Source organism: Sapajus apella, unplaced genomic scaffold (genome assembly GCF_009761245.1).
Source record: "Sapajus apella isolate SASKATOON/1434 unplaced genomic scaffold, GSC_monkey_1.0 scaffold61, whole genome shotgun sequence".
NCBI classification, from domain to species: Eukaryota; Metazoa; Chordata; class Mammalia; order Primates; family Cebidae; genus Sapajus; species Sapajus apella.
In genome coordinates, this window is record NW_022437001.1 from 8,247,840 (window position 1) to 8,392,018 (window position 144,179).

General features: G+C 36.7%; 2 protein-coding genes across 6 annotated transcripts; one reads left to right on the top strand and one right to left on the bottom strand.

Moving 5' to 3' along the window:
• Window positions 1–6,601: 6,601 nt before the first annotated feature.
• HHIP (hedgehog interacting protein) lies at window positions 6,602–96,423 on the bottom strand. 5 transcript variants are annotated; one of them, XM_032246483.1, is made up of 14 exons: window positions 95,477–96,423; window positions 89,653–89,845; window positions 83,499–83,655; window positions 82,605–82,806; window positions 39,656–39,807; window positions 39,085–39,258; window positions 38,024–38,167; window positions 34,256–34,377; window positions 31,413–31,536; window positions 30,338–30,468; window positions 28,100–28,181; window positions 12,571–12,719; window positions 9,606–9,730; window positions 6,602–8,783 (listed from the first exon to the last, which is right to left on the bottom strand). In XM_032246483.1, exons 1-14 carry the CDS (start codon window positions 95,753–95,755, stop codon window positions 8,769–8,771), a joined length of 2,049 nt encoding a protein of 682 aa, XP_032102374.1. In that variant the 5' UTR covers window positions 95,756–96,423; the 3' UTR covers window positions 6,602–8,768. The 5 variants fall into 5 exon arrangements, with proteins under 5 accessions (XP_032102374.1, XP_032102373.1, XP_032102372.1 ...); XM_032246482.1 differs by having other exon boundaries at window positions 9,602–9,730; XM_032246481.1 differs by having other exon boundaries at window positions 6,602–9,730.
• On the top strand, window positions 96,207–99,523 carry LOC116529037. Its single transcript, XM_032246529.1, has 3 exons — window positions 96,207–96,710; window positions 96,951–97,211; window positions 98,701–99,523. The coding sequence occupies exons 1-2, from the start codon at window positions 96,207–96,209 to the stop codon at window positions 97,131–97,133; spliced, it is 687 nt and encodes a 228-aa protein (XP_032102420.1). The 3' UTR covers window positions 97,134–97,211; window positions 98,701–99,523.
• Window positions 99,524–144,179: the final 44,656 nt, after the last annotated feature.

The following is a 144,179-nucleotide window of genomic DNA, read 5'->3' on the forward strand; positions in this document are numbered from 1 at the left end:
TTTGTTAGAGCTGAAAGAGTGTGAGTTCTTTTATGTATAAGGAAGCTGAGCCTCAGTGTGGTGGGAGATGTATCCGGTAGCTTCCAGCTAATTAGTTGGAGACTCAGGCCCAGGATCCACATCTCCCAGCCCTCGGCCAGAGCTCTTGCCAGTACACCTGGCATGTGTGGCTTTTGGTAGCTATAGATCATAGAACAGAATGTCTACAATAAGTGAAATTGCTTTACATGAAGCACATGGATTTTGCATCAAGGAGTTTTAATTATAAGCCTATAAATATGTCAAAAGGATCTGACAACATCTTATTAAATTACAAGACTGAGCTCAAGTAGTTTCTGATGCTGGCATAGTCCCAAGAAGAATAAGTTTTCTAGTTGGGAGGTACCCAGCCTTATACCTACTCCTCCCCGCCCCCTCCTTTTCCCTTTTAAAGTGTTTGTTTGTTTTAACCATAGAAAATACTGTACAGAAATTATAAAAATGCAGAAGAAATATTTTATCCAAATTATTTTCCTTCCCTTTTTCCTCTCGTTTCTTTGAATGATAATAGACTTTAATCTTCAGAGAGTCCTCTGTAGAACACCAAATAGAAAAAACTATTTTTTACTGATGAGATGTTAAGTGTGGCTGTTATTTTAAATTGCATTTCCATTGGAAATAGGACATTAGTCTCAAATTTTCTATTAAAAAAGTGAGTGCAAAGGAGTGATTTTATAGACATATCTGTCACATTAACTGTCAGAATCCTGGGAAAATTGGCACCTGAGAATTTGTGATAGTACAAGTGTGAGCTATGAAGACTTTTAGTGAAAACTGAATGTTCTACTCCTCCACTGGTAGCTGCCTTAAAAATGTAAGAGTTACTTTCCAAGTTTGGAAGTAGGATCCCACTAACCTCATTTTATTGTGATCACATGGGATCCAAGACAATGGTTTCTTAATGTGTCCTCTTAAAGATCTCATGATGTCCCTTTTTAGCTCCGCCACAGCATCTCTCTTCTCACCGGTCTGTCACTCTTATTAATATTTGTATTGGCCAGGTATGGTGGCTCATTCTCGTAATTCCAGCACTTTGGGAGGCCGAGGCCAGTGGATCACCTGAGGTCAGGAGTTTGAGAACAGCCTCGCCAACATGGCGAAACCCCGATTCTACTAAAACTATTAAAATTAGCTGGGCTTGGCAGTGGGTGCCTATAATCCCACCTACTTAGGAGGCTGAGGCAGAACACAGGAGGCTGGGGTTGCAGTGAGATGAGACTGTGCCATTGCACTGGGCAACAAGAGTGAAACTCTGTCTCAAATAATAATAATAATAATAATAATAATAATAATAATAATACTGGCAGCAGTCAATATCTAAAACTGGGAAATGAAGGCCACTTTAAGTGTTTACAACAGTGGGAATTTAAAGCAGGAAATTGCTTACGCTGGTGATGGCAGAGCTGAGAAGCCAAAAAAGAGACAGTGGAGGAAGCCAGAGACAAGTGCGAGAAATCACTTCCATCACTAGAGTGGGTATAGGTACTACTATTATTATTATTTTTTATGTATGTAGGAAATAGGTAGGTCTGTCAGGGATTCAGAAGTAGCAGACACACAAGAAACAAAAGGGTGATCATGAGCTGAGCCACAAGGACGCATTCTAGGAGCCGGAAGGTACAGCATAAAGAACTCTGGTGCTTCCTGGGTCACTGTGAACATTAACTAGAGGGCTCTTTTCATGGTGACATTTTGTCTGACTTAAAACTTCTCTAAGGAACAACCTGAGCTGAGGAACACTTTCTGAATAAATACGTTGTAACACGTTTTATTCTCTTAGAAATAATAATGTCTTGCAGAGAGATAGCTTTTCCTTTCAACCAGTCAAAGAGATGCATTTATCCAGGAAGAAAGGGGACTTAACACATTTTGCTTTTCTAAAAAAAAAAAAAATAAAATTCGTGCTCAAAGTAACTGATGAAAATACTCCTGGTAGGGTTAACTGGAAGTACAATGGCAAGGTCAGCAAAATTGTGGGGTACCTGCAATCACCTTCGTTCATGTCCCTCCCGACTCCACATACTGCTTCTCTTCAATTTGGGCACCCAGTGTTCCTAACTTCTCTTCTACATTCTTTATTTATTCTTCCTCGAAAGAATGAGGTTTAAGGCACTTACACTTAGACCAAATTTATCAATGTAAGATGTTCATGGCCGCCTAATGAAACTGACCCTTAATGTTGGCATATATTTTGGAAGATATTTTAAAATTAGAACATGAAAAATGACAAAAGATGAGAATATTTTGAAGTAGTTTGGTTATAGAGTATTTGAAAATTGGTGTTTATGTAATCAGTCTATTTAGAAAAACATTTTAAATTCTAAAATAAAAAAGAATTTTACAATAGCACATGTACATCAAGTCATAAGATAAAGTTTAATACATTTGATCACGTTAAAAGACACAAAACACAGCCAATCTAACCAAATTTCAGGCATGCATTTACATAAATATATTAAATTAAGAAAAGAAATTATACACTTAAGCATCCTTTTCACCTAAAAATCATTAAATCCACAGATCAACAATAAAACCAATTCTCTGCATTTACCACTTCAAGATACAATTGTTCTATTTTAAAGAGAACACAAATACACTTGTTAGAATTTATATGCATTATACATATATTATATTTTACATAGATAGTGTGTATACATATGTAGTGTTTGTACAGATAGATAAATATATATACATGGGTGTGTGCACACGTACAGATACACACAGATGTACTTTAGGCCATCTGTACTATTACTGCTGAATTCTAAAGTTGAGCTGAACTGGTGCTGTTGGACGTGATTATTGTCTTTTGCTTCAAACATGCTCATGATGCCCATGGGGCCCACAATCCCCCCTAGTGAATGTCCTTGTCTTTTCTACAGCACATAATCATGGTAGGCACTTTAATAAATATTTTTTGAATTAATAAATGGATAGATGATTGAATAATAGAAGATTGATTAAAGAGAACTGCATATTATAACTTGGTTAAATAAATCAAATAAGTTCAAATTCAGAGAAATTTCCTGAGCCAATGACTATGCGTGTAACTTTCCAGACAGTTATAGAAATCTCTCCTAGAACATATGTTAACCCTGCTCCCTTCAGTGTGTACCTGCCTTTACTGTCTGTTCATATACCTTCTCCTTCTTATTAACAGGATTCTAAGTATGGGTTGATTCTGGTATTTGCTGTGAGTAAGGTTCTGGACAAACTGTCCTAATTTCAACAACCTAAAGGAAAATGAGCTTCTAGAGACACCAAAACATGTTAGAAGAATGATAAAGATAATCATTCCTTAAAACTAGACAAAATTAATCACAGATGAAACCGAAAAAGACAGAGTTTTCATTTTAGTATTTTATAGTTGTTCATTATGATTCAACAATTTTTTTTACTTTAATTAGTTGGATTACTTTTGAATAAATAGTTTAGTTTACTGTAGCATGTCCTGGAGAATCAAGTTCTAAAAATTTCATAGTACCTCAGTTACCATTTATCTTATTACTACATGGTTCTTGGTGAAATGCATGTCTAAACATATGTAGTGAATATAATGAGATAAGGAAAATATCTGATTTCTCATAAGGTAGTCAACTGAGTTTTTCCAATAATAGTATTAGGAAAGGGATTCTATTGTACATGAAATCTTAATTTATTCTAGACAAGTCATGTCTCAGATTTTAAGAACATGAGGTAAAGAAACATATCTTTCGGGCATACCATCCCAAACCTGATCATACCTTGTTCATGTAAATGAAAACTATCAATCAGTTATTTTTTTAATAAAAAGAAAAGTGTACAAGAATTAGTTTGTAACTGCAAAGACAAAGCTTATTTCATATTTAGCCACTATGAATTTCCTATTACTGTTATTGTTCAGTTCTTTCTATGTTATGTGCTGAAATGTTTTCTTTTTGACTTAGGAGATTATAGTCAATTGAGATAATGCATCATACATTTATATTAAGTTGCATATGTATGTATGTATATATATATATACACACACACGTATTTTGAATTTAAGTAATACATAATCTATATATGTAAAAAGAAAACCCCAAGAAACCCTACAAAGGAGATGGCTGACTTTATGATGTATGTTAAGAGGTATCCTTAGATTTATGTTGAGCTGATACCATTTTTTATGTTACTATTTAGTCTGGCTCAAAAAAGAATAACAGATTTTAAGTACAAGGCTTTCTGTTGATACAAGGAATCTAACTATTTATTTTTTATTTTATTAATTGACTTATATATGACCTATACAAATCACATGAGAATCAAGGTAAATGATGGGTATACCTAAGGTTCATATTTAATGATGAATTTGAGAGAAGTCCTAATCTCATAAGTGAACAAACCTTTCCATAGCAGCTAGGAAGACCACCAGTATGACTGAGAAGAAAACGGTTCTACAATACTCCCTCCCAATCCCATGAATATAGTTACTCTTCTAAAATCTTATTTCAAGATGATGTCTAAAACTTATTTAGAGAAGATAGTTAAGAGAAGGAAGGATTGAAGTTGGCTAGGATTAGTGTTTGACAGGTTCCAAGGTCATTATATATATACATATATATATATATATATATATACACATATATATATGTGTGTGTGTGTGTGTGTGTGTGTGTGTGTGTGTCACACACACAGTAGAGACATATGTATATGCTTCTATTCTTAGGTTTCCCACTTTTCTTGACATCTTATTAATTATTGGAGGTATGACCAATTTGTGTTGGTGTGACACAAGAGAAAGAGAGTAAGATAACAAACATATTTCTTTTATGTATTGTAAAGATGAACTTTCTGATGGTATTGCCAGCATTCAAGTAATAGTTTACTTCCTGAGAGTAAAAACATGTCCATTTTCTGCCATGGGACTTTGTTCTGAGTTCCCTGAAACTTCAAATCTCATCCCAGGGGTGGGGAAATGAAGATTTTTAAAGTCTCCATTGATGAACTGCTTATTTTTTTCCTCTCGGATTTGGAATAATTTTCTTTAAAATTATTCCATAGAGAAGGTTGATCCTCAGCTAAGAAATAGCTACTAACTTTCCCTGCTGTTAGCTAACCCCAGTATTATTCCCTATGTCTTTCTTATATCTATGCTTGGGCAGCTGAATTGGACTGTTAGTGATTTATACTCTTCCTTATATCTTTCAAGGATTGTAATAGATCAGTATAGTATGTCATTTGTTTACTATCCACTATTCTTTGTTATATAGAATTTGAGAAAATGTGGGACAAGGAGAGGCTATTTTCATAAAAACAAAGAAAAGATCATAACCAGCAAAATCAATAGCAAACTATCCCAGGCTACCTTGAATATAGATATATTGAGAACATGTCTATCTAGGCAAAACCAACAGAAAATACAGGAGAGGGAAGTGGTTAAAAGAAAAAAGAATATGTGTGTTTGTGTGTGTGTGTGTGTGTCTGTGTGTGTATGTGTGTGTATATATATATATTCTTTGAGAGAGAGAGAGAGAAAGAAGGAGGGAGGGAGGGAGGGAGAGGAAGAGAACACAGATATTATAGGTAACATTTTATAGAAATACTTAAACTAATTTGTTAATCAGTCAACTACAATTAAAATTATAACTCCCAATGGTATACCATAGTTTTCCTCTAAAAATTTGGGGTTGATTTCTTTTTTATGTTTCAAAGCTAAGAGGCTTAGCAGAAAGTTAGACTAATAAAAGTTTAATGTATACCTTGAACGCTCCTAGATGTAGCATCTAATCTCACATCTTACATCTGGTAGGCTTGTATAGTTTATAATACAGAGATAAAAACAATATCAAATGCAAATGGAGGCAGGGCATGGTGGCTCATGCCTGTAATCCTAGCACTATGGGAGGCCAAGGCAAGTGGATCGCTTGAAGTCTGGCGTTTGAAATCAGCCTGGCCAATATGATAAAACCCTGTCTCTACTAAAAACACAAAAAATTAGCCAGGCATGGTGGTGCGCACCTGTAATCCCAGCTACTTGGGAGGCTGGGACAGGAGAATTGCTTGAACCTGGGAGGTTGAGGTTGCAGCAAGCTGAGATTGCACCATTGCACTCCAGTCTGGGCAACAGAGCAAGTCTCCGTCTCAAAAAAAAAAAGAGCAAATCGATTAAAATTATTAGTATATTATTTTGTAATTATTTCCAAAGAAATAAATAGAAAAGAAATAACTATTTGGGACTTGCAAACGACAAACAGAACCGTTTTCTATTTAGGTTGTATGTATATATATGTGTGTTGGTTTCTCTGCTTTTTATGAGATACTCAATAATCTGAGAAAAATTCTGAGTATTCTTTGTGATAAAATAAAATATATATTTTACAATAATTACATTGAAAAAAATCCAAGAAGAAAAGTTATTGATGGAAGCAATTTTTGCCATCACTCAAGTTTCTTAAATATTTTCTCCTTTTCACTTAAACATCTGCCAATTGGTGTTTCTTTTATTACCTTAAATAACTGTCAAGAAAACAAGGTTCTATGAACCAGGACAACAGTATGGCAGAAACAGTAGTAGAAAGGTTATTTCCAACCATTTAAAACAACTATAACATCGTTTCACATTCAACTGACAATAAACTTGAGAATGGAAAAGGAAATAATAATATACAATTTTCTTTTTCATTATTTCATCTTTATCTTACCCATCAGTATTCTTACGAAGGACCTTTTCTTTCCATTTGAGATTGTGTGCTTTATGAACTGAGCAGATGTTGCCTTTCATGTGATTAAACAATAATTTTTTCCTAGCTCATACTTTTTAATCAATTCCTACCTGCCTCTCATCATGAATCATGGAAGATAATTCGCCAGTCATGCATTTAAAAAATCTACTTGAAAGAAAAGGTCAAAGAGATTTTTTGAATTGACCACTTAATTTAAAATATGTTGCCATCAATTAGCCAGTGCTATCTACTTTTCTCCTAAGAACAGAAAGAAATGACTCCAATGACTTTACTTTCTTTGCTTGGTTTAATATCCGTGGATCTTGCTATCTTCTCTTGAGAAGAACTTGGTCTTTTATTCTAACGACTCACAAAAGAAAAGGCAATGACACCTGGGGCACATATGTTTTTCTAAGTCACTTAAAAATCTTTCACTTGGGAAAAAGCTGTATAAAAAACCTGGGTCTGGTCAACTTAATATGGATATTTTAAAACAGTAGAACTAATGGCAATAGGACACCTTTTATTTTGGGGAGGAGATGGAAAGTTTAAAGATGTAAGAAGAAATGCTTGATTTTTTTACATTTTGCTGAATATATAGCAGTATCCTTATTGTTTTCAGGGAAACTAGGAATGGGAGAATGTGTAATAAAACTGCACAATTTGACAGATTTAGACAGCTGGCTCCCTCACAAGAAGTTCACATTTTGTTAATGTCACCCACGTTGAATAAGAGACGATTAGATGGTAAGGTCCATTTACAAAAATGGTTGTCAGGACATTTTTTTTTTTTTTAATTGTAAAACTTTCTGTGATGGAATTCAGTAAAAGGGCTATGAAGAGAAAGCAATGGAGACAAAAGATTGCTATTAACCTACAGATGCAGGCTACTGCATGGTTCATTGCAAGATTTGTCACACTGTTGGGCCAATGAAGTGTTGGTGTGACTAGAAGGGACCACCCCTTTTCTGGGGTAAGAGGGCAATTTGGTCTCCATGCTCATTTAATCCTGAGACTTCTTTGAATAGACTGTCAATTGAATCTAAATTGTGCAAAATTATGCATGCACTTTTTAATGCAGGCTATTGTTCACTAAGCACTGAACCAAGATTTCTCAACCCATTTCCATTTGGCATGAGGTCACTTGAAACTTAAGTAATCATATATGGAAGACAAGAGCAGTGTACTTAACCAATCTTTCTACATTGTGGCTCCTATATAAATGCTTACTGGGCTTTAATTGCAAATCTCTCACCTTAAAACAATAGAGAAATACCAGCTACAATATATTTTTTAAATTAATGGTTGTATTCCTAAAGGTAAGGAGCAGGTTTAGAAAGTCAGCTGGTGCTGCATAATCTATACTGCTCCACAATTTAGATTCTACAGGAATGGATGTTTACAGAAGGAGGACAGCCATAGTGAGTGTGCACTTGTCATGAGTAGATGTGTTTTTTTAGTAGTGCAAAGAGGCCTTATATTTTGTTAAAATCCAAACTTGGAGAGCTGGCCTTGAAAGCCATAAAGAAAAATATCTACTAGACTTTTTGCAGATTTAAGTCAGAATGTGTCATCTCTTTAAAACCCTAAACAGAATATTTACAGAAAATTTATTGATACATTAACCAAAGAGTATTTTCATTGAGTTCTGAAGGAACACGTACATTTAAAGTCATATTTGGCAAGAATTATTATGTTAAAAATTTGTACAGGTGACAGCTTACATAGCCAAGATTTTTTAAAAACAAGTGAGCTCTTCTCCAGTGAGGTTCGATTCAATGGAAATCTGCAACATTCTAATAACATATACTCTGACAGTCTTACTATGGCGAAAAGCACTTTACAAATGTTTAATGCTGGAATTTTATAAAGATTGGCTGTTTTCTTGCTTTTTCATCCGTCGTTAATGATTATATGTTGGCACAAGGATACCTTGCTAGATTAGATCCACAGCACATTAAAGACTGTTTGCTTTCTCACTCCCCTTCTTTCCAATTAAGTTGGTGAAAAATGTAACTTTAGTATTTTACAGGACAGGGTAAAGGTGTTTCATCTAGGTGATGTCTATATTATAAAAATAAAATAAAAAATATAAATACGTAACACAAACCCAGTGCCTATTGTTAAATAAAATATACAGTAAAAGCAGACCTTTTAGGAAGACTGATTTTAAAATATGCCATTATGATTTAATTATAAAACCCTTGAAAACAGTCTTGAGATTAAGATGAAGTAACCAGATTTCTCTGCCAATAAAAAGGTAAGTGCGTAACATTCTGTAATTGGATACACTGACAAAAATGAAGATTACAATTTTATATCAAGTTGCTCACTTAGAAATTCATCAGGGAGTTCTGAAACATTCTCTCTCAGTATAGTACTTTAATATAAAAATATTGCCTTTTTTATTAGATCCATCAGATTGCACAGTAATGTTTCAAAACTCTATTAAAGTTGACTTTAGTGATTACAGACAGAAAATTCCTGGGAAGTCAAATAATCTATTCTGGCGACATAAAAAATCCATTATCAATTTACAATGGAATTTCTGCATAAATTACTCTGCACAGGGAAGTAAATACTTTAAAAATTCATCTGTTATGCAGCCATGCATATAGGGGTTATGAGTGTGTGTATGTGCATATGTGAACAAACGTGCTGACATACACACAAAAGATCTGCACATTTTTGGAAATTATTTTTAAATTAGTGAAAGAGAATGAAATCACAGGAGTGTGTAGCAGGATAACAGTCTTTTTAATGACAGGATAAAAAATAAATGCCCATTGGAAAGGAATAGTCAAACAGTCCCATAAACTATACAATGTAACTTGTTAGATCCAGCAAGTAAGATGTCATGTCAATGATCTGATCAAGAATACCTGCCCTGGTCACTCTGCGGATGTTTCTGTCCACTTGTTCACATTGAGGACCAAGATATCCTTTTTTACAGAGGCACTTGTTTGGTCTAACACAGACACCTCCATGACGACAAGCTGGCTCACATTTTGCTGGGAGAGAAAAAGAGCAAGAACATCATACTCTCATTCTGTATGTCAGAAACAGGACTGAGCATGAGACCAGCAAATATTTGCTGACTAAGGGAAGCGAGGGAAAGAAGAAGGGAGATAATTACAAAATGATCTGAAAGATAAATATATGTAAGTAGGAAACAGGCTTTTACACTTATAGTTATTTGGGGGCCTGAACTCAGCAGAGAACGAGAGACATTTCTACAGAAGCAGAGATCACGAGAAACAAATGCAACCCTCTGCAAAATTAACTCTTTTTAAAATGAAGATTTTTGTCCTTTGAAATCTCTGCTCCACAGGAGCCTTCCCTACAGACGGCCCCGCACGCTCTACTATTTTCCCATTCCTTCAAGGTAGGACCTCAACATGGAAGCAGTCCAGCCTGAGGGGGAGACACAGAGGCTCCAGCATCTCCAATGCAACATAAAGGAACAGTTTTGGATTTTGGTTAGGTGGAATAGCCACCATATAAACTCCCTTGAATTCCTCCTTTCCCTTGCTTCCAGGGGGCACACAGCATATATGCTTTGCTCTCTGATTACACTTTGAAGTCCCTTTCCGGAGTCAGTGCAATTGGCCAGCAAAGGATGTTTTGAGCAAACCTTTTTAGGGTCATCCTACAGCCCAGAATTTATTTATTAAAGAATTTTTACCACTGCATTATAAATGGGGAATATAAAGATTTAATGCTAAAATGAAACATAAAATTGGGTGTATAAATTGCCATTTTCTGGTAAGATAAATCTGGGGAGTACAATCCCTGTGGATGGAGTCAAATTCCTTCAATACATTTCCTTATGTTTTGACGAGACATGGTCATTTTGACCTTTCAAATGCATTAATCAAATTCCAGGGGCCTGTGGTTGACACATGGAAAAGAAAAAATAAGAAGAAAATAAACAATTTTATCTTTTAAATCTGTGGGAGATGAGAAAACAATGTGAGTACATTAATAAAATTCTCGTTTGCGTACAAAATAAACATTACTTTTATAAAATGATTTTGGTAAATGTTATATATTCAAATGATTTAAATTTACTCAGTGTAAAGATGAAAGTACCTCATGGAGTAAAACTTTACAATAACTCAATGTATGTCTATTTTAATTTATATCACAGTTTACTATTAATATCAATTAAGGTATGTATAATGCCACCCGTATTCAAGATAATTCATTCATCCTCAGTTTAAACATACTGCCACCAGAAGGCTTCAGGTAACATAAGAGATTAGGCAAAATGCAAAGCAGGGAATATAGCAGAATGGACACTATTATGTTATATTCTGTTACTAAAAGATGTAGAGAGGCTGAGTGTGGTGGCTCACATCTGTAATCCAAGCACTCTGTGAAGGTGAGGCGGGCGGATCACATGAGGTTGAAGTTCAAGACCAGCCTGGCCAACATGGAAAACCCATCTCCACTAAAAATACAAAAATTAACAGGGCATGGTTGTGGGCACCTATAATCCCAGCTACTCAGGAAGCTGAAGCAGGAGAATCATTTGAACCCAGGAGGTGGAGGTTTCAGTGAGCTGAGATCACCTCACTGCACTCCAGCCTGGGCAACAGAGAGAGACTCCATCTTAAAAAAAAATGCAGAGAAAGTAGATATTGTCAGGTAGCAAAGGAAACGGAGAGACAATATATTATCAGGAATTTGAATATCACTGCATTTGAATACTGATTGTCATATTTTTGGTCAACTAACAAAAAGAGAGAGGATGGGTCAAAAAATTGTGAGCATTTGTTTTAAATAATGTAATTACTTAATTTCTGTTGAGTTTTAATTTTGATATCTCCTTCCTAGATACATAACCATAGTACTAATTAAACACATCATGTTATTAATGCCGAAGCAATGCAAGTTTAAAATATATTCTCTATATGTGATTTTCAATGTTGGTTATTTTTGTTAGACAATATAAAAACAGACAAGTTATAGTTATAATTTTTTGAAACAAATACATCTTGAGGACCAACAAAGAGCATTTATGAGTTAATAATATTAAATGTTAATTTGAGATTTTAATTTTTATTGGCAATAAGTATTTTAATATTTGAAATAGCTGAGATCAAAATCTTTTCGAAGTGTTGATATATGCTGGTTGTTAATTATGCATATTCAATTTTAAACTCTAGGTTTCTAAATTTATCTAATTTTCTTACTTCACACAAAGTAGAACTTAAACGTCATTGCACATAATTGAGGAAATATCAAGTTACAGGCTAGAACAACCCTGGAATAAATCTCCTTTGCTGTCTCTGAGCAGATGCACACCTAGTTGATGGTTCACAGGGGGGTGGCGAAAAGCATGAAAAAAATCTCATAATATATCTCTAAATAACTGCATTTCTCCTTTTATTTAATAACACCCACTGAAAAGCCCTGTTTTTAGTCTGCTGTAGCAGGAAAGCAAGCAGTAAAGCCAGGGAGGTCATTTACGGGGTGTCTGGAAAATGCTAGCACTTGGAGGGGAGCTTTGCATGTTCTAAGTCATCGCTAGTGTGAAATCTCAGAGCCCAGGACTGAGAGGTCCACAAGATGATCCAGTTGTGCTGTTTTTTACTTTTTGAAAGGATTCAGTCATTTAAAGATTTTGTATCTTTATAATTAACTTACATAAGTGAATTGTTTACATTAAGAAAATAAGCAGGATTTTACTTACAAGCTCGGAGACAGATGAGCATTAATAGTATTGTAAGTGGCTAACCACTTTTGAACACTATACAATTGTAGAAGAAACAACGGATGTCGAGTTCTTGAGTACCTAAGGACTGGCTCGTCCCTAGTCCTTTCAGGTGAAAACAGAAATACTAACCGATTCTGCAGAAGTCCCCCTCCCAGCCTGCACTGCAGCAGCACTTTCCTGTGGGGGTGCAGTAGCCGTTTCGACAGAGCCTGGAGCACTCCGAGGCCAGCGTCTGTGCGGGTTGTACCGTGGCTCTGCATTCCTCAGGCATTAAAGGTCTACATTAAAAGACAATAGTTGAAAGTGTATTCTCGTTGAAAATCAACATTGGAACGAAATCTAGTGATTCAGTGGCTTACAAAACATGCCTCTTACTTTATAGAGAGGATTTTTTAAAAAGTGACTCAGTCAGATATATTACTGTCTAAGAACAGGAAATACATACAGTTAGGAAACAAATTAAGCTGTTTGGAACCCAACTGAACACATTAAACATTCTCAGAAATTTTATCCTGATCAAAACCCACTGATGAAAACTATGTTTAATTAAATTAATATTTCACATTTGGTAACTAAGAATTTCTAACCATTGCAATACTTAAAATAAATATGTATAAATATCTTAAAACTTTCTCTTTTATATCTACAAAAATGTTTAGGAATAGTGTCTGAGAGAGTTTCCCTTGTTATTGACGCAGTTGGTGGTATTACAGGGCTGAAGGCATTCATCAAAATGACTTGTGGCCTATGGAGCTTTGGAATCAATTTTTGTTTTAATTTTACATTTCTTTTGAGGTAATAGTTTCAGACTGATTTTTCTTGAAAGGTGACCATAATATATGTGTGTACACTATTGAGTCAAAGTTTAAACTCCATGCACAGAAAGATCAATATATATATATATTGATTATACATAAGTAATCTGATTTTGATCCATATATAATGATTATATATATAAATAATTTGATTTTGTCCTGCTATTAGGAAAAAGAATGCCAAAAGTAGCAAACAGAGGCTAGGCGCGGTGGCTCACGCCTGTAATCCCAGCACTTTGGGAGGCTGAGGCAGGCAGATCACAAGGTCAAGAGATCGAGACCATCCTGGCCAACATGGTGAAACCCTGTCTCTACCAAAAATATAAAAATTAGCCGTGCATGGTGACAAGCGCTTGTGGTCCCAGCTACTCAGGAGGCTGAGGCAGAAGAATTGCTTGAACTCCGGAGGCAGATGTTGCAGTGAGCTGAGATTGCACCACTGCACTCCAGCCTGGTGACAGAGCAAGACCCCATCTCAAAAAAAAAAAAGTAGCAAACAGAAACATCTTATTTGTAATGTAAAAAGTCATAGATTTTAATTGTTCTACAACTGACATCATTTATAGAGGAAACCGAGATGCCTTCAGAAGATTTTTATGGATCTTACTGTTTTTAAAGTAAGACTGTCATTTGAGCTGGGTCAGGCTGGAGTCATGGTCACAACTGCTCATTATCTAATCTTCAGGGAAAAAATGCAGTGGCACATTCCTAACAGTCACTGTTACCTGTGCCGCAGTGTGGTGAGAAGTTTCTTTTCAGTTAAGGAATGTAAATGAATGTTTTCATTGCCAGTCAAATCAACAACATTAGGATGGCCAAACAAACGGACACCTTAAGTATCATAAAAAGAAGGTGATCATTACAGGTCAAAACCTCAAGGGTAAATTACAGAACGTTCTGAGATAAGCAAATAATTAAGCCCTGCAGACTCAGCTTTTTTGAGATAGGTTACCTTGTTATGTCCCTATGGCAATATAAACAATGATAATAATCTGAGGCCTGACTTCAGGCTGTTTCCACAAGGACTCAAAACCATATATGTTAAAAACCAAAATATTTAAAATGTACAGTGACTTCTCTAGCTCTTCTCCCCAAGGAAAGTTCCACTCTATGTTGAAAGTGCTGTGTTCTGCAGCTAACATGATAATTCAGAAAACTCCCTTAAATCTATTCAGTCTCTTATTTGAATCTAGGAATGGTCAATTTATGTGAAAGGTCCTTCAGGCATTCTATGCCCTAAGCATATTTTTATTCAAAAAAACATTAACAATTTCCATGTGTTCCTCAAGAATGTCTTTCTGAGAGTAAGGGTGGGGTGGTATAAGGTAGAGAAAATGTTAAATGGCTATGCCAGGGAAAGTAAGGACACAATCTTCGTCGTCTTCTTGTCCTTGAGTATCCCATGTATATTCTATTTCTTTCTCATTTAAAATTTTTATTTTGTTTGTGAGACAATGGTGGCATTTCTGACCACCAGAAGAGCAATTTTTCAGTAGCCATGATCATTTACTAAGTGGCATTCAGTAAAAAAAATATGCTAATTAAAATTGTAGAATTCTGTGCATCTAACTTCTATTCCTTACTCACTTGCTCACCCACTTTCTGACTCATTCAAGAAAAGAGACTCAGAAATAGGGTATGTCAAAAATATATTACATGCTATAGGCAATGCAAAATATGCAGGTACTTACCCTCACTTACTACTCTATGAGATGGTTTATGCCTGAATAGGTGAATCTAAAGAGATGGCATCATTTAGGTCATGAATATAGGTCAACTTAGTTAAACAACTAGAAAATGTTGCCTGTTTGAGGCAAAGTATAGGAACACCGATTCCTGGACACTGGGAAGAGGAATGAGGACAAGATGAATAGAAATCCGATACTGATGGGCAATTCTTTAGGGGAGAGTGTCTGACCTGTTTCCCTGCTGATACTCCAATTGGATGCTTTGACTATTTTTCACCAAACATTCAAACATATGAAAACTCAGATTAGGAAGAAGATTCTAAATTGTTTTTTTTTTTCCGACTAAGATTTGGTAAATGCTTGCCTACCCACGGATATAGTAATTATTTCACACCTGGGCTTGTTTACTTTAATTTATATAAGATTGTGTGGCTGTCATATACAAACATTGTAATTCTCTCAACTTTTATTTAAATACCAGGAGAAATTATCTTTTTTTGGTCTATACAGTGATAAAAAACATTCTGTATTTATTGTACTAAACCAATCCTCTCTCTTTTAAACTGTTACTCTATCTGGGCTCCCTTAATATGAACATTGACATAAAAGATTGAGTGTCTCTTATAGGGCTTTGTTTCTCTTCAGGAATAGGCTATTTATCTCTCTCTCTTCTTTTTTTTTCTTCACTGAAGGTTTTCTGAGAGCAGAAGCTACATATTCAATCTTCTTCAAGTCGAATCATTTACTCGGGTAAGTACTGTGCTCTTCAGGGGCATAAGACATAAATACTACAGGGTCCTGAGCCTCGCAGAGGCTACTGCGGGAAAGACAAACATGCATACACAAAAGTGTAATGCATTCCGATTTTGCTATGGCACAGGTGTACATGAAGTATCATAGAAATACACAAGGAGGCAACTAGTTTAAGAGATGTTATAGAGAGATGACATTTACGCCACCATGTATTTTATCTTTTCAGCTACTCATATTCATAGGAACTAGGAAAATACTGTATAGGCAGTCAATAGAAGTTTATTAAATTAAATTAGGTCAGGTATGATGGCTCATGCCTGTAATCTCAGCATTTTGGGAGGCCAAGACAGGTGGACCACCTGAGTTCAGGAGTTCGAGACCAGCCTGGCCAACATGGTGAAACCCCATCTCTACTAAAAATTCAAAAATTAGCTGGGTGTCGTGGTGGGTGCCTGTAGTTAGAGCTGCTCAGGGGGCTGAGGCAGGAGAATCGCTTGAACCAGGGAGGCAGAGATTGCAGTGAGCTGAGATCACGTCACTGCACTCCAGCCTGGGTGACAAGAGTGAAACTCTATCTCAAAATAAATAAATTGAATTTAATAGTAGTAACTTTCTCAAATACACTCTCTGAAATATGAACTCCATGAGGACAAATATTTCCTCTCATCTCTTGTGGTTCCCCAGGACCTAGATGAATGTGTTGCACATGGAAAATGATTAATAAAAATCTGTTGAATGGATGAAATTAATAAGAATATGGAATTTTAAAAGGGTGTTTGTGTTGGGTGAAGATATGAGGAAAATATGGGCCATTCAGGGAAGGGATATCCTTAAAATCTAATTGCTATACCTTCATATCATAAACACAAACATTTACTGTATTTCTCTCTATTGACTAAATAAATTTGTCTTAAAGTTTTTTCCAAGGTACAGTTGAATTCATTCTGAAAGATGTATTTTTATACTAACTACAACCATAGTAAATGAACAGAAGGCTAAGCAAGTCAAGGTCAGCATGAGATAAAGAGATAGGATTGTCTTCTTTTCCAGATGGGAATTAAGTCAACACATTAAAATTCAATTTTCTAATATTTGGTAGTGTCTGACAAAGATTTTTCATGATTCCAACTATTCCCCTGCAATAACTCTTTGTAATGGTGACATTCTCCCTTTTACGGAAAAGAACAGGCCTCCTTTACATGGAATAAAGAGAAACAAAAACGGAATAAATAGTACCTTTAAACTTACTTATTATTGTCATGTTGAAATAGACCATCTTACGTATACTTAAGTACTACATATACACACCTAGATAGGATATAAACAAAACTTTAGGGTATATTTCTGTGTTGCATTAACCCATTTTCATACTTATTTTTATCGGACTGGAAAATTGGGTGCTTTAATGTATGATCTAATAAGAATCACTTAAACTGTCTCATTCTTCTTTGAAACATTAACTCTTCAAACTTTTGGCACTCTATTAAATGAAGTTTGAAGTAACTTTCAAAACAGAAAATGTACCCCAGAGGGTGTTTAGGCTTGTATAAAAGAATACTTCTAGCCTATTTGTTGACAGCTATCTCCATAGCCCTTGAACTTAATTTAAATCAGAAAAACATATTTCCTAGTCCCTTCATACATGACAAACAATGAAACACGAAAACCCTAGTGCAAAAAACTGTCCAACATTCTTTAATGTATAAAACACTATTTTCAGAAATTTAAAATATTTTCTTAGAAACCGACTTTGGCTTGCTTTGTGTAGTAGTATAAAGATTTAGATACTTTTTTGAAAACAAAGAAGTTGAGAAGCATAAGTGATTTATAACACGCGTTATAGGTGATGACTCTGTGAATAGCTAAGATCAACAGTGAAAGTCTTTGGGTAATGGTATTATGAATGGTTTTCGTTTCATGATATTTAATTTAATGGATGAACAAACAAACCAATACACAGGAAATCCTTTGATTCTGTTTGGAGGTACAAGGATAAATCCTGTCTGAGCAAGAGTAACTACTTCCACATGAGCACTGCAGAAATCTATTTTGTCTCACAAAAAGGAAAGGAGCTCATTCTGAAATTTTTGTGAGCTGTCTAGATTTTGAATTCATTTCATTGTAAAACAAGATATACAGATCATGAGTAATACTATGTATGAAATTCTGATGGAGGTTTTAGAAGTTGTAATAATTCTGTAGCCTCTCTCTTAGACAGCTATGTGTTTAAGGGTGGAAGGTGATATAAGAGCTGTCTTAATCCCTCATCCACAGGTACGCTGGGATACATGGAAAAGAACACCCTTGCAACTCTAACGTTTAAAAAACTACTTATCTTCCATGTTTTTTTCATTCTCATGAGTTAGGAAAAATTGACAAGTCAAAATCCCCATTCCACAGAATGAGGAATCTTAGGTCCTAACCCCAGATCTACTGATTTTGAATCTTTAACAAGATGGCCAGGTGACTCGCATGCATGTCCAAGTTTGTGAGGCCTGTTTCTAAATTAGGACCATTTCCCAGCCAGGAGGAATTAATGTGGCCATTAATTAGTGTGTTCAGGCGCTTCCAAGTACAGAATCCTCTGAAATCTTCCAACTGGGTGGAGTCTTTGCCGTGAACAAGGAGGCAGTCTTCGAATGCCACAGCAGATTCTATGGTTTAATGAATTTCCTCACGCCGTAAGCAACTCGATTACAGAGTGATTATCCTTGACCACTCATCATTTTAAAGCCAATACTCATCACTTTTACCTAAAAAAGGGTAAGGAAGTGAAAAATATCTCATGATGGGATAAAGTTTTACTGTCTCCCATCTGCAGAGCTCTAGGCATAGGAATAAGTGCTAGTATGTGTACCAGCTGTGTACTTGCTGCGTCATCTGTGTATTAATCATTTTAGTGCCTTTCTCAAAGGCAGTACACAAACTGTTATTTCTCCTCTTCATAATTGTCTTTAATCTGACTGTTCACTGAATTTTTCCTGGTGATATCAATGTTTCTTACTTCAGTGTCAGTTTACTGATAAGGAGTAGAATGATTGTATTCTGAATGATTTACTGTGTGTTTTGAGACCACATGTAGCCATTTTGTAGCAGCTTTAAAAACAACAATGCGGCCAGGCTACGTGTCTCATGCCTGTAATCCCAGCACTTTGGGAGGCCGAGGTGGGTGGATCACGAGGTTAGGAGTTTGAGACCATCCTGACCACCACGGTGAAACCCTGTATCTACTAAAAATACAAAAATTAGCCGGGCGTGGTGGCTTGTGCCTGTAATCCCAGCTATTCAGGAGACTGAGGCAGGAGAATTGCTTGAATCCTGGGAAGGGGAGGTTGCAGTGAGCCGAGATCATGCCACTGCCCTCTAGCCTGGGTGAAAGAGTGAGACTCCATCTCAAACAAAACAAAACAAGCTAACAAACAAAATGCATTATATAAACTTAATTTAGCTAAGGAATCATATATTTATAATAAAATCATATTCCATAGTGGAGCCAATGGACTCTATTCCTGTGTAACCATGTAATATTGATCTCATTGGGACTTCATGGCAGTAGAAACAGCAACACACATTTCCTAATGGTATCTTTCAAGTACTATTTGAAGTACAGCAAGGAATTAAATGTTTTAAGAGTTACTGCTTTCATTTTATTTTTAAGGAATATCTTCCTTGACATCATAGCATATGTAGGCTGCAGAAATATCTATTTTACGTATTCTTAAATAATTCTGGGCTGGGCGTGGTGGCTCACACCTGTAATCCCAGCACTTTCGGAGGCCAAGGTGAGCGTATCACAAGGTCAGCAGTTCAAGACCAACCTGACCAACATGGTGAAACCCCGTCTCTACTAAAAATACAAAAAAAATTTAGCTGGGTGTGGTGGCTCACGCCTGTAATCCCAGCTATTCAGGAGGCTAAGGGAGGAGACTCACTTGAACCCAGGGAGCGGAGGCTGCAGTGAGCCAAGATGGCATCATTGCACTCCAGCCTGGGCAACAGAGAAGACTAGTCTCAAAACAAAACAAACAAACAACAACAAAAATAAACAGAGGGTGGGGGGGTTGGGGAGGGATAACATGAGGAGAAATGCCAGATATAGGTGACAGGGAGATGGAGGCAGTAAACCACCTTGCCATGTATGTACCTATGCAACAATCCTGTAAGAACTTCGCATGTAGATCTTGTGCAATAGATCTAGAACCTACAGTACAATTAAAAAAAAAACCCCGATATTAGAACAAAGAGAAAACAAACCTTTAAATTCAAGGATAACTCTGAACTTATGTACTTTATGAATTATATTCAAATTTTTAATTTGTACTACATATTTCTAAAAGTCAAGTTTAGGTTTGATAAAGCTAATGTTCTAACTTATTTTTACACAGTGTCTAGAAATTTCTCTGTTCCGAAATGTGCTGAAAACAAGTAGAGCTTGGCATTGACTGTCTTCTTTGTGACTAATAGTCTCTTCAGAAATAGTCTCTTTCTCTCTCTATCATGTTAGGAAATGGTGAGAGGGTGGCAACGTGCAAACCAGAAACAGAGCCTTTACCAAGAATCCAACCATGCTGGCGCCCTGCTCTTGGATTTCCTTCAGTACCATCACAAGTAGATGTCTGTTGTTTAAGCCACCTGTTGTTATAGCAACCTAAGCTGACTAAGACAAGGGCTTATGGGAAGAATTGGTTTGGGGCAGACCCCTCAAGATCTGTGCAGCTTTGTAACTAAAGCAGTGGTGAAAACAAAAGTTGGTATCTTGGAAGAAAGTTTGAGCAACGAAGTGAGCAGCTCAGAAGTAGCTGGAGGTTGCTTCAGGAAATTAGAAACACACAAACAAAATGATGATGGAAGTGGAACTCTGAAAAGACGATGTGCACCCTGAAGAGAGCCATGCAAGGCTTTGGGGTGACTCTTGGAGGAGGGAAACCCAGTGTAGGCATTTATTTTTCATTGACAGCTCAGCTGAGAAGGCTCTTTCTGCTTGTGCAACAGCTAGGCTGAGGGTATGTTCCTTTCCTTATAATTCTGGTTATGTCTTGCTTGAGAAGCTACATAACTTTCATGTTATCCTGATATTCTTTTTTGTATTTGAGCTTATTAGTGTTAAAGAAATTCATAATGTAGCAGAACAGATTTGAATGGGAAGCTGAATCATGGTGAGTTTTACCTACATCAATAATTTCTGGATCATTCATTTGGCAATTTATGATGTACAGTGTTACGGTACAGTATTTTTGTTGAAAAGTGTTTTATTTCAAATGATATTTTTAATATTTTAATAATGTATGCAATCTCCTGATTTAAAGTAAAAATCAACTTCTTAGGGGATGGGACCAATTTCTCATTTATTTTCTCCCTCCATAGCACAAAATGCAAATACAATATCTTGAACATAGGAGACATACAAAAAATGCTTCTAATGACATCAGGACTAATAAAATCAGGACTCTTGGATTGTATCTTTACTTACTCTGATATGACACAAATATAAAAACTAATTAATTAGGGTATGATTTTAAAAAAGCCAATGCCATTGCTTCCTAATATGAAGAAGGAAATACATTCTGTTCAGAATTTCATGTCCAAAATCAAGTTTTTAACTTAAATACTTAATTCATAAACCATAATTGATAAAAATGTTAGAAACCAAGTATTGCTTATGCAACTTAATATAACCAGAGAATTTTTTTCTGATTTTATCTATTTTTATTGTGATGAAAATAGCTCAGGGGAATGACAACTAATTAACAAATAGAATAAATAGGCTTGGCGTGGTGGCTCATGCCTGCAATCTCAGCACTTTGGGAGGCCAATGCAGGTGGATCACCTGAGGTCAGGAGTTTGAGACCAGCCTGGCCAATTGGTGAAAAACCATCTCTACAAAAAATACAAAAAATTAACCAGGTGTGGTGGCGTGCACTTGTAATCCCAGCTACTCGGGAAGCTGAGGCAGGAGAACCGCTTGAACCTGAGAGGCAGAGTTTGCAGTGAGCCAAGATCATGCCATTGCACTCTGGCCTGGGCAACAAAAACAAAACTCTGTCTCAAACACAGACACACACAGACACACACACACACACACACACACACACACACACACACACTAAATAACACTTGTATTACAACATAATCCAAAAGACTTAAAGAATGTAGTATTTTTCTTTTAGAAATCATCAAAAAATAAATTATTAACTCCATTTCCCCACTCATAAAGCAATACATCTACCAGTGTTTTAATTTCATATCATATGAAGGTAGAAATTTAAATATCACTAAACACTTTAAAGGAAAAAAGAAACTTAAGTTTCTTTCCTATAAAAGAGCACAGAAATGTCAGTTCAAATTCTCTTTGAAGATGACTAGCCTGATGAATTTCCAAATTTCAATGTTCATATGTCATTTATTTGTCATAGCTGACAAAAATGTCATTTAAATGACAAATTTTTTAACTCAACAAAAATGGATTAGTAACAAAATGATGTTAAGATGCAGTTTTTTCTTTGTAAGCTACGTCTTCCTCTAGAAAACGTCTTTTCAAAAAATTTGCATGACTGTTTTAGAGATATCTAATGCAACATTAAATCTGCCTTTATCTAAGGTACTGCAATATCTGAAGATATACTACCTTACAATAAAAGTATCAGACATTCAAAAGTACTAATATCAGACATCTAGCGTTGCCCTAGAAGAGACAGTGGCAGGCATGGTAATGATGGCGGCCATGTTAATAAAAAAATATGCTTTTAAGAGTTTTTGACTCAATATATAAGTCTCACTTTGAAGAATATATTCTTCATCATTCACATTCTCCATTTTATATCTTTTTAAATGAATGCCAATTTGAAGTGGCAATTCAGTCAAGTTTTCATAGCAGTCTGTCCAATTGCTAAAGGTGATATTCTAAGATTCAAAATTGATAGCTTAAGAGTGACTACTTAGTATAAAACAGAAAATTCTTTTGAATGTTGGGCTTATATGTCACATTTCCAGGAAATAGGATATATACATATACATACAGGAAGACTAATATATATTCTCACCATAAATAACGATAAGTATAGTTAACTTGACTGAGTCATTTCACAACATTTATCAAAACATCATGTTGTACTCTGTAAACATATGCAATTCTTATTTGTCAATTATACCTTAAAGTTGGGGAAAATTAAGGTTTTAGAGTCATCTTTAACAATTGTGAGAGGCCAGTGAAGGATTTCAACAAGGGGAGAAATAGAAGTAGTTTTGCATTTTATAAATACACATTTGTCAGCATTGGGAATAAAAGCATATGATGGTTTTTAAAAATAGGACATAAGCACTTCAAAATAACACAGTCACACAAAGGTTTTTTCGTAAATTATTATATAATAGTTTCTATTTATTTTGAAATAGGTGATGGTTCTACATAACATTGCATGTATTACCCGTATGTTTAAGTATGTTTGTACTCATGTACATGTATGCAAATCTTGCTAAAGTATAAATAAAATTTTAGTTATGCTCAGGCTGCTACCATCTATTATGTATGCATGCTCATCCATTCATTAGAAGTTTTGACTTTGATCTTATCCAATTCTGTTGTAGTATATCTCTAAAATTTCAGATGCTATATGGCAGCTTGGGAGGGATTTGTTAGTTGAAAAGGTATTGTGCACCACAACAGGAAATCTAGTATACTGAGAATAAAATATTATCAGTCAGATAAGTGTATATCCATCTTTGGTTACTGGATACACAGAATAATGATGATAGCAGAAATGTGGAAAATGTTTCCTTGTCTCTTAGACTTCAAATCCACCATGCTGAATGGACTTTTATAGGGCATATACTTGTTCATGACCTCTAGTGTTAAGAAATTCTGTCATGTTTGAAAACTAGTCCCTAGTGGAGCCTGTATCCCTGTTAATAGCTGAAAGGTCAATGGAGCTGCTAAACAGTTTGTATTACTGTCAGGGTGGCCATGAAAACACCACCTGCTGCAAGAGGACTTGGCAGCTGGGTCAACAGGCACTGTGGGAATTTATCAACTTAGGGGGGCCACTTGCATAAAACTTTGACTGATGAATTGGGACTAGACTGGCTTATTGGGCTAAAGCTGCTCTATTATGTATGACTTTCTTTAGGATGGCAGAACTGCCTGCTGGCTCCCAGAGACATATGTGAAGGATAAACAGAACGGTATCCTCTTATAAAGTGATTATTTTTTTGAAAAAAGCACTCTGTAGCATCCAGTGTAATAAGAAGTAGGATGAAGATATTAAGAAAACAATAAACAAGGGACAGTAAGTGGGCCATGGGGGGAAGAGGTATGAGGGGAAGTTTTGGATATTGGTCACAGAGGAGTTTGGGGATACAATGTTTCTGTAAAATGACCTCTCGAGCCTGGAATTTGCATTGTTAATTTATAGGCGTCTTAAGGGAATGGTCTGTGTGACTTGGTTGGGTAACAGATAAATGGTATGTTAAAATATAGCAAGAGTGAGTATATAGTAATTAAATCAACATGATGGAGAATAATTTTCCTTTACAAATTCCTGGAGAAATAAAGCCTGGAAACATTTCAAAACAAAAAAGTCATTTGGTTTAAGTTCATCTAAAAGAAAAATTAAAGAATATTTGTCAATACTATGAAAAAATTTGTGTTCTATAAAAATAAATCTTGGAAGTTACATAACTGTCAGAATTCTTTTATTTCCACCCCCAGGAACATTTATGTAATTTTAAAAGGATTTAGCAAAGAGCAAGCATCCAAGGTATAATTTGGACATTTGAAAACTACGTGTTGAAAGTTTTTTTTTTTTTTTGAGACAGGGTCTCACTCTGTTGTCCAGGCTGGAGTGCAGTGGCGTGATCTTGGCACACTGCAATTTCTGCCTCCTGGGTTCAAGTGATTCTCCTGCCCAGCCTCCAGAGTAGCTGGGATTACAGGCATGCACACCACACCCAGCTAATTTTTGTATTTTTAGTGGATACAGGCTTTCACTTTTTTTGGCCAGGCTGGTCTCAAATGCCTGACCCTCAAGTGATTCACCCGCCTTGGCCTCCCAAAGTGCTGGGATTACAGGCCTGAGCCACTGCGCCTGGCCATACTGGGAGTTCTTAGAAGCTCCATGAAGGTCTGTATTCCAATTTTGGAACTAAAGGAACCTTAAAAGTTGAGAGATCACCTGAAAATAATCCTAGAATGCCTAGAATAAACACACAAAAATTACTAAAGAATGTAATATGTTTAAAATATATTATTTAATCACCTTCACAGCCCTCTGTAGCATGCAGCAGGGACAGAAATGTCACCTATATATTATTTGATGGACAAAGGGGCACAGTATGGTGAAATAATCTGTGCTGGGTGCTACACTAAGGAAGATTTAGAGACCAGATCAATCCACTCCCTGTCTTAACCAGTTAGATTTTCTCCCAGTCTTGACTGGTTGCAGATGGCACTACTAAGTGAAAGTAAAATTATTGCCAAGATTTTGTGGCAGCTTATCTAAATCTGTTTTCCAGAGGTGCTAGATGTAGGAACCCCCAGCCTATGGCATGCTGGATTCAGTACTAGAGACTTTATGGATCTTGTGAGTTGACTGAGCCAACTGGATGATTGGTATTGATTTGACCCTAACTCTGCTCTGCCATACAATGTGACCGTTCAATCCCTGAAGATATTCCAGAAGTGTATACAATGTTCTAACATGGAGGCAAACTTAATTCCTTTTTGTTTCCTTGGAATGTTCCTTTTGTTTCCTTTTATTTTTTCCTTAAATTAACTTCTGAGTTCCAGGCATTTTCTATTTTTTTCCATGCTAAATGATGGCATTTAATTTTTACAACAGGGTACCTCACCATCCTTTTCTGAGATGGCTGCACACTGTAATTGATTTGAAACTTATGTGAATGATTATGTAACTTATAGCCTTAGATCAAATTTTCCTTACAGACTGAGATGGTAATAGTAGAACCTTATCTATTTTTGCCAAAATGATTTAAGAGATACTGCATATATAGTTTCTATGGTTTCTGAACTCCCTCACTGTGTGTGTGCGTGTGTGTGTGTGTGTGTGTGTGCGCATGCACGCACATGTAGGGAAAAATAGAAAAAACATAAATCTTATGGTAAGAGTGTAACTTCTATGGCATATAATACAGAAAATAATAATTTCCTAATTTGCTGCTTTTCTCTTCTTGGGCCACAAATCAACTGATGTTTGAAAGTTATTCTGAAAACATTATTCTAACAAGTCTGGGGGCTTCAGTGCAAGAATATAATTAACCTAAGAGTTTAATTTGTGGTATGACAAGACATGTCTATATATTGCTTTTTAGTTGATAAGATTCTTTTATAAAATTCTGCCTCAAAAATTTTAGAAAAACAATCCTGCTCTAACACAGACATCCTGAACACTACTATGCTTATAATTAGTTTGTTTCCAAAATAATCCTGTTCACATACTTAAGTGTCTGCTTATACAGAACTTCAACTCATCTAGGAAGAAATACTATAATAATAAACGTTGATGGCCAAATCAAAACAGCATGAGGATCCCAACAAGTGTTTATAAAAACATTTGTTTTCTTATAGTCAGTTTAATTTTGGAATTTATGCTCATGTCTGTGTACAAGGACGATGTCTTTGGGACTCTGCCACTTCCCCCACCTCCTGAAAAGCAAACACAAATCTTAACCCAAGCCCGCCACATGACATGACTCGCCAGAAGCAGGCACCATAATAAGTCAGGGCTTCAGGTATGTCACTCTGAGACCACCCTACTAGAGGAGAGCTAAGATCACAAAGCCAAGGTCCCTTATGGGAACCTTGGTAATTAGACACTAATAATAGGTTGAAGGTGTAAAATTCACCTCAACTCAGCCACAGACTAAACAATCCAGATGAAGAGAGAAAGATTTTTGTGAGGAGAGAGAATCCATTACGATACTACCAGGTACTTTGCAAAAACGTATCAGCTTAGTGTAATGGAATAGCAATGACTGTTTTGAAACTAATTGTATTAGATCTGAGTGAAATCCCTACACCTCATTATGAATCTTTAGAATGCTGCTATTTTGTGAATTAACATTGGTTTGATTTTTATTCTTAAGATTGCCAACTTCAACAATCCCCTAAGTGTCTGATTTTTTTTTCTTTAATGTCTTTACTTTTCTTACGGAGGTCATTAATTTCACACGAGGAAAAAAATCGCTATAGCATATAGATGGGTATTTTTCTTACTGTGAAAGAATGTGTATACTGTTAAATAGAAAAGAAATGTTATCAACTTGTGATATGTGATACTGCCCGGAGATCGCTTAGAACTGATTCTTCTTTTTGTTCCGCAAGAGTCGATGTAAATCTACGTTTCCCTCAGAAAAGCATTTTGTGGTATCACAAAATGGACAAAAATCTCAGAAAAACATACGAAATTTACAATTTGCAAAGAATATTTTTAAATGTCCTTAGTAAACTTTTCAGATTATTAGAATTAATTCTTTTGAAAGAAACTTGAAATTCAGAAATTGAAATTTGAAAATGGGCTCATGAAAATAATGCAGGAGGAATCTGAAATTTGCAGCACAGTGTGGCTGAAGAGTGATAACTCCTAGTGTTCAACAACAGTGGTGTCTGTGATGATCCTTAGGTTTTTTTATGGTTAGCTGTTTCTAAATTTATGACTAATGTCTTTTTGACAACATATAATTTTAGCAGCTTCTGATAGCTCAGGTTTGATCCATGAAATTAACAATGGACTAGTAATGATTCAAGATGATTGAAGTACCTATGTATACATGTTGTGAAGGGTGGGTGGGAAGGACCAGGGGTAAGATAAACATACTCTTTAAAGGATTAAAGCATTCAAATCTTTCTTTTGCTGAAGCGAATAACAAAACCCTCCCTAAGTTTTTATTTGTCTGGTCACTACAGTCTTCGTGAGCACTGTGAGCTTTTCAGATAGTTTCCAAATGAGGCTCAGATGTTGAACTGCCAAAGTAACTTACCTGTTTACTTAGCAAAAATCATACTAAGCAGCTGTCATGTCTGCCAGTACGTTTCTCATTTTCTTAGCAATAAGGAGGGTTTATGGCTTCTGACACCAGAGCCTAAGCCACTGCCTCACATGTCAGTCCCCTCTCTGGCTTTTAACTGAGGACTCTGATTCCATGAATATAACGCTGCTCTGTGATGACAGCAAGAACAACACGAATGAGCTTTTAAAGCTCTGCATAATAGCATTAGTCATCTTAGACAGGGGAAGAGGATCCTCTCAGGACAGTGCTGAGCATAAGGAAATGGCGGAAGTGGACATCTTGGCTGATTGCTAATTGTAATGTTTCTGTCATTAATTGAATGAACTAAAATAACTGAAAGAAGAAAATTACTTGGCTTAATAGGACAGAAAGAAATCTCACCTTTTGGGATCTACAATTTTGTAGAGTTTTCCATTGTGAGTCTGGGTCATGCTTTTACTGCTTGATAAAATGTAAACTTCACCTGTTAAAGAAAGAAATAACAATAAGCAAATTCACAGCAGTACAGAACCTTACTTCCTATTGCCTGGCAGATATTCTATATGTAAATCTATCTCCATCTATCCACAAGAAAATCCCTTGCCTAAAGATTATGCAAAAGTCTTACAAGTTTGCCTTCACAATGCATCCAGAATTCCAGATTCCAGTCACTCCTTTAGTAGTAGCAATATCCTGCCACTACTCGTGCAAGCAGATATTATTTCTCACCTAGATTATGACTACAGCCTTCTAACTGAGCTCCCTGTTGCCACTCTTGTTCTTCTGTGTGTATTCTCAACGTACCAGCCACAGCAATTCTTTCAAAGAAGTTAGACCATGTAAGTTAAATCACAGTCATTTGTTTCAATGCCCTGCAATAGCTTCTTATCTCATTCAGAGCAAAAGCAAGTCCTGACAGAAGCACTTATTGCTATAACCTCATCTGCAACATTTTGCCCTCTTGTTCACTCCTCTCTAGCCCCCACCTGCTTGTGGTTTCACACATGGGAGGCAGGTTCCCAGCTCAGGCTCCTGTTTCAGGTTCTTGCTGTTCCAGGCTCCTGTCACAGGCTCCATCTTTCTGTGAGTCTCCGCTAGATCAATCTTTTTCCCCACCTTCAAGGCTGTACTTAAATATCACCTTTCCTGACTGCACTTTAAAATTGCGCCTTCCTCAACTCCCAACAATTCCTCTTCACTGCTAGATTTTTCTTCAAAGTATTTATTACCCATTTATAGGCAGTATTTTTTAAAAATGATTTTCATTATCCTTTACAACATAAATTTCATGACACTAGTTTAGACTTTTTGTCTCTTTATCCACTGCTGCATCCCCAGCATCTAGAACAGAGCTTGGCACACAGTAGGTGCTCAATAAATATTTGTAGAATGAATATTGAAGGCCAAGTTTTATCTTGATTTATTTATGTGCAAGACTGATAGGTGTTGGTTATCAAGTTGTTAGTATTAATTGACAATTTGAGGCCCCATGAAATTGGGCTGCACCTTCTTAATCTTTAGCTTTTTAGGAGATATGAAAGTACAACACAATATGTTAAAATAAACATTGGAGGGGGGAGAGAGAGAGAAAGAGACCTTGATGCTCAGTCTCAACTCTCTAAACTCTAACTCTTGATGTTAGTTGTGTTCAAATTGGTGAAATACAACAGACGGGGTACTCTTTTAGGAGAAAACCACCCCATTTATCACCACTACTTTCATATAATTCTATGTATTGAATTGATCATGTGAATAGAAAATTAGAAGATATATTTATAATTACAGCTTTAAATAAGTTTTAAAATTTATATTTGTTCCTCTCTCATGAAATAATCCTCGATTTAGTCTATATTTTTCTTTTTCACTTCATTATTGTGAACTAAACACACCCTGCTACTTTTCTACTTCTGAAAAGGATGTTACACAGTTTGTACTAAAAACGTAGGCACAATAGAAAAAATAAAAATGAAAGTAAAAAGCGAAGGAATGTAAGCGAGAGAATTAATACTTATTTTGTCAAATATTTTATAGTTTACCTCATTTAATCCTCACAACAAATCTGTCCAGACTTTATAGTTAAAAAAATGCAAAATACCAGACTCTCAATACTTTTATTTATTTTATTTATATAAAGGGAGTCACTATGAAACTATATTTACCTCTGTAATTTAAATTAGTAGATAGCAAAATTTTTACTCATTGATCATGTTTCAATTTCAACTTCTTTTTGCTTGTTAAGCTGCATGCATTTTGATAAACATGCATATTATATGTCATGCCATAGATTGTCCCATGCTAACATAATTTCTATTTTATTAGAGATGTATGTAATAAAAAATATCACTAAACAGTTACAAAATTATCTCTTCAGGACTAAAAAATTCTTTTTCCTACTTCCCATTTTTCCACCTTGTATTTTAGTATTTCTAGTGTGGAAATAAAATATAAAGGCCCTCAGGGAAAAGTTACTGGTAGATAATATGTAACTGGACCATCTTAATTTCTGGAGTAGATCATCTTTGCTGTAGATTACATTCCCAACAAGTAGAGGATAAGATTGCTATATTTATTCTTCAGGGCAGAACAAAGCCTCTTGAAAGAAGTGAGGATGAATCTTAACAAATCTAGTTTATACAGTACCTAATTCATCTTCTCCAAATCCCAAGATGTGGCCGGAAAAGTAGCCTCTACAGGACCCACTAGTGCCGAGACAGAGTGGTTTTTCCTGCCACTGCTTTGTCACAGGACTTTGCTGGAGAGTTAAGAAATTCCTACAACAAAAACATACCATAAACCTACAATGAAAACATGCTTTTGTTTAAAGACGACAATAAAATGTTTAAAATAAAATTCATAACAGTCGCTTTGCCATAGGCCTGGCTTCTAAAGAAAAAAATAAAATAGCCCATAATGTGTGTGAGTACTGTGACATTCCCATATGCGGAGAAAGTACTTAAAGATAGTATTTTGTTTGGAGGGGGCACTAAAAGTACCTGAGTATGAGAAAAGCCCTCCCCTTCATCCAGAGAATGATACTTCCTCGCCAGGACTAGACTCCATGCTGTGCTATTAATCAGAGAGAGGAACAGGGGAAGAGCATGGGGTCAGTACATTTTTCTAGTTCCCAGTAGCGATCAAGAGTATCAGCTCTGCCATATGCCTGAATGCCAGTGACTTGGGAAACAAGATTCTTAATTTGGATTTCATCACGGAGTTTATTACAATTATCTACAATGTGACCTTGCAAATTGAGATTAAAATTTATTTTGTATTGTTTTTACTTATAGAGACAAATTATGTTCTCTTGCTTAAAATCCTGAAAATTTGGCAAAACCAAAAATCTTTATCCTTCCAATATAATTTAAAACAATATTTATAGAGCAGGTAAAACAATAGTTTTCAAATTATTTATTGTCATGGTAAATTTATGTTGAGGATGAAGGGAAGAGGTGAAATAATATGAAAAGTCCATCTGAAGATTTCTATGGCCTTAAAATTTATTTTGTGAAATTTATCAAACCTGTTGAGAAGCATTTTTTTTGTAAGTTCTTCAACTAAACCATTATATCTATGGAACTAAAAGTAAATAATATTTATGTGTGTTCTCCATCTGATCCACAAAAAGAGACACTCATTTGAATATTCTGTGGCAGTTTGCCAAGCGATTAATGGATATGTCATTTGGTATATCTTATTGTAGTATCAGGTAACCTACCCATTACGATCTCCAAACACATAGCTTCCATACAATCTTTCTGACTGGCAGCCCCGGTATACAAATCCACCAACCAAAGGACCATTACTGAATGGCTTGAATTCTAAAAGTGAGGGCTCACTTTCTGGAAAGAAACATAGCATTAGATCAAATGAAACATATATTCATAAAGTAAAAGGAATTTTTAAAAATTGTACTTTAAGTTGTGGGGTACATGTGCAGAACGTGCATGTTTGTTATATAGGTATGCATGAGCCATGGTAGTTTGCTGCACCTACCAACCTGTCATCTACATTGGGTGTTTCTCCTAATGCTATCCCTTCCTTACCCTCCCTGCCACCCAACAGGCCCTGGTGTGTGATGTTCTTCTCCCTGTGTCCACGTGTTCTCATTGTTCAGCTCCCACTTATGAGTGAGAACATGAGGTGTTTGGTTTTCCGTTCTTGTGTTAGTTTGCTGAGAATGATGGTTTCCAGTTTCATTCATGTCCTTGCAAAAGACATGAACTCATTCTTTTTTACGGCTGCATGGTATTCTATGGTGTATATGTGCCACATTTTCTTTATCCAGTCTATCATTTGTGGGCATTTGGGTTGGTTCCAAGTCTTTGCTATTGTGAACAGTGCTGCAATAAATATACGTGTGCATGTGTCTTTATAGCAGAATGATTTATAATCCTTTGGGTATATACCCAGTAATGGGATTGCTGGGTCAAAGGAAATGTACATCAAGCAACAATTACTGCAGTAATTTAACTCTGAAATGTGTTCTATGATATACCAAAGGGATTCTTGCTAGAGATATTTAGTGAAAATAGTCTCCATATTTAATGAAAATAGACCTCCTTGTACAGTTTAGAGAAATGAGGATACTCTGCAAACTCTTGCTGTTGTAATTTTCAAGACATACCAAGTTTTCAATAAAATCAGAATCTGGATATTTTGGGACTCATGATTATTTACTTTAGAACCAAAATACTTTAAAAAAACACTTAAGGTTTTACATACTAAGTTTTGTGTAGAAATGCTTCTGCATATATTAAGTAAATTGAGACAGACCTCTGCCAAAATATATAAAATGTTTAAAAGCCTACACTTCAATGAAAATAAAACATAGTACATAAAAGGTCTTTAAACACGCATTTATTCTATATGTGAAAACGTTGTAACTCAGTCAAGTAATATCTTCGTTCAAAATATTTTAATATTCTGTTCAGAGAGTTGTGTGGATAACAAAGTCTATTTCAATAACTCTTGAGCTACATGTGTATAGCCTGTGTATCTTTCTGTGCATGCCATTACATACTTGAATATATGAATGCTAATTGTACTGGAAAAGCTCTAAAACCACTTGCAAATTAATATGAAAATTACCTTTTATGTGTTTAATGCCAAATAAGTATTATCAACAGCTTTTATCAAAAGCTTTTGTGGAAAGATAGTAATTTTAATGACCTCTTTCCCTCCCATGTGATTATGATATATATGAGGCTACAAAAAGATAGAAAAGATAAGAGAAATTTTAAATAATGAGCACACTGAGAGGTAGCAGAATTGAATAATTATGTCACAAACTGGAGTTAGGCTGCTCAGATTCAAATCCTGACACTGCCACTTTGCATTGTGTGAAAATTAATCTTTCTGTGCCTGTTTCCTCATTTGTACAATGTGGCCAATGACAGTGCCTATCACATAGCGTTGCTCTGTAAAGGAAATGAGTATAAAGTGCTTACTACTGGGTCTGGCATGTGGTAAGCACTGTAGATGTGTTTTAAAAATACATAAATGTAGGGCTGTTGATATTGTAACCAGTTTTAGCTTAACCTCAATTAATGTGACTGTAGAATTTAGTTTAATCTGCAAATATAGCCAAAATTTCATCGAGCTAGTGAGGCATTAGGTTTTTTTTTTTTTTCAAAGCACATTACTCTTTGGTTTGGCTTTTAAAAGATGCATGTGCATGTACGTGCGCGCGCGCACACACACACACACACACACACACACACACACACATATACAAACACAAATACCTGAAAAAAAGTAAAATAACTGAATACCACATGAACTAACACAGCTGCTTCATTCCTGGTGTTAAATAAATATCTGTATTGAATGAGTAAATAGAAGAAGCAATCAATTTAATAATCTTAATCTACTGTGTTTCCTGAATCATAATAATGGTTGATATATTGCTTCCTTCAAAAGGAATAAATTCTAAAATATTAAAAAATACTAAGTGTTTTGAACTTTATTATTATCCAACTTTGTATTTTTACATGTTCTCTCTAAATATTCAAGCATTCATGTTATTAAAAATACTGCTTAAATGTCCCATTCCCATGACTTGTTTTTACACATTGATTACTTTGTTTTCTCTAAAATAAACATTTCTTTAAAAAAATTACATTTTTATCTGGATCACTTACAATTTCCCTAACTACTGAGACAGGCATGTTGGATATTGAGAAATATCTTAACTTTTAACACTTGTTCTTTCTCTGTATGTATGACATTAAGACAAGCTCTTCCTTATTGAATAGAAGTTATTCATCTTGATTCTCTGATGAGCAAAATATAAGCTGCTAACTTTTGAAGGCCTGTTAAATTTTTTGGACCTACTGAGAACCATTCAACCCATGATAATTAACCAGATGGAACCCTCAGGGCTTGTAAGAGTCACTGGAGCTTTAAAAAGTGGGCAATTTACTCCCTCATCATTGTCAGGCCAGTGTTTTTATGCTTTCCCAAATGCTCATTTTTCAGAAATCCTTTTCTCTTCAATTACTAAATATACTAAAACAAAACTGGAACTAAAGCAAAATCAGCAAATCATGCTCTACATACCATAATCTTTCCCCTTTATTATCTGTAGGATTCTGGCTGATGATCTGTTTTTTCCATTGGAGTCTGAACAAAGTATAGTTAAATTGATGTTTATATCAGTGGGATGTCGATCCACCGCACATCTGCATAACAAAAGAGGGGATACATATTAATTCCTACCGTGATCTTTTCCAAGCTCAGACTGGAGACTCCTGACATAGGAAGGAGACTTTTGCGGATTGGTGAGGATCCTATGGGCAATTTAGTTTGGATCTTCTAGAAACCACTGAAGGAAATAGTCTGATGTGTTTGCTTTCTTGGTTGAAGCTTAATAATCTCTGGAATATATTTCTTAATCTCTGTTGTTATGACTTATAATTTCTTCTGTTATAAATGTCCATACTGTCTTAAAACAACTGTGAGCCTGTTCTTAAGGAACATCACATGTATAATACACTGGTGAAGTATTGCAAATAAGAATCAGTGTCACTATCCAGGAACAGAAAACCAAACACCTCATGTTCTCACTCATAAGTGGGAGTTGAACAATATGAACACATGGACATAGGGAGGGGAACATCACACACCGGGGCCTGTTGAGGAGGGTGGGGGCCAAGGGGAGGGAGAGCATTAGGACAAATACCTAATGCATGTGGGGCTTAAAACCTAGATGACGTGTTGATAGGTGCAGCAAACCACCATGGCACGTGTTAACTTATGTAACAAACCTGCACGTTCAGCACATGTATCCCAGAACTTAAAGTAAAAAAAAAAAATCAGAGTCACCATCAACTCATCTCTGTGTTGCACAATACGACATTAGTTATAATATTCGTTTTGGGTTTCTTACGTGAAGTTGCTGCATTCTAAAACTTAGGCTGCTCTATCAAAGGAAAACATGTGCACCTTTTCAGGGAATACAGTAGAGCTGGTCCCTGCAAACATGGAGGTATTTTATGCTGACTCTGATTTTATGTTCTCCATCCCTTTATGGGGGCCAGAGTATCTCTGTGACTTAAGCCACCGATAGGAAGCTCCGTAAGGGGAGGTGACACTTGCAGCTTCATCACTATCTTCCTATCATCTGGTTCAAAGCCAGGAATATAAGAGGGGCTCAAGGTTTGTGGCATATTTAAATCGCTGAGGGACTGGGCGTGAGGGGGAAGAATAAAGTTAACTAATACAACTTTTGAAGTTCCCAAAAGTGTGGAAAACAGACTTGCCTTGTTTTTAGGTTTCTCAGTCTTGGCACTATTGACATTTTGAGCCAGATAATTTTTTGTCTGGGGAGGCTGTGCTGCCAGCTGCAGGGTGCTCTGCAGCGTCTCCTGCCTCTGCACACTGAAGGTCAGCAGCATCTCTCCCTCACCCCCCACCACACCCTAACTGTGAAAACCAAAAATGTTTCCAGACATTGCCAAATGTCCCCTGGGGGTTAAATTATCCCATTGAGAACCACTGTTCTAGGCCAACAAAATACATCAATTACTCAAAAACAAACTCAAACCATTGGAGCTATTAAAGAAATGTAAGAAATAAAATAAAAGAACTGAGAGTTGGTGCTGGTTCTCAAGAGACAGAAGAGTCATGTAGCAATTATAAAAAAACAAACAAAAAACAAAACACAAACTCTTGGCTCCAGATGATCCCATTCATGATAGGAAAACCATAAGCCTGACCTGCCAAAGATGGGTTAGTTGTTCTGTGGCAACAGTCCCTTTATTGTCCTCTCTAGTTCAATGATTCACAGAACACAATGCCTGGCAGGGATCATGACAGAGACATGCTGTGTCTTAAGGTGGAACTACGTCCACAGAGGAGAGAACATTTTCCCCCATTACCTTTCCTTGAAGATGGAGAAACTATGAGAAAAAGAGGTTTGACTTGTTTCCAACAAGAAACAGCAAATCTGGAAAACAGGCCAGGCCTCACAGAGGTGGAGTCGCTGGGGGCTTTGAACTATGGCTCCGGCTGAATACGAGGTCCATTAAGAGCTGCTTGACCCATGTAACCTTCAGTTTCTTATGTGAAAAAGGGTCCTGCCAGTGAAACTCTCTGAGTGACACTATAATGGTGGATGCATGTCATTATCCATTTGTCTAAACCTACAGAAAGTATGACACCAAGAGTTAACCCTAATGTAAACCATGGACTTTGGGTGATTATGATATGTCAATGGCAGTTCATTGATGGTGACAAATGTCCCACTCTATGGGGGATGATAATGGGAGGGGCTATGCATGTGTGGAGCTAAGGGTAATATAAAAATGTCTGTATCTTTTTCTCAATTTTGCTGTGCATGTACCACTGTCCTGAAAACTAGTCTATTAATAAAAGGGAAGTGGGAGAAGCGGGGCTGATGGTGAGCTTTGCTGAGAAGCAGAGAGGAGATAAAGTACACGGGATACTTAGTTCAGCACCCTGCAGTAGAGTGCTTCATAAAAGTTTGCCTTATTTTTAGTCAATAATTAATTTAGTTTTCTTTCTGCTTCATTAAATCGTCTTCTGCTTAGAATACTCTTGGAGAGAGGTGGAATATAAACTCCAACTTTTCCTTCAGCCCTCTGCCCCCAGAGGTGGGGAGGCTCCGCGGCCCAGGCATCTTGCCACACGTCTGGTCTCTAAGCATCTCATCCCGTGTTTTTGGACTGAGGTTCAGGACCCCCAGGAAAGTTGCGAGAAAGCTCCAGTGGGATTGTGGTGACTCAGGCTGGCTGACTTCAAAGTGTTGCTTTGTGGTGGTATCTGTGAGTTCTGAGCTCTAGGAATGGAATGTGACAGTTTCCTCCACATCCTGAACCCACCTTAAGTATTCCCTGTCGCACAGATTTTAAGATCTGCTGAGATGCCAAAAAGGAAATGAACTGTAGACTTGGGCTTTGATGGAGGGGAGATGAAGGGCATGAGGGATTATAAAAATAAAAGGTTTGAGAAATATTCACCTTGCACATAGTGAACACTCAATAAACATTAAATGGTAATAATAACTTACCTAGTAAATGAATGAATGTGGCCACATATCCCTGAGTATGAATAATAGGCCATAGACTGGATGAAGCTTTCGTCACTGAATTGCTGTATTATACTTCATAGCATTTAAAAAGAATGTACCCCAAATTTCTCACTTTACATACTTTTTAGTTTTTCTTTATTTTGGTTCACTATACTACAAATACCTAATATGGAGTCCTTAATATTTGCAATTTTTTCACAGTGAAATAAAAGTTAATATTTAGCTCAACTTCTTGCAAATGAACACTGCAGCATCGCATTTGAAGTGAAGCTATGAGAATAAGAATTGCAATTTATTAAAAACCTACCAGGGGTCAGACACACTATTGGTACTTTACTTACAGATTTTTATTTAATCATTGCAAGGCAGTTATTATTCACCCCCATATAATACATAAAGAACTTAAGATTTAGTGGGATTTAAGGAGACAAATCAAAAAGTTTATCTCTTTAAACTGTTCAGATTAAAGTCTTGGTCATTATACTAGTCCAATAGTGTTTATCTGATAGTAACCCCTCCACATTTTGAAGTGAATTTTTCTCGATGAATATGTCCTTTTCCTTGTCTAATCTGCCTTCTCAATCTGCTTCTCATGGTAATAGAAGACAGAGTACTAAATGCTCACTTGAGTAACGACCTGCTGTGACTTTAGAGGCACGGCCTTAGATACCACCTTTGGCTGTTCTATGATGGTATATGCTCTATGCTGTGTTTTCCCAGCTCCCAGATCCCTCCCTGGCTTTAATGTCAGTGAGAAGACAGACTTGTGTTCTCACCTGCCTGGATCGTGGAGCCCGTGAGCAAACACTTCAGGGGGCTGATTGGTGCTGTTGAAATGTGGGTTGCTCCTTGGTATGGAATAAGGCACGCTGCACATGTCCGTGTCCACTTCCAGCCGTAGCACTGAGCCTGTGAAATCACTGAGAAGTTGGGGGACAGAACATGTATTTTACATTTTCATTACATATTTCATCTATGTTAAATATGGTGAGGTTGCTCTATTGATAAAAGAATCATCTCGTTACTTGAAATAAAATTATTAAAGTGGCTGGACACAGGGACTCATGTCTGTAATGGCAGCACTTTGGGAAGTCAGGGTGAGAGGATCATTTGATGCCAGGAGTTCAAGGCCAGCCTGGCAACATAGCGAGACCCCATCTCTACAGAAAATTTAAAAATGAGTCAGATGTGGTGGCATGCAGCCAGGAGGATCTCGTGAGCCCAGGGGTGTGAGGCCACAGTGAGCCATGATGGTGCCGCTACATTCTGGCCTGAGCAACAGAGTGAGCCCTTGTTTGAATAAATAAGTGAATAATTAAATAAAATAAATTCGTTATTGTGGAAAATGAAACCGGGGCATTCCAGACAAGCGACTGAACCAAGACACGGCGTGATGGTGGCTGAGGATGTGGCATCAGTAGTACACTGCTTTTTTTTTTTTTTTTTTGACTCTGTTCTCTTAATTTTTGTCAGCCTAAACCTATGTATTCTACCTCTCTCAAGGAGCTTCACTGGGCGATCGATGTTAGCCCATTACACAGCGTTGAGAGGCAGTGTGGATGCACAGGGCCCCCGCTTTTCTGTGCTGTGTGTAGCAGAGGCAGCCCTGCAGCAGAGAACTACACAGCACTAATTCTTTTTATGACAAACAAAAGATCACATAGCATGTTAGTGAATTCCTTTTCATTTCATAAATGCAGATGCTGACAACACAAGTTAAGTATTTAACCAAGGTGACCATTCAAAGATGGTACTTAATTCACTGGTGCTGAGCTTTTCTCCTGGTACTTAAATCATTTCAACCTTGAGAGGAACCCATTTGTGATCAGCCTTTTACCTTAACCCATCCATTTCTTCCATATCATCCAGTGTAATCATCCCATCACCGAGAATGATGTACAAAAAGCCGTCAGGGCCAAAGAGCAGTTGTCCTCCCAGATGCTTTCTGTGGAGTTCTGCAACTTCAAGAAAGACTCTGGCTGTTCTCAAATCAACTTGGTGGGGATTTTTTCTACATTGTGGGAAGAAAATAATGCCATGATTGTTAAAATATGTAAGGTGAGTCTGCCAGAAAGTAAATAGTACATAAATGGGAAAACAAACTCCTGGCACATAGTAAGTAGTAAACATATATTTGAAATGGAGCTAATAGAAATTGCTGAAAAATTACATTATTTTCCAAGTTTCAGAAGTAGCCTTTAAGTTAAAAGACAATTGAGGAAAAATGTCAAAACCCTCATTCTCAATTTCTCTTAAAGACACATGGAGTTTTCAGCAAGATGGAGATAATGATTTCATTATTGCCACCTTATGGCTACTTATTTGCAACTTCTAAATAAAAAAGCTCATGAAAAGTTGATGAGAAAATAAGATACAAATTTTAATGCTTCGATGGCTTTTAGTGATACCTGGATACTGTGTATTCCACAACCCTAAGAATGTGGTCATGAGGCCCGATAGCCCACCGTTCTTGGTTGGTGGTATAAGACACATACAGCTTTCCATTTTTCTTGTAATTGGGATGGAATGCGAGGCTTAGCAGTCCTCTTTCATCTCCTCCCTGCAGTCAAATGAAAAACACAAAGAATTGTAAAGTTAATTATGTTCTTTATTGTGTTTCAACTGGAACCCCAAAAGAGTCTCTTTCTTTCTTCTGGATAATCTTTGCCCAACCTCTTTTCTTTTCTTCCTTGCCTACTGCACAGAAAAGGATTATAAAACATTTCACTTTGTGGAACTCTTTAAGGGTTAGAACAAGACAATTGTCTTGTGTGGTTATCTATGCGCAAGAGTCTTACACCACTTTTGTCAAGTGATTTGTGTTTGTAATCTTGGTATGCTAGGAAGACAAGTTTAAGTGCTGTGAAGAATTCTTTCCTGGGTTACTAGGTTGCTTGTAGTTCATAGAAGACAAATAAAAAGGTTCATAATCAACAGTCACTTCTAATCCAAGTCTCCAAAACCTAAAACACAGTGTGGGCTGCCAACTCCCACTGTCTTGGCAATATGTTTAGAAAACAGTTAAATTGCTTGTGTAATATGTAAACCTTTGCTTTGCCCTGGAGGCATCTACATCAGTTGTCACAACGATGGTGGTCTGTTCATCACAGCTAGGTAATATGTGGCCTTGCCTTGCCTATCTATATAGAAGTAAGACATTGTTACATGAATCCCTTCACTGCAAAGGGTTTATCTTTACAGAAGGATGAAGCAGAGGGAGGGGGCTTAAAGGCCACGGCTGGTGAAGGAGTGGGAGAAATGCTAGAGAGGAAAGGGGACACTAGGAAATTAAAGAAAAATCCCAAACAACTTTCTTGTGTTATTATATGAATGTCAAGGATTGTATACATTAGGCATGCCAAATGCTATAACAATTAAAACATCATCATGTTTTTAAATAGAACATTTATCTTTATTTTCTGCTAATTCAACTTGTTGAAATTCAATATGGTCTCAGCCTTTGTTTTATCCCACAAGTAGTCTAGGAATTTCTATAATGAAATCAAAGTAACTAAAATTATCTAGATCAGAGCCTTAAAGTTCACATACTAGTAAGCCAGGGAGCACTTTCTCGGTGAAAAACATGTCATAGAAATTGAATGCTGCAACTGCTGATAGCACATCACCTTATTTATTCCATTAAACATCACGACATACCCTATGGCAAAACACTATGAGAAGTTATTCCTTCTCAAGTATTAGCAGAGAAAAACAAAATCTCTAATACTGCAACCTCTTGATAAGGTCATGTTCAGTCATGGAATCACTCCCATGTTTTTGTCCCCCACAGAACAGTATATGTTACTAGCAAAGCATAGAACTGTTTCTAGTTCTTATTTTACATGGCATTCAGAATTGAAAGCTTTAGGCATAAAACTTTACTTTTAATAAACATTGATTTGTTTCCTGGCTTAGGGAAAATGTTTTTAGATACAGATCATCCAAAGTAGAACATCCAAACATTCAGAGCATATAAATATTAAAACAGCTACAAATATCACAGAACTACCAAATCATTTAAATGTCAAAAAGTCAACTTCCATCACAATCTGTGTAATTTTAATTTTAATCACAAAGGTAAAACTCTAATAACATATATGAATGACTGTTTTTCAGATTATCTTGTTCTGGTGATTTTAATATTGACTGATGGTTCTGTTTTTCTTCTGAAATCATCATTAAATAAAAATCTCTTGGCTTTCTTATGAAACACTGGAAGCTAGGATATGTAAGTACAATTTGACTGTAGAGAAGCCACTAAACATTTGAACCTCCTTGATGGATTGTCTAACGAGGCCCAAGGGTGGGATTTCGTTTGTGATTAATTCCTCCCTCGAATATATTTCCCTCTAAAGCTGTGAGTGCAGGTTAAGTACTGCATGCCTGCTTCACAAATGTTTGTGTTCCACTATAAGCAGCTTTTGTTGAAAGTAGTTCTTTGTAGTTTTTAATCAAATCATCAGAAATACAATTTGAATTGGATAGCAACATGCTTTAAAACTGTGCTGGTTGCTTTTCAGGAATTAGGAATGTAGAATTAATGCACTGTAGAAAGACAGATGGGAAAAGAGATTTAAACAAATCCACAAGTGATAGGAGACAATTGTTCACTTTAGAGATACTATCTATCACATGAATGACTTTGGGAGCATTTTTGACATTTATTAAAGTGCCAAATATGGAAACAGAAAGAGACATGTGAATGACAGAGAAATAAATAAAAAAAGCAATTTTAAAAAAGTCAGTAATTCTGAATTTTTCAGGTAATAGGATTTACAATTGATTAATTATTACATATGATCTCACTGTTAATATCAACTTCCAGGTGCAAAGTCGTGTTTTGGTTGGGTTAGAAACTTGACTACTCTTAAGTCATTTCAGAGAAATACTCACTTTCATAATGACACTGATGAAAACAATTTAATGTATTATGTAAATATCCTAGATTCGCTTGAATCCAGATTTTAAAATGATATAACAGGATTCCTAAATGTTCAGAAATTAGAAAGGACAGATATACTCCTGTTGTGCCAGGGTGCCAGGAGATTAATGTTTGCGATCTCACATGTCACTTGAATTAGACTTCAGAGTTATGTTGTCTATTTAATTAAAACATGTTACTGACAAATTATGATTTAACTCTCAGATGCAAACCTATCTCAGATCTGGATCATTTTTCAAGGTCTTATGAAGAAATATGTTGATTGGGCACTGAAGGGTTACTTGTAGATCAGGGTCAGTTACGGGGCACACCATCAGAAACACCACCAGATACTTCAGGCCCTTGGGCCCCATAAGGTCACTTCAGCTGTAGTCTTCACCAGGACACTGTTCTAGCCCGAGAGCCTGAACACTGATGCCTGAGCCAGGACTGGCAAGCGGACCAGACCTCCCAAGGTCCTGTACTTTTTTCTATTATCTTAGCCCCCTTTGCCCCAAATCTGACTGTGTGTGTTCAAGGCCCCATTCTGTTGGTCTGAGCCCCAAGTCCAAAGGCTCCCTTCTCTACACTGTTTCCAAATCTGATAACCCAGCTTTAGAGGCTCAGTAGAAAAAAAGCAACAAAGCCCTGGTAACAATATTATTAACTACTCTTCTTCTTACCCCTATCCATCCTTCCTCTTCAATATGTGTGGTTTTATGGCTCAGAGTATATGGAATCAAAATCATACACTCCTTCCAGAAATGTCAATTATTGAACTGAGTCTAGGGAGCATCTGGGGAGTTTTTATTTCATTCTTGAGCTTCTAGTGATTAGTTGAGCCAAGCTGGATAAAAAGGGAGAAAAACATATTAATAGAATGGCAAATGAAAGATTTGTGATCCAGACAATCATGCCTTCCAAAAAGACACTGACTTCTAACATTATACTTTTTTTTTTTTTTTGAGATGGAGTTTTGCTCTTTTTGCCTAGGCCAGAGTGCAGTGGTGTGATCCTGGCTGGCTGCAATCTCCACTTCCCGGGTTCAGGTAGTTCTCCTGCCTCAGCCTCCTGAGTAGCTGAGATTACAGGCATGTGCCACCATGCCTGGCTGATTTTGCATTTCTAGTAGAGATGGGTTTCACCATGTTGTTCAGGCTGGTCTTGAACTCCTGACCTCAGGTGATCCTCCCACATTGGTCTCCCAAAGTGCTGGTATTACAGGCGTGAGCCACCGTGCCTGGCCCTAACATTATGCTTTTAAAAACTGTTAACCAATGTCCAAAATGTTTATCCTCACCCATGTGAAAAGCAGTGATTTGCCCAAATATTCACATTATAATTGTACTTCGTTACTAGCACTGAGCTCTTTGTATGTTGTGCTTCTGGGAATGCACAGACAGCATTGCTAGAACCAAACTGAAAGCTCAAAGGGCAACAAGTAATTTACAAACAAGACTTTATAGTTTCCTTAATTTGGTAATGCTTTAAAAACAACAACAACAAAAACCTTACTGACTTGAACCGCACCCAAACTTCATAGGCTGCCACAAGACCCCTTCTTTTCCTTTGCTCAGCTCTTCAATGCTGTATCAACTTCTGGACAGCCATACAGCAAGCACAGATGACTGCTCAAATTTGGAGTGTCGAATGATTTGAAAATAATGTTCCCACACTTTGGAACCTGGAGACTAACTTGTTTCAGAGGAAATCATAAAATCCTCTTCAGGAATTTTTAATAAGTATTTCACTATCTGCCATTCTAGTTATCAGTGAGCTCTTAGAAGCAATTTCACAGGATCCACAGAAAATAGACAAAACCCCAAAATGAAGAATACTGATAACTTTAATGTAAGTATAGTATCAGACCTAGTGCTGGAGCTTTGGGATAAATTCTTCCCTGATGAGCAGTTTAAAGTTATAACCAATTAAGAATGTTCCTCTTTGAATAATCCGAAAGTATTTTTTATTCTTTTATTTTTTTATACATGGTTTCCCTCTGTCACCCTGACTGGAGTGCAGTGTCACAATCATGGCTCACTGCAGCCTTGAACTTCTGGCCTCAAGTGATCCTCTTGTCTTGGCTTCTGACAGTGTTGGTATTACAGGCATGAGCCACCACACTTGGACCTATTTTTTCTTTTTAAACGAACGTTGTGGGGCAGTATCTTTCACTGCGATACTTTAAAGACATTTTCTTCATATCTTAATGTGGTTAAAGTTCATTTTTTCTGATTTCCGTTTTTGCTTTAAATTTGCCCTAATGTCCTTCAGGAAATGTTGACTTGTACATTTTAGGAAACATAGTTTTTCTTAGTGACCTTTTGGTAAGTGGCTGATTTCAAGTTCAGTCATCCACAACATGACCCTATGACATTAAGAAAGCCAAAAAACATAAACTACATAATGTGACACTATGTTCAAGATATTATTTGTTACTGCCTTGTCAAAAAAAGTATTTAATATTTATTCAACAAATACTTACTGAATACCTATTATGTGTTAGACATGGTGCTTAGGGGTAAACAATCAATAAGAATAAAGCCCTGCTCTCAATGAGTTTATATATGGGAGCACATAACAAAGTATAGTTTTGAATATTGAGTTGCTTCATTCCTATCATACTTTTTTTTTGAGGAGGATGAACACTGCTACATGGTTAGAAATGTGCATGGCCAAAGAACCAGCATTAAAGATAAGAAATAAATATTTTTGATAACTTCTGACATAAAGGTTAATTTATGTATTAGCACCTGAGGTTTCTCCACTCTAAAACTTGGTAAGAAAAAGAAAAAGAAAAAAATAGCTTGGTTACATAAAAACTAAATGGCATGAAGAAGTAAGCAGAGTTTCTACAAACAGTAAGACCATCTTGTAATTTATTTTATGTACATGACACATGCACACAGGTATGAATGAAGGTTTCTAGTAAAATTGTTGCTCTCTTAATGCTCAAGATATTTCTAAGAATTCACCTAAGAACAGAGTGGTGGTATTTTGAATTTTCTATAAGATATATACTTTTCCTATAAGGCAGGCTTTCATTTTTCTTTTATTAACTGTCATTTTCTTGTCTATTTTTTTGCTGATATCCATCATGAAAAGAAAAGAGGACTTGGGACTAACATGGGACCCTCTCATGAAAATCTATGCTTTCTCTTAGACGGGAACTGTTTACTGATCAGAAATGGGAAAACGGGTTTGTTTGAGAATTGTTAGTTCAAACACAATACCAAATTGTATTCATTTTTTATTGTTGCTATAAAAATTTACCACAAACTTTGTGGCTTGAAGTAACAAAAATTTATTATCTTAATTTGTAGATTAGAGCTCAATATGGGTCTCACAGATTATAATAAATGTTGGCAGAGCTAAGTTCCTTTCTAGAGATGCTAGGAGATAATCCATTTTCTTTTGTTTTCCAATTTATGGAAGTCATCTGCATTTCTCAATTTGTATCTTCTTTCTAGCGTCTTCAAAGCCCGAAATGATGGATTGAATCCTTCTCATATCACATCACTCTGACCTCCTTTGTTTCCCTCTTCCACTTTTAAGAACTTGTGATTACACTGAGCACTCCCTACCACCAGATGATCCAGGATAATCTTCCTATGTGCTGTTTAGCCATCTTAATTCCATTGCAACCTTAATTCCCCTTTGCCATGTAAGGTAACATATTCATAAGTTCTAGGGAAAGGACAAGGACACCATTTGGGGAAGGACATTATTCTGCCTACTACGTGAATATTTTAGTCTGTTTCTATAAAAGAATCCCAAGCATTTATGACTTGTGTCTTCATGGCTATGCCCTCCTGTGAGCACTGAAAGAGGAGACCAGTGAAGTTCATCTATAAGTTCACAGGATATACTTAAGGAACACTCTGTTGCAACAAGCTCTTTCTCGTAGCTGTCAATACTGAAAGAACAATCAACATTCTTCAGAATGAAGTGAAAGCATCCTTCAGAATTGAGAAGGAAAGACCATTTAATAAAACGTGGACACATGAAGCTTTCACATATGAATTCCGTTAAGATCAAAACTCCCATGTTAGTTAAATGCATATCCAAGATACAGAGAAGGTAAAATTAAATATACACAAACAATTTCTACTAACTAGAGGACAATCTTTGCATTTTCAGTTAATTAAAACTGTGTTATTTTGCTGCGTGTATAAGCTGTGAAACATTGCAGAGCACTGATTTCTTAACAACTCTTGGAAAAGACAAGGAGCATCATTTTTCAATAGTTTCCAAAGTTGAAATTGGTCTTAGAACAGAAGTGAATCCGCTGAGGTCCCTGAGTTAGCTTACGGGAGAAACATGATTTGCTTTTGTGATATAATAAAAAACATGTTTGTTCTTTGTCTCCAGTTCTTCGCACTAAGCCTCTAAAACTCTTGGAATTTCCTGAGTGATAGGAATGCCTTTTTTTTTTTTTCATTTGTAATGAACTGCTTTAATCACACCTGAGTTTATGCTAATGAGCTGACTATTGGTGGGCTTCTAGATAACTTCAGGATGGGGGCTGGTAACCAGAGGAACCCACCATGTGATCCCAGTTCTTTGGGAGGCCGAGGCGGGTGGATCACGAGGTCAAGATATCGAGACCATCCTGGTCAAGATGGTGAAACCCCGTCTCTACTAAAACTACAAAAAATTAGCTGGGCATAGTGGCACGTGCCTGTAGTCCCAGCTACTCAGGAGGCTGAGGCAGGAGAATTGCCTGAACCCAGGAGGCGGAGGTTGCGGTGAGCCGAGATCGCGCCATTGCACTCCAGCCTGGGTAACAAAAGCGAAACTCTGTCTCAAAAATAAAATAAAATACAATAAAATTTCCTCTATTTTTCCAGATTTGGTTTCCTCTAAACTTAAATTCCAATTCATGGAATGCTGAGGCTCAACTTGCCTCTTCTCCTTAATTGTGTTTACTCACTGTTTCAGTCATGAATAGCTTAACAAATGGGGTTACCTTCTGAGAAATGTTTCGTTAGGCAATTTCATCCTTGTGTGAACATCAGGCCTAGATGGTAGAGGCCTAGATGGTAGAGCCTTCTACACACCTAGGCTATATGGTATGGCCTATTGCTCCTAGGCTGCAGACCTATGCGACATGTTGCTTTACTGAATGCTGTAGGCCACTTAATACAATGGTAAGCATCTGTGTATGTAAACATAGAAAAGGTACAGTAAAAATATGGTGTTACAATCTTATGGGACCACCATTGTATATGCTGTCCGTCATTGTCTCAAATGTCTTTATGCAATGCATTACTGTATATAAAATTTTCAAATGCTGGTGGGATACAAGCTCACCTGCATCACATTCCATCACATCTGACAAATAAATCTGTCCTGCTTCAGATAACATTGTGAGCTGCTAGAAGGTACTCAGCAATTCAGAATTTTTGGAAGTGTCTCATGGGGTATGTAATCTCTGGTATGTAGCAATTGTTCCATATCAAATCTATGTTTAGGATTTTCAAGCAATTTATCTTTTGAAGGTAGCAGATGCAAAGACAGACTAGAAAAGTACAAATGGGAGAATAAAAGATATTCCATAAGGAAATCATCTACCTGTAAGTCACAATAATTCTCTTTTCTACTCCCTTCAAACAAACAAAATAAATCAGTCATACTAGGTTTAAGTTACAGCCTACTCAGAGTGAAGATATTAGCAGTGGCTATTTTCTAGAATTTCTAGTTTCATAGCCCCTTATTTCATACACAAATGATCTTTTGATATTTCCACCTATAAGGAAAAACATATACACATACTCAGTAATATACTTATAACTATTATAGTCACAATATTTTATGTATATATGTGATGTATTTTATATGAAATTTGTATTTGTCAAATGGAATTTAATTTATTATGTTCATATCACTATTTCCTCCTAGGCTTTTAAAGCATTTGAACTGTGACATGTGATACATCAAGGCATATTAGAGACTGGATTGACATGTACCTTTTATCTTGCCGAGGCAGCAGTCAACAGCTGTGGAAACTTTAATATATGTGCACAAGGAATCCAATATAATATCAGAGAATGGTTTAAACATGAGGAACTATATGGCTCAATACGCATCAGATGTTAATAATATCCATAGTATTCCAAAGTTCAGTTTTCTAAAATATCTTCTCAATAAGACAAAATGCTCTAACAAAATTAAACTGTGTGAAACATCTACTTGAAACAAATAAGTAATAAAATAACAAGCACACAAAAAGCACAAACCCTTTTCAAAATGAAAATCCTAGCACGAAACACTTTTTTGAAGAAAAATATATAGAAATATTGGTGACACAGAGAAAGCACAGCTCTTATTCTGTGCACTTAGGCTAAATGAAAATAATGACGGTTTAACAAAATCACAAGAATATTCTTGGGAATAAAAAATGAATAAAAATTACAACCAGAAAAAGCTTTGTAACCTCACTAAACTATTATGAAAACCATAGGTTTAAGACTTGTTGAACCTTAAATAAAAATATAATTCTAGACTGAACTATAAAAGGGTAAAATATTAAGCTAACTACTTTGTTAGACACAACAAAATGTTAGATATGTAAATGAGGAACAAGTCTCCAATAGTGGAGACGTGACAGTGGAGGTACTGACTTTTTAGTACTAGTTGGTTGCACTGAGTTCTTACTGTGTGCCAGAGATTGTTCTAAGCGATTTGCAAGCATTAGCCTGTTTAAACCTTACAACTCTAGAGTTTAATACTGTTTTATTATCTTTATTTTCCATTTAAGGAAACAGACATAGAGGAATTGAGTAACTTGCCCAAAGTGCACAAACAAAAGTAGCAAACCAGGGATTGTCTGTGACTGGAAGACACACAATTCGAACTACTACGTTACAATGCTCTACCAAGTGTTTCCTAAATGAAGAAATGAACAAATGAAGAGGTTGTTTTCTCTTATCAGCACCCGCTGTTCATGAACTAGGCAGTTTTGAAACAGTCTTAAGTAACTTGAGTTTTTGAAGTTCTACAGAGGAATAAAATAACACTCATTGCTCAGTTACTTTAACTTACATACATTACTTTAAATTAAATGACTTAGTCATTTTAACTTACGTAGCATATAGTGAAGTGTATACCTCAGTTATTTTAACACAAAGGTTAATTTACGTTTTAAGGTAGTGTTGTGCCAGTAAATGGGATGTGTGAAAAAAAAAAAAAAGAAGTGCTGATTTGTGTAAATTTCTATGGTACAAATACTCTCACTGAGGCAAAGGAAAACTTCTTAGTAAATGTCTTAAATCTATGACATAAGGTTTCTCAGATAATACAAAAAGATGATGAATGTAAAATTACTTTATGAACTCTAAAGTGCTATTCGAATTGAAGACATAACTATTATAGTGCACAGAGAGGGAATAACTATTTTCACATTCAGTTGTTCTATAAAATAATAAGCTTCTTAAGTAGGGAATGTGATTTTGAAGTACAGAATGTGATGTCTTACATTTTGATCAGATGAGGAATGTGTGCACTTTATGTAGAAGAAGTATTAACTTGCTGCCTGCCATCCAAAGAACTTTTGGACTTCAGAAAATTACAGGCATGGACAGGCACATTTATACTTATATTTAGCACCAGGCTTACCACATACTTTTGATAAAGATTTGTGTATATCTTTTCAGGAGATTTAGGTGGTATGTGTTACCAGTGGTTGGTTTATTAACAAATGATTTGTAAGGCTTGAGGTAATCTAAATTTTTGTTTTAAAATGGAAATATCCTTAACTTGGTCATTGTAGAAATATAGTGTTTTTTCATTTAAAAATATATAAAATTTATACTCTAAAGTTAAACATAAAACAATTTATTTAGTAGAAAAAGATAAGGGGTGAAAGAAACAGACCCCAACATTTGTTTGTTCTCTAATAATTCCAGTGGGAAATAACAATATTTCCTTCCCACCAAAAACAAACACAATGTAAAAATGTACTTCTAAGAGTTGTGATAGAAAAATGTGTTTTTGATAGTAGCAACAACTGTGAAAATTACTTCAGAGCACTATTGACCAATATGACACATATTTATAGAAACAAAAAGGATACCAAATTTAGATTTAAATTTGGATAATCAATTATAAACTAAGGAAGAATGTAAGACTATTCAAAGAGTGTGTGAGAGTATGCACATCCATTAAAATATACATATCCCCAAAGACTAGATGACACCACAGAATAAATGAAATATTATATGTATTTGGAGAGGTTCAATTCTTTTTTCTCTGAGTGTCTCATGGATTTCACTTTTAGGACCATTCTTAAGTATAAATAGTTAAAAGAAAACCTTAAGTTGACGATATTGAGCATGTCTTGTGAGAAAAGCAAGTATTTCCTTTGGAATAAGAAAGATAATTTAGAAAACCCATTAATTTATTCAGACTCCCTTATAATTTATTTTACTTAATGGATAAGAAGTGTCTTTCTTAGAATGACTTCGTCTGTAATGAAGACAAATACATTTTCATATTTTGTTAATAATAATCTTACAAACATAAGAACTACTAAATAACTTTTACAAAAACAAAAGTTAATTTTATGGAGTTACTGGAATATTAGACTTTTATATTGAAAACAAATGAAATAAAATGGACTTATATGATTTAATTCACCATCTTTCAGGCTAAACTCTCTGAGGCATAAAGTCTTATCATTTTATTTTAAACATTAAGCCCAGGAATATAAAGTAAGTTTTCTTGATAGTTTCATGTGATTTATACCTTTTTAGTTTAATTTTTTTTCTGCTGTCAAAAAATGGGAGATTCAGGGTCTTTTCAATAGAAGAAAGAAATCACAATATTAAAGATAAATGCTTAACTATAGCAAACGGTCCAAAATTGTTTTTAATGAATTTGACCTCTCGCTTTTATAAAGTTTGTTTTTACGATGTGTGGCTAATATGCCGGTCATGCAGCTAAAAGCATTATCTTCACATCGTTACATAGAAATATAACACTGGCATACTTGAGTTTCCTAGTCATGTTTCACTACTCTTGCCCATTATGTATTTCTATTGTTACTCTAAATAAGAACTCAAATTGACTTATGTAAGAGAAAACATTAAGCAATTAAGTAAGATTATTGCTTTGAAAAGAGGCCTTGAAAAAAAACCCCAATCGTTTAGACCACCAAGGAACACTAATAAATTTAAGGAAATATGAGGTTTCCTCCATGTGACTTCTCTTGAAGAGTTATGCAATAGATTGCTGGAACTTCAAGGTCATATAACAATTATGGTACTTTAAAAATTACTTTCTAAGTAGAGTTTGTATTTACATGATTTATATGCCAATTAAACTTGCAATTTACCAAGAAGCAGAATCAAATTCTTTGAATCTTTAATATTTTCATTTACTATGTTCCAAAATGATCAAATGCAGAATTCTAACAACATAGAAGCATTAAAACACTAAAATATGAGAAATCTAAACATTCGTTTTTATAGGAGAATTATACTTACTCCAAAATATCATTAGCTACAAATCAACATTTAGAAAATAAACATTTGCCATGCTTCAGATATCTAAATTAAGAAATTCTTTTTGATAGTTGATATCTTTTCTTTGTATTAATTCTGAGTAAAAACTATTAATATATATTTCTGACCAAATGCATCTTCACTATTATATTAAGTGACAATTTAAAATGTAAAATTTTGTAATTCCATGTTTTCTTTAAGAAAGAAATCATGGTGCTATTCCATTCAGATAAAATAAATGTGGGAACCATATATTATAGAAATCAAAAAATCTGGATGAAGTTTAAAGATAGAAAAGTGATTATAAAATTAGAATAGAATTTATAAAGAAAGTCTAAAGGGAGGGCTTGACTTTCTTAAAGTCACAAAAGAAAAAACGCTGAGGAGTACAAATAACCTTATTTAAGTACATGAGGATTTATTTTAAGGAGGACAGTGTCCAGCTGTTCATCTTTTCCATAGAAGTTTCACCAACTTCCGAGGATAGATTTCAATGAATAAAAGCTTTGCTTCTTATAATTTTTAATATAATGGAAAATATACTTTAAAAATCTATGATTAATATAATTTTGGATCAAAGGGCAGAATTTGAGGGAACTTCTGATATTAAAATTTCTTGAGACTATATTGTTAGTTAACTAAGGGAAGAACCAAACAGTGAAAGACTGACCAGGGTTCTAGTATGTTCATAATTCAACACATGTAGCAGTTTGAAAAAACGGATGGAAAATTAATGAGTCCCATTCAAATTCCCAGTATCACTATGCAGAGACTAGTTCTTGATTCTAAATAGTAGGGCAAATGAAGTGTTTATAGTGCTTCCACTTTTCTGCCTGCCAGCACCCACTCTCTTCAAAATCTATAATGTTATGAACATTTATCCTCACTCACTGCACAGCTTTTGCTCTCAGATTCCACCACATCACTCAGTCATCAAGGGGCAGATATGGTATGCCAGTTGCATCCATGTTTTCATGTGTCAGATTCCTATTCATTCATAGCATGGTGTTTAAGACTATGGGCTCAGAAATCTAGACTATCTTGCTTTGCAACTTGACTCCACCACTTGATAGCTTTCTGACTTTGGGAAACTTATCTGTCTCTCTGTTTCTCAGCTTTACCATTTTCAAAATGCATGCAGTTCCTACTTCGTGGGTTGTTGCATGGAAAGATAGAAGGATGATCCCTGACAGACTGTTGGTACTCAAGAAAATTTAGCCATTGTTACAATATACCACAACTATTGTATTCTAGCTGGGGAAAGAGACTTTACATAAGAAAGGTTATACAGAAAATACATATTTCAACTTTGGAAAGGACTATAAAAGACAAGAATAGGGTGTTATGAAAAAGAATTCAGGGGGAATGTAATTCAGACAAGAGCGTCAGGGAAGACCTTTCTAAAGAGAGAAGACCTCTCTAAAAATTCAAGTTGAGACTTCAATGATGAGAAACAGCCAGAAAGGGAAGAAAGGGCAGCATCTCCCAGAGAGATACTTTATGAGTAATGAGTGTGATTCTTTGGAAAAAAAGAGAATGGAAGAGAAGAGTACAAAAATAAGTGTACCTCCTATTCTTACAGATTGTGGAGAATTTTAGGTATCAGAGGGCACACGTAAATATGGTGGAGAGAATGTGGGCTCTATTACATGAGAGTTGGGTTTGAATCCTTGCTTACATGACTTCCAGGCTGCTTGACTTTGGGGAAATAATTTAACATCCCTGAACTTCAGTCTTTTTAAATTTTTATTTTACATGTTTCTCACTTTAAAAAAAAATGACATTGTGAAGTAGAAGTTATACTACCTTTACAATAGAAAGTTACTAGTACTCAGATGGCACATATTTATTAATTATTTAGTAATCAGCTCTTTTCTTCATCATGGTGGGGATGGGTGGGAGGAGCAATGAGCACATTGTTCATATACATGACAGTAGGATATAGGAGAGCTATCCCTAATTGTATAGAAGGACTGAGAATATAAGATTGTACCAAGGAACACATAATCATTCATTCATTCATTCAGTGAATTCTTCTCTCAGAACTATCACCCCAAACCAAGGTGCCACCTTTGAAATGAATAAGGTTAACTCTAGCAAAAGTGATAGTTAAATGTTTCCACCTTGACATTTTCCATTTTAATAGGATTTTTTTTTCCATTTTGATAGTTTCAGGTGGAAAACTATAATTGGATATGGTGTTTGTTTTTTTCCCCTAATTTGATAGAATACGTGACAAGTGACTTTAGGGCGAGGGCTTTGGAGGAGGCATTGCTGACGGCACTTAGATTTATCATGTGCAGCATTTGCAGTAAAGCTGCTTGTTTTACTGGGTAGCTGGAATTATTTGAAATCAAATTTAAAAGCTAATTTAAAAAGGTATCTCCTTCTTTATATACAAAATGTAATATACGATAGACAATAATAATCTAAAATACATAGACTTATTTAAGTATATAAAGAGGGACTATATTTGTATTTATATGTATTATGTGTAATTATTTAAAAAAGAAAATAGAAATATAAGCACATTAGCAAAAACTACATAGGTGTAATCATCAAATGGTTAAAAAGCAAAACTCCTGAAGCAGCAATCCATCAGCCTAATTATGGACACAAATATCATCAGTATCAACAAATTGCCTTGCTTCTCTTTTTCTTAAATATTGCCAGATGCAAACAGACTGTCTTTATGTCACACACGTAAGCCTAGATAGCAGGAATCAGGGACTCAAATGTGAAATTACCTATCAAAATTAGCATGCATGATATAAACATTGAAGATTTTTTTATATGTATAAGCAAAATGTAAGGCCATGTTGATGTTAATATTAGAAATCCAGATATCTGGAGGTCTATATTTTATTGCTGTAAAAATGATATGGGAAGTTTTTTTTCTATTAGAAAACTGGCAATCTTTCAATTTTAATAAGAGGTAGATATCAGAGATACATGTAAGATTTTCTGGGAGCCCCTCAGTATACTGTGAAATATTATTTTGTGTAATATTACACATCATTCCAAAACAGTTTTGAAGTAGGAATATGGCCTAAGGTAGAACTGCCCTTATTAATGCTGGAGTGACTTTGGCATCCATTGCTGCTGAGCTGGTTAAAACACAGATAAAGCTAAGTTTTCTTTGAATTTCCTGATATAAATCTAAATGGAGGTTAAAAAAATCATGGACAGCATAAAGGACAGTTCATTTTTCTTCTTTGACTGTGAGAGTTTTTGTTTCTGTTGGCCGTGTCTGATGATAGGACACTGGTCCATTCTTCACATAGATTTGTAACAAACAAATGTGGTCATTTTACTTTGCATCTTTAAAAGAATAACAAAGCAAAATTTTTGACTCTTATCACCTATAAAGTAGGCCCAAATAATTTAGCAGGGACCATGAGACACTTTACAATATGGCCTTAACCTTTTTTTTCCAGCCTCCACTTCTGTCATTCCATCTCATGTTCCTGTTTTTCCAGCTACGGTGAACTCTGATGCTCCCTTGACTTTCATATCCTGATGCCTCTGCATTTGTTTGTTCCCTCTGCTCTGAAGACCATTCCCATCTAGTTTCTCTGGAATAACTTGTTGATCGTTTACGACCAGTTCTAGTGCTTCTGCAAAGTCCTCCTTGATTCCAGAGTTTAGCAAGCATGTCTTTTTCTTTTTGTCCTAGTAATTTCCAGTTATTGCTAGGACACCAGACTACCATCATATAATTTTGCATTGATTATACTACCAGTCTTCCTACTCCATACAGAAGAAATCTTAAATGGAAATCAAGTTTTATTATTCTTTGATTGTATCTCAGTACTTAGCCCAATGGTTGACACCTCTAGGTATACAAATATTCATTTTGTGGGTTAATAGTAGACTATAAGACTTATACCTCAATTTCATGAAGTTCATCCATATTTACCCAATTAATCTTCTCTTTCAAAACACAGTGTTACCAAATAAGTCATTTAAAATGATTTACCTGCCTGTAATCTCAGCACTTTGGGAGACCAAGGTGGCGGGTCATGTGTGGTCAAGAGTTCAAGACCAGCCTGACCAACATGGTGAAACCCCGTCTTTATTAAAAATACAAAAATTAGTCAGGTATGGTGGTGCACGCCTGTAATCACAGCTACTCAGGAGGCTGAGGCAGGAGAATCACTTGAAGCCAGGAAGCGGAGGGTGGAGTGAGCCGAGATCACACCATTGCACTCCAGCCTGGGCGTCAGAGTGAGACTCCATCTCGAAAAACAAATAAATAAAATAATTTACTTAGAAAAGATACTAGGGTAAGGCTTCAGTATAAACAGAACATTAACAATTTCTATTTGATATTAATAGAGAAAAGAAGCATCTTGCTAAAATATGTAATAAACAGTTATGAAAAACATTCTTCTGTTAGTAACAAATAATGGTCTATAAAATATTGGAGTAAAATTGTTTTTCAAGTTGTAGAATAATCTGAGCAGTGCTCCAGGCAAAATCAAAAGTAATTATTTACTATTTTGAGTTTTAAAAAATTTTGTACTTTACCACCATGTTCTTTTTGATGGTAAATGCATAAAAGAGAACTCATGGTAGCAGAGTAGTCCTGGAATCACTTCCCAAGATTAATGTCACTAGAAAACATCAGGCAAAGTATTAAGGGGTAACACTAGACAATTTGTTTTTCTTTGTAACTACTTGTCCAGATCTTCAGAGCAAAAACACTAATAAAAGTCAGTCATCATGATGATGTCATTCTCATAATTTCCTTAGAAATAAACTAGCAAGTACAAAAAATATTTATAATGTACGACATCATCTATGTGCCTTTCCATTGCTCAAACGTTGGGTTATAGTTAGTGAGGTTTCCTGTTTGTTATAAGGAACACACTCTGGGTGAAATAAAATAAATTAATAAAAGCTCTCTGAAATCAAACTGTCTTGTAAATCACATGTGCGCAGGTATAGTTTAATGACTACAGATTGAAACAATTGTATGACCTAATAATCCAGCAATTGATAAAAAGATATTTTTTTCTTTTGCAAACCAAGCCCTTGGGAAGGTATTTATCTGTCACTGAAATGGCTTCAGTGTCTACAACAAGCTCTAAATGATATCTTCCTAGTGGTACGGCATGGTCCCTAGATGACATTTATAACACACCAAATTTGAAGAAATAAATACTCCAATGACATTTTTGGTGCTACCACTTTAAGTTCATAAAATGTCTATGGCCTTCATCCAGACACAGAAGAACTGAGAAGTTGTGTATGTATGAGAATGACTTCTCATCTCTTTCATTCTTGCATATAACTGCTTAGATGGTGGATTTCCTCATTTATCCAATCCTGCAACTGTTTTGTCTGGCAGAGTTAATTAACGTCTACCAGTTTACATAGTTTCTTTGACATTTAACATGCTCCCTGTGACTTGTGTCTTTCAAAGGATAAAATGGACTGAGGAAGGGAACAGAAGAATCTCACATTTCTTTAAAGATATTAGAAGGCATAACTCTTCCTCTTAAGTTCTAGTATTTATTTAGACTTCCAATTTATTTTTGCAGAAAAACTTCTCCCTCATCCAAGATGGGAAAATCTTATCTTGGCACAGGTGAGCCTTTTCCCCAACACTTGCATAAATTATGCATTTTCACTTGTTGGCTGCCTGGGACTTCAAAAAAAGAATCTCCAGTTAATTCTACAGAAGGACACTCTGTCAACCGGCACCACTGGTACTCCTCTAGCAAGCCACACTTAACTTCCTTTACAATTCATATTGCTACTCAGGGCCAAATCAAGCACAGCTTTTTTTTTTTTCCTGCTTCAACAACAAGCTATTCTGAAAGTGACCGTGTTTGGGAACCAAGGCTGACTAAGGCAGGAACATGCTCTGTGTTTGACGTTGTGTTAGTTTATCATGCAATGCTCACAGAAGACAGCAGAGTTGAAAATCAGTGCTGATTCTGTAGCAAAAATTTTTAAATGCATTCATAGGCTGGGTTTTGGATGGTTATTAGATGGATTTTGTCCACAATTATTGGACATGAAATTTGAATCCTGGTTCTACCAGTTACTAGATATATGTCATCGAGAAGATTGCTTAACTTTCTGAACATGAGTTTCCTTATCCATAAAAAGGGACAATCATACCTAGATTACAGGACCATTGCAAAAATTAAATGCATTGCATCTTGCAAAAATTCTGTAACACAGTGAAACTTCAAAAAAGTGGATTCCCAATTCTAACAAGTTAAAAGCCATATGCAAATAGAATGTAAGGTGTCAAACTTAGCTTTGATAATGCTGAGGTGAACTATAGGCTGATAGCAAAAAACAAACAAACAAAAAATGTTGCCAAAAGTTATTAGGCCCCTGGAACGTTTAAAGCACTCACTAGACTAAGTGACCTTAACGGTTTTGTGGTGAAGGAATGATGCAATTGATCGAGTGAGGAGTGAAGACACTGAAGCATCAGCTTAATTTAGGGCAACTCCACACAGAATAAAAGAATTCAAAGGTGCCTGTTTTCCTTTTCCGACATAAGGCTCGCTACACTATGAGCACATCTAATACACTTTCTTGATTCCTACTTGCAGAAGACTAAAATATCCTCTGTGAAGTTGGTAGAAATTAAACAGGGATGCATCATTAAACTCTGTACTAGCTTAGAGTTAATACATTAATGTAGATTCTAAACCAAAGCCATGTGGAGGAATGGCAGCATTAAAGATGGATTTGCCAGATACTACATTCAGCCCTTTGATTTGTCAGAGCAGCACCATCTGTGGGATCACACTTTACCCTGAGTCACTCCTTTACTCCAAAACTCTCTACTTATACGAAAGCAATGTTTATTGCAATGTAGCTTCTGCACAAAACACATGAAGAGAATATTATTAGGTTGTCACAGGATTTATTGCATGGATGGTTAACACCTAGACGGACAAACATAAACAGGATTACTTGCGACATTATGAAGCTATAACCAATGATAAGCAGACTGGCTGAATATAACAATTACGTAGAGTGACAAAGTGTAGTAGACGACCAAAAAATAAATCACCCTTGCCCTGAGACTTGATCATTTATTTTAAGCCACTCTGTCACGGGGCCCAAGAAATAAAGAGCAATGCCTTGAACAGCAATGATTGGAAACAGGAAATATAGTCTGAGCATCTTTCTTTTTAAGTGTTTAAGTTTTCATACATGTTCCTGTTTTCATATTTGTCCCTGTGACTGTGGCACCCGGACTAGGGTCTACCAGAAAGTTCTGACAACTGTACAAGCTGCGTTGCTAAGAAAGTTGTGGCCTTATGCTGAGCCAGCAAATGGCTCTACATTCTCATTCCTCTTTTCTCCTTCTTTCCACTCAGAGTCATGTAGGTCTTTAATAATCTTTTAATAGTCTATACTAAGTCTTTAACTTAATAGTCTAAGTTATTAGAAACTTTACGTTTTAATTACAATTTGGATAGGCAGAGAGCAATTGCCTTTCCCATAATTTCTTTTAGTAACATTTCCTATTTGTCCTTTGTTTTACTATTAATTTTTCTAACAGATCTTTAATCTCCCCTTTTCTTCTCCATCCCAATTTCAATAACATCTTTAATCCCAAGACACCCTACTCTGGTGATAGATACTGATTTACTAGTACTCAGGATAGTAGATAACTAACTACTGCATTTTAACCAGCCTTTACTTTTAAGCATTTGTACTGATTTTTAAAAATCTTTGCAGCATTTCCCCAAAGACAGCTTCTCATGGATATCCCTGTTCTTAAAAAAATAAAAAAATCCCTCTTCTTTAAGTTTGGTGTCATAATAATACTTCTTAGAGCCTCTAGGGAGGATACCAAACTTAATTTTATTATGGCCACTGTAATTGGTGGGTGAGCCACACTTACTTCCTTAACCAATTCATATGCTACTCAAGGCTAAACCAAGAGTAACCTCTCTTTATGCTTCAGCAACAAGCTGTTCCAAGAAAGCAGTTGTTTATAGTATTGAGAAACTGTGCCTCCAAGCCACATCCCAGTGTAATGTTCAGTTGGCAAAAAAGAAGGTTGTATGTTGTTCAACAGGGAAACTTGCCTCATTCGACCACCCAAGAGGGCAGCAAAAATAAGTCACCTAGTAAAGGTGGTCTTTATACAAAGGTCAAACAGAACTTTACTGGAAACTTTGGGTGGACTGGAAAGTCCTGGCTTAATATAGTGAACTGCATAATTTAAAATGTGCTTCAGTTTTACTATAAGTAAAGCTTATTTCAAGATCAATGCCTGCCTGATTATGCTTTTTAATAAAAAGAGCAATAATTTAAAAGGAAAGAAATGGAACAAGATGGCTGGTGCAAGACATTATTTCCTAATCCTGACACAACCCTAGATGTGCCACCTTCTTACTTCTATTGTTTTTTCTCTTTTATTAGTATTTGCCTATAGTGACAGATATCTCATTTTCTTGATGATGAGAAGGATCGGAAGGGCCTATGAAAGCAGGGAACCAAGAAAAGGAGGAGTGGCCATCATGTTGCTTATATCAGGCACAAGATATTAAGTTTAAGTTAACTGAAATTCCACAGTTTTTCCAGAGTTTCTTTTTTTGGTTATTTGTTGCCATTATAAAGGTCATTTTAATGTCTACTTTATTATGTACAACTATTTAATATCAGACACGGTATAGTTAAGGAAATTTTATAATTTAAAACTCTCCAAATATTGCGGTGACTGTATGTCCTGGTTTTCTGAACATAGTTCTGGTCTATGCCCTAGTAAAACTATTCAGATATTCTTCTTAAACTCTCAAAATTGTCCCGGTTTGGTGACAAATTAAATGGACACCCTCACTTTAATATATACATCAACTATTGAGCTTGAACAGAGGAGAAAATTCTAAAAGTACACTTCTAGATAAAAATTTCAATTTTGTATAGCAAACAGTGCCCAAGGCTGGCACACAGGCACATGATATTGGTATGATCCCTCTTCTCCAGAAGCTTATGGCCTGCATGGACATGGAATGTCAGTGTACGCTGGTTAGTGCTACAGTTAGGATACAACTCATGAAGAGTGTTCTTGGGATATCTTGCATAGTGCATAAGGCTGCAGCTGTACAGTATACGGAAATCGTGGCATTGATAATGGCAGAAAGTAGCAGTATATGCAGGGGGCCAAGGTAATGAAGTCAGAATTGAAATAGGTATACAAGACCCAGGCATACCAAAGACTGGTGAAAATCCTACACAAGTCGTTTAGAGTTGAAAGTTACAGTATACAATCAGATGCAACGATGCTATTTTCTTTTCACTAGTCCAGTATATGGAACTAAAAAATGGTTCTTAATAGTGATGTTCTAAAAAATTCAAAGCCCTAGGAAATATAAACCATAATCTCAAGTAGGACTAGAATGTGTATTTAGAGAAATATGCTAAACTTTTATAGAATATCCCTAATTTTGTTAAAATATCCTTGTACAAATGATATTCTAGTATCTTCAAAGTTTTTTGTTTGTTTGTTTTGTTTGTTTTGCTTTTTGTTTGTTTTGTTTTTTGTTTGTTTTGTTTTTTGTATTTTCAATAGACACAGGGCTTTGCCATGTTTGCTAGTCTCCAACTTTTTATCTCATGTGATCCGCCCCCCTTGGCCTCGCAAAGTGCTGGGATCACAGGCGTGAGCCACCGTGCCCAGCCTAATTCTTTCTTTCTTTTTTTTTTTAGATGGAGTCTCACTCTGTTGCCCAGGCGGGAGGGCAGTGGTGCGATCTCAGCTCACTGCAACCTCTGCCTCTTGGGTTCAAGCAATTCTCCTGCCTCAGCCTCCCAAGTAGCTGGTGCTACAGGAGGTCTTTAAAGACTTCGGCCAACACGATTTCTCAGGGGGAAGTGTGCTGAGAATCACGAATTGACCATCCATATTATGGGTCAGTAAATGTTTTTCTTAAAGAGCCAGATATAATAGTAAATATTTAAGGCTGTGTGGGCCATGGAGTCTCTCTGGCAACTGCTCAAACCTTGCTGTTATAGCACAAAAGTAGCCACAGAGAAAACATAAACAAATGATGTGGCTGTGTTCCAATAAAACTTTATATACAAAAACAGGCTGTGGACAAGATTCAATCTGTAGTTTGCCAAGCCTGAATCTAAGTCATTACCCTATCGTGTGTCTTAAGGATACTTTACTCTGGCCCAAAAGCTAAGTAATGTCCACATATGTGGAAGCAGTTGGTATACTATAATTTATCATAAGTTTTAAATTCAATTAAATTTACATTATTTGACTATTATCTTAAATTTAATTTCTAAGAACCAACCATTATAAACAGTGTTTTTTTTGTTAACTCCTTACCATTCCTAAAACAAAAGGAAACATTGTAATTAGTCACGATTTTTTAAACTACAGCTTAACTTTTATGTTCAGAAACTCCTCATAAAATACCATACTTTTCTGTATTTTTTTTGTAAAAATGAGGATTAAAGTGAGTAGCTTAGCTCTGATTGTTTATCTCAAGTGATGATATTTTCTCTCTGTCCAATCTGATCCAAGCTTCTTTATTTTAGATAAAAAATAAGAAACATTAATTATTAATTACATATCAATAGTCTAAGCAAATTAATAGTTTCAAAATTACTGAACAAGAATGTACAATCCTATGACCTGACAATGGAACTTTATTCTGGAAGTTACCACTTTAATGTGGGCAAGATTATAAACCAGAGACTCGTTTTCAGTGTTCAAACTCTCTCAGGTTTTGCCTTTCTTTCTCTCTTTGCTTAAATCTATTTCTTCCTCTCTAAACCCAAAGATACCCAAGCTTTCTGTTATCAAAATCCGCATTTGAGACAAGAAATGGAATTTGCTTTCACTAAACTAAAAAGATTGGTAAGGATAACAGTCAGCTTTCTCAGGAATATTTGCATTTCAATAGAGATTAAAGGCTAATAAAAATTTGGCTGATGATCTTTGAAAAATATATTTTACACACCCTTGCCTTTGTACATACAGTTTTAACTTGTTCTTAGAGTCTTAGTGTCAACCTTTTAAAAAATGGTCTCATCTGTATTTTGTTTCACACAGAGATGGCGTTTTCCTGAAAATAACTAATAGTCAACAGCAGTAATGCTGCTGTTTCAGTCTCTCTTCTCAAAGCTGTTAAGAAATTCCATTAATTGAAATATCAATGAGAAGTGAATGCAATTCTCTCTCTCTTTTTGTCCTTTTAATAGATTTATTGTTTAGAGAAGTTTAAAGTTTACAAGAAAATTGAAGAGATAGCAATTTCCCATATATTCCAGTCCCCTGAAATTCTCTTCTTTTACTTTGATATTTGGTGGTGTTTTGAAAGAAATAAATCTAACCCAGGGTGAATGGGTTTGCCAAAACATGGTGTCATGTGGCCCTTCACTTTGTTTTCATGGGAAAACACTGCATTTCCTTTGGTTAAGAGCACCTGAACAACCAGCAGGCACTGTCATCCCTAAAGGAATCTGTAACCCATGCTTTCTAACTTTCAGAGCACATTGGGAAATTTTCGCTGTCCTGCAAATCTGTTGCTTCCTCTTCTGCTTCTCAGTTCCACTTCTCGGTAAATTAGTCTGTAGAGTGCCTTCTATATCCCCCATATTTCTAATCTACTGTACTAATCACTGTCACTCAGAAACATGAACTTTCTGGGAAAGCTTACAGCAAAACATCAGGCTTGTTAAATAATGAAGATTAATTTTACAAATAATTCAACATGAGTATGGCTCTGTGTGGCTAGCCAACCTCAAATAAACTATTTTGTCTCTCCAGGCTTTGGTTTCCTCAACTGTAAAATGAAAGAGCTAGGTTGCATGATTCCAAAGGTAACTTTCACTTCCAAAAGTTTTATAATTTTATAACTAAAGCATATGGCCCCCAGTAACAGCTATTTTATTTGAAGCCCATCAGTCAATTTTGCCTTCCCAACTCTGATCCCAAAAGATGACGTGGAAATCTGATTGCCAGATAAATGAGATCCTAAAGCATGCTGCTGTGAGATAAGAACTCTGCAATTTGATAGACCTCTGAAGTCCAAGAAGCTCTGAAGAGCAAAAGCAAAACCTTTTTCTGTAAGTTTCCTGTATATTTATTTGCCAGCAAAACTAGACCTGAATGGTTGTGAAAAAATTCATAGTCTTTATATACTCAGATGTTTTTCTGCAGTTAGATTAACGTATTTGATTATGAGTTATATATTACCCAGACCCCGTGGGTAATATATAACATATGAACCATATTGGCTTAATATACACCTGAAAATCTTTGAATTCTATTACTTAAATAGTCTCAGTGGTGAAGAATAGTGAAGGATGATGAACCTTATATATTTGTAAAGACCTAAATACTACAGTATTTCATATTTTACATATAAGAATAAGCTGTTTTCACATTTTTCATACCTTTACGTACATTCTTTGAAAACTGGTCATTTTCATCATGTATCTTTTAAATTATTAGTCAACCAAAATATTCAGTTACTGAGAAGTTCCCATTCTTTGGTAGGAATAAATGGAAATTTTCTGCAATTTAGTATTTTGCAGGTCAGTAGTAGGAACAATGAGATGGCTTCAATACCCTAACAGTGAACAAGTAAATGAGATGACAGTTGAATTTGCTTATACAGTAATCCTGAACACAAGTCCAAAAGCCCTTATTTCTTCTATCTTCTTTTTTAATACCATAAATCTTTACCTGAATGCTTACAAATAGTTTGTTATAATCCATCAACATGTAAAAACAGAGTTTCTGGATTTTTTTCTAGTTCCTCTGTTTCAATTAGAAGTCCAATAATCATTTGCTCAATGAATGAATCCATCAATGAACAGCAAACATATAGTCACAGCTCTGATGTAGAGCTGAATCATATTACTTTTGCAGAACTACAAAGTACAGGGAAGATGTTAGTACTAAGTTCCTACATAGAGATCTTGGAAAGTAGATTTTTCTTCTGAGCTAATTTCCACAAATCTGTCAGTTCTTCGATCAAACAAAAAGTAGTTTTGTAACTGTCTTCCGGTAATAATCATCTAACTGGGTTTTTCCATGGGTAAAAAGCTAGTTTTAAAGAAAAACTTCTCCTTATCATTTGAATGAATGGCAAAATGAACAGCATGACAATGGGTCAAGGTGGTGAAATAAAGCAGAAATGTTATTTAAACTTTCTAGATAGGTATATTAAACATTGCTTTTAGAATGGATATGGCAGACAATAGAAAACAAGAAGTTTTTTTTAATAAAGCACAGTAAGTACATAAGCATGTTACTAGGCAGAAAAGACTAAAAATCTGTGACATAATTACATAAAACTACTCCTACTTAAAACTCAGATATATGACATGAAGCAGTTTTTTCATTAAAAAGAAATTAATTTTTTATTTTTGAATGCTTATTGTGTATAGGTAGCATTAATTTCATGAACATGTTTAAATGTAACCAAGGCTGTCAATGAGAAAGCAAATGACTAATTTAAAGACTCTCCAAACTGCTAGATGTAAAAGCACACACATTCTCCAACAGAGTCAGGATTGTGCTTTTTAAACTTTCTCTTGTTTTCATTTAAGTGAATAAACAAGAATAGATTTTAATATGCATATTAAATAGCCAGAAAGGCACACTAATAGACTAATGAGAATGTTCAGAAATGTCCTGCATATTTCAAAGTGTAACTCGCAATATTACATTTTAAGTAGTCTACAGCATGTTAATCATACTATTGTGACTAAAGACAAATTAAAACATGTCATAGAGAACAGAGGCCTCAGAAAATAGGCCTCACATCTACAACCATCTGATCTTTGACAAACCTGACAAAAACAAGCAATGAGGAAAGAATTCTCTATTTAATAAATGGTGTTGGGAAAACTGGCTAGCCATATGCAGATAACTGAAACTGAACCCCTTCCTTACACCTTATACAAAAATTAACTCAAGATGGATTAAAGACTTAAATGTTAAGACCTAAAACCATAAAAACCCTAGAAGAAAACCTAAGCAATGCCATTCAGGACATAGGCAGGGGAAAAGACTTCATGACTAAAACACCAAGAGCAATGGCAACAAAAGCCAAAATTGACAAATAGGATCTAACTAAACTAAAGAGCTTCTGCAGAGCAAAAGAAACTACCATCAGAGTGAATAGGCAACCTACAGAATGGGAGAAAATTTTTGCAATCTACCCATCTGACAAAGGGCTAATATCCAGAATCTACAAAGAACTTAAACAAATTTACAAGACAAAACAACCCCATCGAAAAGTGGGTGAAGGTTATGAACAGATACTTCTCAAAAGAAGGTATTTATGTGGCCAGCAAACATGAAAAAAAGCTCATCATCACTGGTCATTAGAGAAATGCAAATCAGAACCACAATGAGATACCATCTCACACCAGTTAGAATGACGATCATTAAAAAGTCAGAAAACAACAGATGTTGGAGAGAATGTGGAGAAACAGGAACGCTTTTACACAGCTGGTGGGAGTGTAAATTAGTTCAACCATTGAGAAAGACAGTTTGGTGATTCCTCAAGGATCTAGAACCAGAAATACCATTTGATCCAGCAATCCCATTGCTGGGTATATGCCCAAAGTATTATAAATCATTCTACTATAAAGTCCCATGCACATGTATGTTATTGTGGCACTGGTGTGTTGGCAAAGACTTGGAGCCAACACAAAGGCCCATCAATGATAGACTGGATACAGAAAATGTGGCACATATACATATGGAATATTATGCAGCCATAAAAAGAATGAGTTCATGTTCTTTGCAGGGACATGGATAAAGATGGAAACCATCATTCTCAGCAAACTAGCACAGGAACAGAAAACCAAACACCGCATGTTCTCACTCATAAGTGGGAGTTGAACAATGAGAACACATCGACATACGGTGAGGAACATAACCAGGGCCTGTTGAGGGGTGGGGGGTAGGAAGGGATAGCATTAGGAGAAATACCTAATGTAGATGCCAGGTTGATGGGTGTAGCAAAACACCATGTAATGTGTATACCTATGTAACAAACCTGCACGTTCTGCATGTGTATCCCAGAACTTAAAGTATAATAATAATAATGTCATACTTGTTTACCAAAGTTAATTAAATGCACATAATGGAGCTCAACATCACTGGAAAGAAACTGTGAACTTTAGAGCTGCACGGTACAAAATATTCCAAAATTATGTTACCAAAGTACAAAACCTCATCATTAGATGTTTCATAATCTCTATATAAGCATTTTGGAGGCAGTTCCTGATATACTTCTGTTATTCTTATAGATTTGGATGCAAACTACAGTGATTCCCTAATAAATACGATTAATGGACAGAAATAAAATAGAAATTTTACAAAATCCTTTCCAAATAAGGATGGGACTATACGTTGTATAGATGTGTTTATTACAAGGCTTCAGCTACTCCTTTTTTGGGAGATGAGCCATTTTCTGCAACTTAGAAGTTACTAAGTGAGTCTTTTTGACTTCATTGCTTCTGGCATTTCAGCAAGGCTTTCTGGGTGTATTTCACTGCTACCTCAAATGTGGGTATCTGGGTCTACAGGTCTTATAAAAGAAAGTAGATATAAGTAAGCAAGAAACAAATATTATGTGAATATTAAGAAAATACCACTTAATACGGCACACTCTACCAAGTGAAAACCTTAGTTGGGTTGCTTTATAAATCTTGAATGTCCCTAACATATGCCACAGAGGAAAGCCCAGTACTAAGAAGCATGAGGAGAGAGTCAGGCAGGATTGACTATTAAGAGCCTGGACTCCGGCTCTGAGCGGCTTATTTGTTCTGTAAGGAGTGAATGTCTGTTGTTATCGCTGCCCAGTGTCCACACGCTCTTCCTCGACTAACAACACCTTGAATTCCCCTTGGGGTTGTACCCTTTCCACACTTGGGACTGAATGCTTTGGACTCTGTCCTTGGCTCCAGAGAAGTTCTGGGACCCATTAGCGGCCCCAGGGTGGGTGTGAGGCCCAAGCCAGCAGCATTTGCTGAGACCGCTTTGGTACCCAGGGAAAAGCAGCCCTCATTCTCCTGGATTCACTAAGCTGGTAGGATGTAAGCCTAGAGCTGCTACAATCTGTGCCACAAGGAGAAAGCTTGCGAAAAAATGAAGCCAACACAGGAGAAAGTAAAATTATTTTGGTTTTTGATTAAGCCTATGTGAACTCAGTTTCTGCTTTTCCTAAGATCTTCTTCCCTTGCATTCATTTTTCACTTCTTTTGAGACTCAATTCTCCCTGTCTCCCAGACAGGGAGAAGCTCCCAAATCCTGTACTAGGGGGAGAACAGCAGTCACAGTAGCTAAGGTAACATTTGTCTTAAGCCAACTGATTATACAGAGACCTAACACATCACTGGGAGGCTGGCCATAACTGTCTTTGCTGTCTACTACAGAATCCCTAGCTGAACATGTAAGATACTTTATAAGGTACCCTCTCTGGCCTGATCCAGATGTTTAGCCTGATCTCAGTCTCTTCACCATGTTTTTTGCAGGAAAGGCAATGCCCATATCTTTTAAGAATCATTCCCATGTGAGTCACAGACACCCTGAGAAGGATGGGGTTACCTGTTCTTTCCTCTGGTGTTTCCAATACTTTGGTTATACTTTCCTTACAGTATACATCAGGTCGTTTATAGTTTTTCTGCTTCTATTTCCTCTCCCTCATTATATTTGAGTTCTTCATATCCTTGTTGGTTTTTCTGCCCACCATCCATTTACCTTCATCTGATCAAAGCTCACTAATATTCCTGTGGGGAAACTACCTTCCACATTCTAGGTCCTGTGTTTTGGGCTGGGCTCCAGACATGGCTCCAGAGATTTGCCCTGTTCATTGCTTATGACATATAATGAACGTGTCTTTTGGTCCAGGTTGAATGGAAACTGAATAGCAAGTCTCCAGAGAATAATGCGGGACATGCTGTAATGGTTATAAGCATCAATTTGCTTTCATGCGTAATTTTTGATGAAACAAAAACAAACACACAAACAATAACATAAAAAATTCTGCACCTAGCCATATCTAAATAGAAATGTACATGATGATGAACAAATGCTTTTGGCAAGATTAAGATAACATTTTATTCTAATTTTTATTTTCAAATTCGTTTCAAAATTGTGAGTTTGGTTGCCATTTTCTTAAGTAAAATCTGCAGTATTATTATATCTCTCAGATCCAAATATTTAGGGTGGGGAAAAGGGGACATTTTGTCCTGGATTTCTTGGAAGCACATGCCTGTGTATTCCCAACATTAGTGTCATTAATTTAATATTTTCTCCATTATTTAAAGATTGCCCTCAGTCTGTTGACAACTCTTTCACCATTGGATTTCTCTCCTGGGTGGCATTTAAGCTGTATTTAAAACGTACGTCTTGTTTACATACACTCTTGAGCCAGAACCTTTGGTTTATAGGAAAGAATTTTGCTGATCTCTTTCTTTCCCCACTGAAAAATTACTGAAGTTATATTAATGACTGCTTATGGTTGAATTCCTCCAAAGGATTGATATCAAATGCAAAGTTTAGACTGCCTGGCTTTGCTTATGCTATAAACTGAAATATAAACCAAAGAGATTATGGAAATATTCTACATTTAGTCTGTATGTTCATATACCTAAACATTCTCTGATTAAAAATTAGGTGTGTAATTTTTTAGAAAAGCTTACTATCTTTAGTAATATTTCATTGAACAATATAGTGTTTTATGCACATACATACATACATATGCATATGTAAATATTTTTAAATCAAATAGTGCAATCATAGGTAACAAAACTGAGCCATGAAATATTTTGTTCAGGAAAGAATTAAAAATACTGCCTTATCCAATGTCAGCCAAAACTAATGAGAAATTAATAATCTCTTTCTATTTTATGTCCTATAAATAAAAATTATTTTCCAATGATTTCAGTTTAATATAGCCAAATAAGGTTTTGTTAATTCAAAACTGAATCTAAATTCCTATGTTTGATAATTTCAATGCATTTATTATTCCAAAAAAGCACCATAAAAACTTTCTCATAATGGAGACAACAAAGTTAGCAAGATTTGTCTTCAATAACTATTTTGTGAAAAATTAATTGTATTCTGACATAATATCTTCATTCATCTCTAATTGTTCTTACACATTTTCAAGCCCCATAGCAAGTTCAAATTAGCAAAATTAGAGAGATTAAATTGTTCTAAATTTTACTATGAATCATAATTTAACTATGAATCCATTTGGAACTCATTTGTATTTCAATTCATTTCATGGTATTTAAAATTAAAGTATAGAAATAAAATGCTTATTGGGATGCTTCCTCTGGAGGTTAAACAACAAATTCTTGGTTAACACTATCTTCTGTGTACAGGCGAGACTCTTTTAAAATGATATCCAACAATGTGACTAACTGCCTTGCAGAAATTTAGAATTAGAAACGCAAAGGTTAGCTGAAGTTAAAGGTCATCCCCCTACAGGCAAAGGGGGCCAGTTCCCTACCAATTTTCTAGCAGAACTACTTCCCTAGGGCACATCATAAAAGTAATTTACTGACAACTCACCTTACCAGGGGTCATCTGGGGCCTCAAGTCGTCTGGAATTCACTTTTAGAAGCATGATTAAGTGGGGACAACTATTGGCCCTGAAGTATTTATGCTGAGAACAAATGTCTGTCAGAATTAAATTCTTTGTGTGTGGTGGTTTCAGACTTAAAAAGATATGTGCCTGATGAAAAGCACATATATTTGATTCAGCAAATTAAATTTCAGAATGAATATTGGTTAATTGATTTATTCAGTTTTTTTTTACCCCAGAAATCCAAATCGAGAACGCAGTCTAATAAAAAGGATCATATATTTACCAAAAGTTAGTTATATTGTTTTCAATCTTTTCTAGTCCAGTTTATTCTCACAGTGGAGAAAAAATGCATTATACTATTTTTAAAAAGTGAGGATGCCATTTAAAGCCAACTAAGAAAGTTGGCTTAAAAAAGAAATGACAAGAAAAGCTATTTCCTAATTAAAACAGATCTCCTGCTTTTATTTTTTTGACATAAGATATTGGGTTTAATATTAGACAGAGATGGCCTTTGCACATTAAAAAATGCTAGAAGTTAAAATGTGTGTACATTGGACAAAATTAAAACATTATTTGACACTGTGGGTGGGATACAGCTCTAATCTATACAGCGCATGGAAACGAGGCTGGGACTTTCAATTGCACAGCACACATCTCAGTAATAACAGGGGATGAGGCATACAATTTCAGGGAACACCCACAATGAAAATTATTCTTTCCAAACAGAATTGTTTTGGAATAAGTTAGGTTAATTGGCATCAAGGGAATTCTTTCAAGGAAACACAGAGCCCTGCAATCCTTACATGTGCAAGTAAGATGATCAAGCATTAACCTCTTTCCCTTTTCAATTTTTCACATCTAATTTACTCTATCCACAGCCAAATTAACTTCTGTAGATTCAGATGCAGGTAGGAAGGGGACAGTTCTTTGCCAGCTTAACATACAGCCTGAAAGAATGATTTGTTAGATGAGGTTATTTTTTCAAATGGCAACAACAAAGAAGAAACCCACTGTGGATATTTGGGATTACTCTACTTTTGAGAGTGAACTAAGGGGACTTTATTAGTAAGGTCAATTATTTTACAATTTAAAAAGCTAGAAATTCCCTACAACAAGCTTTCCACATCCCCTTATTAGAGATCTATGTTTTTATATTCCATTATCATTTTAATCCTCTTTGACTTCAGGATACATGGATTTTGACCTTTTATATGCTAAATCCAAGTATAGTTAACCTTTTAAAAAAATTGTGTTTTCCCCCCTTACCCCCTTTAAATGTGCATTTCCCAGGAGGAACACATATGTGTGTGCATGTGTATCATTCAAACAGTGTTTAATTGTGGTTACCATTTTCATGAATTACCACTTACAGCTGGCATAGAGTGAGCCTTCTTCATTACATTACCACAGTTGATATTTTCCTATAATTTACAACCTTTCACCAGAACCCATGAAACATCCTATGTTGCTAATGTACTGAGTTTCAAAATTTGCACTTTAAAACTATGAGAAAGAATGTATAAATTTTGGAAACGCCATGTGTAAAAATGCTTATGTTTAATAGGAAAAATTTTGCAATATTCTTCCAAGTATCGACCCACTGAAAGGTAGAACTGAAAGGAACCTCAGATATTAATGGTTCTCTCATTTTACAGGTAAAAATTGCGGCTCATGTGGTGAAATGACTGGCTCACAGGCACAAAGAACATTCACAGCAGAGCTGGTACTAGAAGTCAGTATTCTACCCTACATCCCCACTTCGACCCTTGCCTCTCCAAGTCTACTCTCAGCATGGCTGCTACGGATCTTGTTTAAAAAGTTTAAGTCAGATCATATCACTCCTGTTCAAAACCCTCCAATGGTTCCCCATTGCACTCATCTCACTCAGTATAGAAGCCAAAGACCTTAGCAGAACCTGTACACTTCGCGGCCCCACCAACACTCAGATGCCCAACTCTGCAATCTCATCTCCTACCAATACTCTCCTCTTCCTTCACTTAGTTCCAGGCTGGGCTTCTCCCCCACCACCTCAAGCACTGTCCACTTCGAGGTCATGGTATATCTTGACCTTGACCAAGGTTTGAAAATTTACTTCTGTTTCCCTGCACATTGAAGACATTATCTTGTCATTAACCGAAACCTGAAATCTCAGTACACGTTGAGTTACTGCAGCTTTCAAAAGTTTAATTGGAACAATGATGATCATACAGAAAGACAACGCACCTATTGAGCAATGAGGCAAGGTACCCACATGAACTCTGCATTGGGAGTTGCTGACTGGGCTTCTGTATTATTATAAGGGGGAAAAAATCAAAATAAAGCAAAGCATGCCCACTATTTCCGAGCCTGGACAAGCATGGGGTCATCCAATGCCCAATCACACTGAACATTTCTCTTTTCCATAATTCTCTTGGAGACTTGCACTATTTTCCATTCCTCAGAATTGAGGAGCAAGAAGGAATCTAAGGTATTATTTAGCCTAGTCCTCTGACTTAAAAGATGAGGCCATCACGATCCCAGAAGGGATCATGCCACCATGGTGTGGCAAAACTGCTGTCATATGGACAGTAAATGAGTGATATGGCTATGCCATGATTAGTTCTCACACATCCAACTGAGGTGGGATATTACAGGAACGCAACCCATTAGAGATCAAAGGCTCTGATAATTGATGCTATCACCTAAGTTTTATTTAGTAGTTCCTCCAGTAACTAATTCTCAAGGGAAGAAGCTCACCTAGTCATGCCCAGAATACTTTTCAGTTTTTGTCTGCCTGTTTGTTTGTTTGCCCAGAAGTTTTATATGCACTAACATTTAATAAAGGCAAAATCTTAAGGGGGAAAATAAAACCCCTCCTTGGACAAGGAGACATTGTCTGCAGGTTGCAATTAAGGAATTTATGCAATTAAAGAACTATGTCAACTATAGGGTAAAGCATTTTGGTGCAACAAGCGTTAAGATTAGCCCCAGGGTGATGTACATAGACACCTCGGGTGTAAATATATTATTAACGTCATGGGGTCAACTGATCTTCCAAATCCCTGGAGATTTAAACAGAAGCTTTAAAGGTGATACAGAGAAAAATCACAGACAGGGCAAGAGAATGAACTATGTGGCTTTTTCAACCTCGGGTCACAGGTTTGAGTCCAGTCTAGGGTAGTAATTGATAACTTATGACAGATGTTTGGTGACCTGTGTGTGGGGGGATGTCGGTTCAAGTTTTGTTTCACTTTTCCTGAGCAGATGTGTTCACAACCATCTGCAAAGATATTTACACTTATGGGAGCCTCATCACCACATCTTTCCTAGAAAGCCTAAGAATGTAATGGAAATTAAATTTTGTTATTTCTATCCTCTTAAGAGTAGCACTTATGCATTTTTTTCCCAATCTCAAGCATCTTTTCATTCACACACACAATCATTTTTTTCTTTTCTTAAAGGAATTCTTCTGAACAGTTGGAAACTGTGGGCTAAGGTTTCTTATGAAACAGACATGCTTCCGTATCTAGAAATAGCCTGAGGACAGATGCCATTTTATTTAAGTTTGTGATCTGTTTGGATCAAGATGGGTTAGAATAAGATGCTGGTTTAGAAACAGCTTTTTAGAACTAAACAGTGTGGCAAAAACCTTAATTACTTTTGCACCAAACTAAAAGTAAATAATTTATATATATATATATATATATTTTTTTTTTTTTTTTGACAGAGTCTCTTCAGTCACCCAGGCTGGAGTGCAGTGGCACGATCTTGGCTCAAGTAGCTGAGATTACAGGCATGTGCCACCATGCCTAGCTAACTTTTTATTTTTATTAGAGATGGAGTTTCACCATGTTGGCCAGGCTGATGGAGCACTCCTGGACTTAGGTGATCCACAGGCCTCGGCCTCCCAAAGTGTTGGGGTTACAGGCTTGAGCCACCACGGGGAACGAATTTAGCTTTTTTTTTTTTTTTTCTCCCTCTGTCCCCAGGCTGGAGTGCAGTGGTGCAATCTCGGCTCACTGCAACATCTGCCTCCTTGGTTCAAGCAATTCTTCCGCCTCAGCCTCCAGAGTAGCTGGGACCACAGGCGAGTGTCACCGCGTGTAGCTAATTGTTGTATTTTTGGTAGAGATGGGGTTTCACCACGTTGTCCAGGATGGCCTCAATCTCCTGACCTCGTGATCTGCCCGCCTCCGCCTCCCAAAGTGCTGAGATTACAGGCATGAGCCACCGCACCCAACTACTCCCTCCCAACTCCTGACATTCTAAATCTGTGCTGTGAGCCATGGTTGCTAGTGGGCAAAAATATGTGCCTTCTTACTTTTCAGTCCCAGTATATTTCCTTTGCAAATCCTACAATTTATTAACTCTATGGCAGACTGACACAAACCATGTTCCAAAATAAACACAAAAAAGACCGACGTTACTATAATATCCAGGTTGAGAAAAACTACTGTGAAAGCAAGGAAATGCTGCTGAAAGGTTGCTGTAGTTCTTGTGGGTCGGCTGCTTTGTGTTTAGTCATCATTAGGCAGGTGCTCCCAGAAACTCCAGAGCTGGGGAGTTTGCAGAGTGAGGTGAGTAGAAATAGCCTATAACTAATGTCAAAAGCTGATGCTGTCAAAAGGTGTTGTTTTTCTCTAGTAACACATTTAAGTGAAAATATGTCCTAGGTTTATCTTTCTGAGGTAAAGAAAACACTTCCACATGCATCAGTAACTTTGTTTCCATGGGACTGTCATGTAATTTTGGTGTGAATGCTAATGCTATTACAAGTTTCCCCTAAGTTATCATTCACATACATTTTATTTTATTCATTATTTATTTTTCTTTTCTTTTTTGAAATGAGGTCTGACTCTGTCACCCAGGCTGGAGTGTAGTGGCAAAATCATAGATCACTGTAACCTTGAACTCCTGGGCTCAAGGGATTCTTTCGCCTGAACTTCCCGAGTAGCTGAGACTACAGGTGCATGCCATCACACTCGGCTAATGTTTAAATTTTTGGTAGAGATGGGGTGTTACTATGTTGGCAAGGCTGGTCTTGAACCCCTGGCCTCAAGCAATTTTCCTGCCTCAGCCTCCCAAAGTGCTGGGATTGGAAGTGAGCCACCAAAATTCCTGTTAAGAGGAAGTCTTTCAACACCAGGGTACATTGCTAGCAGTGGTCCCTGCAGCTTGTGAGTTATTCTGGGGGCTGGGCATGTTTTCCTTTCTCTCCTCCTTTTTATGTTAGGATGATAGATGATGGCTAACAGCTTATAAAGCACTTCACACTTCTGTGTGATTGTGCATGCAAAATATTAGCTGTGACCTTTTATTGTCTCTACTTAACAAATGAAGAAAGTGACCCTGGAGAGTTAAACAACTTGCCCAAGGCCAAACGACCAGTAAGGCTTGGTAGAAACAGTGGTCAGGACCCAGGCGTCTATCCCTGACTCTAGATGCTGGGCTCTCAGCCTCTTCCTTGAGCATGCTGACACCAACCATCATCACCGTTGTTTACTCAACATGCTCTGCAGTCTCTCCTCTCATGCAGTGCTGCTCATCGGAGGCATACAGCAGCATTTGGCAACACAGTACCCTGGTTGAGGGCACAGTGTCAATCTGCATTTAAAATCTGTCTGTGGTACTTGCTAGCTGTATTATCACGGCAGTTTCCTTAATATCTGGGCCTCAATCCCTTTATCTGTGAAATGGGATATTAACACCTACCTGACAGGGGTTCCAGAAGTAATCAATGTAATGACTATCAAAGTAAGTCCTTAAAAATTGGTGGTTATCATTAATAAGAAAGAAGCGAGTGTCTGCTAACAACACGGCTTGCTTGAAGACTATAGTATTAAACTTTATTGTATACTTGAAATTTGCTAAGAGAGTAGATTTCTTAAGTGTTCACACACACACACACACACACACACACACACACACACACAACTATAGTATCAGGAAATGATCAATTATCAAAGGGAATTCTGTACCAAAGGGAATTCTCTGCCATTTAGAGATAGGTCTGTGATGTAAGATATTTTCTTTTCATGAGGTAATACAGCCACTGGAAAACAATGGTAACAGATATCACCATTAGATTCCTTATTTTTTTTTTTTCCTAGTCAGAGATAGTCTCTAGAAAATGGTAGATATCTCACTTAGAAGTATTTTCTTTAAAGATGGCAGACTTTTTCTAGGGTCCAGATTTCTTGGTTTTTCACTTGTTTTAAATGGTTATCATAAGATTTCAAGATTTATAGCTTCTATGTCCTTTGCCCTTCAAATCTTAGGTAAATATAAAGATATTAATGTAAAAACTTTCCTTACCTCTGCCGTGACTGTCGGGACCTAAAACATAGGAGAAGGCAGGGCTTTCTCTACTCAACTGGAGAGACATTGCATCTGCCACTCCAGTTTCTGCCTCAGCAAAAACATGATGTCAAATAATCTATAGATTAAACTGCCTTAAACTGACATAACCACATAAATGCACACTTATACTTACTAAAAGGTTTTATCAATAGGATAGCAAATTCAAAAATAATAAAAGAATATCAGAAGCAAAAACTAACTCAACCAAATGGAAAATTACACTGAGATTATTTCACATTATTAAGGGACTTTTTGTTTGTGAAAAATAATTTTTCTTTGTGGGCATGTATACATTTAAAATCATATTAAAGCTATAAAATATTGAAAATGACATTTTTTTCACAGGGTAGAGAGCATTGTGATATAAAGGATCAGCAACACTCAATAAAATATAGTTGTATTCAAAGTCATGTCATCACTACCTTGACATTAAAAATAACTGCAGTCAAAAACTTTACTTGCCAGAGGCCAGGTGGAATTCCAGCACTTTGGGAGGCTGAGGCGGATGCATCACTTGAGCCGAGGAGCTTGAGACCACATTGGGTAACATGAAGAAATCCCGTCTCTACTAAAAACACAAAAATTAGCCAGGCATGGAGGCACATGCCTGTAATCCCAGCTACTCAGGAGGCTGAGATCAGAGAACTGCTTGAACCCAGGACATTACAGTGAGCCTAGAATGCACCACTGCACTCCAGCCTGGGCAATGGAGCAAGACTCTGTCTCAAAAAACAAACAAACAAAAAACAAATAAAATGTCTTTATTTGCAATGTGCATTTCATTTATATTTTTACATGACATAAATGGTTTATAATCAGGATTTTAAACTATAAAAAAAGAAGTTGCTTAAAAGTTTTATTTTGGTGAAAACAATTTCTACCACTTTTTGAATAAGTTTATTTATTATTTCCACCAATATAGCAGCTCTCTTTTAGATGAGGCTTAATGGCTTCTGAGCAGTAATCTGACAGGTCAAGAAGTTTAAAAATGCCATTTAGTATTCAAAAATATTCCACAAGGGTGATTCTTCTATTGCAATATTTAACAAACATAATTTGTTGCTTTCTTTCAATTAGCACAGGTTTTATTCTAACCTAATGCATGCTTAAAAGCAGAATTCTCAGCAATTTTTCTGGGGAAGCATTTGTTACATGGTCTAATAATCATATGTGTATGTGTGTATAATGTATATGCACGTTATGTTACCAGTACTACTTCTGAAAAATAAATTCCTTCTCAATCTGCTTTGACTCATTTCACTCAAGTAAAAACACACTAACACTTCATAGGTTGCTTTAAGATTGCAAGTCAAAGAAAAAAATGTAAAAGTTAGGTTTGACAAAGTTCAGAGAAATGGAACATCAGCCTCCAGGGTTGATGAGCACTTAGATTTCACTAAACTTTCGATGCTCATAAGTACATGTGTGATTTACAAGCCTGCGAAAACAGAGGCTGCCCCATTAGGGCTTGCCCTGCTGGACTCTGCATCCTCCTGCACATGCTCCTGTGACTCCTGGGCACCCGGACTGCTGTCTCTCAAGAGCCCCACCTCAATGGGCTCAGTCACCCGGACAATCAGCAGCTTTCAGCCTTACGGTCTCTCCTCCCCTGGTAAAAGGACTGATTCTAAAAGCATCTTTTGAAATGAGTATCCAAGTAGATAGAGAGGGACAGGAGTCCAGTGACACTTGTTCCAATGATAGACAAGCCTTTCAGCTTTGTGCGCTGTGTGCTGCCAGTGGAGGGCTGCTGAGGGTGTGAACCTCTTCGTTCTCTGGCTACTCGCAAGAACTAAGTGGCAGAGAATGGTGCTTACTAGTTTCCTTAAGGGGCCACCCGGTAAAGTGACAGGTGCAGGCATGTCCTTCCTTTAACACACATGCAAAGCTAAGACTGACTTTCACATTCTTGACAGTCAGGAGCACTTTGGAGAAATTACACTAAAGTATCTTCTGGTGGCCTTGTCACTTGTAACAAGGGTTTACCATATATAATCACAATGCACATATCTTAAGATTAGGAACAATGGCAATTTTGCCAACTAGCTAAACACCAGATTCCAAAATTGAAGAAAAGCGGAAAAAAAATTAATGGGTACAGCCATTTCTCAATTAGAATTAACTTGAGATTTTTAAATACCTTTTTTTTTCAAATGGTATTTAGTATGCCTTATATCAAGCATCGTACATGCAGCCAGAGTTAACCCCATTCTTCACTCAAGTTGGATAAGTAATATATATAAGCTAAGTAAATGACAAAAGGTACAGGGCAAATGACAACTGGTGTCCAACCAGCTGCTCTTAGCTGTCATGTCAGAAACAGGACTTAGGTGTAGGCTTGGCAGAGAAAATATGTCTCATTCAATGTGTAACTGACCCAGAAGTTTTGCTGTTGACATCAGTGGTTTTCAAATTGACTACATACAGAAATTACCTAAGAAAGCTTTAAAAACATATTGCTACCTGGGTGCCAAACCCAGATATTCTAATTTTTGGGGGGATATAATAATTTTTTTATTTATTTATAAAATAAAATAATTTATTTTATGGTTTTGAGATGGAGTCTCACTTTGTTGCCCTGGCTGGAGTGCAGTGGCATGATCCCGGCTCACTGCAACCTGTGCCTCCCGGGTTCAAGTGATTCTCCTGTCTCAATCTCCTGAGTAGCTGGGACTATAGGCACGTGCCACAATGCCAGGCTAAGTTTTTGTATTTTTAGTAGAAACAGAGTTTCACCATATTGGCCAGGTTGGTCTTGAACTTCTAACCTCAAGTGATCCTCCCGCCTTGGCTTCCCAAAGTGTTGGAATTATAGGCATGAGACATTGCACCCAGCTTGGCTATAAGAATTTTTGAAAGCTCCTGGGTGATTATACTGTGAAGCCATTCTTGAGAGCCACTAGTCTATCATTGCCAAGGACTTTACACAGATACAGCTGGTTTTAGTACTTGCCGGAAGCTCTGATTCAGAGCTCAGATTAAGCTCAATTTAAAGATTTCAAATCACCCGGTATCTTAAAGAAGTGTTTCTCTCTGAAGATAGTACAATTTTTGTAAATTTTGCCCTTTGGAATAAAACAATAACAACAGAACAATAATAATGCTGCATGTGCACATGCACATACATAGCCACACACACAATGAAAGTTTTAAAGTTTGTTCATCAATTTGACACTTGGGCCATTCTTCACAGTGTTAGTGATTAGCTTGCAGAGTACACTATCGTCAAAGACACACCAAATCACTACATATTTTTAAAACATATTCCTGACTTATGCTTTAATCTCAATGCCACAACTTTTTTTCTATAGCAAAAAGAAGTTAATTCTTTAGCTTGTGCTGTGCATATTCTTCAGATTAACTTTTTCTCTGGGAACTGCAGACAGATTAGCCCCTAAGGTACTACAAGTTCTTACAATTCAGGCAGCATGATCTTGGTGTTTAAAAATAAGACATCATATTTTTAGCTTCAGTCAGAGCCATTTAGGAAGAGTTGTTCAAGTTCCCTTATGATTGGCTCTTGGCTGATGGTATCTGTCTTAAGCAGTTATAAGAATCAGGGTTGGCAGAGGTTTAAAGAGATAAGCAAGTCCAACTCTTGGCCACAAAAAAGGTCAGCCTTTGCCATGTGACAGAAATTACTACCAATTCTTAATCGACATTAGCAGACAAAGATTTCCAGATTTTTTGTATAGCCAGCAAGAGATTTCAGAAACTCTTATTATCAGGAATTCTTTCTTATGTCTGACTTAACATATTCCTACTGGTCATCAATTTATGTAATTGTGAAGGGGGTCTGCACTGTGGTTTGTGTTATTCTCAATTTCAAATATGTGGAGGTTGGGTTTAGTATGTATTACCAATTCTGTGATTTGAGTATTGCAATTAATACTTCAGTCTGTTAAACAGCTTTATGCCCCCTCTTAGAATTTTAAAACTAAAAAAATAGAGTTAATATATATAATAATTAATGAAAATTCTTATTTGCATTTGTGCAAAATGATTATTGACAAACACAGAATACTGTCTTAAACATAAAATAACTTTAATATATTAAAGAAGCCAGAAATAGCTGTGAAAATGCTTTTACATTACATGTCTTTGAGGGGCAACCACCAAAATCAGTGCTATGACCAGCTCATGAATGTGGCAGCATCTGTCTCATCATACTGACAGTGGCCTTAACTCTTCCAATCAGGGACGTCTATGGGGAGTTCAATAGACACTGAAATGAAGGTTACCTGCAGCATAACCTGCTTGAGGTAAGAAGGATGTGATCTCATTACTCACTATACACACTCTGTCATCCATGTGATATATTCCTATCTTGTTGACATAATTAGTGCTAAAACACTAAAGAAATTTAAAATATTGCACTTTACAATATGTCATGTAAGTTCACTAGAATAATAGATTTTGAAATATATTTTAGGTCCCAGAAACCCTGGAGCTCTTCTGGAGAAGGAGGTCCAAATTCTGCAAGTTTTCTTGCAAATTTGGCCAAGTTCTGCAGAATTCCTAGAAGACTGCAGAACACACATACTCAGAACCAAGAAACTATTATATCCTTGCTTGCACAATTTTATTGCATGATGAAACATCTCCATGTCAGAACTGAATTTTCTAATGAATCATCAGAGATCCCTATGAAGAGGGTAAATTGAAATAGGAATGCTGAAGAAACCCTTTAAAAGGGTTTCTTATATTTACATATTTACACATGTAATATTTACATATTACATATTTAAAAGGCAGTCAAATTGAGGTAGAAACAAGAACATCAGTTCTTGTTCTAAAACCATTTTCCAGTATTCTGAGCCCTTCTTACATCTATATTTTATCATACATATCTTTTTCATACAAATAGTTTTACTCAAAGCACATTTGAAAATTATTATTAATATTGATATTAATTCTCTCAAATATTCTCTCAAATATCTGAAAACATTTTTAAAGCAAATTGGCAATAAGTATTATGGTTATAATCTTCAACTGAGTAATGCCCCTCCTGTGAATGCATGTTTAGGAAGTCATCCATGATAAGATTAAATAAAACGCACAAGAATAATAAACATTATTTACAATGGTAAAAATTAAAGACTGAAGTCATCTAAACTCTCACACAATAAGAAAATGAAATAGATAGCAGGAATGTATCTATATTTTTTCTGAGTTGTTTCTTCTGATTTGGGTCTTCTTACCACTGAGTAGAGCACAACAAAGCCAGAAAAATTTCATTTCCATGTGAGCAGGAGACTATAAATCCTCCTTCAGTCTTTTTTTTTTTTCCAGTTAAGAAGTGAAAAGGATAGCCTGTTCTTTCCAAATCATATTGTTACTTTGTTTCACTCTAAAACAGTAATGCGCTATTAAATGTGTCTTCATTTTAGAATGTCATCATTTCCTTTATAGTTTAGTATTGCTAATGTTGTACTCTTATGAAACAAACTTGACAATAATTTTGTTTACATACCTAGGTTATTTAACAGGAGAATTCAAATTAGAGAAGTGAAAAAGGGCAATATATGTTATATAGATGGCTAGTTATAGAAATATTTGACTTACCTGTAGAAACATTGTACAAGGAAGTCATACTATAAGTAGCATTTTTTATGAGACAGACTCGAAAACAGAGATGGTGAAAGAATGATTTGCAGTTGCCAAAATAACCAAAAGGTCTCTTTGCTTCTACTAGCAAATGTTGATGTACAATCCTGTGCTATGACCATTAAACAATATTTAAACAAATACTTTATAAAGTCAAAGATTCCTTTAAATTTTTCAATTACATAGGGAAAGTATGTCAAATATCAATTAGATTGCACAGCACCACAGTCAACAAATAACAGAAATTTAATGTCACTGTCCTAGTTTTTCAGGTGCCATAATTACTGTTTCCTTATGTTGCCCCCTTATTTTCTCCTGCAAGATTCTTTCTTTTATTACAAAGAAATGCTTTCACTGAGGAAGGTAACACTAAAATAAAATTAACATAGCCACCACAAAAATATATAAAATTTAAAAAGCCAACCTTTATTCCACTTTGAACAAGTTTGTGAATGTCCAAATAAGGCTCCTTGAAAATTTCTCCTTCAGGGGTAAGTATCTTCACATAACCTTCTTTTTCCAGAATGAAGAGACGGTGCGAGCCATCCCCACTATGCAGGGCACCAACGGGCTGCCGCAGCCCACTCACAACCTCCTGAATACAGAAGCAGTTGTGTTTGTGCTTTCTAAACAAATTAAAGAAAACCAGTAAGCTTTCTTGAGATGAAGGAGATAAGGGATGCACTTGGCATCCTGTTCAAACTCTGTTTCCTGTAGGAATCATGGTTTTGAGAACCATGAAGTGCTGCTAACCCAAGGGTCACAATATAATTCTTTTAAGTGGTTCTTTTAAATTCTTTCAATGGTAAACGACAAAATAGTCCCCTATCAGAAAGTAAAATAAGAGAATCAAAACATGTATATGTTTTCAAATACCATTATCTTATTTTCTCATCTTTCAGTGACAATAACTAAAATGAGCCTTACTCACAATAAATAAACCTTACAGAAGATATGTAGAGAGAAAGCTTTAAGATCTATTTATAGAAATCTGATTTGTTAATAGTAATTGCGCTGAACACTTTCACAGTGCCATAGGCTAACAACAATTGTAAAATTCAGGCTTAAAACTATACCCATAAAATTCACACGAGTCATAGAGAAGCCAAGCTCATAATATAAGATGAGTAGTCTAAGTATTAAAAGCATTTAAGCTATGATTTTAGAGAAACAAACTACCACAAAGAAAAAAATAAAGCATCTGGAGGATATAGCTGCTGAACATAAGCAGAGACAATTGATTCACTGTCAAACCCACAAGATTTGTCAGTTGGGTTTTTTTTTTTTAAAAGATTAAAGAGCATTTATCTTTATGAACCTGCTGATCTCTTCCACTTTGTCGTATTCTTCCATCTGGTCCAAGTAGTTAGATGCTGGTCCTCTGACTTGTTTTCTTGGAAAATCCGGAAAGCACAGCCCACCATCTTTTCTTGCATAGTAAAAGCAAAACTCATCTGCAGTTGTTTGAAGGAGACCTTTAAAAAATATAAAAAGACTCATTAGAAACACGTAGTGTCATAGTAAAACCACCTTATTTGAAAGATATAAGATCAGGAAAACAATTTTTAGAAACTAGATGGATATTTTAGGAAGAGCCTAGACTGAAATAAAAAGACACACCTGTAATTCCAATACTTTGTGAGGCTGAGGAAGGTGGATCACCTGAGGTCATGAGTTCGAGACCAGCCTGGTCAACATGGTGAATCCCCGTCTTGACTAAAAATACAAAAATCAGCCGAGCGTGGTGGTGTGCACCTGTAACCTCAACTATGCAGAAGGCTGAGGCAGGAGAATCATTTGAACCTGAGAGGTGGAGGTTGCAGTGAGCCAAGATTGCACCACTGCACTCCAGCCTGGGCCACAGAGTGAGACTCTGTCTCAAAAAATAAATAGATAATAAATAAGAAGAAAGAAAAGAATTGGCGGTTGGGATTTCCATTTGCACTTTAAACAAAATCTAAAAATTGTAGTAAAACTGAAATAACATTGTATTGGGTATTTTTAAAGTCTCCTGTGAAGTACAAATAAGGCAAACTTGGCATTTATCTTGTTATTGCATTGATTTCTTTTCAAGATTCTCTAGTTACTGTATGTTGTACTTGTGAGCTTATCTCATCAATATTTAGCATTTTGTCCTACGTTACTAAAAAATTCCTCAGATGAACAAACTAGAATCAAGAAGGAAATAGGCCATCAGGTGCCAGTTTTGGTTATTTTACAAGTTTTAGTGTATGGCCATTCACATAAGATTAAATAATAAATCTAATGAATAACATAAAGTCATATCCTATGATAAATAACTGACTGTGTAATGATCAAGCAATGAATTGATGCTTGATCATTATAACAGAGCCTCCATTTTCAAATACGTAAGTGCCTTTTTTCTGCACCTTACTTATAGGAGATAATGATTAATTTGTAATAGAAAAATTATATTTAAAATATTCCTTCAATCTTCTAAAAAATATGAGACTCAATAGAAGCTAAATGAAAGATGTTTTTTCTTTTCTTACACATTAAATATTTCATCATATAAAGACAGCTAACTTTGAATATGAAAGAAAAGAACTTTATGGCAAAAAAGTTTTGATATTACTTTTACAGTTTGAGTTAATAGGGTGTTATCTTTCTGGGACATATTAAAAAGACTCACTTCCACATGCTAATGATTTCTGTTCTCAAAATAGGATGGTGCTACCAGAGACAGCCTTATATACGGTCCTAAATTGCTGCTTCTGGTCTTATACTTTATGTTATATCTAAAGTTTTGATTTTTATGTGACAAATTATATTATCATACCTCATCAATTTTGTGATAAATGCACTGAGTAGTTGAGTGGAAATTTACAAGTTGTATAACAAATTCAGATTTAGCAAGGATTTCTAAGAATAAGAATTTGGAATCAGCCAATTGAGACTCATCAATGGTGCATAAAAGACACTACAAGTTTACTTTCCGTGTGCTTGACCTAGAACCCCTCAAACCTAAAACTTATCTTAGAATGTGAAGGTCCCAAATGGTTGTAAAGCTTGAAGTACATTTTGACCTAACTTTTGAGTGAGATGTATCAGCCTGACCTTTCTGAGAGAGACTCTTCCAGGCCAATTTCTGACTGAGCTATTGGAAAAGATCTTGTCTTTGGCAACCAGGAAAGTAAGAGCAGATGTCCTTGGGAGTGTGCGTGCGTGTGTGTGTGTGTGTGTGTGTGTGTGTGTGTGTGTGTGGTGCAGGGCACAGAAAAAAAGAGACAAGCAGCTGGGAAGTGCTCCATGGGAGGGGTAAGCAATTGGAAAGTTATCTTTCTTTGACAAAAATTCAAGGATTAGGAACTGGGGAGAGGAATGAAGGCCATAGAAGCATTTACTTATCTTTGGCAATTCACCATTTGCAAAAGATAACTTCCCCCCTCCCTTCTTTAATGTGTAAGCGTTCAGATGAAAATTGCCTAATAGGGTTCAACAAGTCTCTTAGAGGTAAAAAGGAAAGAAAAACTAAATTAGCTTGATTGGGTTCGTTAAATCAAACTCTTTGCAAAGTTTTGGGCTAGATCATATTTTGGAACTATTTACCATCAGGCAACAAAATCTCCATATATTTATTATGCATGCAGGAAGACTGTCATACTATGGTCATATTTGTAACTGAATATGTGAGTGAGAAATTTAGTTTTAATATGATGTTTGCCTGCAGGGTCACAGAAAAATTGCAAAATGCAATTCAAAAGAGATTTCAAGCTTGCTTTTTTTAAAAAAAATGTGTGCTTCAGCATTGCTGTCTACCAACCAATACCATTTTAAGGGGAAATTAATTAACAATGCTGGGGGCTGATTCCATTTTATAGAGAATTAGTAGCTGGGACAAACATGAGGAAATGAGAAGTCATTTTCAAATGGAATATCAAAAGACTAATGAATGCATATTCATAAACTTGGTGGCTCCAGAGGTATGATGCTGCTTGGCAAATTAAGAAAAAATGAAGAATGTTAACAATAAATTTACTCCAAGCTTCTTACATAATTTAGACAAACTGAATAGCCTATGTGTAAAAGAACCAGCTCAGGAGATTTTTACTTAAAGACATGGGTATTTTCTTTTTATGATCGCTTAATTTTGTTTAAATTTAAGTATCTAATACTTTTATTAATACTTTACCTTAAATGACCCGATTCTGCAGTGAACAATGAATGAATAAAGAGACATATTTTAACATTTATTGCCAGGGAAGATGTAATTTACTTAATGGTTCCCTCTTGCTTGGCATTTTATTGAAAGTGCATGTTTAGCTTACTTGGGATCATCATAATATAGTCAGGTCTACTAATAATCAACAAACATGAATATTCCAGCAGTTGTATTTTTTTAAGTCCTGGTCACTTATCAACTATCTTGGATCTGTAAATGTTCTCCCCGATCATGAGCCTGGTTCTGCTATACCACAGAGCACCCTATAAATACTGACATGTAAGATAAATGCTTCCTGCGGAGGATTATGAGTTCTCCCTTTTCTCTCAGCATGTATTCCAGAGAAAAGTTATTTTTCCTCATTATAAGTGTTGCTCATCATGATAAGGAAAAAAAAAAAAGAGCTACTGACTCACTGGGAGTAAGGCCTACCCATGAACATATTCTAAAAGAAGTGGTGGATTTTGATATATTCATCTATTCCTTCTGGTTTACTCTCCTTGAGACTAAGAAGACACATGTGTAAGGGAACTGACCAGGGTTAGGAATGACTATGGACTAGAAATATTCAGTTTGAATCAAACCCTTGACCTTGGCCTTCTTAGAAACAGGATTAAACCAATTGAACTAATTTTGTGCAGACATTTCACACTACAATAACCTACTGCTGAGAAGATGAGGTCGATGAGTAATAAAAATCATTATGACTACAGGTATAAAGGAAGAAGCAAGGCCAACTAGATGTCCACTGATATGGTTTCCATAGAGTATGTTATACCTCTTTTAATGATCAGCAAAGTAGCTACCCTGCTCAGTCAAGCAGAAGAAAAGACTTGCAGAGATGAGAGGAGAGTTCTTGGCATTTGTAGAAGTTTTGAGAATTTACTTCTCTAAGTGAATTCACAACCCACTATATTGCTTTGTAATATCTTCCCATTTTTGGGAAAATAAGCAAACTATGACTATTTCTTAATTGAGCTTTCTAGAAAGTAGCAATCTTATAGGTATATGAATATGTTAAAGTGACTGTGCTTTCTTAAAGCCATGAAGCCAAAGCAAATGGTTAAGTCATTTATATGTACATTTCTTCATGTATTGGGCAGTAAGGAAAAAAATGAAGATGTCTCTGGAATTATTTTCTCTCTCCCAATTCTTTCAGCATTTGCCTTAGCAAAATACATCCCATGGGGTACCCTCCTCTTCAAGTTTTTGATTTGTAGAATGATGAAACTATTAACGAGGACAGTCAAAATATATTTAGTTTCTTCTAAAAAAGAAACACAAAGTAGCTGTTTTCCAACACTTTGAACTTCAGAAGAAAGTGAACAATATCATTAAATCAACTTAAGGGGAAACGATTAAAAATTTGCTTTTGTAGTAATTTCCAAAAAATCTGTGTTCCACAGTTGTAAAGACAGTTTGGTGCTGTGGGCACGGGCTTGGGGGGTAGGGACTGATCAGCATCTTAGTCATTGTACTTGAGGAAATGGTAACCTACATGCCAACGACCAATCCAGGCAACAAATCGATTAGGGTAAGTAATGCAGAGAGCGTGTTACTACAGCTCGATTTTGGGACAAGTATTTAGAATGATCATTAGCATTTGACACATGCAGGGGCAGCCCCCTCTGCTTGTTGGTAACGCCTTCCAGAGTCTCTAGAAAGCACCCTTGCTGCTCTGTCCACCTCTAGAGTGGAGCTTTCATCTGGATATCTTTCAAAGCAGCCTGGGTGGCCACCAAAAGCACTTGACATCTTGATGCACTTCAGCAGTTTTACATATATACAAACTTTGTAGAAAAATAAATTTGTCATTCATCACCACATATGTTGATCTGGAGAGTGAGGTGATTGCAGTTCTGGCTCTGAGCTGTTTGCTGTGCTCTTTCTTTCAGTGGATTGCTTTTATTTTATTGTTTTTTGGAAGCTAAAAATTACTTCAAATATATAAAGACCCCCACAGATAAGTCCCCAAATCTAGCATGTTGTATTTATCTAAAGTAGATAATGATAAATAAAAATGCTAAGTGTGGATATCACTTTCAGTTTATAGTCCTACAGGCAAATGTGTAAGACTTGAAATTTCCAGCAAACATTTATGGTATCTAATCTGTTATCACTTCTCTGGAGGCCATCTAGGCAACCATGACCTATTCTACTTTGCTTTGGGGAATGTGATAAAGAGGAAGAAACAGCTGCTTGAGAGAAGGCCTAGGAACACAGCTGCGGTTTATGAAGACAATAATAACATTTCATATTGAATGGGTTTAGATATATGTCATGCTATATGCAAGAGAGCAAGCAACCCCAGTCAAAATGTTTTCTAAAGTTATTAAGAGAGCTATATTAAAAAATACAAAAATCCACACTTTCCTGTGTCAGAGAAAAAAGTAAAATGTACATAGCACTTTAAAAAATTCTCTCAGTGCATTCTACAGTTCTTAAAGCTTGCCTCTTTCTTAAATACTGCTTAATCTTCAGTAGATTTGTGTGCTACTTTGTCTCCTAACTAAACAGAATCTGTCTCATGAAATTATTTTCTTTCTATATGTTGAATCTTCCAACTAAAGCAACAGCAACCAAAGTTTACAAACTTTTGATGATAAAAATTAATTAATGACTATTTATGCTTTTTGGAGTCCAAAATACGATAGCGACTGGGCATGTTCATGACACTATACGTGTAAGAATATCCATATCTGTCCTATCACATTCTCATTGTACAACATTGATTAAGGTGTATGACTTCTCCCAAGGCTCAGGTTTCCTCATCTGTCAAATAAGGAGGACTCTACTGTTCCTACCTACCTCACAGAGTAAAAATTAGCCATTTTATTGAAAGTGCTTTGTAAGATATTACTTTTTTGGATTCCTAATCATATTTTATTTAAGGGTCTATCTTACAAGTTAGTGGACATTCTCCAATTTCATATCAGTTGTGTAGAAGAAGACGCTGCCTTGATATTGATCCTGATGGGTAAAGAAGGTACCAAGAAGAGATTTGGACTGAGAAGTCAATGTGTATGAAGATTACCACCTGTATTATCAGCTTAACAAGAAATATATAACACGTCAACAAAACCAATTATACTATTTGCAGACTGAAATTACAATACTCCCTTTAGAGGGAATAAAAGTTATAAATTTGGAAATGTTAATTAGGAGGTAAAATAGGTATTTTTAAGGGCAAGATGAATTTTACAAGTCTTGTAAATAAGCATTTAAGAACACGTATCTTACAAGGAGATTGTGTGGTGGTTTACTTCACTCGTGCACTTTTTTTTCTTACCTGGAATATGGCCTCGGCAAGTGTAAAAGAATTCTTTGCAATAGTCTTTGCAGAGCAGAGGAAATACCAGGTCTCTTTCCAAGACTTCTCTCTCAGGTGAGTGGAACAGGCTTTGAGAATGTGGAGAGCAAAGTGCACATTTGATTTCCTCCAGTAACTTCCCGCATTCTGTGTTGTTGGTAACAGAAAATATCTGAAAGCCATAAAGCAGAAACAATGTTGTTTTAGTTAGGTAAAGTTTAGCTTTAGTTATTATTATTATTTTTTGCAATTGTGTAAGTACAACAGTCTAATTTAGCCAGTGAAGTTTTCTGAAAAGAATTACTGTGTCACAATACAGAATGCCTTTATAAGGATACAAGTACAGTCTCTGGAACTGAGCTGGGAGAACAAAGGGCAGGGATACATAAAAGTGCTTCTTATTCTTGCAAATCAAAGACATTTCATCTGTACTTCAGGTGTAAAAAGTTAAAAGGCTATTATATTTAGACTCTTTAAGGTTTTATTATTTCATTCTTCCTCAAAGTGTATACTGAATGATATTTAACTTTAAAGTTCTAACCTTTGTCCAACTGTGTGCAAACAGAATTTTTCAAGACATGGCTTATTTGTGTCTTATGTGAAGATCTATTTCATTTCTGAAATTCTTAATATGGTAATCTCAAAAATGTACTTGGGCTACATTTTTAAAATTTCAATTAATTTTCAATCTGCATACTGCATTAAGGAAAGTTTTCTAAAGTAGGATAATATTTGCCTTTTGTGTTTAATAAAAATAATATCTAAAGCAAAATTGAACAGGTTAGACCAATTTTTATTATTCATTATATCTTAGCCAGGAAAATTTTTCTAACTAGGTCCCTGGGATGTTATATGTATGAACAAACATAAGAGTTTAATAAAGTGTTTTTGAATAATATGTAGTAAATTTTAATGAAAAATGGCTTACCTTCATCACAGTTTTTTACGATGATATGTCTTTTATTTCAATAAGACCAATTTGAGTTATTGATTCATTGAGTTTAGCAATTAGTAGACAGAATAGGTCTTGTTGTCTAGCAGTAACTTTAAAAACCTGATTTCAGAAGTTTCTTTAATATATATAGAAGACAATAACAACACAATATTTGACATGTGAAATGTAGCACTGTCTAAATCAAGTATTAATTTTTTATATTAAAAACACCATAATGGAATTGAATTTTATACCTTTTCCCAATTCATCTAACTATATTCATACGTTATTACTTCTTTAGAACTGTCAACCAAAATTAACATTTTAAATTCTAGAGCGTTGTTTTAAACAAATATTTCATTCACTAACGAAGGTTCTAATTTGAGTAAATCTATGGCTTCTATTTTTTGGGATAATGTTATTCTAGGTAATCACAAAAATTTAAATCTGCAAGAGCAAAGTAACTAAAAAAAATCATTGAATATAAGCATGCTGAAATTTTAGTATGCAGCAAGTCCAATAAAAGTTAAAAAAAAATATGATGCATTGTAGCTACGCTATTCAGAAAAGTTATTATTAACCACAATTATATTTACAGTCTTATCAATTTATTTAAATAACCATTGCTTAAATGGATAAAATCTTCTGAAAGGAAACATACACTACACCCTTAGAATTTGCATTCCAAGAATGTTTTAAATGTGTTATATTGTCCATACTCTGGCAAACCTCACCAGAACTATTCAATATTAATAGTGTTCAATTCTGTTCTGTTTGTTTATCATATAGCAGTCCACTAAGAACAAAACAATTGCAGGATGCCGAAGCCACCCTTTTTTGCTGGCTTAAAACCTGGAATGTAATTACCTTTTGTTTTATGGAGATTATGCATGCTTCCATTTTTTATAGCTGAAACAAAATGATCCTCATATACTCTCTCAGCTGCTATCCAGGAAGAGCTTGATTTTAGTGCCTAAGTAATTTTGTCTTTTACAATTTTTGGAATGTGTTCTGGCCACAGATCTCTCATCAAAAGTTTCAGAAGTAGGATTCAATAAATTATCTGAAATCAAGTATAATATTATTCTTTTTAAAGTTTCATGCTGTTCCGGCCCAGCAGGACGGTAACATTTTGCTCTGTGTGAGGTCTGCAGTGTAAATACCTATTTGAAGATAGATAAAGCCATCATTCTGGCTTTGGTTTCAATGAACCAATAGTCTTATTGAAGTCAATTAAACTGACTCAGCCAAAGCTGCAACAGTGTTTTAGACAGATGAGTCTGGGTGTGTGTAGGGTGATTTCTACTTTTTTGCCTATTTGTCTGTGTCTTATATAGGTCCTTAAGTTTATTTCTGACGATGCTATCAATTTTAAGAAGAAATTTAAGCTAATTTCCTGTTTCGATTTCTAAAAGCCATATACAAAACCATCAAATTATAGTGGTTTTAACTAAATATACTTCAGAAATCATGTAAAACTTCGAAACATTATTACAGCATGCCTAGTAATCATTGTGGCTGTTGCTAATTTATAACATCTGGCAGGTCATCCTTTAATCTTTAGCCACACGAAAGTAAAATCCATAGAAGAAGGGTAAGATAAATAGGGGATACACAGTAAAGTGTGGCCTCCAACTATAGCTTATCAACAAATAGTAAAATGGGTGACAGAGACCTTCTGTATTTCTCTTTATTTACCAAGTAACTAAACAAAGAGGGCAAAAGGCACCCACATGGGTTCGATGAGGGGACAAAAGGAGAAAATACATGACAGTATATTAAGATGTCGCCTTAAGATCATTTGGTTTACAAAAAGTTATTTCTAAAAATCATATGCCTACAAGGTTGTTCAGCTGTTGGGTAGAACACATGTGTCTCTCAACTATAGTGCTGGATTATGTCATTAAAGAGTTCAGTTTCAATTTTAGGCTAATATGTAAATAGATCATTGTACTAAGGCAGCTGTTAAAGGGACCCCAGGATGAGTTATTTGTTTAGTTGGATGTGTTCAACAATAGCCTTTGTCCCTGAAAGAGCCAGAGCAAACAAATGATTGTAAAAGGGCACACTTGAAAACAATTACTTTTCACCCATTCCTTGACAGCTTTGGCTGTGAAACCACCCAAGGTAGAGAGAGCTCTATGCCTCTGTGGCTACAAGTTAAGTTTTAGAAATGGGGGTTATATAATTTGGTTGCAGATTCAATTTGCTTAATGAGAATTAGATCCTTTTAACAGGCTATATTTAGAAAGTGCAATAATATTGCTAAGATAATATGACTTTCTAAATTTTGACAGTAATTATTTGCCATAGTAAACAATCTCATCACAATATACAACATTATTAAAATATTTAAAAAATTAAAATAAGAGCACAATTCCATGTCTAAAGAATTGAAGTCAATTCTAGTTCATTAAAGAAAATTTCTTAGCTGAGAAACAGGACTTAATTGCGTAGCTGAGCATGCTAATATTTCTACTATCTATTTGTCTAAGAAATTCTTCCTGTAGGAAAAAGCTACTACTGTAGTTTCTTGAAAGGCTGCAGAAATCTTTCTGGGGATTTTTTTTTTCATAAACAATAAAGGACCCTTTCAAATAGCAATCATCCCTCCTGTATACACATTATGAAATAAGATCCTAACATATATTATAATCCAGGAAGGCTTACGGGAAAAAGGGAAACACTGAAGTTTATTATAAAATAACATGTTTTAAAAACTATTAAAACTTGAGAAGTAACATAGGTCAAGAATGCATATGCATACCTATAGCAAATCTCTATTTTGAACAATTTGGGTATTGTTAGTTTATAAGCCACTTGTAATGGAACCAGCAAAAGTCTAGTGTACCAAAGTTAACTCAGACACACTTTCCAAATGAGTAGGGGTTTGTTGGAGATTGGAAGCACATAAAACAGAAAGGAATATGTATAGTTAACATGTCAGATTGCTTCCTAAAGAATGATTTCTTTAAAAAAGTTTTTATATAACTACTCTTAAGGACTATAACTCCCCTCAGTCCCATCTCCTTTTCCCTTCTCCCCACCATTGAGTCAAGAACAAAATTTTCATTCCATATGTCCCTGGAAGAGTTCAGTATTGCAGGGGTCTCTAGATCCTCAGTTTATTCATAGCATGTATTGCACCAAGGAAGGCTTAATGGCAAATATTTCTAAACTTTTCTCTGAATTTCCTGGTTCTTTAGGGCTGCTGATAAAACCTTTAAGGTGAACTGAATGTAGCTGTTTTGTAACTTAATTCAATTGCAACACAGGAGATTCAGGACACTGTTTTGAATAAAATCCTGGAATATCTGTTCCCTGAATCTCAGGCTCCTGCTGCATATGGTAAGAATAAAAAGAGAGTTGCAGCTGAAAACCTGCAGCAAGACAGTTCTCACTCATCTGGGAATAGAAGGAGTTGGACAAATGCTCCCTCAAAAGGCATGAACATTTGGACAGAGCTGGGGACTGAAAGAGAATGATGTTCTCTAGTTTCACCCATTAGTGAACCAACTAACAAATACAATGGTGTTGTTGTTATTCTTTTGCCATAAGCAACAGGACTCTGTGTGTGGGCAGCAGTTTAGTGGGGAGGAGGATAAGTCGACCCCTTTTTGTCCTATTGATTTTTTCCTATTTGCATGACTTGAGCAAATTAAATGATGCAATATGGCTTTTTGTTACAAAACAAAGTGAGAGATACCACCCAGACACATATGTTGATTCGTAGGAGCTGTTTACATGAGAATAGAGTGAAATCTACCGTGAACTGAGCATAAAAATTAGATTCAGCCTGGGTTTTTTTTTTTTTTTTTTTTTTTTTTTTATTATGCCTGGGCCAGCAAGACTGAAGCACAAGTTTTCCAAGAGCCTCTCAGACCTTGACAACTGGCAGTGTTCTAACAGAGGAATTCTTAATTAAACCTAAAATAGGGAAAGGGAGGAGGAGCAAAGACACCTGATTGTTTATTTCACGTGCAGTGATTGTTAATGATGTGACCCAGCAATCATTCCTTGGAGTACAGTAGATACCACACATGACTGCATCTCCTGGCAATAACGATATTGCAAACTCAAAAATAAGCGTGTCTTTACAATCAATAAACAGTATGTTGGTATTTAGTTAAACTTATTAACACACAAGGAAAACGTAAATGCCATTACTCTTAAAACAAATTCTTAGAGAAGCTCTTCCAAGACACCTAACTGACCCTGAAAGCCTGAATTTATAATTTACACAATGACGGAGAATCGTCTCCGTTTTATGTGACAAATAACGTTTCAGCAAAATCTTTCGCCAGCTTTTTTCGGGTTCCTAACCGGAGGACCAGGAGTTCCTTTCCGTTGGTTTAACTAATGTAATGCAAGACACCCCCCTCTGACGGGGCTGGGGATCATAAACCAACCATGCTTCAACATCCTTTACGACTCAATCCTCTCCCTAACCGAGCACGTGGAGAAAACGGCACAAATCTTTTTACCCTAGAAAAACAAACCGGAAACCACAGCCACCTTAATTTACAGTTTCACCGCAACCAATGCCCTCATTCGATCCAAAACACACTGTTAATCGCGATTCTTTTAAAATATCTACCCAGTCCAGGGTGCGGGTACCGCAGAAGCGTCTGTTTTCTGAGAGGCAAGTTTGCACAGCATCCCCACCGTGGACTCTGGGGGCGGGAATGCTGTTTGCTTTACCACAGAGGAACACACAACGGAATCACGTTATCCCTTTAGAAAAGTTAGGAAAAGAACTCCCCCAAAGAAGTTTTGCCCTTCTTACAGCCACCGGCTTTGCCAGAACCACAGGGAACCCCACCCAGCCAATATGCCAAGTACGCATCCGTGAGGCCAGTGAGTGCCTACCTTGTTCTCCAGGCGCCCCAGCCCCGGGCTGTCACTCCGCAGGCAGCAGGACAGCCGAGGGTAGAAGCCCCCGCACAGCATCTCTCCCCCACTCAGCAGCTCCAGCTGGGACATCATCCTCCTGTCTCTCCTTTTCAGGCGCTTCGGGGGGTTCCCATTCAGGCACCTTCTCCTCCTTGCTCCGCTCCCTTCGTTTCTTTCCCCAAACTTAGCATCTCCTTCAAAGAAGCCCAGAGCCACGGCCAGGAGCAGCAGCTTAAAGGAGAGCATCTTCAGCATCGTCTGCCCAGAGCAGCAGGGGCTGGGCGCGGGAGGATGTGGGGGAAACGCCACTGCCCAGCAGGGGCACTAGGGCGCAGCTCCAGGAGGAGGCTGCGGGGCTGCAGGGCACTCGAGAGGCAGAGGAAGGTGGCGGGGACAAAAATATGTACAGCGATGCAACTTTGCAAAAAATAAAAGACGCGGCGATGGGTCCAACGTCTTAGGGGAGCCAGAGGAGCCAGATAAAGTTGTGCCGATGACACCGTTTGCAGTTGTGCCAGTGTCAGTTGGGTTGGGGGCTTTCTGCTGCGGCTGGGAAGTGGGAGGAGGAGAAGGAGTTGGAAGAGGAGGAAGAAAAGGAGAGGACAGCCACAGATGTTCACTTGTCCGTGTAACGGGAGTTGTTTAGGTGGGACAGTAGCAGGAACAGAAACGGCGACGGCGGCGGCGGGGCAGTGCTGGGCTCTAGATGATGCTGAGGTCTCCTCTGCCGGCGGCTGCAGCTTCTCACACAGCCTCTCATGTTTCGCTCCCTCTTTTCTTCTTCTTTTTAACTAGCGCGCGGGGAGGTGCTGCCACAGCGCGCCCCTTGACGTCACCGCTTCTCGCGCGCCCCCGCCCAGGGTGGGGGGAAGGGGAGGGGGCGGCCCCCCGCGCGAGCGCGTCCCCCTGGCCCCGGCGGCCTCCCGGCTGCGGCGGGGAGGGGCGGCGGGCCGCGACGGCGGCGGACGGAGGGGGAGGGCTGCGAGCCTTCGGAGCCAGCCTCGAGGGCGCAGAACCCAGCGTGCCCGCCTTGCCGCGGCGCCCGGGTGGGGGCGTCTACGGCTCCGGGTCCCTGCCGGCCTGGGGCAGGGGCGCAGTCCCGAGAGTCCGGGACTGCCCAGCTGCTGCAGCCAGCAGGCTCCTCTCTCCTCCACTCTTCCTCTCTGCACTGCCCGGGCTAAAGGCGGCCAAGCTGAGGCTCCGAGAGAAAGTGAGTAAGAGTGGGCCGTGGGAGGTGGGAAGGGAGGGACCCCTTCCAGGGCCATCCCCACCCCGACCCCCGGCCAATCCCTCGCCCCGTGGGAGGGTGAACTAAGTGGGCTGGAGCCGACGGGAGGGAGGTTTTGGGCCCCTTTGTCATTCCCAGCCGCACGGACACCCCCTTTTTCCAGACTGACTTTCGATGTGAAGCTCAAGTCCTCAAAGATCTTTCTTGGGGTCGAACTTAGAGGCAGGGGAATCCCAGATGCGGTTGAGTACGCTGAGATGGTTTGGAGACTCGTCCTCACCGGAAGTCCTGCAAACCACTGAAGTGGCACGGACGCGTGTGCGTGCGCGGAGTGGGCGGTGTGTCGGGCTGCAGGCCGAGCCGAGTCGGCCTCCCAGAGTGCTTGCCTTGGTTTGGGCGGGTTAGTCCCCGACCTGCCCCCGTCAGGGTCCCACAAGTGTCCGGGAATAAGCTGGGCCCCGCTGGTGCCATCTGGGAGCACAGGTCACACACACACACACACACACACACACACACACACACACGTCTCACACACACACACACACACACACACACACGTCACACACACACACACACACACACATACACACACACACACACACACCCCGCCCCTGGTAAGAGATTTACCTGCGTGTAGAAACAGAGGAGTTAGATCTGGAGAAAGAATTAGAATTAGTTGTTGAGGGCGTCCAGAAGCGCTGTGCCCTGCTTATCCCCCGGTATACAAATAAATTAACCTTTCCCCCAGCTAGACAAAGTCTGTGTAAATAAGGTGTTTCTAAAAAGATGTCTACGTTATCAAGAGCGGTGACTTGACGTTTACCGGATCCCCGAAAGTTAGCATCAGGAGGAGCTTCTACAGGGTTGCACACAAAATGTGCATTTAGCCCACTTGGGTATTTAACAGAGGAGCCGGTTTCCAAGAAGATAGGCTTTGATGAGCAGATAAGGCAGTTTTCCCATTTTGGCAGTGGAGGAATATTCACCATATTTGGATTTGCTTCACTTGTTGGACATAGATTTTGCCAAGCGATTGCGAAAGTTGGTGATGGTGAGGTGGGCAGTTGATTAAATTAATTACTTCTTCAAAGCGGTCCCAGTGGCCAGGTAAGGCTTCTTTTTCACTTCCTGAGCCTGGATATTAGTGAAGTTAGGTTTTTCCCAAAAGAGATGACACATCAGAATAAGTGAAAAGAATCTGCTAGGATGTTTCGCCCACTCCTCAGCTAAATGTAGGGCCCTGATGACATATGTAACATTTTCCCCAGGGGCTGTTGTACACACATGACTTCTTCATACATGTGGTTGTAAGTGCCACTTTGGATCCCACAGGCTACTTCTTGTGATATTCTTTCTGCTTTGAGGACTTTTCATATAAAATTAACCAGAGAACTATAAAGACTTTAAGGCTTTAAACTTATTAATAGATCTCGAGATGAATCCCATCAAATTTAAATCACTTGCACAATTTCATCTCATTAGGTAGTTTGAGAATGAGGAATCAGGACCCAATCTGGGGTGCTTTCCACTATCCAACATTTTATTCCCAAATGCCAGTTTTATATTCTTTTTCCAAAATAAAAATCCTTCTGAAATTGTATTTCAGTGGCTTGCACTCCTACTCTGACAAATTCATGTTAGTAGTTTTGAAACAGGCCTTTCTTATGGCTTATAATTCAGGTCAAAAGACACTTAAAGCTAAATTAATTTTGGTTTTAAAATACTATGCATCTGTTTTAACCCATGACCCTAAGACATAGAAAGTTTCTAAAAGATTGCTGAAATGAGACATGCTTGTTATTTCTTGACATATGGAAACTAGAATTGATTTCATCCACTGTTTGTCTGAAAGTCAATAAATTGGGTCACTTAAGAGATAACTTGAGCTTATTCTTCGTGTTACTGATAAAATTTCTAAACAGTTACTAAGCAGTGTTATACAAATGGACTAACTTCTGATTCTTTTTTCCAGAGGGAAAATTGCAACCCTTGCCTACAACCAGACTGACAGCATAATTAGGAATCAAGAATCAACACTGGGTTATATCTTCAGATTAAACCTAGAAAGCCCCCTTGGAGGCTGAAGTGGGGGAGCAGGCCACGCATACACTCGAACATGAAAAATGGTCTCCTTTCATCAGAGAGCTCTCCCTCTTCAGCTAAACCGACAGAGTGGTGAAAAGAAGAAGGGAATCCTTCCTGACCGAAATAATCCATACAAATCAAGTCGACCTTTTTAAGCAAGAAATGGAACAGCATAAGGGTGGCTAGTTCACATCTTCTGCTCATACCACCACTGAGCAACCCCCCCAGGACTGCCACCCATATGCAGGTCATGCCCTGTGCAAGAGCACCTAAAGTGGGAGCTGAAGCCCTGCCCAGGCTCCATTCACCAAGCAGAGCTTATGTTGCTGTGTGTCTGTGTCTACCCAGAGGATGTGGGTGCTTTTTGAAATGTGCACCAGGGCATCTTGTATGAGCTAGCACCAGCTTAGACCATCCCACCCTCATACCCTGGTCCTATCCAGGGTTATGTTCCCTACTTTAGAAGAATTAATGATTCTCATGAACATATTCAGTTTATTATAAAAAGAAATATGTGATGCAAATTGAAATTAATTTCAAATGTAAAGCTCAAACTATTACCATGTATGTGAATTATGTATGTATGCATATATATATATGCATACATACATAATTCGAGAGTTATATGAATATACATTTTTAGTGTATCAGAAGTGATGACGATTTAACTTTGGTAAGTGTTTAAAATAAAATTATTTTGGGTTTTGGAATTAGTTTTATATATGGAATTTTGGCCTTCACAGAAAAATGTACTATTTAATTCCATTTCAACAAATAAATATTAAGTGTCAGGTACCGTGCTGAGCAATATAGTACTGAAAAATAATACAAACATCCTGCTTCTCGATAGTTAATAATCTAGTATGGAAGACAAATGATAAGGTCACAAATAAAGTTACAGTTATAAATTATGGTAAGGGCTATGAAGGAAATACTAAAGTACAGAATAACAAAGCACAGCACATCTATTTCAGATTAAGTGCCTGGAAAAAGCTGCTCTGGGAAAATGACATTTCAGTGGAGACCTAGGATGGCTTGGAAGGAGTATGAAGTGATTCCAACAGCCATTTAAAGTATAGGAGCATTTGAGTTCAGAAATAATTTGATACATCTGAGAAGTGCGGAACAGATAGCTCAGAACAGGAAGGTTAGAGGCCAAATTCACAGATTTTTGGTTTATAGACTCCAGGTAACTAATTAAGTTACTTCCATATATTTGTCGTTTCCTTTTGTTTTTGCACGTACCCTTTTTTCCTACTTTATACTTATCCATCTTTGTCTCTTTAAATTCTGGCTTGACAGCAATGTCTTCTAAGAATTATTCTAGTTTGAACGGCCCTTGAACCATTGCACCTCATCTAACAACCACATAGATACCGTATTTTCTTCTGTGCATCACTGGTAAATATCTGAGACATTTTCATATACACAAGTTGAATATTCATGAGATTATAAGCTCCGCAAGGGCAGGAACTGCATTTCCTTCTTTGGACACCTCAACATGGTCTAGTTTAGACTCATGGCATAGCAACCAGCCTTTCAATAAATGCTGCTGACGGGCTGATCTTGATTAAGTTGATAATTTTTAAAGGTTTAAAATGAAGCAAATATTTGCATTATAAAAATTTTAAATTGGGCCAGGCATAGTGGCTCGCCTCACCCCTGTAATCCCAGCAACTGCAGAGTCCAAGAGGAGGATAACTTGAGCCCAAAAGTTGGAGACCAACCTGGGCAACATAGTGAGACTCCATCTCTAAAAAAAAATAAGAAAAATTAACTGGGCAAGGTGGAACATCTGTAGTCCCAACTACTTGGGAGGCTGAGATGGGAGGATCATTTGAGCCCAGGAGATCAGGACTGCAGTGAGTTACGATTGCATCACTGCACTTCATCCTGGGAGACAGAACAAGACCTTGTCTCAAAAAGTAAATTGTTAAACAGAAGAAAGCACACAATTTAAAGGAAGTGCAGGAGACCTTGCTACTAAAGTGTGACTCCACAGAGGAAGAGTGGCCAGCAAAGCGAGCTAATAAATATACATCCTTTAAAAATTAAAGGTTGGTTATAGTTCAGGTAAACGGAAACAATGGTAGGGCTGCTCCTAGGGGTTTTTCTACAGTTAGTCTTTCTTTCAAAAGTCAGTACCTACTGTGTGCCAGAGCCTGCTCTGGACCCTGGGGACTCAGCAGTGAATAAAACTTTTCTCATGGAAGTCATATTCTAATGGGGAAGATAGATAACAAATAGATACAGAGTATATCAGATGACAAGGAATGCTGCAGAGAAAAGGGAGCATGGGGACAGATTGCAGGGGTTGGGAGAAATAATTTTATACAGATCATCAGGAAAAGTGTTTTCTGAGGCAGTATTTGGGCAGAGACAAGAAACAAAGACAGAGAAATAGCGAGGGTCCAGATTGCATGGGATCTTATAAGGTATGTTACGGTTTTAGATTCTTAATTTGGAATGAGATAGTTTTCAGTCAGAGGTCTTTGTTAGAAATAGACCATGCTAGCTATTTTCACAGTGAAATTTATATATGTGGAATTAGTTAAGTGGATGTCAGGAAACTGAAAGGTCAAAAGGGGAACACTCCTGCAGGAAGCCACTCCCATCCCTAGGGATTGAGGAATGAGGGAAGAGCTGGGGTTAATAGAATTTAGGTGCTTATTGGAGAGCCCTCCTAGAGCTGTGGAGACAGGGTTGCTGCCCAGTGGGTCCTGATACCCTGAGATGGTGAAATGAAGCTGACGATAGCAGCACAGGAAGAAGATTGGAGGCTGAAACCAATTGCTACAGACAGGATATGTTGCTTTCCTAGAGCTGCCTTAACAAGGTATGACAAACTAGGTGGGCTTAAAACAACAGAAATTCAGCCGGGTGCAGTGGCTTATGCCTGTAATCCCAGTACTTTTGGAGGCTGAGGCGGTTGGATCACCTGAGGTTGGGAGTTCGAGACCAGCCTGACCAACATGGAGAAACCCCGTCTCTGCTAAAAACACAAAATTAGCCAGGTGTCGTGGTGCATGCCTGTAATCCTAGCTACTAGGGAGGCTGAGGCAGGAGATTCTCTTGAACCTGGGAGGCAGAGGTTGTGGTGAGCCGAGATCACTCCATTTGCAGTCCAGCCTGGGCAACAAGACTAAAACTCTGCCTCAAAAAAAAAAAAAAAAACCCAAAACAAAACAAACAAACAACCCCCCTATGCCCTAGAAATGTATTCTCTCAGTTCTGTAGGCTAGAAGTCTGAAATGAAGATACTGGCAGGGTTGGCTCCCCTGATAGATATGAGGTACAATGTGTCTGTGCGTCTCTCCTGGCTTCCGGCAGCCTCCAGCACTCCTCTCCTTGGTTTGTGGGTAGTAATCTCTCTGTATCTTTCCTCTATGCATGTCTATCTCTGCGTCCAAATTTCTCCTTTTTATAAGGACACCAGTCATATTGGATTAGACTTTACCCTAATGACCTCATCTTACCTTGATCATCAGCAAAAACACTGTTTCCAAATCAGGACATATTTACAGATACAGGGCATTAGGATTTTGACATCTTTTTTGGGGACACAATTTAATCCATAACACAAGATAAGGGGTCATTGCTGGGGTGTTGTAGCCAGGAACTGCAAACTAAGGAAAGGAGCAAGTCCCTCCTCTCTCTCTTTTGCCTTCTAGCCTCCCTCGAGTACCCTATCTTAGGTAGGACATTTTATAAGCAGAGGTTTAAACAGGGATTCTTGGGAAAGTAATTTATTGAGAAAAACCAAGGAAGAGGAGGGTGAGAACAGCAGGATACGGCCAGGGAAGGAAGTCAAATAAGGGTGGAAGTGGGATCTAGCTTCAGCCTGATTCCAAGAAGGCCCTGGAGCATGAATACCACCATAGAATTGGTTCCAACTTGAGACAAGGGTAGAGGGATTGCTTTTTTAAACCCATATGATAGTTGGTTATTATTTGCAGGTTTTTCCCTTAGGGGTCATGCATCTCCAGGTAGGCAGGTTCCATTCTGCCAAGAACAATTCTCTGGAGATCGCGCAGCTGTGAACTGTTAGCAGCATAGTGAGCTTTGATAGCAGTCTCTACTTTTCAAGGAATCTCTCCAGTTCATCTACTGGCACCAAGTTGTTCCTAATGATTGCCTTGTTAGACTTATATTCTGTAGAATCTGTAATAGTGTCACTTATCTCATTCCTGATATTGGTGATAATTTGCATCTTTTTTCTTCTTATTTCATCAATCTGACTGTAGGTTTATCAATTTCATTGATTTTTCCCCCAAGAACCAGCTCTTGGTTTCGTTTATTTTCTCTATTGTTTTTTTGTAATTTAATTGATTTCCTCTCTGATCTTTATTGCTTTTTCTCTTCTGCTGACTTTGGGTTTAATTTGCTCTGATTTTGATAGTTTCCTAAAATGAAACTTGAAGTCATTGATTTCGGGCCTCTCTCTGTCTCTGTTCCTCTCTATCTCTCTCTTTCTAATGTAGGTATTTTTCTCTTTGTATTGTTTTAGCCATATTCCAGAGATTTTGAAATGTCATGCTTTCATTTTCATTCCGTTCAAAACACTTTCTAATTCCTCCTTTAAGTTTTTCTCTGACCCAAAGATTATTTAGAACTCTGTTATTTAGTTGTCAAATACTTGGGGATTGGTTTTTGAAGACTTTCTGTTGTTGATTCTAACTCATTTCCATTGTTTTCAGAGAACATGTTCCATATGCATAGACATTTTTAATTTTTGAGACTTTTTTGTGGGTAGGAAAACGGTCCATTTTGATAAACATTCTGTGTACAATTGAATCTATACTCTGCTGTTTTTGGGTGGAGTGTTCTATAAATGTGTGATTAGGTCAATTTGGTAGATAGTATTGTTCAAGTCTTATCTTTCCTTCTTGATTTTCTATCTACTTGTTGTGTTAACTATTGAAAGGATATTTATATCTCTGAGTATAATAGGGATTTGTCTGTTTCTTCTTGCAGATCTATTAATTTTTGTTTTGTATAATTTGAAGCTTTGTCATTGGGTTTATAAACATTTAGAATTGTTATGTTGTCCTAATGAACTGAACCTTTCGTCATCATGAAATGTCTTGCTTTATTCCTAGTAATATTATTTCTTCTAAAATCTTCTGTTATTAATACAACCACTCCTGTTTTCTTTTGATTAGCGTTAACATGGTATGTCTTTTCCCATCCTTTTACTTGTAACCTATTTCTGTCTATTTAAAGTACAGCAGGATATGATTGAGTTTTGCTTATTTTTGCCAATGTGGTAACCTATGGCTTTTAATTAAGATATTTAAAGATTTTACATTTGATATGCTGATTGGTTCATTGGGTTTAAAATTCTTTACCGTACTTTTTGTTTTCTATTTGTACTATCTGTTGCTTATTTCCTTTTTACTCTTTTCCCTATTTTGGGGTTCATTATTTTTTATTATTGCATTTTATTTCTGTTATTGGCTTATTACCTCATATTCTTCTTTTTAGTGGTTACTTAGGGTTTAACTAGTCCCATTGTTTGTTCAGTTAATATTATACCACTTCATGTATAATAACCTTAAAACAATATACTTTCATTTCTCCTTTCCAGCCTTTGTACATATGTTCCCTGTATGTAATACACTTTAGTATGATATTGTTAATATTTTTTATTTAGTTAGATGTTTATCTTTTAGATAGATTTTAAAGTAAAAGTCTTTTATATTTATTCACATATTTACCATTTATATTGTTATTTATTTTTTAGTGTACATCTAAACTTCTATCTGATATGATTTTTCTTCTGCTTGAAGAACATTTGTTAACAGTTCTTGTAGTAAGGGTCTGCTGGTGATAGTTGTATTTTCAGCCTTTGTATATCAGAAAAAGTCTTTTTTTAAACCATTGCTTTTGAGAGACAGTTCTGCTGGGCATAGAGTTTTAAGTTGACAAATTTATTTTTTCCTTCAGGATTTATAGATGTTGCTCTATAATCCTTTTAATTACATTTTTCCAGTGAGAAATTACCCTCCCTCTTATTTTGTTCTTCTGTATATAATGTGTCTTTTTTCTCTGGTTGCTTTTCATCTTTATAAGCATCTTTAAGCCATTTGATTCTACTATACTTTGTTGTAGTTTTCTTCATATTCTTCTCTTCATAATCTTGTGCTTGAGGTTTATTGAAATTCTTGGATCTGTAGCTTCATCTAATTTTTTAGTTATATCTTCAATTTTTTTCTCCTGCCCTTATGTATATTAGGCTACTTGAAGGTGTTCTACAGTTCACTAAAGCTCTCTTCATTTATTTTTTAGCCTTTATTTTTTTCTACCTCATTTTAGATAATTTCTCTATCTTTTAGACATTTAGATAATTCTGCTATTTACCTCATCTAATGTAAATATATGTTTTTAATTTTAAGCATTGCATTTTTATCTCTAAAAGTCTGATTTGGGTCTTTTTAAAATCTCTTCAGTCTGTTCTTTACCTGATTCATCTTTATCTACATTTTTGCACATTTTTGAGCATAGGGAATAGACAGTTTTAATAACTGTCTTAATATCCTTATGTATTGATGCTGTTACATGTGTCAGTCCTGGGACTGATTTTGTTGATTTTTGGCTTTTTTACAGCTCATATTTTCCTGCTTTTTTGCATGCCTAATAGTTTTTATTAGATTCTGTGTTTGTGTCCTCAGAAAATTCATATGTTGAAATCCTAATTCCTAATGTGATGGTATTAGGAGGTGAGATCTTTGGTAGGTAGTTTCAGCATGTAAGTGGAGCCTTCAAAGATGAGATTGGTGCCCTTACCGAAAAAAGCTCTCTCACTTTTTTCTGCCGTGTGAAAATACATGGAGAAGGTGGCCATCTGCAACCTGGAAGAGGGCTCTTACCAGAACTTAATTTGTTTTAGCAGCCCAAACTGACTAAGATAGATTCTAAATAGTGTAACATTAACCTTGTTGTTGGATGCTTGGCATTATGTTTCTATACATATTCTTTTTTTTTTTTTTTTTTTGAGATTGAGTCTCACTCTGCTGCTCAGGTTGGAGTGCAATGGCATGATCTCAGCTCACTGCAAACTCCACCTCCTGGATTCAAACGATTCTCCTGCCTCAGCCTCTGAGTAGCTGGGATTACAGGCATGCACCACCAAGCCCAGCTAATTTTTGTATTTTTAGTAGAGACGGGGTCTCACCATAATGACCAGGCTGGTCTTGAACTCCTAACCTTTTGATCTGCCCACCTTGGCCTCCCAAAGTGCTGGGATTACAGGTTTGAACCACCACGCCTGGCCTATTTCTATAAATATTCCTGAGCTTTGCTCTTCTTAAAATTACTTAGTAACAATTTGATCTTTTTAAGCCTGCTGTTAAACTTTGTTAGGTGAAACCAAAACCACCTTTATTCTAAGTCTTATTTTCTCCACTACTAAGGCAATACCACCAAGTTTGCCTAGAAAAAAAAATGGACACTACCTGATTTTCTTTGAATTATGAGATGTTCTCCTCTGGCTCTTGTAACGCCAGCTATTCTTAGGCCTATGTGAGCTCCAAGGACCTACTTCTTTCAAGTGCTTCTTCCCTTTTCTCAGGCAATTTCTCAATATGCATTTTCTACTAAATTCTCAGCTTGAAGAATTGCAGGGTATCCCTCTATGGATCTCCATAGCTTTCTGTGTGCAGCTGACTCCTGCCTACTACTCTGCTTTTTGAACTCCAGTTCCCTTGGTCTCTCTAGACCTCATGTCTCTCTCTTCAGTTTAAAGTTATTGCTTAGCTCTCTTTCAATTCCCCCTCCCTGCATTGCTACCCAGGAAAATCTGTCTGGGCAGTAAACTGGGACAGTCGTAGGGCTTACCTTGTTTGCTTTCCCTTTCTCAGGGGTCAGTGTCCTCTGCTTACTTATTTGATATGCAATGCCTAAAAATTTTGTCCAGTTTTAACATTCCCATTGTTAAAATATTACAATATTAACTATTTAGTTGTTTCAGGGATTGATTAACCTGATTCCTGTTACTCCATCTTGGCTAGAAGCAAGAGTGTAAGACTCTTTTTATTTGTGCGTATAAGATGTTTTTCAATAACCAATTCAATTACTTGAATAAATACAGGACATAGCATGCCCAGTTACCAAGCCAGTGGGTGGTTCATGTCAATGTTTTATTATCAGCCTCTGTTTATGTCTTTCTGTCTCTGTGGGACTATCACTTTATGTAATCTACAGTCTCACAAAGTAGTTGGTGGGAATTTATTTCAGTCTTTTTCCATTTTTGCTCTTTATTATGAATAGTAATCCTAACTACGTTTCCCCGTCTCATATCTAAACCCTTGAGTTCTGTCCAACACCTTTTGTTTCCAGAGCCATGGCTCTGCCTTCTTCCCTAGTCTGCCATTAGCCTGGGGAACCAAGAATCTCAGAATGCTTTTTTTTTTTTTTTTTCCTGGTACTCCAACATCCATGGTTACTTCTTTTGTACAGTGTGTTAAATTTATTTTGAAAACACGTAACCCTTTCTACTTTTTTCTTTCTTTCTTTTTTTTTTTTTTTTTTTGCCTAGAGGGTAACACCTGGCTGCTATGTATTCTGAATATAAGGAAGGGAAATCAGTAGCAGACTTTCAGTAACTGTTTCTGTTTTTAGTCTTATGCTGTACTCTGCTGCCCATTACACCTGGCATCCTTGAGTCTATAACCTCCCCCAAGTTCTGAAAGACAGAATGGCTCCTGCCTTGACTGCAGCCTCTCCATATTTATTCTGCATTGCATCTTTTCCCAGTCTGCTTTATTGAGCTCCACTCTTCCACTCGTTTTCCACCTTCTAGAAATGTGTTGAAACAGTTTATCCACTGATAAATCCCTTCTTATTCTTTTCACGGCTGTGTGTTTGCCCCTGCCCTTTTAAATTGGTATGTAGCAGCCCTCCCTTAACCTTGGGACTATGTTTCAAGACCCCCAGGGGAAAATTGCCATCAGTTGAAACACACTGCTGTTCATGTCTTTTACCCACAAATTTAATGCCTGTTTCATCTTAACTCTAAGATGAAAGCACTATAACTTTTGCAGTTTGAGGAACGACAGTAAAACTAACATAAATTTCTTTTTCCTTCTTCACAATTTCAAGGAAAGATTTGTTCTTACTATAGAGCTTACAAACCTCAGCATACGACTTTTTTCTTTCCGTAGGTAGAGAACTTTCACTTTTTACTTAAGTAGTTTCAGGCCTTTCTCTGACACGTCCAAATGGTCAGCACCACTCTTCTTGAACTTTGGGACCATTATTAAGTAAAATAAGGACGAGCACATATGGTAACTTAGATGCCTAAGTGACTAAGGTGTGGGTAGAGTATTTAGTGTGGATACACTGGACAAAGGAATGATTCATATCCCATGTGGGACAGAAAGGACATCATGAAATTTTATCACACTACTTAGGATGGCATGCCATTTAAAGCTCACAAATTGTTTATTTCTGGAATGTTTCATTTAATATTTTTGGCCTGAATTTGACCACAGGGAACTGAAACCATGGAAAGCAAAATCTTGAATAAGGGAGAAGTACTGAATTCTTATTTTAGTGGAATCCCAGGAAAAAGAGAAGATAAATTCATAGGCTCAGTTTGCTGTCTTGAAGTGGCAATGACTTTAGCTAAAATTAAAGATATATAGTAACTAACATTTAATTATTTAATTGAGGTTATTGACCAATTCCTTTCCCTGAAACTATGTCTTCTCCTCTTTCAGTAACTCCAGTCTCAACTGGGTTTCCTATTTGTCTGGATACAACGCCTCAGTCTTCACTTCCTCTCTACATCTCCTTTGCACACTTATGTACCCCAGATTTCTTTCCTTGGCCTCCTTCTCTTCTTGGTATGCCCTTTTGACATTTTTGCTTGGATGTCCAGCTAGTATTTGAAACTCAGCACATCCCAAAGTGAACTGGTCATCTTTACTTCTAAATCTGCACCTCCACATGTACTTTCTGTCTCGATGAACAATACATCCACAGTTCTTTTTTTTTTTATGGGGGGAGGCAGAGTGTCTCTCTCTCTGTCTCCCAGAAGGCTGGAGTGCAGTGGCACAATGTCAGCTCACTGCAAGCTTAGTCTCCCAAGTTCAAGTGATTCTCCTGCCTCAGTCCCTGAGTAGCTGGAACTACAGGCACCTGCCTCCATGCCCTGCTAATTTTTGTATTTTTAGTAGAGATGGGGTTTTGTCATGTTGGCCAGGCTGGTTTTGAACAACTGACTGCAGGTGATCCGCCGCCTCTGTCTCCCAGTGGTAGGATTACAGGCGTGAGCCAATTTGCCTAGCCAGTATGCTCACACTTCTAATCACAAGTCCAAAAATGTATCAGCCATCTTCACTTCCTCTTTTAGATATAACTGGCCATTAAGTCTTGTGCATAGTACCTCTTAAATATTGCTCAGAAGTGTATACTTCTTTCCCTTCTCTCAGCTAGTGCTTCTTTCATTTAACAGTTATTTTTAATTTTTTACTATAAAAAATTTTAAACACAGTAAAATACAGCTGTCACTCAGCTTCAACAATTACCAACATTTGGCTTATCTTATTTAATGTGTGTTCCTCCCTTATTAAATCCCTCCATTGAATTATTTTAAAATAAGTTCCAGATACTATATTATTTCCTTGGTAAAACTTATGCATTTCTAAAAGGAAAAACATTTTTAAGACATAGCAACAAAATTTTTATCATCATAAAAATAATAATTCCTTTTTAATTTATTCTTGTGTCCACTATGAAATATGTTCCTATGTCCACTACGTTTCCTTGATTGTCATATATATTTATAATTGGTCTGTTCAAATCTGGAGCTAAGCAAGATTCATGCACTGCATTTGGTTGACATAACTTTTTTGATTCTTCTTTAGTTTAGAGAGCTGCTCCCTTTTTTTTTTTTCCAAGACAGAATCTTACTTTGTCATCCAGGCTGGAGTGCAGTGGCATGATCTTGGCTCATTGCAACCTCCACTTCCAGGATTCAAGCAATTCTCATGCCTCAGCCACCCAAGTATGTGGGATAACAGATACATGCCATGCCACCATGCCTGGCTAATTTTGGTATTTTTAGTAGAGATGGGGTTTCTCTATTTTGGCCAGGCTGCTCTGGAACTCCTGGGCTCAAGTGATCTGCCCACCTTGTCTTCCCAAAGCCTCGGGATTTACAGGAGTAAGCCACTGCTCTCAGCCCCTTTTTGTTTTTCTTTCCCGTTTATTTACTGAAGAAATCAGGTTGTTTGTCCTGTAGGATCTCTCTAAACATTGCAGATTTATTTGATTGTATTATCCTAGTATCTTTAAGCCTATATCTGTATCTCTGTATTTTCTGTAAATTCATATTTAGATCTAGAGGTTTGAATGGACTTTTTGTGGAATATTCCGTAAGTGGTTTCTATTTCATCTTATTTGGGAACGTATAATGTATGGCTATTTCTCTCATTGTAACAATAAGAGTTTTCAATGGCTTTAACTATTATTATATTAATACATTCATTTAAGAAATCCCTGTAATCATTTATCTAATGGGTTCAACAATGATTCATGATCATTCTCTAGGACCATTATATATTAGGGGGCCTATCATCTCTTATTAGCATTGCTGCAACAACTTCATAAGATTTCCAAGCCTATAATTTATTTTCTTCAACTCTATCCCATTATGCCCAATGCCACTAAATGAATTTTTGTATCTCACAACTCATTTTATATGCTTCCCCCTGCATAAAATTCTTCAATGAATTCATAGTCAATTAAGAAAAAAGTCCAGCTTCTATAGGAAAACTATATAAATATATCATCTAGCCCCTGCTGACCTATTATTCATTTTATATTTATAAGTGCTTAAATTTTTTTGAAATAGAATTCTTCTTAAAGTAGAGAAGCTGCAAAATATTGATTGAGCATTTATGGGAAATGAGAAGTAAGTTGCTGACATACAGGCAGATGGCAGAATTATTTTTATGGAGAGGACATCTAAGCCCTCAAGAATGAGAGCATCTTGAGAAATCTTTGGCCGCATCAGCGATGGCAATGTAGCATGCTCAAGACCATGTCCAAGAGTATTGACTCCAGAGCAAGGAAATTTGATGAGGGATATTGGATAAGGGAGGAGTGATTTTTGGCAAAGTTGTATTTTAAAATGCATCAATTGTAAATTTGCCAAAAAAAAGTACATTGTTTGCCTAGCTTGTGTCATCTTTTCAAGTTTCATTCCCATGACATTTTCTCTTAAAGTTACTATGCAGATATATTGATTATGGTTTAATTCATATGAAATAATTTCATAATTGTTTTAATGGTATTCAATTTATATTTTATTTATTCATGATTCATTATAACTATTTTGCTAGATAATTAATTCATTATTAAACAATATTTTGGACTATGCATTAATTATGCCTTACTGTTTCCACTTTACATGTTATGTTTGCTTTTTAAGTCAATTGGATAAAATTTTGTTACTACATTTAAAATCTTTAGGAGTGGCAGCACCACTTAGCAGATGGCATCTACATTTATTAAATGTCTACAACTGGTACTTTATCATGTCTGAATCATGATGGAATAATTTTCCCCACAGCATTCACTCTATCTGGCTACAGCTGCAGGCTCTGTGACCTGCCACTACCTCCATAACCTCTTTGGTGCTGCCAGCCCTATATCCTATGAGTGTTTTTGAATCTCCATAACTTTGTTGACACCCCGCTAGACGTCACCAATTCACTGATTTGCTCTCTGCACATTGACTGGAGTCAGTGTAATAAAGATAGAATTGAGATGGAGACCCCTGGGTGCCTGCAACAGGATTCTCATGTAGATTTCTTATGAAAGTTATGCCTGAAAGTTATATCTCTTGGAATTCCATCTTATCAAGTCAAAATCACTTAAAAAGTGGCTTTATTTAGTGGTAATGACTTAAACTGTTATTTTTTATAGTACGTGTACTTCTTTAGTAAGTGTCAATTTTCTGTAATACCTGAATCAGCTGCAAGTGGTGTAATTTAATACATTTTCCTTCCATGGAATTGGAAGGGGGAGCTAATGGGACCAGAGGATGAGCAGAAATGGTACTTAATTATAAAATAATGAAAAACAGTCTACATGGTGAAATTACCTCATGAACAGAATGATCACAACTGAGATGATTCAGTAATTAATGATTACTTCAATTAAATTAACTTATTTGTATCTCAACCCTATGTAAATTGTATAAGGAAGTATAATACCTTAACTATGTAAACAATAAAATATGGAAGACATTATAAATTCACAGAATTGAAAGCCCACACAGCTATAGCATTAATTACTTTTGTGTGCATTAGGTGTTCTGGAAACTAAGCATTAATTTCCTGGTTTTGACTCATATCAAGATCACCCTGTAGGAAAGCTTAATTCCTCAATGAGTATCTATCATTTAGCTAAATGTTTGGCAACTAAGTCTCTAAAACAAAATATGCAAATGAATATTTGCTAATGACTGAATGAAAACATGCTGTGTTTCTAGATATTTTTGAGTAGTGTAAAAACACTAAGACATTTATTCAAAACCAGCTACCTTAATCAAGACACAGAACCAATCCTCAACAATACGAAGTTGTATACAATTTAGGCAATTAGACAATCTGGCAATACATTTTTTAAAAAAAATTTGAGAGATAACTTTATTTCATATTTTAAAAAATATATAATTATATCAAAACTAAATATATGATAATTTAAATATTGTCAACCATTTAAAGCATTACTTATAAATAATTATCCTGGAAAAATGCTGTGTTATGATCCTCTAAAGCCTAGTTTAAAATGTGTATTTGCAACAGATTTTTTGGTCATGCGGTCTAGAAGGGGTCAGATACATTTCTGAAAGAATGTTCTGAGATACTAAAACAAAAACCTAGCATGTCAATATTTGGACCAAAGACATTACTAAAACTAAGGCAACAGTTTTAGTACCAACATGATGTAGTTAAAAATTATTTGTGTGGTGTGGAGCATAATTGCAAATTCTTTTTCTAAAATTTGTGAATTATACATATTGGTTTTATTTTCCAAATGTGATTTACTTATGAGGAAATTCTTCAGTTTTTATTTTTGGAAGTATTCTAAATTTTATGTCCTGCCGAAGGGCATGAAGTTCTGCAGACATTTTCATTTATTAATGGTTGTAAACACCTGGGCATTTGGTAGGCATTACAGATACTTTTATATGCAAAAAATTAGAATAAATGTTGAATAAAAGAAAAAGCTTTTATACTTTAAGATCTATTTGTATTTCATAAGACAAGAGATTCCATGAAATTCAAACTTTTGGGTTTTTTACCTTACTTAAAATGTGATTTTTCTATTTAAATTATCCAAAAAATATATTCTCAAACATAACTAGTTCTTGATATTTTTCTGGATAGCTATAAGTATAAATGAATCCAAATATCAAGATTATGTGCCCTTTAAACAAGTGCACTTTCTTTCTGCTTGGTAAGGAGATGGAAAATTACATGGTGGATTTTTTCTTGTACATGTGAATCCAAAACATATTGAGCCAGACTTTATTTTCCTATGAAAAATAATTCTATGCTAATCACCATGTGTGTATTGTTTATTGCTTTTAAACGATAGCTTAAGATGATTAATAAGCACCTGAGGAAGAATAGCATTACTTTCATCTTGAAAAAGTGACAAGCACTTTATATGAGGCCAGTCCAAAGCCAGCACTACATCTGGAGGTACAACATAGTTCTGAAATAAAGTCTTTACTCACAGTTAGAAAAAGAAGGGTTTAAAAATGTGTTGCTCTTGTGAGGTATGGATGCTGATTTAGGATCTCCTCAGGGGAAAAATGAGATCATATTTTTGAAAGTTAGTGTTGCATTCTATAAGTCTGTAAGCAAGCCTTACCTCATTTCTTTTAAAACTGGGCTTTTCCTTCTTCATCCCTGCTAGGACATAATTAATTTCTCAGTTCTTTTGTGTTATTCTACTTATACGAACGGTTGACTTTTTTTTTTTTTTTTTTGAGATGGAGTCTTGCTCTGTCTCCCAGGCTGTAGTGCAGTGGCGTGATCTCGGCTCACTGCAACCTTCGCCTCCCTGGTTCAAATGATTCTCCTGCCTCAGCCTCTCGAGTAGCTGAGATTACAGGTGTGCCCCCCACGCCTGGCTAATATTTGTATTTTTAGTAGAGACAGGGTTTCACCATGTTGGTCAGGCTGGTCTTGAACTACCAATCTCAAGCAATCCACCTGCCTTGGCCTACCAAAGTGCTGGGATTACAGGCGTGAGCCACTGTACCCGGCCTGGATGACTTTTTAATAGATTCTTCTAAGGCCTTTCTTTAACCTCTTATGTGATATTTTTGAGTCTTTCAAATATTTTCTAGACTTTGAATTCATTTGATCAATTTTTTTTGTGTGTGTGAAGTAGGAGTTTCTCACATGAAAAGCTGGTAGAAAGAGCTATATTTAAGCCTTTACCTTATGCCAGGTGCAGCAATAGAGGTTCTGCATCTATTATCTCATTTAATCATTATAACAACCCCACATGAAAGAAATACATTTTATGCCTAAGAAAAAAAAATTTCCCGTGGTCACATAGTTGGTAAGTCACAGAGCTATGTATAAACACAGACATGTCAAAAGACCATTCTCAATCAGTTCACTATAGTGGGGCTTCCAGAAGACTGGGTTGTGATTATTGTTTTCTCCTAGACACAGATATCCTATTATTGTGTTCATTTTCTGATTATCAGTCTAATACGACATCCTTTTGTATGTGTACTGCCAACAGTTCTCTCAATAATACTTTTTTTAAAATCATAAGTCTTCAAAGTCTGAAGTTCATTGCAATATAACTTCTTAGTCATTATGCAATACAAACAAAACATGATTCTCTAAGTTGTTCTCATTCTCACTGTTTCCTTCCTTCACTTCATCTCATCCACCTACCACTGAGATAACCCAGTGCTTGTCAACACTTCTGGTCTGGCATTCCTATCTCTGACGACATCCTCTGCATTGGTTATATATGCTTTGTAACCATATTATCGCAAAGTCAGCAGCTTAAAACAAAACACATTTATTATCTCACAGCTTCTATGAATTAGAAGTACAGGCTTGGCTTCAGGGTCTCCCAATGCTGCTATCAAGATGCTGGCTGGGGCACCAGTCTCAGTGAAGACTAGACTGACCAAGGACCTCTTCCACTGGCTTCTCAGCCCACTCCATTCTGGTTTTCAACTCCTGTGCACCACTGAAATGGTCCCTGCTAAGCTCACCAATGATTACTATATACTTATTACATCCACATAACACTTTTCAGTCCTTGTCTTACTTAACCACTCAGCAACTTCAATAACTTTCTCCATTCTTTTAAAATAATATTCTCGCTGGGCACAGTGGCTCACGCCTGTAATCCCAGCACTTTGGGAGGCTGAGGTGGGTGGATCACAAGGTCAGGAGATTGAGATCATCCTGGCCAACATGGTGAAGCCCTGTCTCTATTAAAAATACAAAAAAATTAGCATGACGTGGTGGTACATGCCTGTAGTCCCAGCTACTCAGGAGGCTGAGGCAGGAGAATCACTTGAACGCGGGATGGGGAGGTTGCAGTGAGATCATGCCACTGCACTCAGCTTGGCAACAGAGCAAGACTCCATCTCAAAGAAAACATTCTTTTTTCTTTTTTGCCATGTCAAGACATGCTTCAGGATTCATGTTGTTGTTAGCAGCATTCAGTCTCTTGCAGGCTGTTGGACTGAAAGCCTCCATTTCTTGCTGGCTGCTGTCCAGAGAACATTTTCAGTTGCTTGTCACATGGCCCATGACACAGGCCAGTGTACAATATGGCAGCTCTCTTCTTCAAAGCCAGCAAGGGAGAGAGAGCCTAAAGACAGCCTTTACAGCTTACATAACGTAATCATGTGCACATAATCGTATATATTCCATCTCCTTTGCTGTATTAGTTGGTTAGAAGCAAGTCATAGGTTCTCTAAGTTGTTCTCCCCATTCCCACTGTCTCCTTCCTTCACATCACCTCATCCACTTATTACTGAAATAACCCAGTGCTTTATCATCACCTCTAGTCTGGGGAGTGAATAGAATTGCACAAAGACCCGAACACCGGGAGATGGGCAATGTGAGGCCAGGTTAAAATCTGCTGCACCCTCCTACACTTCAAGGCTTACTGCTTTACTATTTCTGCCATGTCTTTCTAACTCATTTGGTTCTCTAGTCCATTGATGTCTCTTCTCTCTACTGATATCTGTCTCCTCTTGTCCTTGTCTTTCTTATATTAGATTTCTTGCACCCACATTTCAATTGCTGTCTTGCTAAGACCTTAGTGCCCTTGACCCTTTGTCTTTTGGCTGCATTTACTTGGATAGCCCCGACTCTAGATGAGCCCAGATATCCTCCTCCTCTGAATCTAAAGTCAGATGACACGACTGTCATCAGATAAGGGCTCTGTTTCCTATAAGTCATTTCCTCCACCTGAATCTCACCCCTACTTTAACCTCTAGTTTCAACCTCTTTCTCTTCACTGGATCCTTCTCATCAGCATTTAAGTATGTAAATATTTAAACCATTTCTTGACTCTATGTCTTGCTGAGTAGCCATATTCTTATCTTTCTCCTCCATTTCTCATCCTGACTTGTTGATAGAGTTCTGTACACTATCACTTTTAACTTACTTTCCACTGTTTTCTCAACCCACTGCATTCTGGTTTTCAACTCCAGTGCTCCACTGAAATGGTCCCTGTTAAGCTCACCAATTATTACTATATCCAGTTACTATATCCAAATAACGCTTTTCAGTCCTTATGTTACTTAACCTTAGCAACTTCAAAAAAGTTCTCCACTCTTCTTTAAAAGTATTCTTTTCTTTTTTTTTTTCCATGAACATGCTTCAGGATTTCGTTTTTCTTCTGCTTTCTCTCAATCTTCTTAGCTAGATTCTCCTTCTCTATTAAACTTTTAAGTGTTGTCATTCCTTCAAATCATGCCCAGGTTCCTTCCTTATCCTCATTTACACTTTCCCCTCTCTAGACAATCTCATCCACTTCTGTGTCTTTATTTTTATTTATTTATGTATTTGTTTTTTTAGATGGACTCTTGCTCTGTTACTGAGGCTGGAGTGCAGTGGCATGATCTTGGCTCATTGCAACCTCCACCTCCCAGGTTCAAGCGATTCTCTTGCCTCAGCCTCCCAAGTAGCTGGGAATACAGGTGAGTGCCCCCATGCCAGGCTAATTTTTGTATTTTTAGTAGAGGCGGCATTTCACCATGTTTGGCCAGCCTGGTCTTGAACTCCTGAACTCAGGTGATCTGCCTGCCTCAGCCTCCCAAAGTGCTGGGGTTACAGGCATATGCCACTGTGCCCTGCCAACTTATGTGTGTCTTTAATTTTCCATTACTATGTCAAATGATTCTGAAGATGTATAAAAAGCAAATGTCTCATGGAGCTCTAGAATCACATATCTGCCTTTTTATTATCTCCACTTTAATAATTTTATGAGCATTTCAAAGTTAACATCATGAGATCCAAATTAATAATCTTCATTATGTAGACCTCTGTCTTCAATGTTTCATACCTCAGTAAAGAGCACCATTATTTATTGGCAACTTGCTCAAGCCAATAAACATGGAAAAGTGTTATCCTTGATCATTCTTTTTGCTCACTCCATATTTTTAATCAGTTACCAAATCCTATTCTTTCTATCTCTTAATTAATGAATCTCTGCACTCTCTATGTACACGGATAACATCTTACACTAAGTTGCAATCATCACTTTTTGGGATTATTGCATCAGCCACCTAACTTGTCTTTCGGTATACACTCTTACTTCTTTGCAATCCATCTCCCACATTTGAACCATAATAGTCTTTAAAATGCAAACCTAATTATTGTCCTCTTGCTTTAAAGACTTTTAGTAGTTTGTTACTGTCATTATGACAAATTTCCTCAGTATGGATGATAGGCAGGTAAGATCCATGAGGGCAGAGACCTTGTGTTCTGTACACTGCTGCATCTCCGGTACCTATTTTAGCACAGTATGTGGTACAAAGTTGGTGCTAATAAACATGGGATGAATTAATAATAATTATAGGATCCTATATAGTTTGTGTTCTATTTCTATCAATTAGCTTTTGCTATGTAACAAACCATCGTGACATTTAACAATTTGAAACAACAAGGTATTTGCTTTTAATTCTGTAGGTCAGCAAGACATTTCTTATCTGTACTGTCTTGGCAGATCTCAGGTTACCTGGCACCTTTTCTAGGGCTGGATAGTTCAAGAAAACCTCACTTCTGTGTCTGGCTATTGAAGGCTGGCTGGCCTAAGAGCACTCAGCTGGAACAGCACATTTCTGTTCCACATGATCTCTCGTCTTCCAGTAGGCTAACACAGGCTTGTTCAATTGTGGAGGTCTCAGGATTTGAAGGGGCAAAATGAGAGTGACTTGTCAAGGCCTTGCTAACATTGTGCCTGGTATTTTCCTATTGACCAATGCAAGTCACATGGTCAAACTGTGTGTAGCAGAGGTGTGAACCAATCAGAGGCCATTACTGGAACAATCTACTCCCTCTGCAGCTTCGTCTTGACAAACCTACCCCTAATTTCAAACCAGTCATGTAAAAGTTTCATGTCCTTGAATGGGTTGTGCAAAATTATCTTTTTGTCTGGAATGCTGCCCTCCTCCTCTTTTGTTTTTCTTAGGCTCTTCCCTCAAGACAATGTTAAGGTATATGTTGAATTGTGTGTGGCAGAGAACAACAACAAGAAAACCAGCGATAAACAAGACTGTATTTTATTTCTCTTTAAGTTGATATGGCTGCTATGCTCTGACGTCATTAGAGGCCATATTCTTTTTTTTTTTTTTAACTACTCTTTATCACCATAGTTTCCTTTACTCACATTGTCCAGGATGTCCTGCCACCATGATTGTGCTTCTGACAGCAGAAAGTGAAGAAAGGAAAGGTGAAATCATGCGTATTTTCTCAGAAGTTACAATTCAAAAGTTCCACACGTTTCTACTCATATTTTACTGGTCAGAAATTGGTTATTTGACTTTATTTAGCTGCAAAGAAGGCAGAGTATCTTATTCTGAGTCTCAAACAGGTAAAATTATATCCTGAAATATGGAGAAAACCAATATTGGAGGACAACTGATGTTATTTCTCAATCTTATTTTCCCCAGAGAGCCTTTCCTAAAATTCTATTAAAGATTAACTCTTCCTATTGGGATGCCATAGTATTCCATTTCTTCATAGGACTCACTATTCCTGGTTGCTATTGGTTCAATAGCAGTTATTCCTGTCAGATCTCTGGTAGACCAGAGATAATATTCTTATTCACACCATGATTTCCTCAGTATCTAGCATAGAGCCTGGTCTATTATAGACAATTGGTGCATATTGGTTGTAGAATAATTGTGATCAGAGCCAAACCAGTTACCAACTGGTTGAGGAAAAAGAAAGCCTGGTTGCTTTCATAATTTTCATAATTAATTGTTCACATTAATTTTTTGAAATGTAAATGAACAGAAAATAACCTTAAAATGTGAATAAGAAATCAAACTCTGGTTGACAGCAAGTGAGAGTCTGTTGCAAATAACTGCTACACCATCCTTATTAAGTGTAATTAAAAGTGATGCTTGGAGATGTGACCTAGTGTGACTGAGTAGAGTGGTTTCCACAGTCTGTTTAGCAAACCAAACCAAACCAAAACATTATTAAACAATTTTTATTAGGATATATGAAGTAGAGATAACCTCTAAATTGCAGAATAAATCTGTACAATACAGTCCTCACATCTTTTGGATGCAATTTCTTAACATAATAGGTCTTATCTAGGAAAATTGAAAGCAAACTCTTAACATTTTACACCTTCTCAATCATGTGATTACTGCACTACTATTCAATTATAAATTAATTAACCATTTTTAAACATTTTGGAAATATTCTTCCTGCTTTTTCCCCTTATTGTACATTTATCTGAAGAACCAAGAGGTTTATGAATCCATGTACATCCTTTTCCTTTTTGTTATACTACAAAGTGGTAACATAATAATGATAAACTTTTAAAATATGTATGAACTGAAGGAAAGCATTATTTTGAATCTCCTTATAAAGACCCAGAAAAAAAGAAACATAAAACTTCTATTTTCAATATATGTTGTGAAACGGCAGCAGCTTCATATCCATTGATACCTCGCTATTCAGTTAGTTCCAGTGTGTTTATATATAACATCATCTGTCTGGAATATGTCCTTTATGCTTCCAAAGAAAAGGATTCCTTTAAAGGGAAACAGGTAGATAGATGGAGGGAATTGGGGGTATATTATAAAATCTTATATTGTTAACATACTTTTTGACAACCCCATCATAAACAAATTGGTCTGAACTTACGTGCTACTGGGCAGCTTCTCAGTGCCATGTTCAGCAGTTTTATGTTTCTATGTTGATCTGGAAGCCAAATGATAGACTCCTTCTAATAGACTCCTAGAACAAGTCATGTCTGCTGTTGGCATTGATGTAGGAGTTTTCTTTTTGGTTACTTTGGAAGCTGGGAATCCCTGGCTGGTGCCACCCTACCTGGGGCTCACTTGCACACACTGGCATGCCCCAGCTTGCCTGTGTTATAGCTTGTAGTCATGTTTGGCATTCCTGAGCTCTTGTACTGTGCCCAGGAAGAATGAGGTTATGCTGGACATTGAAGGGTGAGGAGGGAAAAGAAGAATTTTTATTGAGCAATGGAAATAGCTTTCAGCAGAGAGAGGATGCGAGATTGGTCCTCCTACCTGAAGGTGGGAAAGTTTTACCATGGGGCTTGGTCCGGGGCCTTTTATAGAGTGGGGAATGCATGCTGATTGGTTTGTGAGGATGCAAAAAAGGGTAAAGGAAAGACACCACTCAAAAGTGGGCATGTCAGTGTAGAAAACAAATTAGAAAAGAGTAGTTATATATAAAATATAGGTGAAGGGTGGGGACCAGTCAGAGGAAAGTACACCAAACAGGAAGACAAATTCTCAATCCTGTCTGAGGATTTAACTTGTAGCTTGGCTTTCAGGTTCTAAACTGTCTTTGACTTGGAGGTGGGGTTTCACTTTGGACCCGCCCCTATTTGCCAAGGCATTTGGCTGCCTACTTTTTCTATCAGTGTGATTATAGTTCATTGAGAGAAGTATATGCCTCCTAACATGTAGCGTGCCCTTTTTCCTTTAGTGACTAAGAAATTGTTTCTGAGAATAAAAATGCTGTGAATTAAAAAAAAAAAAAAAATCACCCAGTCAGAATCTGGAGCATTCCTACTAAGCCAGCGGAATGATTTCTAGGAATTCTGTCTTCTTAACTTTTATTAATATGTTCATAAGGAAATGGTACCACAGTGGACATATCTCTTACATTCTCTTTATTTTTTTGCATATGGATATTTACACTTAGATAATAACATCTATGTGTAGGAATCCAGAAAACTGAGTGAACTTGAAATTTGTGCATTATGAAAGGTGCCCTTGGCTGCCATTACTTTCTTAATGGATACCATGTCATACTTGCTGTTTGCATGGATGTCAGTGTTCATATGTGTAAGAATTTGCTTTTAATTTCCCTGGATAAGACCTATTATGTTAAGAAATTGCATCCAAAAGATGTGGGGACTAGATTGCACAGATTTCCTCTGCAATTCGGAGGTTATTGCTATTTCATCTATTCGAATAAAAAATATTTAATAAGGATGGTGTACCATTTTAACAGTAAGTTTGCATGGATGTCAATGTTCATGTATGTAAGGGAAATAAAATGAAGGTGACTTGCCCTTGAGACATATAGCAAAGTGAAGCTCAGCAGTCATTATATAACCAAGAACAACATAGGGAAATTTTTGTTCTAGTTTTGCCAAATTATTGAATTAATATCCAATGGCATACTCAGATTTTCTTGTCTAGTCTACCACCATGCTGATAATACAACACATTTTAGAAGGCAAAATATAGCATAACATATTCGGTGAAATAGTGCGCATTAATTTCTTTTTTCTTTTTCTTTTCTTTTCCTTTGTTTTTTTGAGACAGAGTCTCACTCTTGTTGCCCAGGCTGGAGTGCAATGGTGCCATCTCAACTCACCACAACCTCCACCTCACGCAGGCAATTCTCCTGCCTCAGCCTCCCAAGTAGCTGGGATTGCAGGCATGTGCCTCCACGTCTGGCTATTTTTATTTTTTTTTTTTTTGTATTTTTAGTACAGATGGGGTTACTCCATGTTGGTCAGGCTGGTCTTGAACCCCTGACCTCAGGTGATCCACCCACTTCGGCCTCCCAAAGTGCTGGCATTACAGGAGTGAGCATTAATTTCTTAATAATTGTTCCTTATGGAGTTGGGGGAAAATTAAGAAAACCAAAAGAATCTAACTTTTAACTTTCAATCATCATCAGTGTTTTATATTGTTACCTGAACCAGGAAAGTCAATGTCAAAAGAAATAAAAAGAAAATCCCAAGGGCAGTTTAAGAATTTCATTTTTTATTACATTGCATGTAGTAATTTTTAATAAATATCCATTTTAAAGGAAACTTAAAAAAGGAACAAAGGTTTACCCATGTCCCAAGTGGGACAAGTTTACTTTCAATGTGAGAAGCAAATATGATGAGTAAAGCCTTCTATTTTTTAAAATGCTTTGTATTAAGAAAATCTGCTGCAGCATGTTTTTTGTTTGTTTGTTTGTTTTGTTTTGTTTTTTCCTAAATGAAGTCCTCCTTAATTCAAATCCAGGAGTATTTTAAGAGAAATTTAATAAACAAATGCTTTTCTGGCCAAAAAGAATTCTGTGCTATACAAACAATGAAAAGAATCATGAAAGAAGATGCTGACTGCCTGCTGCAGCAGGTCTTAGTTCCCTTTTCTGAGTAGCTTATCCATGCATGGAACTCCTTGAGAGTCAGTGAGAAGACATTAACATGGTACCCATAGCACAGAAATTGAAATGTGCGCAATTAATATTTTAGATTATCATCTAAATGTCATTCAAAGAGAATTCTTTCAATAGGATGCCAACCAAAGTTTGGTTGTATAATTCTTACATATACCTTATCTCTTCCTTCTGAAAAGAAATTTTGGCTTTTTTTTTTTTCCAGAAAGAATGGTACTGCTTAATTCCCCCAGAACACAATGTGAGTAAGCTTATTTTACAAATTATAACTTTTTCTGACTATAAAAATATAATTCTCAATGTAGAAAATTTGGAGAAGGCAGGAAACACCAAAGCAAACAAAAATCACAGTCATCTCACTCCACTCCCCACCCTGAGGTAAACACTGGTAATATTTTGGTATATTTTAAAAAAATTATAGTGTTTTGAAGCCAATATAGTTAGTATCTAGTATTGTTGAAAAGGTATTTGAGTGTATTTTGTCTGAATGATGGGTATCATAACTTTTGAGTAGCAAGATCAATTTTTAAAAAGATATGTCAGCACCTATAAAGAGAAGCTGGTATTGTAATTGTGAAAATCTTGGAAAATTAAGACACTCTGTTGACACTTGCTTCCTTTGCTCACAGTATTTTGGTTTCTTCTTTCTTGTAATTGCTCTCAGAATCAGTTCATGAGCCAAAAGCAAAAGTAATCTTGTAATTGTGTAACCTCAATGCTTCTTTAAAAACACTTTTTCTTTTTTTTTTTTTGTTTGTTTGTTTGATTGGCTTATTGTTTTCAGATTATCTTTATCTGGAGAAGCAAAACAGAGTTACTTGTAGATCAGTTGTGGGAAACAAATGCTTTGAGTGAATTTTATGGTGTCTAAAAAGTTACTTAATGTAGATTCAACCTCAAATATTTCTGCTAATGTGAGGCGATGTCTGCATAAATGTTCCAAAATTGTATGTTAGTCATTGGTTTCAAACTGTGAATATATCTGTTATTGTCACATTTGCTGAAGAGCCACTCAGCAATTATAACACTGACAAATTTGAAATTCAGTTTTCAGTGATCTGCTGAGGGAGATGAACGTTTATCTTCACCCTAAGCCTTTTTTTCTTTAGAGCTTAGTCTCTTTCAGAAACATATGTTTCAAGACTTTTTGAAAAGATTGAGGATGCAGGAGATTACACTAGTATGTCTTCATTAACAATCATGAAAGGCATACAGATGTGGCTGTGAAATAAAAAGTCATGATGTATATGGGCAAACTATGGAATGCCTTTGTTTATATTCACACTGTATAGCAGTGACCAATGGATGTGATGGTGGGGGTGAGATGGACGTGTGTAACTCCAGCATCTGCTAATGGAGGAGATAGAACTGACAGATATAAGAGACTTAAAAGCAAAAGGTACTTTCTTTTTGAAACAAAGAAGCTACGAATAAATTCAGCAGTTGGCACTTTTGACAACTGCCACCCTGAAACTCCCCTTTTCAGTGTCTTTGGAGTCATGGCATTCCAGTTGGTTACATCCAAATAGACTTTTTCTCATAAATCAAGAATTATTTGGTGCCTCTCTTGAGGGCAGTAACTAATTAGTTATGTCCCTACTTCATGAAAAGTGCTATTACATGTTGTTCTTCTGTGTGCCGTTGGGTATGGCAGTAGCAAGAGCGGTGATTTTAAGGGACAAAGACTGAAGATGGAGATGCCCAATTTGTTATTTTCCAATCTATCAGACAGTAGGGAAACAACTGTTTTCTTTTAGTTGTCAGATTATCCATGCCAAAGGAAAAAAGCAAACTCTAAACATATTTTAGGGAGGTTTATTCTGAGCCAGTGTGAGTGACTGTGGCCAGGGAAAACATAAACGTAGGTATCATGGAATAAGTGGTCCCTAAGCAGTCACATTGTAGCTGCCACATACATTTCAGGACAGCAGAAGTTTCAGGAAAAATCACCAGTTATTATGTGAAGATTATACATTGGTTTGGCCCTGAAAGGCAAGACATCTTGAAGCAGGGGTTTATAGATCATAGGTGGGTTTAGAGTTTTCTCAATTTGTGATTGGCTGAAAGGAATATGGCTTTGTCTAAAAACTTGGAATCAGTCGAAAAGAATGTTTACGTTTAATTTTAACATACAGTAATTAAGATAAGTTGTTCACTAATCATCATCCTGCGATGCTATGCCAGAGTCGGGTTATGGGAGCATGAGACATATACTGTGTCAAAGTGACCTGTAGGGGTGTATCACTCAACTCTTGCCTGCCATGGCCTTAGGACTTGCTCATAATTTGGTATCCTACTGCCACAAAGAGTCTGTTCCATCAGTCTTAGTCTCTCTCTTTTAACAGTAATGCTGATCAGTTGCTGTGTCTAAACACAAAAGGGAGGGTGTATAACAAGGCATGTCTGACCTTCCATTCTGTCATGGCTAGGAACTCTACTTTTAAGGTTTCTCTGGGGTTCCCTTGGCCAAGAGGGGGTCCGTTCAGTAGTTGGGGGGCTTAGGATTTTATTTTTAGTTTACATCTGAAACTCTCCACAGTTACTAACAGAGACATATTTCCACTTTAGGAATAGTAGCTAAATCTGGCTAAGATTCTCTTTCACCAAAGATGCTACCACTATGAAGGTTTCAAAGGGACGAATGTGGATACATGATTTCTTTTTGTTCTCCATAACTCCACTAAGAGAGAAACAGCACATTTATTTATTTATACATATGTAAAATACCTTTTTGAAAAGTCAACTTTTATCTTAGATTCAGGTGGTACATGTGAAGGCTTATTACCTGGGTATATTGCATGTTGATGTTTGGGGTATGATTGATCCTGTGACCCAGGTACTGAGCAGAGTACCCAATAGTACTCAATTTTTTCAGTTCTTCCCCCCGTCTCCCTCTGCCTCTATTAGTTCCCAGTGTCTATTGTTCCCATCTTTACCATCTTTATGTCCATGAGTACTCAATGTTTAGTTCCCACTTATAAGTGAGAACATGCAGTATTTGGTTTTCTGTTCCTGTGTTAATTTGCTTAGGATAATGGCCTCCAGTTGCATCCATGTTTCTGCAAAGGATGTGATTTCATTCTTTTTTATAACTGTGTAGTATTCCATGATGTACATATATCACATTTTCTTTATTCAATTCAACACTGATTGGCACCTAGGTTGACTCCATGTGTTTGCTATTGTGAATAGCATGGTGATGAACATATGAGTGCAGGTGTCTTTTTGGTAGAACAATTTATTTTCTTTTGGATATGTACCCAGTAATGGTATTGCTGGGTTGAATAGTACTTTGTTTTTTAATTATTTGAGAATTCTTCAAACTGCTTTATACAGTGGTTGAACTAATTTAGTCCCACAAACAGTGTATAATTGTCCCCTTTTCTCTGCAGCCTCACCAGCAACTGTGTGTTTTTTAAGTTTTTAGTAATAACTATTCTCATTGGTGTGAGATGTTATCTCATTGTGGTTTTGATTTACATTTCTTTGATGATTAGTGATGTGGAACTTTTTTTCATATTTATTGGCCACATGTGTGTCTTTTTTTGAGAAGCTTCTGTTCGTGTCTTCTGTCTACTTTTTAATGGGTTTTTGCAACATATTTAGATGAGATGTTGAAGTTTTGGGTTAACAGAGGGTGAAAAGAGAAAATAAAAATGAAATAACAAACAATAATCCCAAGAATAACATGAATTGATATGGTAATCTTACAAAATGTTCTTTTCCCCCTCTGAGGCTGGTTGGGCTTGTCCCATCTGATCTCCTGCCCAGCTACTTTGTCGTAGTCATGTTCTGCACCAATAAACAGGAGTCTCCATCATTATTGAAAGAGATAATCTAGACAGTGAGGCCCAGATAAATAAAAGTTCCTCCTCTTGCATGCCCAGAGCCAGAGTTCTTGCCTCTTGTCTGGGGATCTGCCTTTTCTGCAGTTGCTTGCCTATAGTAATGCCATATACATTATGGGAGGTCATACCAACCCATGTGTATTAGTCTGTTCTCATGCTGATATAAAAAACTGCCTAAGACTGGGTAATTTATAAAGAAAATAGATTTAACTGACTCACAGTTCTGCATAGCTGGGCAGGCCTCAGGAAACTTACAAGCATGGCAAAAGTCACCTCCGTCTTCACAGGATGGCAGGAGAGAGAATGAGGGCAAGTAGGGGAAATGCCAGTTGCCTATAAACACACCAGATCTTCTGAGACTCTGTATCATGAGAACAGCATGGGGAAAACTGCCCCATGATCTGATTACCTCACCTGGTCCCACCCTTGACACATGGGGATTATTACAATTCCAGGTGAGATCTGGATGGGGACACAGAGCCAAACCATATCACCATGGCCTGGCCTGGCATTCAGCATCATAGCTCTAACCAAACATAGTACCATATCCAGACAACTTTGTAAGAGCTAAAATATCAGGGAGGCTGCCTCACAGCTGTGATTGTGAGAAAGTCACATTTGAACGTGCTGAGACATTAAACCCCCATATATACAATAGATTTAACATACCAGTTTCACAGATTGGTTGCCAAGATTACATGAGACTATTCTAGTAAAGATTTTTTAACTCACATATTATCTTAATTTAAATCCCTTTTGTCCCTTTATTTATTTACTAGCAGTTGGTGAACTTAACCAAAGTTTTGCTTCTTAAATTTTTATATGTCTGTGGTATCTCTTTAGAACTTGTTTCCTTGAAGATATTTTGTAATCCTCTGCCACCCTTGCTTTGTATCACATACAATAAACGTTTGGTACATTGCTGTCCATTGATTTTCTATACTCAACTTTGCCATTGCTGTTAGGAAAAGACCTGTGTTTGTAATTTATAACTACTGCAACTTTAACTGCAGTGGCATCTGGAGAAATGATAATCAGCTGAAGCAGCTTTTCTTTCCCTCTTGACTGTATGACTCAATTCCATGTTGTCATCATTCCCATTAGTGGTCATTCCACATGACTCAAAAGGAAAGATGGAAATGACTCTCACCCAAGACAACATAAAAGTAAAGATAATATAATAAATCAAGATTTATACTGAAACTACAAAGAAAAAGTGGTGATTCTGAGAAACATAGATGTTTAGTTTTTTGTCAATGTATTCCAATTACTTCCTCAGCCTCATCACTAATTTTTAATTCCTTCCAGAAGCTATTTTCTGAATGAAAGGGTGGAGGTACCAGGATGGTCTTGTTGAGTGATGGCTGGAGCCTGTTATGATAATGTCACTACTATATGTTTGTCTTCTGGAATATCTTTTGGAAATTATGATACCATTAACCAAGAATCTGCTGGTAATGCAAGAATGTCATGTGTGGGGTAGGTCATCTTGTTTAAATTAGCAACACCCTGACAAAACTAAATTATTGTATGAACAAAATTATTGCTAAGCATGAATATTTCTGGTTAATTTACACTTAACTCATTTAAAGTATGTATAAATGAATTTCTTTATTAAATGAACTAAAAATCACCTATCAATTTAAACTTGGAAAGAATACTAACACTCATGTGCTGTCTTAATTGTTTTCTTTTCCACAGAGCTCTTTAATGTGCAAGGAGAAAATCCAATCTTACAGTCAAAAAGCCACATTTTATTTAATCACTTTTAATTTTGCTTCCTTGAATACTTTAATATTTTATACATACCATACCAATTGCTGCTTTCCCTTTGATGCTTTCTGAGGATAATGGATTTTTTTAAAAGTATTATCCTGAGTTTGTGACCCCCTGCTTTGTGCTGTCACTTTTCCTACCATAGTTGTGCTTCTCACAGTGTTTTGCAATGTTTTGTTCTTTTTGTGTCCCCTTCTATGAATGAAAAGGAGTGATCATGTTTTATTTTCTTCATATACTTAGTGGCTGGCATAATCCTGCCACTTTTCACTTGAAACTTCCTTTATAAACTGGAGGGAAGGGAAATAATGCTGGTCATCTGCAGTGCCTAAATTGAGGCAAGAGGCTTGGTATATCATTAAGACCCTTCTACGATATGGGCAGACTACAGCTAAGAGTTTGGAAAAAGGGAGAGAGATCCAAGATGGCTGATCACTAGCAGCTCGGGATTGTAGCTCCCAGCGAAAGCACAGAGAATGAGAGGACGCCACACTTTCAGACAAATTTTTGTTGCTCACGGACAAGGAGATTCCCAGCGGAGGAGTCCCTCGGGTCGCCAGCGTGACTCTTGTGGCCGGTGTGGCGGTTTTGCCGGCGCCTTGGTGCAGCGGTTCTTGGTGCAGAGTCAGAAAAGCACCATCAATCTTAACGCCGTTGTTTTAGCTGGGCGCAGTGGGTTGCTCAGATTCCAGCACTGGGAATAAGCAAGTTGGACATCCACTCAGAAACCTAATTAGAAAGTCGGTAATTACAAAGATGACAGATGGATAAACTTATAACGAAAGGAAGAAACCAGCCTAAAAAAGCTGAGAATACCCAAAATCAGAACGCCTCTCCCTCTACAGGGGATCCCAGTTCCTCATCAGCAATAGAACAAGGCCTGATGGAGAACGAGTGTGTTCCATTAACAGAAGCAGGTTTCAAAAGGTGGATGATAAGAAACTTCTGTGAGTTAACAGAACTTGTTCTAACCCAATGCAAAGAAACTAAGAACTTTGAAAAAAGAGTTGATGAAATGCTAATGAGAATAGACAATTTAGAGAGGAATATAAGTGAATTAATGGAGCTGAAAAACACAACACGAGAACTTCATGAAGTATGCACAAGTTTTAACAGCTGAATTGACCAAGCAGAAGAAAGGGTATCAGAGGTCGAAGACCAATTTAATGAAATAAGACAAGATTAGAGAAAAAAGGATAAAGAGGAATGAGCAAAGTCTCCAGGAAATATGGGACTATGTGAAAAGACCTAATTTACTTTTGATAGGTGTACCTGAATGTGATGAAGAGAATGAATCCAAGCTGGAAAATACTCTTCAGGATATTACTCAGGAAAACTTTCCCAACCTAGCAAGGCAGGACGATATTCAACTCCAGGTAATACAGAGAACACCACAAAGATATTCCTCAAGAAGACCAAACTCAAGGCACATAACCGTCAGATTCACCAGGGTTGAAATGAAGGAGAAAATAAAATACTAAGGGCAGCCAGAGAGAAAGGTCAGGTTACCCACAAAGGGAAGCCTATCAGACTCACAGCAGATCTCTCAGCAGAAATCCTACAAGCCAGAAGAGAGTGGGGGCCAATATTCAACATCCTTAAAGAAAAGAACTTTAAACCCAGAATTTCATATCCTGCCAAACTAAGCTTCATAAGTGAAAGAAAAATAAAATCTTTAGTGAACAAGCAAGTACTCAGAGATTTCATCACCACCAGGCCTGCTTTACAAGAGCTTCTGAAAGAACCACTATACATAGAAAGGAACGACCATTATCAGCCTTTCCAAAAATATACCAAAAAGTAAAGAGCATCAACATAATGAAGAATTTACATCAACTAATGGGCAAAACAGCCAGCTAACATCAAATGGCAGTATTTAACTCACATATATTATTATTAATCCTAAACTTAAATCGACTAAATCACCCAATCAAAAGACACAGCCAAAACCCATCGGTATGCTGCATTCAGACCCATCTCACATGCAAGGATACACAAAGACTCAAAATAAAGGGATGGAGAAAGATTTACCAACCAAATGGAGAGCAAAAATAAATAAATAAATAAAAATCAGGAGTTACAATTCTCACCTCTGATAAAATAGACTTTAAAGCAACAAAGATCAAAAGAGGCAAAGAAGGACATTACATAATGGTAAAAAGATCAATGCAACAAAAAGAGCTAAAGATCCTAAATATATACGCACCCAATATAGGAACACCCAGATACATAAGACTTATAAAGAGACTTAGACTCCGACACAATAATAGTGGGACACTTCAACATCAATATTAGACAGATCAATGAGATAGAAAATTAACAAGGATATCCAGGACTTGAACTCAGATCCGGAACAAGTAAACTTAATAAACATTTATAGAACTCTCCACTTTAAATACACAAAATATACACTCGTGTTAGCACCACATCACACCTATTTACAGGTTTAAATGAAATATTGGTTGGCTGCTTGTTTGTTATTTTCTTCCCTCATTTTTTCCTGTCTCCATTATTAAGCACAATTATTGGTATAAAAGAGGTTTTCAATACCCATTTTTAGACTGCATTCTAGCCTGGGCAATAAAGCAACATTCCGTTCTCTCTCCCTCTTCCTCTTTATTCCTCTCCTTCATTTTCTTTCTTTTTTTCTTTCTTTCTCTCTTTCTTTCTTTCTTTCTTTTTTTAAAAAAAAAAGAAAAAAAAAGAGTTTGGAAAAAGGAGCTGTGGAACTCTTAACTAGGACGTGAAAAATGTCATCTTTCTGCCTCATGATGTGGCACTTAGAGAGCTTATGGGAAAAAGAGGTGGAAAGAAATGGAGATCTGTAGGTTTCGGGTAAGGATGAGAAAATAGAAAGCCTTTGAATAATTGTACAGTTTACAATGATCCTAATCCCTCAGAATTCACCCCCAGTACACACCCACCTCCTCCCCTGGGGTGGCCACCTTTGGTTGGACTACATTTGATTGGGAGAGGCAGGCAAGGGAAACAAAAGAAATCTAACTCAAGTGGACCAATTAAATTATCTGTTATAGAAGTTTGAATTTTGGTTTCAGAGGCAGCAGAGCTAGTCTCTGCAGTGGCTGGGGTGAGATGATGTCCGCTAGGATGCCCTGGGCCACTATTGTCTACATATTGAGAAGCAGAGAAAGAAGGTAGTCCTGGAGAGAAACATAAGTTTTGGAAGAGAGAAGGGAGATAGACAGAGAGCAAACACATTTTGGGATTCTGAAAAGTTTCCAGTTCCTTATTTCAGCCCTGTAATAGGCCTACTACCCTTTTGTTCCACACGGCAACTGTATCATTTCAATAAATTGTCTCTTTTGGATTAAGCTAGCTTAAATTGGTGTCTACAACAAGATAAACAGGAAGCATTCAGCGTCCCTACAACTACCTCTGCAGAACTGAAAGATTGGAGCTGAATCCTTCCTTACAGTTCTGGTTTTCTGTTGGCCCTTTATTCTACTTTCATTTAGCATTCATATAGTCAATTCATAACATGCTGTTTGCATTTATGGTTTCCATAACTGTTTCCCAACTGTGTTCTATTGTACTGGTGTTTTCTAGAGAATGGAATGTCTTGTACACCATTCAAGTTCTTGGAGTTGCTTACAAGTTCCTTAACCGTTCAAGGGGGCTGAAGTCTATTATCATTACCTTGAGGTCTCCTGTTACCTGTAAGAAGCTCAGGCTCGTGAAAATGATGGAGAAAAGATAAGTTTGGAATCTCTTTCCAAACCTATATGCCTTTCCTCAGGAAGGCCACAGGTTGGGGCCAGTCCTTAGTAGGACTGAAATCCCAAGTTTTTTTTTTTTTTTTTTTTTGTCTATCTATTGAATAAAGGGAAGTAATAAATTACTACTTTCTAGTAAGGGTAAGTACCTAAAATAAGATCCTAGGAAATAACACTGAGATGGCTTATTTAAGATTTTTTTCTTTTTAATTATCTGGAAGAAAAGTAAAGTGAGTGATGAAATTATCAGGTTCTCAGATGACACAAAATTCTTCTAACAAGAAGTGACAAGTTGGAACATTACAGACCGGGTCTGTAAGTTTACACACGGTAATACAGTTGGTAAAAAATATCTTTCTCAATACTAAGGCTCTGAGCTCTCACAGTTTAGGAGAGAGATCTAGAAATGTTTTGTGCTGAATGGAATTTGGTACTTTTCTCTATTAGGTTTCAAATTTGCTTGTTTTTATGTTAGTAGCTAATAGTACATTCTCACTCTCTGCCAGGCAGTGTGCTAAGTGCCTTAAATACATAATCCCATTTAATTTATGAAACAAGAAGTAAATCAGGTTCAACAATTACTCCATTTTATTTAGAAAGGTTAATTAACTCATTTGAGTTCCCATGGCCTGTATGTGTCAGGGGACACAAAGAGAATAATGAATGAAATGCACCAATCTACTCATCATTCAGTAAACTTGAGTGCCCACTAGATAATAGACATAGTCTAGATACTTGCAATAGGTCAATGAACAAAAGACAACAAAAAGATCCCTGTCCTTATGTAGCTTGCATTTTAATGAGAGGAGACAGAAAACAAATAATACTTATATTAACATTAATAAAGTATATGGAATATTAGAAGATGATAATTGCTATGGGAAAAGAAAAAAATAGGTAGCAAGTGAAGAGGAACAAGAGTGTTGGAGGGAGGGAATGTCAGTAGTGATTCTTAACTAGAAAAGTCACAGTAGGCTTTCATGAGAAAGTGATGCTAAAGCAGAGATGTAAATAAATTAGGCAGATATCTGGGAGGAAGAGCATTTTGGGCATAAGTAAAAACAGTGCCAAGGCTCTGTGGCAGGAAGGTGCCTGCTGTGTTCAAGGAGAAGCAAAGATGTTGTGGGATGGTTATAGATTGTGGAGCTCCCTGCAGGCCAGTGCAAGGCTTTTCAGTCATACTTTGAGTGAGGTGGAGGGTTCTCTACAAAACCTGTCAACTGTGCTTTTCTGCTTCAGCCATTTTGTCTAATATGCTGGCAAAGTAAACACAGAGAGAGGACTAGGTGGAAGAAGCTTGCAACACAGAGCAATGGAAGTCTTCCTTGCCATCTTTACCCACTGTATGGTGGTTGTTCCTACCTTAGAAACATTTCCCCTCCGCAGTTTCAATAACTAGAAGTTTATTTGGATTTACAGAAACATTTTGATATGCAAATAGTGTCTTGAGACTATCACTTTTTATGTCTTTTTGAGAACCACTTCACTTACCTAATATGATTGGTTTTTCTTCAACACCTGGTTGAGACATTGTCTCTTTTTTCTTAAATCCCATCCTTCATTGACAGTGACTGTTATGAGAGTCATATTGCAGCTCACTGTCTCTGAAGGACAATATTCTGTTAGTGCTATAAAAATAAAAATGTGCACTATCATGTTCAGGTTACTGTATTTATTTCTTTATAGAAATATCTGAGCACTGGGTAATTTACAAAATAAGGAGGTTGAATTGGCTCATGGTTCTGCAGGCTGTACAGGGAGTATAGTGGCTTTTGGTTCTAGGGAGGCCTCAGGAAACTTACAATCATGGCAAAAGGCAAAGGAGTAGCAGGCATGTCTTACATGGCTGGAGCAGGAGGAAGTGTGGGGAGGTGCTACACACTTTTAAACAACCAGATCTCACAAGAACTCACTCACTATGGTGGGAACAGCACCAGGAGAGGATACTAAACCATTCATAAAAAACCACCCCTGTGATCTAATCTCCTCCTACCAGGTCCCACCTCCAACATTAGAGATTACAGTTTGACATGAGATTTGGGCAGGGACATAGATACACAACCCATATCAATTGCACAGTAAATATTTCTAAACAATTTATTCGTAAATAATCTTAAAAATTCTATATCAACAATTATCTGTTTTACAATAGCTCTAAATATTAAGGCCATAAGTTCAAAAAGACATAAGATTCTTTCTGGCAGACAATAACAAAAAATATAAAAATTAAAAAATAAGTTAAACAATAATTCTTTGTAGCTACTTAATAAGCAGCTATTGAAATTGTTTATATAATTTTGAATACTTTTTTCTTTATTGATTATTGTGTCACTCTTCTCTATGAGTTTCTTGCATTTTTTTCAGGTCTTGTGAACAGTGGCACTTACTACCCTTATTCCAGGGAATCTTGTAAAGGTTGTTTGAGGAATGAACAGCCTTGGAAAATAAAGTATCTCCCCTGGAGCAAAGAGGGGTTTTGTTTACTATCTAGTAAAATAAAAATGGTATCTTCTTCTGGGGCAAAAGTCAGGCAGACTTAATGCCTATTATAAAATATTTGGATTCTCTTTCCTTCTATAACGCAACCCACTTGATGTGCAAGTGCCAAGTGACTTGCTGGAAGCTGGGGAATCAGAAAAAATGCTGACATTCCAGCTATCACTGTACGTAGGAGTAACAAACTTTCCTTTCTTTTTGATTTAGGAGTGTCAGGCCTCTGCCAGCCACTGTAGCAAGATAACTTGCAAAATCTCAGTAGGGTAAAATCTTAGGCCCTTCACACTTCTTAACATTGATTTTTCTATGAAAACAACGAGAACAACAACATAAGACTTACTTCATTTCAGAAATATGTTGACTTAAACACATGTTTTATTTATTGTATTCTTAAAAGAAGGTCCAAATTTCTATCAATTAGGGTAGGCAGTTCATTTTCTGGACCAAGTGCTGCTTTATACAATAAGTATTCATTGCCGCTGTTGGTTTCAAATAATGAAGCTAAGTTAATTAAAGAAGAATGCGTTTATTCATATGTGCAGGAAAGACACATTTAGGAAGGATATTGGGATAGCTTCTATAGAAGCAAGGGTGCTCAGCATGCCAGAATCCTCTGCTTCACCCTGGTTCTCCTTCTGTGTTGGTGTAATGCTCTCTTCCTTTCCATGGTAGAGGAACATTTTCAGTGGCATCCTTGAGACATGCCATGTGAAAAACGCCTCACCTGCCATTGATGGCCATGAGCAAAGGCATGTGGGTTGTCTACAGAAGAGAGAAAGGGCAAGGGAATGGATTCTCCTCTAGAGAGTCCAGAAAAGAATGCCCACCTTGCTAACACTTTGCTTTTAACTTGGTGATCTCCAGCAACCTATGGAACTGTAAGATAATAAACTTGGTACTGTTTTAAACCACTAAGTTTATGCTAATTTTTAATAGCAGTAATAAGCTAATATATCACCCAACTCTACATTCATCAACATGATATCATGTTGGTACCTTGAGACTGGCCCTGGTGGGAGTTTTTATACTGCTGATGTTGGAAAATGCTACAAAACAGAGATTTAGTTTTTCAGAGAGCTGGTTCAACATTTTTTAACATACCACTGGGAAATAGTTCCTCTTCATTAAGGTTTCCCAAGGAAAGTGAATTGAGTTGAATGCATATGTAGTGAGCTTAATGACATTAAGCAATCAGCCTATAATTTGGGAGGAAAATCATGGTTCATTAATACAGCAATTTATGTTAGTGGTGAGGGTAGCATCTTGTAGGGTAGGAGCGGAAATGAGTAGAAGGAGAGTGGTTATAGGTCAGAAAAAAGATACTAAAGTCTTACTTTGTTTTACCCCCACTCCCCCAGAATTAGCACATTTTAAATGATCTAAACATAGTCTTATGAACTCTTCAGTAACGTGTACTGACTGGGAGCAAAATATTCTTGGGAAAACCAAGATAATGTTGAACTGACTAGTAGATTTCCCAGTAAGAGGCTCTGGTCATGTTATGTATTTAATGTTTGGATTTCTTAAACAATATTCCCACCTAGTGGTTTCCTATCCTTTACTTAATCATGTTTAGTGAGTGGAAATTAAATTTATTTTAGAGCCATTCACTTCACATTTGGACAACTGTCATTGCAGGATCTTTTTGTCTTATACTGGGCTTTACTTTGTTTCACTTTAACTTCAGCAATCTCTGTCCAGTCTAAATCTAATCAACATCCAATCCATACTCATGATATAGTAGAATGCTAACTTCACCTGTTCAGCATATCATACTTCAATTAGTAAAGACTCAGTTTCAATGAGCTTTTCTTAGAATGCTATATCACACTATCAACTTAGCAAGGAAGCTACAAGACAATGGTGAATTGTGTGGACTTTGGAGCCAGATGACCCGAGTTCAGATTTCAGCTTATCATTTACTATGTACGTAACTTTGAGCAAGTTACTCGCCTCCTCATTCTTCAATTTCCCCTTTGGGGGAATGATGATAATAGTAGTATCTCCCTAATAAAGTTGATGGGAGGATTTTATAAGCTCATGTAAGGGAGAAAGGGTAATATCTTTCCCTCACCCATTGGAAGGTCTATACCTGTAACAAAACACAGAGCAGCAAGAGAAAATCATAATTAATTTATTCAACAAAAGTTTCACATGATGCAAGAGCTTTCAGAAATGAAAATCCAAAAACCCAAGGATAATTGCATTTTTATGCTCAGGTTTCATGAAAAATGGACGTGATAGCCAAGCAGTGAGCATAGGACCCAACGGGTAGTTTTTCAACCACGTCCCTTCCCTTTCTCGCCCATCTAGTAGTCTCCAGTGTCTACTGTTGCCATTTTATGTTCATGCGTACTCAGTCTTTAGGTGCCACTTATGAGAAATAACATGTGGTATTTGGTTTCCTGTTCCTGTGCTAATTTGCTTAGAATAATGGCCTCCATCCATGTTGCTTCAAAAGACATGACTGCATTCTTTTTTATGGCCTCCTAGTATTTCGTGGTGCATATGGATCATATTTTTTTATCCAATCCACCCCTTGATGATAACCTAGGTTGATTCCATGTCCTTGCTAATGTGAATAGTGTAGGAATAAACATATCAGTGCATATGTCTTTTTGGTACCGTGGCCTATTTTTTTTGGGGAATATAGTCAGTAATGAGATTTCTGTGTTGAATGGTAGTTCTGTTTTAAGTTTTTTGAGAAATCTTCAAACTGGTTTCCACAGTGGTGGAATCAATTTACATTCCCACAGCAGTGTATAAGTGTTCCCTTTTCTCTGCAGCCTTGGTGGGATCTGTTGTTTTTGATACTTTAATAATAGTAATTCTGACTGGTGTGAAATGGTATCTCATCGTGATTTTGATTTGCATTTCTCTGATAATTAGTGATGTTGAGAACTTTTTTATGGATTGACTGCTGTATATCTTCTTTTGAGAAGTATCTGTTCATGTCCTTTGCTGCCCCCCTCCTTTTTTTTTTTTTGAGACAGGGTCTTGCTGTGTCACCCAAGCTGAGTGCAGAGGCACAATCTCGGCTCATTGCAACCTCTGCCTCCTGGGCTTGAGTGATCCTCCTACCTCAGCCTCCTGAGGAGCTGGGACTACAGGCACACACCACCACACCTGGTTAATTTTTTTATGTTTTATAGAGACACAGTTTCGCCTATTTTCCAGGCTGGTCTTGAACTCCTGGACTTAAGTAATCTACCTGCATTGGCCTCCCAAATTGCTGGGATTACAGGCATGAACCACTGTGCCTGGAGTCTTTGCCCATTTTTTGATTGGGTTGTTTTTTGCTTTTTGATTTGTTTAAGTTTCTTACATATTTTTTTTTTTTGATTTTAGACATTTGTCAAATGCATAGTTTTCAAATGCTTTCTCTCATTCTGTAGGCTGTCTGTTTACTCTGTTGACAGTTTCTTTTGCTGTGCAGAAACTCTTTAAGCAGGTACTACTTGTCAATTTTAGTTTTTTTTTTTTTTGGTCAATTTCAATTTTAATTTTTATTGCAATTGCTTTTGGGTATTTAGCCAAAAGTTCTTTGCCAAAGCCAATGTCAAGAAATGTATTTTCTAGGTTTGCTTCTAGGATTTTTATGATTTGAGGTCTTACATCTAAATTTTAATTTATCTTGAGTTGATTTTTGTATATGGTGGAAGTAAGGGTCCAGTTTTATTCTTCAGCATAGGACTATCCAGTTATCCCAGGACCATTTATTGAAGAAGGAGTCCTTCTTTGCTTCTTTTTGTTGGCCTTGTCAAAGATCAGACAGTCATAGGTGTATGGCTTTATTTCTAAATTGTCTATTCTGTTTCGTTGGTCTACGTGTTTATTTTTGTACCAATACTATGCTGTTTTGGTTACTGTAGCCCTGTAGTATAGTTTGAAGTCAGGTAACATGATGCCTCCACCTTTGTTCGTTTTGCTTAAGATTGCTTGGCTACTTGGGCTTTTTTTTTTTTTTTTTTGGTTTTATATGAATTTTAGTATAGTTTTTCTAAGTCTGTGAAGAATGATGTTGGTAGTTTGACAGGAATAGCATTGAATCTATAAATTACTTTGGGGATTATGGCCATTTTAATTATATGGATTCTTCCAATTCATGAGAATGTTGTTCCATTTATTTGTGATGTTTCTGATTTTTTTCAGCAGTGTTTTGTTGTTCTTTTTGCAGAGATCTTTCACCTCCTTGGTTAGATGTATTGTTAGGTATTTAATTTTCTTTGTGGCTGTTGTAAACAAAATTGTGTTCTTGATTTGACTCCCTGACTGGGCATTATTGATGTATATAAATGCTACTGATTTTTGTACATTGATTTTATATCCTGAAACCTTGCTACAGTCACTTATTAGTTCTAATATCTTTTTGGTGGAGTCTTTAGGGTTCTCTAAGTATAGAATTCTATCATTAGCAAAGAGAAATAGTTCTTCTTTTTCTGTTTGGATACCTTTTATTTCTTTCTCTTGACTAACTGCTCTGGCTAGGATTTCCAGTGTGATGTCGAATAGGAGTAATGAAGCATGGACATCTTTGTCTTGTTCCAATTCTCAAGGAGAATGATTCCACCTTTTGTCCATTCAGTATGATGTTGGCTGTGTGTTTATCATTTGTAGCTCTTATTATTTTGAGATATATTCCTTTGGAGCCTAGCCTATTGAAGATTTTTATTGTTAAGGGATGTTGGATTTCATTGAAAGCTTTTCCTGTGTCTGCTGAGATGATCATATAATTTTTGCTTTTAATTCTGTTTATGTGGTAAATCACATTTATTGATTTGTGGATGTTGAAACAACCTTGCATCCCAGGAATGAAGCTTACTTGATCATGGTGAATTAGCTTTCTGATGTGCTGCTAGATTCATTTTGCTAATATTTTGTTGGGGATTTATGTGTCTATGTTCATTGGGATAGAGCTCTGAAGTTTTCTTTTTTGTTGTGTTTCTGTCGACTTTTGGTATTAGGCTGATGCTGGTTTCGCAGAATGAGTTAGGGAGGAGTCCTTCCTCTCTGAGTTTTTGGAATAGTTTCAGTAGGATTGGTACTAGTTTTTCTTTTTGCATCTGGTAGAATTCAGTTGTGAATCCATCTGGACCTGAGCTTTTTTGGTTGGTGGGTTTTAAAATTATTGATTCCAATTCAGAGCTTGATATTAGCCTATTTAGCATTTCAATCTCTTCCTGATTCAATTTTGGGACATTCTGTGCCTCCAGGAATTTATTCATTTCCTCTGGATTTTCTAATTTGTGTGCATAGTGTCAATCATACTATTCTCTGAGTATCTTTTGTATTTTTGTGGGATCAGTTGTAATGTCATCTTTGTCATTTCTGATTTGTGCTTATTTAGGTCTTCTCTTTTTTATCTTTGTTAATTTAGCTAATGGTCTATTAATATTGTTTATTTTTTTGAATAACAAACTTTTGTTTTCATTGATCCTTTGTACTGATTTTTTCACATCTAAATTCTGTTAAGTTCTTCTCTAATTTTAGTATTTCTTTTGCTAGCTTTGGGATTGATTTGTCCTTAGGTGCCACATTTGATTATTAATTTGAGATCTTTCTAACTTATTGATGAAGGCATTTGGGGCTATAAACTATCATCTTAACACTGCATTAGCTGCATTCCAGGGATTTTGGTAAGTTATGTCCCTACTTTCATTAATTTCAGATGATTTTTTGATTTCTGCCTTAATATCGATGTTCACTCAGGAGCTATTCAGAAGCAAGTTATTTAATTTCCATTGGTTTGTGTAGTTCTGACAAATGTTGATATTGATTTCTATTTGTAATTGTACTTGGGTCGAAGAGTGTGCTTGGCATGATTTCAGGTTTGTTTTTTTTTTTTTTTTTTGATTTATTGAGACTTGCTTTATGACCAAGCATGTGGTCGATCTTACAATATATTCTGTATAGCTGAGAAGAATGTATATTCTGTAGTTGTTAGGTGGAGGGTTCTGTAGATGTCTACTAGGTCCATTTGGTCAAGTGTTGAGTTTAAGTCCAGAGTTTCTTTGTTAGTTTTCTTTTCTTTCTTTCATCTTTCTTTTTTTCAATTTCTTCTAAAAAAAAGGGGGGGGATACATATGTAGAATGTGCAGGTTTGTTACATAAGTATACATGTATCATGGTGGTTTGCTGCACTTATTGACCTGTTCTCTGAATTCCCTCCTTTCACCTCCCAACCCCCAATAGACCCTGATGTGTGTTGTTTTCCTCTCTGTGTCCATGTGTTCTCATTGTCCAACTCCCAGTTATGAGTGAGAACATGCAGTATTTGGTTTTCTGTTCCTTTGTTAGTCTGCTGAGGATGATGGTTTCCAGCTTCATTCATGTCGTTGCAGAGGGCATAATCTCATTCCTTGTTATGGCTGTATGGTATTTTGTGGTGTATATGTATAGCATTTTCTTTGTCCAGTCTATCATTGAAGGGCATTTAGATTGGTTCATGTCTTTGCTACTGTAAATAGGGCTACAATAAACGTACATGTGCATGTGTCTTTATAGTAGAATGATACATATTCCTTTGGGTATATAGCCAGTATGGGATTGCTGGATCAAATGGTAATTCTGGTTCTAGATCCTTGAGGACTCAGCATGCTGTCTTTCACAATGGTTGAACTACCTACATTCCCACCAACAGTGTAAAAGTGTTTCTATTTCTTCACATCCTCTCCAGCATCTATTGTTTCTTGACTTTTTAAGAAACACCACCCTGACTGGCATGAGATGGTATTTCATTGTTGTTTTGATTTGCATTTCTCTGATGATCACAGATGTTGAGCATTTTTTAATGTTTCTTGGCCACATAAATGTCTTCTTCTGAGAAGTGTCTGTTTATTTCCTTTGCCCACTTTTTGATGTTTTTTTTTTCTTATAAATTTGTTTAAGTTTCTTGTAAATTCTGGATATTGGCCCTTTGTCAGATGGATAGATTGCAAAAATTTTCTCCCATTCTATAAGTTTCCTGTTCACTCTAATGATAGTGTCTTTTTCTGTGCAGAAATTCTTTTGCTTAATTGATCCCATTTGTCAACTTAGGGCTTTTGTTGCAGTTGTTTTTGGTGTTTTAGTCATGAAGTCTTTGCCTATGCCTATATGTCCTGAATGGTATTGCCTAGGCTTTCTTCTAAGGTTTTCATGGTTTTTAGTTTTACATTTAGGTCTTTCTTTCATCTTGAGTTAATTTTTGTATAAGTGTAAGGAAGGGGGCTTCATACCAGGAATGCAAGGCTGGTTTAACGTACACAAATCAAATATTATCCATCACACAAACAGAACCAAGTCAAAAACCACATGATTATCTCAATGGATGTGGAGAAGGCCTTCAATAAAATACAATATCCTTTTACATTAAAAACCCTCAATAAACTTGATATTGATGAAACATATCTTAAAATAATAAGAGCTATTTATGACAAACCCATAGCCAATATCATAATGAATTGGCAAAAGCTGGAAGCATTCCCCCTGAAAGCTGGTATGAGGAAAGAATGCCCTCTTTCACCACTCCTATTCAACATAGTATTGGAAGTTCTGGCCAGGGTAATCAGGCAAGAGGAAGAAATAAAGGATATTCAAATAAGAAGAGAGGAATTCAAATTGTCTCTGTTTGCACAACATAGCTTTGTATTTAGAAAATCCCATCATCTCAACCCCAAAACTCCTTAAACTGATAAGCAACTTCAGCAGAGTCTAAGGATACAAAATCAATGTGCAAAAATCACAGGCATTCCTTTCCACCAACAATAGATAAGCAGAGAGCCAAATCATGAATGAAATGCCATTCACAATTGTTACAAGAGCATAAAATACCTAGGAATATGGCTAACAAGGAATGTGAAGGACCTCTTCAAGGAGAACTACAAACCACTGTTCAAGGAAAGAAGAGAGGATGCAAACAGTTGGAAAAACATTTCATGCTCATGGTTAGAAAGAATCAATATTGTGAAAATGATCATAAGCTCCCAAGTAATTTATAGATTCAATGCTATTTCCATCAAACTACCATTCACCTTCTTCACAGAATTAGAAAAAACTATTTTACATTTCATATGGAATCAATGAAGAACCTGTATAGCCAAGACAATTCTAACCAAAAAGAAAAAAGCCGGAGGCAACATGCTACCTGACTTCAAGCTATACTACAAGGCAACAGTAACCAAAACAGTATAGTACTGCTACCAAAACAGAAAATTAGACCAATGGAGCAGAACAGAGACCTCAGAAATAACACCACTTATCTACAAACATCTGATCATGAATAAACCTGCCCAAAACAAGCAATGGGAAAAGGATGTCCTATTCAGTAAGTGATGCTGGGGAAACTGGCTAGCCATATGCAGAAAACCTTTCTTAGTTTTCTACCTTAATAATCTGTCTAATGCTGTCAGTGGGGTGTTGAAGTCTCCCACTATTATTGTGTGGTTGTCTAAGTCTTTTTGTAGGCCACAAATAAAGTATTTTATGAATCCGGGTGCTCTGATGTTGGATATGTGTATATTTTAGATAGTTAAGTTTTTTTTTGTTCGATTGTACCTAGTATCATTATGTAATGTTGCATTAGTCAATTTTCACAAAGAGAACTACCTGAGACTGGATAATTTATGAAGAAAAGAGGCTTAATGGACTCACAGTTCAATTTAGCAGGCTTAACAGGAAGCATGACTGTGAGGCCTCAGGAAGCTTACAATCATGGCAGAAGGCAAAGGGGAAGCAAGGACCATTTTCCGACAGGGATGAGAGAGAGAGAGAGAGAGAGAGAGAGAACAAAGGGGGAAGAAGTGACATTTTTTTTTTTTTTTGAGATGGAGTCTTGCTCTATTGCCCAGGTTGGAGTGCGGTGACGTAATCTCAGCTCACTGCAGTTCCTGCCTTCCAAGTTTTGGCAGTTCTCCTGCCTCAGCCTCCAGAGTAGCTGGGATTACAGGCACATGTCATCACACTGGGCTAATTTTTGTATTTTTAGTAGAGAGGGGGTTTCACCATGTTGGCCAGGCTGGTCTCAAACTCTGACCTCAGATGATCCACCTGCCTCAGACCCCCAAAGTGCTAGGATTACAAGTCTGTGCTACCCTGCTTGGCCCATGACACCCACTTTTAAACTATCAGATCTCATGAGAACTCACTGTTACAAGAGCAGCCAGAGACCCCATAATTCAATCATTTCCAAGCAGGCTCCTCCTCCAACTCAAGATGAGATTTGGGCAGGGGATAAATTCAAACCATATCAAATATCTTTCATTGTTCCTCTTAATTTTTATTTGTTTACCTGATATAAGAATAGTGACTCCTTTTTTTGTTGTTGTTTCTGTTTGCATGGTAGATCATTCTTCATTCTTTTACTTTGATCCTGTGAGTGCCATTCAACAGCTTGGGTCTTGCCTTTTTATTTAGCTTTCCACTCCATATCTTTTAAGTGGGTGTGCTTAGCCCATTTACATTTAAGGTTAATATTGATATGTGTGATTTTGATCCTGTCATCATGTTTTTAGCTAGTTGTTATATAGACTTGATTGTGTAATTACTTTATAGTGCCTGTGGACTATGTGCTTAAGTGTGTTTGTGTGTTAGCAGGTGTTATTCTTTTGATTCCATGTT

Bases quoted from the DNA above. Each gene is read 5' to 3' on its own strand.
- LOC116529037 (XM_032246529.1), top strand. From the start codon at position 96,207: ATGATGCTGAGGTCTCCTCTGCCGGCGGCTGCAGCTTCTCACACAGCC. The intron at 96,711-96,950 runs GTGAGTAAGAGT...TCGAACTTAGAG, and splicing joins AGCTGAGGCTCCGAGAGAAA to GCAGGGGAATCCCAGATGCG.
- HHIP (XM_032246481.1), bottom strand. From the start codon at position 95,755: ATGCTGAAGATGCTCTCCTTTAAGCTGCTGCTCCTGGCCGTGGCTCTG. The intron at 38,168-39,084 runs GTAAAAGGCTGA...CCAACTTCTCAG, and splicing joins GAAGAAATGGATGGGTTAAG to TGATTTCACAGGCTCAGTGC. The intron at 34,378-38,023 runs GTGAGAACACAA...TTTGTTATGCAG, and splicing joins GGGCTCCACGATCCAGGCAG to ATGTGCGGTGGATCGACATC.